Source organism: Pristis pectinata, chromosome 16 (genome assembly GCF_009764475.1).
Source record: "Pristis pectinata isolate sPriPec2 chromosome 16, sPriPec2.1.pri, whole genome shotgun sequence".
Classification (NCBI taxonomy): Eukaryota; Metazoa; Chordata; class Chondrichthyes; order Rhinopristiformes; family Pristidae; genus Pristis; species Pristis pectinata.
In genome coordinates, this window is record NC_067420.1 from 15,906,345 (window position 1) to 16,050,523 (window position 144,179).

Below are 144,179 nucleotides of genomic sequence, written 5' to 3' on the forward strand. Positions count from 1 at the left end.
CCTGGGTGTAAAGCATACCACACTATTTCAAGCTGGATGCTGATCAATGTTGTAGTTGTTTGCATGGGGCTGGATTGTGCACTAAATGCAGCCTTATTTCAATGTGCCAGGAATAGGTCTAATCCAATTTCTAGGCAAAATAAATTTTCTTTAATGCTGTAGCAACAGGCCTTGAAGTTAATAATTTGCCAGTAAATTGAGTATTTGTGAAACCCGAAGGATTCTTTTTACATCCTTTGAAGTCATTCAGGTTAGTAAGTGCTTCAAGTTGTAAATTACTTAAAGCCATTTTTGTCTTATTTGCAGCCAACAGTACAGAGAACGTTATCTCTTTCGTTTCTCTAATAAATAGTGAACAGATCATTGAATTCAAAGGAACTTCAAACTACACAAAAAGCTTTCAGAAGAATTGACACTGCTTTTTGGTAAACTTTGAGCAACCACTTTCTCTTTTAACTCACTGAAATCATTAACTTTGTTATTATTCAGGTGCAAGTAAAATAAACTTTAACTTCCAGTTCCTGGCACACATCATTTTACAAGATGATTGTGATTCTGAGCAGATAAAAACAAAACCCGAGAAAATGTGAAACATGAAGTAATTGTATACAGTAAGGGAGCTGTGTGCAGTAAGTGATAATACATTGTATGCGACCTAAAGATAAAGCCAATCTTGGACCTGTACACTTAATTTCCTCTCGCATTTCCCACATCTCCTCTATGTCCACTGAATATTGACACTCACACTTGAAAAATGGTGATGTGGTCAAATTGCTAGAGAACTACTTGACTTCATAAAACTGTTGGGAACTTTTTTCTCTTTTTGTGTTGTAGTTAAGAGATTAACTCATTGGGATGGCACCTGGAGAACTGTGGGGAAATTTCCCCTGAAGTATCTCGATAGGAAGCTCTTTCTACAAACATGAGTTTGAAAAGTGATTTAATGAATATCAGCAATTATGTTGGAAATTGCTTTAAATATATTTTATATAAAAGGATTTTTAATAGCCTTGACAGTTAAATTGGTTAAATATGCAGACCTTTTTTCCAAATATGTTTGACGTAATTTTTTTCAAAAATGAGTCAACCTCAGAAGTTCAAGAGATTCAATAGAAAACAAATTGTTCATCAACAAGCACAAATTGGAGGTAACCTTTGTAACCATGCAATTGAAAGTACTTTAGGAAAGTATCAAAAGAGTGCTATACAGTCAGAGAAGTAGACGTTTATGTGGGATGTTAAACTCACGCAAACATCTTTATCTGTCTTCTGAGGATGTAAAAGATTCATGGGTATTATTTCGAAATAGGGCAGGGATGCTCCCCTGTTGTTTTAATCAACATTTATTCCTCAACCAGCATTACTAAAATAAATATTTTGGTCATTATCATATTGACATTTGTTGGATTTTTCCTTGTGTAAATTGACTTTCAAAGGAAAATAAATTTTTCAAAGTCTAGACATCATTGACAAGGCCAGCTGTTTTGCCCTCTGAGAATTGGCTTGCATGGATCTGGAGTTGGCCAAATATGGCTGATTTCTTCTTCTGAAGCAAATCAATGAATCAGGTGGGTTTTTACAACAATCTAAAAGTTTTAGATCATTGTTACTAAGACTAACTGTTTTTGTTTTCCAAATTATAATCTGAGTTTAAATTCCACTGCTGGCATGGTGGGGTTCGAAATTAAGTCTTTGGGTTGTTAATCTAGGCCTTTGGGTTACTAGTCCAGTAACTTGACAGTAGTGTAGCAGTTAGCGTAACACTATTACAGCACCAGCAACCCAGGTTCAATTCCTGCTGCTGCCTGTAAGGAGTTTGTACGTTCTCCCTGTGTCTGCGTGGGTTTCCTCTAGGTGCTCTGGTTTCCTTCCACATTCCAAAGACGTACAGGTTAGGAAGTTGTGGGCATGCTATGTACGCAAAGATGCGTTTCACTGTGTGTTTCGATGTACATGTGACTAATAAAGATATCATACCTTATCTTAACTGCTGCGGTTACTACTATTCCTCTACTGCTGTGCTTTGTTATTTTGCAACTCGTTACCCCTCATCAGACCACTTTTCCTCCACCCCTTCACTTAATGGTACAAAAACACTAAATACAAATTGGTATACTTTTCAATGATTACATTGTTGTTGGTGCCTTGAACATCCATCCTTGATCCCATCCACTTCTCAATTACAAGCTGTCCTTTGATAACACTATCCAAAAGCACAGTAGGATCCACACGTATGCTAATGACATTCAGTTCCACCATATCACTATTTCTTGCAACCCCTCATTCTCTAAATTATCAGACAACTTGTCTGAGATCCAGTGCTGACTGAGCAGAAGTCTTCTACAAAATAATATTGGGAAATCTAATGCCATTGCCTTCGGTCTCCTGCACAGACTCCTTTACCTAGCCACCAAATTCATGTTTTTCTCTGGCAATTTTCTGAAACTGAATGAGAACATTTGCAGTCTTGGTGCCGTATTTAACTTTGAGATTACCTGCTCACCACATATGCATGAAGATCAGTTACTTCCACCTTTTATAACATCACCTGACTCCACAGTGCCTCAGCTCCTCTGCTGAAACCCTCAACCATATTCCTAGACTTGACACTTATAATTCCTGGCTGTTTGGGTTCCCATCTTCATCCCTAGCTAGATGCTTGCTCATCCAAAGCTCTGCATCCATATCCTAAGTCACAATTGGACCCATCAGTTCATCTGCATGAAATCCAGATCTGAAACTGGCTGAGTTTTAAAATTCTCATCTTTGTATTCAAATCCCTTTGAGTTCTCATTTCACACCCTTTCCACTCCTATTTCTCTGTAACTTGCTCCAGCAATCTCTTAGAGCTCTGTGTTCCTTTCATTTTGACCTAAGGCACAGATTTTGATTCTGCCTAGTTCCTAAATCCCAGCATTCCCTCCCTAAAACTCAACATCTCTATCCCTTTTTAAGAGAACCCATCACAACATACCTCTGCCATAGCATTTAGTTATGCGCTCTAATACCTTCGTACATAGCTCAGTCAGTTTTTATTTCATAGTCCTCCTATGAGGTGACCTGGGATGCTCTGGCACTTTAAATTACAGGTAGGCACTTTAAAATCTCCATTAAACCATTTCAACTATTCCTATCCGGTACTCTCTTCCCCCACCTCCTCTCCTATTTAAAACCTACTTGCATCTCTTTCTTCCCCAGTCCTGACAAAGGTTCACAGACCCAAGCTATTGACTGTTAATCTTTTCATAGATGCTGCCTGATTTGCTGAGTTTTTCCAGCTTTTACTGTTTTGCTTCAGGTTTCCAGCATCTGTAGTTTATTTGATTTTCATTCTAAAATACAGGTTTGTCTTATTCTATCATTTTTCCTTCATGTTCTCCCCTTAATTGCGCTGTTCTCATGTGCCACACACATTTTCTGGCCAAGCAAGAAGCTGAAATCCTTTTCCAATGCTGCCATCATAAAAACAACCATAGAATCACTGAGATTAGCAATAGTGGAGGACATTTCACTTGTCCACATCAGCTGAGAAAGTGTTAGCAGAACTGACCACACTTCCCAGTTCCTGGTCTGTACATTTCAAAGTTATGGCATATCAATGCTCATTGTGTACTTTTTTTAAAAAAGCCATTCAGGTTTGAGTTGGAGAGTTCCAGCCTCTGGTGGAAGTTTGCCCTTTAGCTTTCCTCCAAATACTTCAGATCTCTACCCCTATGTCTACCTTCTTCATTTTATCCAACCCTTCAGAATCCTGAACACCTCAAATTAAATACCTCAGCCTTCCCAGACAAAAGTAGAACAGTTTGTACCACCTCAGAGCTAAAATTCCCCAGTCTTGGCCACATTCTCTTCCCTGACTTGTATCCTTTCTTTTGCTTCAATCCTTCCTGTATGCAGTTTCTGACCTGTGAACTACTCCGTCTTTTATAAAACCTTAGCCTGACGTCCTTGCTCCTGTTTTCTATGCCACGATTTGCTACCTTTTGGAATCCCTCTCTTCCTCTGGAGTTGTTACAGCACAGTAGGAGGCCATTTGCCTTATTGAGTCTGTGTCGACTCTGAAGAGGAATCCAGCCAGTCCCATGCCCACACAACTTCCACACAACCTTGCAAATATTTAATCCTCAAACATTTATCTAATTCCTTTCTGAAACTCATAATTAAATCCACATCCAGCAACACTTTCAGGCAGTGCATTCCAGATCATATTGCATCACAGGAGTTTTTCCAAATGTCATCCCTGTATCTTCTGCCAATCACTTTAGGTCTGTATCCTTTGTCCTTGCCTCTCTTTGGTAGTTGAAACTTTCTCTCTCTTGCCTTGTTCAGTCTTGTCAAGATATTGTACACCTCTATCAAATCTCCGTTGGGCCTTTTCTGCTTCAAGGAGGACAGGCCCAGATTCTTTGTCCATCCTCTGAAATCCCATTTCCCTGGAACCATTACAGTAAATCTTTTCTGCACCCTCTATTTTCTTGGTTTTCAATGTGTCTCAGACCAGACAATTACTTTTCCATGGTCTGTATGTATGTGCCAAAAAGCCCTGGCTGATTTATACTTGAAACAAGAGGAGCATTTCCTCTGTACGTTGTTTGTGGTGAAGTCACCAATTGAAAAAAAATTCTGATTCATTTATGAAGTAGCAGCAGAATATGTCTTGCTTAATGTTTTTATGGTACTTTTCTCATCATTACATCACAATTAACAACAAATATGTCCAATCGATCGTATTTAACTTTGTTTCTGTACAAAATGAAAGGAAAATCTTTCACTAAATTGCCTTTGACATTGTAGGGGCTTCATAAAAGTCAAAAACATATCCTCTGATGTCTGCAGAAGGAAATGACACAATACCTTAGCAGTCAGCAGCCCAGCTATCTTCACCCTGAGCCTCATTCTGCGCAGGACCACAATCTCAAGGCTACATGTTTGTCTTTCAGGTCAATTTCATACTTTTCACAGATCCTAACTTGTTCTATTCTGATTCTAAATCACTTCTGCATTTTCAACTCCTTGTTTTCCTTTACAGTTATCCTTCAGGTTCCACCTGGGTCATCTCCAACCCAAAGGATTAAACATTGACTTTTCCACTTTCAGGTAACCCTTACCTTTCCTCTCTATCTCCTACAGATCCATCTCTGATCCCCCCATTTTTATTCCCTTCTCCTTGCTCCCCTCCTCCATCACACCATCACCTCTCCTCCTCCTTGTTCCCTCCACCTACTCCCCACAAATATCACCCACTGGATCCTGTTCCCCAATCTATTTCCATCTGCTCTTCGTCATCTCCTATACTTATCTGATTCTAGCATTTGTCTCCATCTTCACCCTCCCCTAGCCCCATTTGTCTCTCTCTGCCCTTTTTTCCTCCTTGTCTGCTTCCACCTATCACCACCTGCCTCGGCCTCCCAATTTCACCGCTCCCCCTTCCCCAGCTGCCCGTCGTCCTTCACCCTTCCTCATTTCACCTATCACCTACTGGCCCCTGGTTCACCCTTTCCCCCTCTCCTCTTTACACTGATTCTCTTCCCTCTCCACTCTCAGTCCTGATGCAGGGTCTCAACCCGAAGTGTTGATAAATTCCTTTCCCCCGACAGATGCCGCTTGACCCACTGAATTCCTCCAGCACTTTGTTATTTGCTATCCTTCAGGCTTGTTTATTTGACCAAGTGTCATCTTTAGCACTGTGCCTATATTTTTCTTAAATCACTTACTTTGAAGTGTTATACACATTTTCTATATTAAACATGCAACAAATGCAAATTCTTCTTGCTTATGAAAATAAATGGCAGAAAAGACATCCCCTGTCGTCCCCTCCCAGACACATTGCAGTAGTCCTGATAACAGACAACTCCTACTTCCCACAGTCACCCAACAAAAGAAATCCTGGGGTAAAAATATGATGTGGTTCAAAGATTGTTTCATACTTCTGACAAGTCTCCTACATATACATTAATGATTCTCAAGTCTATACTTCCTAATCGGATAAGACTGGACCCAAGCTTTTGTGATGTTTAAGAAAATATGTCTGGTTGATGGCGAAATGAAAATACAGCGCCGTTCTCTAGTTAAGCGATGGCATGTACAAAGTGGTTAAGTTCAATTGAGATAGGGTTTTGGAAAATATGATTGAGGCCAGGTCTGAGTTTGAAAGAAGGAAGTAAGTCAGGATTTCCCATTCCTGATAACTACCCATGTAACGATGGTGCTCTCTCCTCCTCTGGTCAAAGGGCTTGTAAACTTTGAGTGAGGGTGTGGCTTTTGAGTGCAGACATGCCAATTGTATATAATATTGCTTTGTGCCAGTAGTATGTTCCTATTGCACATTCAGGAAGCCCAAACCACTGCCTGGTATGGACTTCATTAACATTTTTTTGACAAGCTATTGGTATTAAGTGGCTAAAAGTTTCTGGTTTTGTCGGGAAGAAAACTAGCTGGCTATTGCATGTAGCAGAGAAGACCACAAACCTTTTGGAGCTCCAGAAGACCATTCTTTCCAATGGAAATCAAAACTTTCTGAGAGCGGTCTCTCATAGAACCTTTCAGGAGCAATGGTTAGGTTTCTCAATCTCTGGAAAAATGGGAGAACAGAGTTGCACATATTTTGCAACCAGACTCTTAAACAGTTGATTTGCAACAGTAATCTCCTGCTTGTTTTAGGAAGGGGTGTTGGCTGTTTAAAGGTTGACCTCAAAGGGGTTGGAGGTGAACCGGTTACAGTAAATTACCCCTAATGTGGGTGGTTGGCAGTAAAAACAGAGGAGAGTTGATTTGCATGTGAAAGAAAATTGGTTATAGGGAAATTAGTGAGGGAATAGGACTGATGGGAATGCTTTGGGAGCTTGCATGAACTCAATGGGCCAAATGACCACCTACGTCATAAGAAAATATGAGAAAGATATAAGGTGGGAAAATCCTGTATCTGCTACTGCTAACCTTTAATTGTGGACTGCTTCAGATCCAAAATACTGCATTCATTACAAAAAGTCGAATGAAAATGCCCAACTTCAGTGTAGGAGAGATGTAATTTCTATCATAACTGTGAGCTTCCTATGTAGCCCCCTCCTAATACCTTCCGGATGTCTGCACGCGAGTTGGTTGCGATAACACGTGACATTTTGTGATTTACATTCTTATTCGTCTTCTGAGCATCAAATTCAATCCTTACATAAACAAGAGCAATAAATGTTATCAGTGGCAGCATCTACGTTGTCCCTTTGGTGTTTTACTCAACAGTATTCTACCAAAATTGGCAGTTTGCTGCTCAAACAGCAGTAAATTAACACATTATGTGGAGAAAAATGCTCACATTGTCCAGCTGGTAAATCCTTTCCATTATGTTCAATAAAACTTAGAATGGAAATATTGCTCCACTTGAGTGAACTCAGGAAAGTAACCTAACTACTGTTATCTGAATCTACGGTATTAGATCAGCCAGTTCCATCTTGATCATGTGATCTTTTCTACTATTTCCTGGATTAAGCAACGGATATGAGGAAGTGAGTTAAGGGGGGCCTAAAGAAAATCTCTGTACATAGCATCCTTAAAAAAAAAGACCAAATATTGAACTAGTAAGAAAGAAGGTTGGAGGAGAAAATTCCATAAATGCAGAGCAGATCCGTCAGTTTTTCAAAAATGCCAGGTTCAATTTTCAATTGGGTTTCTCTGACAGAACTCTGCAAGTATAGCATTCCTGCTACCATCCCGAACATCAGCCTATCTTTCTTAAGATGCTGTCAATTATATAATGCATTTCCTTATGCTTTCTATTTCAAATTTCCAGCATTTGAATGTTTTCTACCTTTGCAAAAGGAGTTTCTTCACAAAGCATCATTTTGCATGATCCCATTTAATGTGCTTGGTATATCTGTTATAGTGGCAACTTACTACAATGGCACATAGAGCAGCTTCCTTCTCACTGCTAAATGATGTGGAAGTGGGTTGATGGTATCTTCCTATCATTTGATCTTCTACCTTTGCTGACAGTAGCACAGGAAAGTACTTTCAACCTTTTGCAGTCAAAAGTGTTTCCAGTCCCAGGATAGCTGTGAAATTCTTTTTTCAAGAAGTTCTTTTTAATAAGAGGATTTATCAGATAATGAAGCTTTTGTCAATTTAATTCCATTGATTACCTAGCAACAGACAAATAAATGATACATACAATATTTGCTATGTATAGTCATAACTCTTAAAAGGGATAGTCCAGTCTTTTGGATGACAGAGTATTTCCATTGATAAAATGATGTTAGTTATGTAACTTCCTGTATATCTACACCAGCGGAAATCTCATCCATCAGAACATACTTTTCACAAGCTGGAAAATACACATGCAGATCTTCAGTGAGAGTTTCTCCAGAGAATAGATCCTATTTAAAGGAAACTGCCACCTAGTGTAGAGAACTAAGATGATGAGCACTCAGTGAAAGCAAATAAATAAAAATAATTTATTTACAGTACCCCTCATATTCTCCTGCCCAAAGTTAACAGTTTATAATGGTTGTGGTTCAAAAAGTTTTGGGAAGTTTTTTTTATACCATGTGCATTTTTAAAAATTAAGGATCACCTCACCTGATGTCTGAATGGGCTTATTTGGTGAAGGGGCAAAACACTATTAATCAACAGTGTCCCTGGGTTTCATCCTCAGATTGAACTAAGGTTTTTAACCTCAGCCAACCAAATTAGTCTGGGATACTGCTCCTGACTGCAGTTATCTGCTGGAAGTGGATAGTTTCTGAGGTCAGTTTGGGGGTCATCTGTGCTGCCCAATGCAGTCAAATATTCCCATGAAACATGCTATCAAATCCCGAATGTGAATTATTAGAAAAATAGAAACTCTTCAGTATTCTTCCCCGCTTTTGTGAAGGAACTGATTCATTAGGAGTCCTATATGTCACAAGACACATAAGTATGCATACTCACTGCACACTGGCATATTTTAATCATTTTCCTATGGAGAATAATAGCTGCTTCATTCAGAGGCCTCAAGTTACCAAGAAGTTCTATTTTGACTTTATTTGGGTTTAGTTCTTACTTTATGTCAAGCACTCTCTATCCTTCAGTTTGTGTTTTTTAAAAAAAATGACGGTAGTTTATGTAAAAAATTGCATAGGTATCACTACATAATGTATGAGATGTTATGAATCCCCTGCATTTTGGAATGCTTGCAGTGCATTAGCTGTAATTTAAGTGATTTAGGGAGGGGGGAGGTGGGTGGAAAATAGCAAAGAAATAGAATGCTCTTTCAGAATAGTAGTTCTATTGACCTTGGCTTACAGGAATTCCCTTGAATTCAAGTACAACCCTCCTAGAAGGGTTTAAAATGAGAAGAAATGTAAAATATTGCACTTCAGATGAAGACATTAAACTAAACTGCTTTATTAATAACTGTTTATGAAAATGGTACCTGGATGCTATTTTCCCAAGAGTGATTTCATGAAACGTGAATGTGACAGAAAACTTGCAATCATGCTGTAATGTTCCTTTACCACTTCTGTTAAGTAGTTCTTATCTGCCATAATTTATGAACAGGTTGAAGGTTGCACATAATTTATGCATTATGGTTCCAAGAATATGTTGATTTACCTAGGTGCAGCAGGAATTCTAGTAATGTTAGTACTGGACTGTCTACCGGTTTCACTTGTTCAGCTGGTCTTGTTTGTGAATGTTGTGCTAAAGCTTGCATATTGCACAGCCAGTTTGATGACAATTTGACCACAACTACCATTGCCTGGTATTCAATTTGTATGTAAGTTGTAAAGAAGCCCTTTGGACATGAAGCAAGGTCCCTCTAAATTAAGTTTTTATAGAAATCATTACTCTCAGAAAATAGCAAGAAGTTATGCAGTGAAATTTTCTGTGAATCCAAACATTCAGTGGGCTTGGAGAACTGAAAAAAAATATATGCATGTTGTTTAATAAGAGAAGTACTTTCAGACTGATATTTAGCCAGATGTTCAGCAGATTGAACCTTGATGAGAGGTTTTGGACGGTTGCTGGAAGGAAGAGAGGGAAAAAGATGGTCTGAGTGATTTAGGAGGACGGAATTGCACAGAGTAGACTTTTGAAGATGGAGAGAAGTTTGGGTGATGAGTTCAAAGGCAGCTCAAAATTCTCTTGCAGGAGAAAAGCCAGGTTAGCAGTGGGTTGAAGAATGAGAGCACACGAGGGCCACAGTAGTAAACTACAAAATGTATGGAGGTAGGGTAGGTGAGGTGGTGGAGGGATTTTAAATTCGGTGCTTTTGGAGAAAGAAAGATCACTAAGGGCATGAGTGAAGGGTGAGCAGGTGACAGAATTAGGTGTGGCTGACAGAATTTGGGATAATTTAATATAGATCAGCTTTCATAGCTTGCCAGCTCCATAATAAACTTTGTTTAATCATTAATTTCCTGATCTGCTATTACCACATCATACTACACAATTTCACATTCCTCTGCAAATCTGCTAACTACTCTTTGATATTCCTGGAAGACAAAGTTAACCATAAAGTTCCAGCTCAAGTTTCCACAAGCTTATTTCATCTGATAGCTATTTTTTGTCCCTGCACCAATTCTCATTAAACTCCTACCTACCCAGTTTCATTTTCTGCTCCTCATACTAAATGATATTGTAAATGGTTCTCTCATTCCCACACTCTCCAAATTCTCTCATTAACCTCTTCTCAATAAATTCTTTTCCAATTAACTTCCATTTCCTTTCCACAGAAACCCCTTCTGCTCTTCCGCAATTATGTGTTGTTGCAGCTGGATGACATCATCCACCAAATAAGGCAAGTTTCACATGCACACCAGCTTTATCCCTTCACCACCTCTCTAACTCCTCCACACCAGCATGCTATGAAAATACTTGCACAATGTTCAAACAGATGAGACTTAAGCTGCTTGGGTTAAATTTTGAGAAGACGGAAACTTTGTCAGTGACCAAAGAGGTCACCTCAAGGATCAAAGGCTGAGCAATCTCACGGATCCACAGAAGGTGGGCTTTGAATCCATTCCTTCTCCATCACCTGGGTCACTTTCTCTCAGCCTCACTTCTGCTCCTACCTCCATCATCTACTGTTGAGACCTTCAACCATGCCTGTCATTATAAAGGCTCCACCACCAATCCCCTCCATGTCAGCTTCCTGTCTTACATAAACTGCTGCTCATCCAAAACCATGTCAGTATTCTACTCTTTGCTGAAAAATATTCCCATCCTGAGCTGCGCTGACTCGCAGTTCCCCAATGCTTGAAATATAAATTACTTGGCCTCTTTAATTAAAAAAAAACTCTCCATTCTCCTATCTAGTACTTTCTTTGTAACATCCTTTAGTTTCAAACATCTTCTGAGCTCTCTGCTCTCCTGACACTGACTCATCTGCATTCTCCCTTTCCTATAGTTCATAGAAAATGATTGCTCCATTTGCTTCAGAGTGATGTTTTTCAATGTCTGACTGATGTCATCATCAAAATGCTTTTTGTTTTTGGCTATGAATCTATTTTTTCCAACAAAGAATGGTGTACCACACTTTGCCCACAGGAATGCTCTTCAAAACTAATCCCTGGCTGGGAAATGCTTTAGGACCATCACGAAGATGTAAATAGAGGTATGCATGTGCAAGTCATTTTTTTCCTGACGTGATTACTTGGAAATTCTCTTAGGTAATACAACATTTTAATGGAAACGAATTTTATCAAAATCTGCTACTCTTTGGGCACGTAGGGCAAGACCAGGTGTTTCGTAACATACAGTGCACAAGTCATGCATTGTGATATCATGCAATGTGTCCTTTGTAGAATTCTGTGGCACACATGTGGCCCATGAAATGTCTAAGTCATAAGGTTTTGCAGTAGATGGTCCAGTCTTAGTTGAGCTGTTATCAAGGTATCCAATTGATCCAATTGGTATTGGTTTATTATTGTCACTTGTGAGAAAGTATTGTCAGTGAAAAACTTGTCTTGCATACCATTTGTACAGATCAATTCATTACACAGTGCATTGAGGTAGTACAGGGTAAAAACAATAACAGAATACAGAGTAAAGTGTCACAGCTACAGAAGAAGTGCAGTGCAAGTAGACAATAAGGTGCAAGGTCATTACAAGGTAGATCGTGAGGTCAAGAGTCCAACTCATCGTATAAGTGAACCATTCAATAATCTCATAACAGCGGGATAGAAGCTGTCCTTGAGCCTGGTGGTTTGTGCCCTCAGGCTCCTGTATCTTCTGCCTGATAGGAGAGGGGAGAGAATGACCTGGGTGGGTGGGGTCTTTGATTATGCTGGCTGCTTCACCAAGGCAGCGAGAGCTGTATAGACAGAGTTCCATGATGTGCTGGGCTGTGTCAAAAACTCTGTAGTTTCTTGCCCTTCCCATTGCACCCCTTCTCCATTAATGTGCTCTTGGGCTACATGTTGGGGCAATCTTAGTCACACAGATGAGTGGAGATGATTGGCTAATTTATTTTGCAAGTTAGCCTACTGCTCACATTGCAGTAAATTACTGAAGGTGATTCAAGGTGCATAATTTTTCTGTAAGTATGCTCCACCTACAACATTTTGTTTTCCTGGAGAAAGCAATATGCTCTTATCGGGAAACGTACTGTAAATAGACTGTTTTCTGAGTATATTGAATTTTCTGCCATACATTTGAATGAAAAGTTTGCTGGTGATGAAATGGTAGGCTCATGTGAATTTTAAACATAATCCGCATTTAAGGGTTAAATTGATTATTTTTGGCAGAGTAGAGAGTATGTTTAATGCAGCATTGAGGAGAAAAGATTACCAAAGCAGATGAGCTTAAATATGATTGTAGACCTCATAATGGCTTGCCATCGTGGCTTTCATGGAACTCTACTCCTTCACATCATTTCCTTCAGAAAATTAGATAAGAAATTAATAGCAAAAGAAACATGTTGTTCTGTAATTTAGGACTGTCTAAGGTTGCAAGAGAAACAGTTTAAAACTGTAACATGATATCTATAACAAGCTAATAATTACGAAAGGATTGCTCAGTGTTGGAGATACTGGTGCCTTAAGGATTTAGAATCATTACTGCTAACTCATCCTTTTGGCAGAATTAACTCCTAATTAAATCATATCATAGCATGGTTGCTGTATATTAATATTTTCTTGTGTTCTCAGGAATATACATCATTTATCATCTGTATGGTTGTTGTGATGCTTTATAAAGAATAACTGTATTGGAACAGTTGTAACATTGTTGGTTCAGCTAAAACTTAAAACACATCTGGATAGGGATTCTGCTTTTCAGACAGTCTCAGATTTGATTCTGGACCTCAACTAATATAACTGGATTAAGAGGAGAAAAATAGATAATTTTCATTTCTGAACGCTGTCCACTGATCTCTGCCAGAAGTCAGTTGAGGATCAGACATGATTATTAATTCACCCCACAAACAAATAGTGCAAATTTCCCAGTTACATAAAGAGTTGCCACCTCAGTCAGGAACTAAAGGCACCCTTACAGAATAAAGTAGAACATGGGGATTTATCTGTTTGCCAAGCAAAATATTCTTATATTAAAAAAAGCAGTATCTATGTCAGGTGAAACAATGAAACAGCTTTCATCCTTCTCCTTATTTAAAAGGTGTTTTACATTGTTTCCTGCTCACCAGGATGTTTGATAGAAGACACTGGAACTTGTTTGCATTTCCTATTGAATTTAAAATAATGTTGAAGTGTCATCCATTCATTCCACAATGAGATTTCATAGAAGCACCCCTGCCCTTTGAACGATGTCAGTTATGCTGCTTTAGAGAGCTAGCAATTATTGGAGGCAGGAGTCAAGTTGTTGCAGGAAGGCAGGGAGGGGCTGTTGTAAAATTAGAGAATCTAGAATAATGGTTGCCGAATATCCGTTAGAAATAAAGGATCGTTTCAATTTGGTGTGGTCCAGTCCCACGGGCAGACTGATTAACAGCTGGGAAGCCTATTGAGCAGGAAACTAAATTCACAAGTTCATAATCGATGAGACTTGAAGGTGCGCCTGGTTAATAACAAATCTTGGGGAGATGTTAACTGCAGGGATGCACCCAGTACTAGTTTGTGGTTATGGGTGGTGGTGAGGATGTTCAGGAAAGGGAAGAAAATAGTGGGTGGTAGGGTGGAGAAACAGATTCCCGTAAGCTTATCCTAGATACATCCCGTGTTCTTCTCCTGGATCACAAGCAGTGCAGTAAAAGTACATATGTCATGTATTCAATTCCTTTTGCTGGATGTCATAAGACTGGGGATACTGAGACACTTAAGGTTAAAAGTTTATTAAACTGAAAGAAGAAGTTAAACTGAAAGCAACTTTAAAATGAACAACCCACTTACTTAGAGTGGATTGGTTACCTCCCCTTTAAAACCAAATTAGGTTCAATTCCCGAGCCAAGCATATCTGCTTTTTAATATCTGAAACAACCTCAAACCAGCAGATTCTGAGAATTGAAATTCAGTGCAGCAAAACCGCCAAACTTAATCCTTTGAGGAATTCCTTTTTTTTATGTATGGCATTTCATATTATAAAATGTCATTGGTAGTAGCCAATAAAGAAATACACTTATTCTAACCAAATCATTTACTAGAGTTCAATGTTAATGAATTTAGTTTCTGGCATTTATCAGCTCGTGTGTTGTTAATCAACTCCCAGTATTTTTCCTTAAATTTCTAAGAAACCATTGGGCGTAAATCCTCAATACATATTCTAAAGCTGATTTCTGGAAATGTTTCTTTGGCCTGGAGTGTTTTCCAATCCAAAATAACCCTACGTAATATTCTTCTTATAAAAGTATTACAGAAGGACTGTGGTGATTCATACATTCTATTCCTTAAATAGATCTGAGACAATAGGATTAAGAGAAACAAGCAAAGGAATTGCTGCATTTGTTGCTGTGCTGAAATTAACTGATCTCAATCAAAGTGGCATTTTTGCCTCAGAGTGTACAAATCAAGCAGAATTCCCGATAATCGATTGGAATACCTGTTTGAAAACTGGCAAGTTGTGAATCTCATATTTAATGAGGTTGTTCACACTCATCGCATAAGCACTTAAATGAGGATATGCAGTCTGGATAATATACTGGAGGATTTTAGATTCCTGTGGAAGAAAATGCTGCAAGGGTCTTTTCTTCCATGAAAAAGGAGTGTATTCTTAGATATAAATTAATGTATTGTTGATAACATTTTGGTTGGCATGTGAGTAGTTAATTTACAAAATGTCTGAGGTTATAAAGCAAGTACTGATCGATTTCAATAGCGAACTGAATAAAGCTAACATTTTACAGATGTTAGAACTGCTAAAAGTAGAATATAAATCTGATAAAATGGTTATTTTATTAAATGCAGGAATACCAATAGGGTTTTGAACAGTAAAAATAATTTTAATTGCTCTAAATAATAATGAATTGTGTACAAATGAATCAGAAAGAATGTAAGCACACAGCCTTAAAGGAAGTGCCCAAAGGAAAAACAGTTCGTAATGAGTTGGCGACAATTCCTAGTTCTCTGCATGTTTTAATAGCATAATTAACACATGATGAAAGCTTTATAGCATAATTATTTTACAGTAAAATAACATTTTTTCTGGTTTTAACTTTCAACTCCTATTGCCAGAAACTAATCAAAGATAGTTTTGTTAGCTATGAATATTAAAGCATAAAATAATTATTCATTTAATTTATTTTAATTTTTTTACTGCTAATGTGTCATCTAATTTAATTGGTCAAATTATACAATAAATTTCAATGTACAAAGCACTGAGCTATTCTCAAAATATTCCTGGGGAACTTCAACTTTTGACACTTAAAGTATCAGAAATAATTATTTTTTATCATCATGCCAACGTGTGTCTGTTTTGAGATCATTTGAAATAAAATCCACCAAAAATAAAAGTGCGAAAACTAACCAAAAGCTCTTTCCTTCAAATTAAGGTTTTGTTGCCCCCTGGTGTACAGACACAGCCTAAATGATGTTTCTTCCACCTTGGTTATACTGTGGTAATGGTTAAGCATTTTTAAGAGCATTCATTCAATTAAGTTTTTAACAAGATTTAATATAACAATGTTAAGACTTAATGTAATCCCAAATCTAATCACAAACCTGGTACATAGTATTTATTGCTAATATATGCAACACATGCATAATTGCACAGAAATTTATCCCAAGTTGGTAATACTAAATATGGACTGAATTTCAGTGGAATGAATTTTGGAGGCAGATCACAAAGTACTGACTTAGCTACTTTGCATCCCACTACTGACTTGAGTTGAATTCTCTGAAGCTTGTCTGTCAGCCACTATTAAGGTCATTAATGACAAAAGATGTGAAATGTTTTACATTCACTGCATTATAATGCACCACATCACTGGATGTGGAGACACAAGAGGCTGAAGCAAAAAATAAAGCACTGGAAGAACTCAGGCAGCATCTGTGGAGGCAAAGGGGATGGTCAACTTTTCAGGTCGAGACCCTGCATAAGGACAGAGAGTGTAGAGGGTAGAAGTGAGAGGGAGGGGTGAAACAGAGGCTGGTAGGTGATAGGGAACCAAATGAATGTGGTGGGGTGGTGCTGGGCGGATGGAGCCAGCTGGGGGAGGGGGGGGAGTGTACAGACAGAGGCTGGTGGGTGATAGGTGGAAACAGATGATTGGGGAAGAAGATTGGGGGAGATTAGGCAGATGGAAACCAGTAGGGGAGGGGAGTACTTCCACCTATCACCTACCAGCCTCTGATTCTACACTCCCCTCTCACCCTCCTCATCTGGCTCCAACAGCCCATCATCCCCACCCTCATCTGGTTCCACCGATCATTTCCCAGCCTCTGTCTCACCCCTCCCTCTCTTCTGTATACTGGCTATCTTCCCTCTATATTCTCTGTAGATGCAGGGTCCTGACCCAAAACATTGACCATCCCTTTCCTCCACAGTTGCTGCTTGACCTGCTGAGCTCCCCCAGCAATTTATTTTTCTACTTCATTGGGTGTTCCAAGGTAACAAGTTGATGACAATAGTGATGAATTACTTTAGCTTAATATTGCTGATTTGTGATGGTATTTCAACCTTATGAAGCACAAGTGCCTTGAAAAATAGTTAAAGCAGCATGCTGTCCGGTAATGTAACTGATGTTATTATAAAAATAATTAAAAAGTAATTGCCAATACCATTAGTGAATATATGCATTTCCAAAATTATCTAACACCTAGAAAATGATGTAGTTTAAATCTATCAATGTAAGGTAAAAAGTTCAGATATTTGCTGCAAGTTCCTTAATCAATTAACTGGAACTACAATTAGGATGATGTTCTCAGGCATGGCCTGAGTGCTAACAGATACAAAAGGGACAGTCAGAGATGTGTACGGTATGTGATTTCACCAAGTAGTACAGCATGTTGCCAAGCTTCCTGGGGGTGGGGCGGTGCTGCTGCAGACACGGTATCACTTTGCCTTCCCTGCAGGATGGATAACAACAGGATCTGTTTGCACAGCAGCATCTGCTGTCTTCTTCCCTCCCTGTAAAGCAGCAAGATGAAAATGGAGACATTGATAATTACAGTAGCAATTTCAACAAACTTTGTATGATTTAATAGTTGGTGAACTGGGAATCACAGAAGAGATATTATCATATTTCCTTATGACATAGAAGGAGGCCATTTGGCCCATGGAGTCTATGCCAGATCTCAGAGCAATCCTATCAATCCATTCCTCTACTTATTTTCCTGTAACTTGTTCTCTCTCACATGCCTATCAACAAACCCTTGATTCTGATTCTACACCAGGGGTAAGTTACAGCAGCCAAGGTAACCGACTAACCATGTGGGAGGAACCACAGCACACGGGGTAATCCCACAGACACAGAGAGAGCATGCAATCTCCACACAGGCAGCACCAGAAGTCAAGATTGAACCTTGGTGACTGGAGCTGTGAGCGAGCATCACTGTGTGGCCCTCTACTCTTCCCCATGCTCTCCCTAGATCCCTCCAAATTCTTTCCTTTCAGATACTTATGCAAATCCACTTTGAATGCTGCAATTGATTCTGACTGCACTACTGAGCCCAGCAGTGCATTCTAGACTTTAACCATTCCTCACGTCACTTTGGTTCTTTTGCCAATTATTATGTTTGACTATATTTTTTGATGTATATGTATTTTTGAACATCATGTTTGTTTTTCTTCCCACTGATGCAGTCTGACTTGCTAAATCACGGGCACAACTCTCCCTGTCGTTGAGGACATCTTCAAGAGGCAGTGCCTCAAGAAGGCGGCATCCATCACCAAGGACTCTCACCATCTGAGACATGCTCTCTTCTTGTTACTACTGTCAGGGAGGAGGTACAAGAGCCTGAAGACCCACACTCACTGATTTAGGAACAGCTTCTTCCCCTCTGCCATCAGATTTTTGAACAGTCCATGAACCCGTGAACACTACTTCATTATTCCTTTATTTTTTGCACTATTTATTTATCTTGTAATTTATAGTAATTTTATGTCTTTGCAAAGTGCTGCTGCCACAAAACATCCAAGTCAGTGATAATTAACCTGATTCTGATTCTGAATATTTCCAGCATTTTCTGTTTTTATTTTAGATTTCCAGCATCTGCAGTTTTTTTTAGATTTTCATTCTATCTCTTCCGGCTCTTGACCTTTCTACCAATGGGAATAGATTTTCTCCATATATCCTCTCCATATCCTTCATGATTTCAAATATCACACCCCCTTGCAAATTCCTTTCTTCCAAGGAGAACAAGCCCAGCTTCCCCAACTTATCCATGTAGCCACACTCACTCATCTCTTGAATCACTTCAGTAAATCTTTTCTACACCCTGTCCAAAACCTTTGCATCTTTTCCAGAGTACAACATACAAAAATGGACACTGCCCTCCAGTTGTGGGTGAAACAGTGTTACATAAAGGTTCAAGAAACAATCTGCTGGAGGAACTTAGTGGGTCAATCAGCATCTGTGGGGAGAAAGGGATTGTCGATGTTTCAGGTTGAAGTGCTGCATCAGGACCCTTTATCCTTATATCGTGAGTTCCCTACTCTTGTAGTTTTTTGCTCATGGTATTGCTGTTTCGTATATTTTTAATGGTTTGCCGTGCAATATTTATCACATATGGTTAAGGTCTGGGCCAGGGATGGTGGTTGAGATGGATTCAACATAAGTATGTTATATAAATAAAGACAAGGATTCAATAAGCTTTTTTAACCACTTTCTCAACCTGCCCTGTCTAAACCTTGTATATCAGAAATTTAACATTATACATTTCTTTTTAATTTTCTCCCCTCCTTGCTGAAAGTTCCAAATAGGGTGCTCTCCAGTATATTGACCACTCAAGTTTATTCGTGGATGACAGTGCACACTGGAGATCTCTTTAACTGTGGAGTTTAATCCTGTCCTCCCATGCCATTCACACATGCATGTTTTCAATACTAGGCAATTGTGACCGGGAGCCTTGAACGATTTCCATTGCCTGACTCAGAAATTCTGAGTCCAGCCTGGCATTTCTACCACTGCCCTACTTTAGATCTGCTAACTCAGCAAAGAATTACTTTTAATTTATTTTACTCTCCATAGTGTAGCAACACTAGTGATGTATTGAACTGAAAAAAAAACAGATTAAACAGAAATTATCCGCAGCATTCAACCAAGGTTACTGGACTGTGGAAAATGTAGAACAGTTGGTTCTTTTCAAAGAAAAACAACATTGTTCCAGGAGAAAATTTATTATGAATATTTTAGTTCTGTGCCAAACTGACAATTATCCTTGAACCTTGCACAAACTGACATTATTTTTTCTGTGAGCATTACAATGAGTCATAGCAGACTATTTAACCATGAAGGTCATCACAGTCCTGCCACTCTGACATCTGCACTTGGATCCTTTAAGCAGGCAGTTGTTCAACAACAACCAGAAACAAAAGTCCAATTAGATGGTCCCCACACTAATCAAGGATGCTGAGACCAATTGTGTGGACCAAACGATCCACAGATGAGATTAACAAAGCTACAAAATCTGGGAATTAAACTTTCACAATAGTATTGAGGAGAACAAGTGGAAACTGCACAGCAAAACACTAAAAATATGTAACAGAGCAATACCATTGAAAGGAATAGTGATAAGATCTAATAATTCAATTTGGACATCATAATCATTATGTCCCTTAATGTGTTCATTACCAGTGTGGTAATGAATGGTAACTCTGCCATCATTTAAAGTTACATCATTGCTTTATGCTAAACATCAAAATATGGTGTAACTTGCATGAAGGGTAAACAAATGATGTTAGTAGCAAGAATGCATTCTTATTGTACTTGAAATGTCTATTTTATAAAATTAAAAATGATGATTGACCATAAAATTTTATGATAAAACTGTCTACTAATTTCAGTTTCTTTGGTTATTAATCAAAAGCTATAAATATGCGAACAACTTTCTTCTTGACTGTGGAGTCGGAGGCCAAAGATAATCCTAGGAGAATTTCCTTTATTTCTCTCGATGATATTTCAGTTCTTCTTTCATTAGGCCTCCAGCTCTTGTTATATCTGGTGTATTTTTCCAGATTTTAGATACATATTCATAGGGGATTACTTCATAAAGTAGAAGGAAAATCTAAACACAAGGCCAACTGTGAGAGTTAAACAGCTCTTGTATTGTGATAGGAGTTGGGGTATTGTGTTATGATCACAGATTATAAAGCAATATATTATTTCCACCTAAACTAGTGACCCATGAATCATGTACATACATATTCAGTATTGGTTAAATAGATTTACAATGCTTAAATGCAGCATGTTAGTGAGTAGCTTTAAACCTGGTTATAATCTGATTAATCAGATAATCAAATTCATGTATAAGAAGTGGGCTGCATTGAAAGGTAGCCATTGTAAACTAATCCAACACATTCATCTGCACTGACATGGGTGGCAGTGGCATAGGATTGGAAGCATCTTAGCCTAGAAATTCTTTCATGCAGCATCGCTTATTTATATATGTTTCATGATGGAATTTTATAAAAACTGCTGTTATGAATATCCTAAAATCAGCAGACACAGGTCCTCTGTGCATTTGATGCTTAAACACACTGAGGTTGCTGGGCATGCACTGTGATATCAAATGGCACATTTTGTTCTGCTACAGAGAGGAACCCAGAGTGTGGATCCTGTATAGTAAGACTGGCATTAACTGGAAGGACAAGGCTTGCTTCAGTGTTCACGGGGGTCCTGACCTGAGGTGAGCAGTTGCCGAGAAGTCTGATGCATCTATCTTTTTCCAGGCAGCTTCTCTCTTAATTATTCTTTCTTATTGATTACTCCCATGGACCTTTCCCCTTGACACTGATGGCCTCTGGGCTTCATTCTCTCCCTGACCATTTCCGCTACACTGACCCTTTTCTACACAAGTACCCCAAGCATCTCCCTGACCAAACCTCGCCATCTTGCAATCCACTTGCTTCGCCCTCTGCAATCCTTTTTCCATGATTTTCTTTTTGCTCACTACTCCCTCTGTCCACCCTTCACCTCTCTGTGCTCCTGTAAGCCATTGTCTCATAACAGTGCTGACTTCCTCTGGAGGTCCTACTCTGCCATGACAAAAGCCTGTGAATGAAAGGCCTTTGGATAAGTTTCCTGTACTTCTCCTGTTTTATTACATACCGCACCTTAAGTCTTGTGTGTGATGGAATATTGTTGGCCTGGGGAGCTTGCACAAAGCTGCCATGTGTTTCCATGCAGTGTCAATTTAATGTGAGTAATAGAGTCATAGAGCACTACAGCACAGAAACAGGCCCTTCGGCCCATCTAGTCCATGCCGACCTGGTTGTCTGCCTGGTCCCATCTACCTGCACCCAAACCATAGCCTTCCTTACCTCTCTCATCAATGCACCTCTCCAAACTTCTCTTAAAAATTACAACTGAACCTGCATCCACCACTTCCGCTGGCAGCTCGTTCCACACTTGCACCACCCTCTGAATGAAGAAGTTCCCCCTCAGATTCCCCTTATATATTTTCAACTTACACCCTTAACCTTTGTCTTCTAGTTCTAGTCTCACCCAACCTTAGGGTGAATGCATGCAGGTTTTTTTCCCCATCTATACCCCTCATAGTTTTGTATACCTCTCTGAGATCTCCTCTCATTTTCCAGGGAATAAAGTCCTAACCTATTCAACCCTTCCCCATAACTCAAGTCCTCAAGTCCCGGCAACATCCATGTAAAATTTTCTCTGCACTCTTTCAAGCTTATTGATATTTTTCCTGTAGATAGGTGACAAGAACTGCAGGGTTGCCATTTGTAGGCCATTTATGCACTAATTTTCAATCTTTAGACCTGTACCACTGTGGCGGAATTGAGACAAGGAGAAAGAAAAACTGAATGCATGGGCCAGTCAATAAGAAAATGCATCCCTTTTTCTAAATGCAGTAGAGCTTGCATTATTTGCAGGTCTGAGCCCTGAAACATTATTGGAAGCTGAATTTTTCAATTACATGAATTTCATTACTTTTATTCCTTTTTGCAGTAAAATATAGCTAGCCCTAAAATTATTTCATTAACCCATCAGTATATATTACATATAAATCAAAATTATTAGAAACTTTGGAAGGATAAAATGGCTTGGGACAGAAGCAAACCTATCATTACAATTTGACAAAACTCAAATTCCACAATGAATTAAAAATGATAAATATACATTTAGTTTTGTTTCTAAATGTTTAAGTTGGAAAGGCTTCAGATACTTGTTTGATCTTTTAACATACCAACTGTTTTAGGAACATCCCAAATGATTGTTTCTTTTCCGGTCTCTTCTCAGTAGTTTCTTTGGTTTTATTATTACTGCCATTTGGTATTGGCTCTGAAATGGTGTTTGGTTGCTGTGTGGGAGGAAGGGCTTCCAAAGATTTTGTTCTCCGAGTTTCTTCTTGATTGCCCTCTGAGACTGACTTTTTCTGTTTTGAATTGTCTTTGGCCTTTTTTGGTGGTTGCACTGAATTTTCTCCTATTTCGAGTTCCTTCTTTGCAGGGTCATCTGTCAGGCCTGATTCCTGAAAAGATTGCAATCATTTTGTCAGAATCTTGAGTTATCGCTTGAAAGCTTCTTGCTATAGATTGATTCATATTACTTTTCTTTGCAGTATCAGTAAACTATAATACAATGCATGCCATATGGTTACTGATGTTATATCCAAATTCACTGGAAGGATAGGTGAACTAATGTCAGTGTTCTCTTCAGGCCAACATACCCAACATTAAATATCAAGGTACACTCAGTTGGCTCTATTGGGCGGGCCATGTCATGTGCATGGAAGACACCAGACTCCTAAAATGGATGTTCTATTCTGAGCTTTGTCACATGAAGGAATTACCAGGCAGAGAAAAAAAGATTCAAGGATATGCTCAAAGCCTCCTTAATAAAATGCATCATGTCCACTGACTTCTTGGAATCGTTCATCCCATGATAGCACAAAGTGGAGAAGGAGCATTTGGAATGGTATTCAACACCTTAAGTCCATGCATCAGGACCGCACAGAAACTCAGCAAAAATGGCACAAGGAATGCACATTTCCTTATCAGTGGAAGAGTCTGTGTTCCCACATTGTCCTCATGACTTAAGTCAAAAACCATAACACCAAAACGGAAGCAAGTCATTGTGGATCCTGAGGGACAGCTTGAAAAGAAGTAATTGTGAGGAATAAACGTGGCTGGAGATGTGGTGGGAAAAATTAGAAGGATTTCTGCAATTCTGGCATAGAAATACAATAGAATCAAAATCAGGTTTATTATCACTGACATACGCTGTGAAATTTGTTGTTTTGCGGCAGCAGTACAGTGCAAGACATAAAAATTGCTAATAAGTTTCAGTAGAACTCCATTATTCCAGCATGCTTAGGACTTTGGAGGTGCCAGATATTCTGCACTATTGGAAGTTATTCCTTTTAATACCCCCATCACACTCTTAATTCACCTTAAAGAAATTGCACAATATCATATTATTATAATAAATTTTCCAGTGAATATGGTAAGTTTCAATGGAATATGGCAAACGTGAGTCCCAGTGAGTTTCAAGGGAGCGCAGGGAGTGGGGCCAAGGAAAAGTTCAAGAGAAAATAGGAAACATCGTCCTTATGAATTTCAAGGGAGCATGAGAAATGGGGCCCTGATGAATTTCAAGGACGTGTGGCCCACGGGGCTCCAGCTAGTTTCAAAGGAGCGGGGGAAATGGGATCCTGGTGAGTTTTAAGACGGCACAGCCAAAGCAGTCCCAGTGAGTTTTAAGAGCACTCAGGAAACATCCTCTGATGAGCCAGATGCTGAATCACTGGGATTTCCAAATAGCAGGAAAGTGAATCATCAGAATTTTACTGTAGTCTGTACTGCAAGAATAGGCAACATCTGGGCAAGGTTGAAACCCTTGATGGTGCTAGTGGAATAATAATGAGAAAAAGGGATTTTAATCTCATTAGTTTTAGTGGAAGGAAAAATAAGATGAGGAAGCAGAAAGGAAGTGGAACAGGATAGGTTTGTGGGAAACAGAAACAGAAAGGCTGGAAGAACTCAGTCAGTCACACAGCATCTGTGGAAAGAGAAATGAGTTACCATTTCAGGTCAAAGACCCTTCATCAAAACTCTGGGTCTCCAACCTGAAATGCTAACTAGTCTCTCTTTCCACAGATGCTTTTTCTAGCATTTCTGTTTTTGTTTGAGATTCCAGCATCTGCAGTTTTATTTGTTTTCCAAGGTTGTAGGAGAGGCTAGAGAGACAAAGAATAGGGTAATGTAAACAAAACTGTGTGTTAAGAATGCAAGATTGGCTTGTGGTTTTATGCATATGTGTGGAAAGTGATCTGAATATATTTGGGGTGGCAGAGAGAGTAATGTGTGATTGGGGTAGGAAATGATGGCATTAACAGACTTAACAATGCCTTGGGCTAAGGCTTGAGTGGAAGCTAAACACTGCCAGTCACAAAATTTCCAGGAAAGCTGGAGTAGAATGTTCTATTCTATCAGAGATAGAAAAACATAATCTATTGCCAATCTGAATTCACTTGGCTAGAATTTAGGAATAAAAAGGGAACAGATATCCAATGGGGAGTTTATTAGAAACTGCTAAACAGTCTGTGTAAACAGGATCTAGAATACATTTTAAAATGGAAATGGCATTCATATTTTACAATATTTTTTTAAAGAAATGAGTATTTTCCTTTCCATGGTAATAATCCACATGCAGGCTGATCACATGAATGCATACCAGATCTGGACATTTCTACATGTTTATGCTAACTATGATAAGTATTTTTGTTTTGACTACAAATAGTTTGCTTGAAAAATCAAATGTTTATATTTATGTGCAGTATAGTGCCATATTGTGAAAAATTATACCCCTGGAATACATCTTGCTCTGTTCCTCTACGCACTCTATTTCTCAAATGATTCTTCTGCTGCTTCAGTCACTAAACTTACTCTTGCTAATCACTGTGGGTGGGAAATTCTGATCTTATGAAAGTATTGTGGGATCTGGGTTTTGTATGTTTTTCCAGCCATGCCATTGATTAGGAGACAGAAGTGCTGGGGAGCAGCTTTGTAATGTGATCAGCATCAAGAAAGAGAGGAAGGTGATGAATGTCAATGTGAACTGGAGAGCAGTGTCAGCCTGAAATGGAAGGAAGCTCAAATGTGAAGTGACTGGGAGGATAAATGTGTAAAGGACAACTGGGAAAAGAGTCCCTGTGTGATGCAGAAAGGAGGACTGCAAAGAAATAGCCCTGGTAACTGTGAAGGAGCAGGATCAACAAAGGAAAAGCATTGCAACAATTTAACTATTTAGCATGAAGTAGGGACATATGTGTTCACATTAGCCAAGAGGTGCTACACAAGAAATGAACAAAATTGCCTGCAATGTTTGTCACATTCTTCCAGAAATTTCTGGTAACACATTTAACAATAGAATTTTGGCAATTTCCAGAAATGCAAAACATTTACAATGTCCATAATACACTTGATTCTTGAAACCACTACTGTCAGCAGAAATGTTAAAAACACTACTGTCGAAGAGCTCTCTTTAATATACAAGTCAGCAGCTGAAGATACCCATTTTAGAAGCCTGTTTTACAGAGCACTTCAAAAACCATTATCAAGTTGCACAATACTGATCCCGGCATTAGACTGCAAGATTATATGATTTCGGTACCCAGCTGGAAAAGGCACTGTGTACATTAGCTAGCCTTCAAGGAATACTCTGCTTCAGCCTTTGTTAAGTATTTATAGAAAACATATCCCTTTTGTTTTTCAGTTTCTGTAGATCATTTAATTACATTTGATGGTATCAGCCACTGCCTCAATGCTAAAACAGTGCAACAGCTCCACATCCTTTTTGTTCAGTGGGGGATCTTGTATCATCCACATGGTCGAGATAATCATATAGAATTACATGGTATCTACAACACAGAAATAAGCCGTTTGACCCAGTTGACTCATTTATAATATTTATGCTCCACTCAAACCTCCTCATCTAAGTCTATCAGTTAACCTTTTATCTCCTTCTTTCTCATCTGCTTATCTAGGTGTCTATCCTTCACCCTCTGCTAGAATTTCACATTCCCTTTGTGCCCTCAGTAAAAAAAAGTTTCTTCTGAATATTCTACTTAATTTATTGTTGATTGCCTTATTGCTCCAATTTTGTTCTTCTCCACGTGAAAACATTCTTTAGCCTAGAGAATGGATTAGGAAAAAAACATTGCACCAGCTTTTTATATGCATAATGTGCTAAAGAAAAGCATCTGCACAGATTTAGTGTATTTGTGTGCATTTCATGTTGAAATTCTATGGAGAAAATGGGCTAGACATTTGCTGTCACAATTCACCTTCACGTGGGTGTCATTTCCTTTTCTGGTTCACTAATGTCCTTCATGGAGGAAATCTGCAATCTATACCCAGTCTAGTCTGTGTGTGACTCCAGATCCACCAACATGGTTCACTCTTAAATTTGCTTTGCAAGCCATTCGAACTAAAAAAGAATAAAAAACAGGTAGACGACTTACATTGACCTGGGCACCAAATTTATCCACAGCAACGTTGCCCTCAACCCAGTCAACCTTGCAAAGTTCTCCTCACAAACTGCTGGGGACTTGTGTCTAAATTGGGTGAGCTATTAAATTTAAATTTTTTAAATTTAAAAATTTTTAAAAAAATTTTATTTACAGCATGGTAACAGGCCCTTCTGGCCCAACGAGTCCGCGCCGCCCATTTTAAACCCAAATTAACCTACCCGTACGTCTTTGGAATGTGGGAGGAAACTGGAGCACCCGGAGGAAACCCACACAGACACGGGAGAACGTACAAATTCCTTACAGACAGCGACGGGAATCGAACCCCGATCGCTGGCGCTGTAATAGCGTCGCGCTAACCGCTACGCTACCATGCTTTTCCACAGATCAGCCCATGAGGGAAAAGTGAGAACTCTTTATTGGGATAAATATTAAGAAGTTCAATCTGAAACTAGGGTTTCAAATCTAAACAGGAAGTTACAAAAGTAGGAGCAGTGAGTTGGCCATGATAGATTGGGGAACTTCATTGAAAGGTGCATTAGTGGACAGGCAATGGCTAACATTTAGTGAACAAATTCAGGATCAGCAACAGTTACACATTCCTTTCTGGCACAAAAGAAAGGCGATCCAACCCTGGCTAACGAAAGAAGCTGGGGACAGCATTAGATCCAAAGAGGAGTCATATATACATTTGCCAGAAAAAGTAGCAAGCCTGAGAATTGGGAGTAGTTTAGAATTCAGCTGGAAAAAAACAACTGAGAGATTAAGAGAGCAAAAACAGAATATGAGAATAAGTTTTCGAGGAACATGAAAGCAGACTGTAAAAGCTTCCATAACTTTGTAACAAGAGAAAAAAAGATTAGTGAAGACAAATGTTGCAACTGGAGAATCTAAAATGGGAACAAAGAAATGGCAAACCAATTAAACAAATACTTTGATTTGCCTTCATGGGACACATAATTGCTCAAGAGTCTAATGAAAAGGAAGAATCAGAGGAAATTAATATTTGTTTTAAAAAAGTGCTGGAGAAATCAACAGGGCTAAAAGCCAATACATTTCCAAGAGCTGATGATCTTCATCCCAGAGTACTAAAAGAGATATCCATGAAAATTGCAGATGCATTGGTTGTCATTTTCCAAAATTCTATTGATAATGCAAATTGGAGTGGGCAAAAGTAACCTCACTGTTTTAAAAAATGGAGAGAGAAAGCAAACTGGTAATCATAGACCATGCAGCCGAACAGCAGTAGTAGGGAAATTACAAGAGTCTACTATAAAAGATGTGATAACATGACTCTTATAAAATATAAACAGGCTTAGACAAAATCAATGCAGATTTATGAAAGGGAAATCATGTCTGACAAATCTACTTGAGTTTTTTGGTGATGAAACTGGGTGAATAGATGAAGGAGAACAAGCGGATTTGGTGTATTAGGATTTTCAGAAGGTCTTTGCTAAAGTATTATAAAAGAGCTTTCTGTTCAAAATTAAAGGACATAGGATTGAAGGGTAGTGTACTGGCACGGATTGAAAATTGGTTGCTAGACAGGAAACAATGAGTAGGAATAAATGGGCCTTTGTTGGGGGGTGGTGACTGGTGGGGTGCAGCAGGTATCAGTGCTTGGGCCCAGATATTCACAATGTGTATCAATGATCTGGATGATGGAAGCAAATGTAATAGTTTTAAGCTTGTCTGCAGAAGCAATATAGTGTGGAGAAATGTGAAGTTATCCACTTTGGTAGGAAAGACCGAAAAGTTAAATGGTGAAAGATTGGGAAATGTTGATGGACAAAGGACTTGAGTGTCCTTGTACATCAGTAACTAAAATGCAGATGCAACAAGCAGTCAAAAAGGCAAATGATATATAGATCATCGTCCAAACAGATTTTGAGTTCAGGAGCAAAGATGTCTTGTATAAGGCATTGGTGAGATCATACCTGGTGTATTGTGTGCACTTTTGGTCTCCCTACCTAAGAAGGGATAAACCTGCCACAGAGAGAATGCAATGAAGGTAAACTGGACTGATTCCTGGTATGATGGGACTCTTGCACAAGGAGATATTCAGTCAACTTGGTGTACATTCAGCAGAATTTAGAAGAATGAGGGGAGATCTAATTGAAGCATATCATATTCTGCCAAGGGTCAACAGGCTTAATGCAGGGAGGACATTTCTCTAGATTGGGGAATGGGTTAGGGGTCAGGGTTTCTAAAACCAAACTTAAAGTTTCAGGATGTGAGGAATTCTTTACTATAGAAGGTGGTAGAGTCATAGAGTGGTACAGCACAGAAATGATTCCGTCAGCCCACTATGTCCATGCTGACCTTTTTGTTCATCTATGCCAATCCCATAGGCCTGCTGTAGGACTATATCTTTCTATGCCATGCCTATTTAAATGTGTGTCTAAATGCCTCTTAAACATAATTTTATCTGATTTCACTTTACTCTGTATTCTGTTGTTTTTACCCTGTACTACTTCAATGCACTCTGTACTACCTCATTATATCTGCACTGTGTAATGAATTGATCTGTATGAATGGTATGCAAGACAAGTTTTTCACTGTACCTTGGCACAAGTGACAATAATAAACCAATATCAATGCCAATACCAACACATGCGTAGACAAGTGTGTACCCAAAAGGATGTTCTGAGCCTTCCCCAACCAGAAGCCCTGGATGAACCAGGAGATTGGTAATCTGTTGAGGGCTAGATCTGTGGCATTTAGGGCTGGTGACCCAGAGTTATATAAGAAATCTAGGTACAACCTCTGTAAGGCCATTGCGAGCACAGAGAGGCAATTTCGCACTAAACTGAATCACAGATGAATGCTCGACAGCTGTGGCAGGGTTTGTACAATATAAGTTCCACAAGGTGAGATTGGGTAGCATAGTGGCAATGGCCCATCACTCCCAGATGAGCTCAATGCCTTTTATGCGCGCTTTGATGGGAAGAACCATGACACACCCACACGAGCCCCCACATCTCCAGATGACCCTGTAACTTCAGTCTCTAAGGCCGATGTCCAGGCATCCTTCAAGAGGATGAATCCATGAAAGGCATCTGGTCCAGGTGGCATACCCGGCCGAATACTAAAGATCTGTGCAGACCAATTGGCTGGAGTAATTACAGAATATTCAACCTCTCGTTTTGCCATCTGAGGTTCTCACCTGCTTCAAGAAGGCAGCTATTGTACTGGTGCCCAAGAAGAGGTGGTGACCTGCCTCAATCACTATTGTCTGGTAGCGCTTACATCTGGAAGTGCTTCAAAAGGTTGGTTATGGAGCGAATAAACTCCTGCCTCAGTGATGACCTGGATCTGCTCCAATTTGCCTACCACCACGACAGGTCAACAGGATGCTGTTTTCTCTAGTTCAATTTTTTCTTTCCTTATTAACTAACTACTATATGTGATTATTGATTTATAGTGTTGTAATCCTAACTACGACTTAATACAATGTATTCAGTAGTATTTTCACTTTCTTTTTTTTGATGCATGTACTCTGTATTTTTTTCATGGATTTAATAAAAATATTGTAAAGAGAAGTAGTGATTGATGATGATTGCATCAATTTCATCTACAATTTCTTGGTGGATGAAGCAGTCCATGCCTATATGCAGCAAGACCTAGAAAATATTCAAGTCTGAGAGCAAGGAACATTTGCACCACAAAAGTGTCAGGCTATGACCACCTTTAATATAAATGATTTTAACCATCTACCCTAGACGTTCAATGGTATTACCATCACTGTGTTCCCCTACCATCAATATTCTGGGGGGGGGGGGGGGGGGGGTCACCATTGACCAGAACGTCAAAGAAACTGGCCACATTAATACTGTGACAGGTTGAGTATCCTGTAGTGAGTAACTTATTTCCTGATACCCCCCAAGCCTTTCCACGATCTGCAAGAAACAAATCAGGAGTGTGTAATACTGTTCACTTCCCTGAATGGTTGCAGTTCCAACAATGCACATGAAGTTCAAGCACAAAGTGGCCAACTTGACTGGAACCTCAATGTTCCCTCCACCATCAGTGAACAGTTATTGCAGTGTGCATCATCTACAAAATGCATTGCAATTATTTGTCCATGCTACTCATACAGCATCTTCCAAACCCATGACCTCTATTGTCAGATAGGATAAAAGCTTCAAGTATATTGCCTTTCCTGCATTGTCACTGGATCTAAATGCTGGAAACCCCTGCCCAACAGCACTATGGGAGAACATTCACAAGAAAAATTGTAGATGTTCAAGAATGAAGCTTACCCCAAACTTCTCAAGAATAATTAAGGACGGGCAATGAGTATAACTCAGATCTCTAAAAGATCTCCTCACACCTCTTGATGCCTTTGTGTCTAGAAATTTATCTATCCCCTTAAACATATATTTTTAAAAAAGCACGATATGAGATCATCAATGTGCACAGCAGCTATTAACTACTAACCAATCAAAATTAAATCAAAAGATTGTGAACCATAACCTTTTTATACTGTCAATAAAAATGGAGTCCTGATGAACAGCACTATGATGCTGGAGGAACTCCGCGAGCCAGGCAGCATCCGGTCAACATTTCGGGTCAGGACCCTTCTTCAGGTCCTGAAGGGTCCTGACCCGAAACATTGACCGCCTGCTTTTTTCCAAGGAAGATGCCTGGCCTGTTGAGTTCCTCCAGCATCTTACTATTTTTCATCTAGATCTTTCAGCCTCCTTTGTTTCTCAAGGAGTACACTGAGCTGAAAGCAGGAAATCATGTGTTGATGTTCATATTTTAATATATCTTTCTTAGACATCTTAATACATTAAAACTTCTATGCTGCAGCCCTGAGCACAAATTGAAGCACCTCTGCATTAACATCTTCAGGTTGTAGTTACCTCAGTGTGTGGATCGAATGTCATCTCAACCTGTTGAGACCAGACCCACTCATGGTACTTGCACTTATACGTGTTTCCAGTGGATATTGCTACAATACCAGTTCTGAACATGAAGCCTGGTTAACTTGCTCCTCCCAAATTCATACCAATTTGGGTCAATTTAAACACCATAATTGGCAGCTAGTGTCAGAGAACTCTGCATCAACAATGAATCAAATCTGAGACATCCTAGGTGTGGACGGTTCAATCTTACATCATCTTCACTGACTCTAATCATACCAATAGCTTAGCTAACTGAAGAACATGTAAAATGAAATCAATATTTCACAGGTATTTTTGGAAAAAAGCTGCTCCTTTGAGAATGAGAATGTTTGTCTGGAAATTTGAATTGTGTAGCACTGAAGCTTGGCCAACAGGAGTGACGGGGGGCTTTAGCTGGGGATCTTGACCTTTGGCCTTGTAGTCATGACAATGAAAAGGGAAATAGAACATAGAAAAACTACAGCACAATTCAGGCCCTTCGGCCCACAAAGCTGTGCCGAACATGTCCCTACCCTAGAAATTACTAGGCTTACCCATAGCCCTCTATTTTACTCAGCTCCATGTACCTACCCAACAGCCTCTTAAAAGACCCTATCGTATCCGCCTCCACCACCGTTGCTGGCAGCCCATTCCATGCACTCACCACTCTCTGAGTAAAAAACTTACCCCTGACATCTCCTCTATACCTACTCCCCAGCATCTTAAACCTATGTCCTCTTGTGGCCACCATTTCAGCCCTAGGGAAAAGCCTCTATCTACCTGATCAATACCTCTCATCATCTTATATACCTCTATCAGGTCCCCCCTCATCCTGCGATGCTTCAAGCAGAAAAGGCCGAGTTCCCTCAACCTACTTTCATAAGGCATGTTCTGCATTCCAGGCAGCATCCTAGTAGATCTCCTCTGCACCCTCTCTATGGCTTCCACATCCTTCCTGTAGGATGACAGGATTTTGAGGAATAAGGACATTGGCCATTGTAGCAGGAATGGTCAGTTATCAGTGCGTGGGATTGGGGATTGGAAGGGAAGGAAAGGTTGTAAATTGGTAAATTAGTTTATTAGTTGTCATTAAAGCTGGAGGAATTCCCCCATCTACAGAATTCTTGATCCACCTGGGCATCTCCTGCTCATCTGTTAACCTCTCTCAATCTTTACATTGATGACTACCAACATGATACCGACCACCTAGATTTTTCCACACCACTTACTCACTCTAACCTACCCGCTTCTGAACTTGCAGCATTCCACTCACTCAGAAACAATCCTGAAATAAAAGGAGTTTTGACAAATGGTCTTTGATCCGAAACATTAAGTCATTTAGAACTGAGATGAGGAGAAAGTTCCTTACTCCTAGGGTAACAAACCTATGGATTTCTCAACCACAGAAGGTTGCGGAGGCTAAGTTGCTGAACATGTTAAAGAAGGAGATATATAGATTTTTAGGCACAAAAGATGTCAAGGATATGGGAAGAGCATGGGAATATGGAATTGTGATTGAGCATCAGCCGTGATTGCGTTGAATGGTGGAACAGGTTTGAATGGCCGATTCCTGCTCCAATTTTTCTGTGTTTCCAAAGTGCCACCAGTTGCGTATGTGGCAGGTTAGGATCATGTTTCATTTATTTTATGTTTTAAATCACCAATGCCCCTCAATGTTAATCCCTACCTGATAGTTTTAGATGGGGGTTAAAATCAAGGGCAAAACTGAGAGAGTACTCTATGCAGTGAGACACAGGAGTATATTGTGTAGAATTGAGAAGGAGGATACTGTGTAATAGCAATACGTTGTGCAGTAAGTAGTGGCAATACATTCTACAAAATGCAGGATCACTTGGACTGGAATAGAACATAGAAAGAACATAGAAAACCTACAGCACAATTCAGGCCCTTCACCCCACAAAGCTGTGCCGAACATGTCCCTACCTTAGAAATTACTAGGCTTACCCACAGCCCTCTTTAACTTTGTTCACATCATTAACAAAATAAACATTTGACAACATCACCATTCTAAATTTATATCAATAACTATTTTAATAGGACCTGCCTATGAAAATTTGTCTGCCTAACCATTCATCTATGGTTTAGAACATGAAATGTGCTGTATATAGGCAGTGCGTTGGCTTTTGCCTCCAAAATTAAGCTAATAGACACAAATGGAAAGCATTTCAGAGGCAGATGGAGTCACTACCGCAGTCACTTGTTGGGATGATTTTCTTAGTAATCATGTTGTAATTGCAAGAGGAAATGCTGTATCTGATGCATTTCGTTTAGAAATGTGAACATAGCAATTTATAATGGAGTTACAGAATTACTTCTGTGGGCCCTGGTCCAATTATCCCTCACCCAATAACTCTGCTTCAGCTGATGGTCTTTAACAGTTCCATTTAATATCAATGAAAATCAACCGATGTTTAAGTAAATTTCTGCTGAAAGTATGAGTAATGCTTTTCTAGATTAATGCACTACTGGTGCGTTTTCTAGTAATGCATTTCTGTCACCCCTCACAACCTCCTCAGCCCTTTGCCTCCCCACATCCCCTGCCCACCCCGCTCACCAGCACCACCATCACCAGGGTTTTATTTGCACTCTCTGGAGATTCCTATTTCCCCTAATTGCTTGCTAATACTCCAGAGTCTTCCTGCTACAGCATCATTTGTTCACTGAAAGAACATGTTTTTTTTTGCCTGACTTTCCACAAGCAAAAGTGTGGGAGATCTAATAGAACTTTAATAATTGGTGCCCTTTACATTATGGCAAGTTAAGCATCAAGGAAGCACTTACATTCCCTTCCGAAGGCTTTGCAGATGAGTCTTCAGAATTGACATGCTTCTCATCCTCTTTGACTGACTACAATCATAGTACAATCTGCCATTACATCACAAAAAGAAAAACAAAAAACCCTCAAATAAGCATTCAATTTTTGAATACCTATTTCATGTCTGCTTCAGCTTTACCAATGTGTTGAGGGTCTGCAGCAGCCCTTGCTACCAGCTCTTTCTGAGCTGGCTCCCCATCCTCTCCTTGCTCTATTCCCTTCCAATAAGAAATTTTCTTTGGATTTCTCCTTCTTCCTGTGAGAATGGCTTTCTGTATAATGTGAAGAAATGAAGGAACTACTGGAAAGTGCATGAATTATTGTTATTTATGACAAAAATATAATGGAATTTCACTATAACATGTGTTTTTAGAATGACTAAAACTAAAAATTCAGAAAGTGCAGTGAGCATCTATAAAAAAAGGAGACAGGTTGTGACATTTTGATTGTATGCCTTTCATCAGAATTTTATGTTATTTTAGATTTCCAGCATTTGCACTGTGGGTTAATTTTTACTTCTTTGTCTGCTAACTAATGTAACTTTAAAAGAGAAAAAAAATCTGCCTAATTACAACTGTAAAGGGCAGGAAATAGTGGGTTTTCAAGAACAGAAGCTGAAATCCCCTAACATGCACCTTTAATGTCCTGATTGTAAAGCTCAGCACAATAAACTGGGTAATAGACACAGTGGTACAATATCTTTCAATGTTAACTTTTTATTGAAGTACCTTCACATATTTTCATAAAATAAGGTCAGAATATTTTGTTAACTGCTTTGCAGACATCTTGGCTAATTGCTTCATTGTTGACTGAATTTTCCGTATCAAAAGTCTTTGATTTTGTCTGTTCTATTCTTGAAGTTTCTCCCTACTGGGAAATGGTTTGGGGCCAGTTACAAGAAGCTCTTGAGTGCTTATGCTTCATTTGTCAGTATTAATGGTGAGTGCTTTTCGACATTTTCAATGTGGAAAGCAATGTGCTTGAATCCACTCTTCTCTTTACTACATCTGATGTGTAAACATTTGTGGCTGATAGTACTTATTGCATGTTCATTCATTCGGATATAGGAACAATGCCAGAGGCAAGCTCCTAACTCAATTTAATCTACATTTAGTGTTTATTGGCTTAGACTGCCTAACTAGAATTGGGCCTAACAAGCTTGGCTGTATTGGAGGCACAAATTTCTGGTCAAAGCTAGGACACACCATAATTTGTGCCATGTTGTATTTGATGTAGTCCTAAACAATGCTAACAATGTTTTACTAAGGTCATGACTCATGAGTGTTTTTAATGAAATAATGGTGGCTCTCTGAAATTCATTCCTGCTCCCAGCCATGTTTTCAGTCAAAATTGGTTTTAACATTCAGTATTCATGAAATGAAGAAAATTCTCCACTAACTAGTGGAATTAAATATTTTAAAAATTATATTGCTCCTATTAAAGGCTCATATTAACTAATTATGTATGAATTTTCTAAAATGCAATGTTGAGATTTTTTTACAATTCCTGAATGTAAACAAAAGCTTTAGGAAATGAGATTCAGCATGCAAATATTTCATTTATGTGCACAGATAAAAAATGTTTTACCCCAGAGGCCAGTTTTTGTTTATGGTCATAAATGATCTGGTCTAGGCAGCAGAATTCGTAAGTGTACTGATGACATGATACAACAAGGCAAATTGGAAATGGCTACAGGAACCAATACACAAGTTAGCAGGTTAGAAAGACAGATGGCAGGTGTAATGTAAAGTGAAAAACTGTGACGTAATGCACTTTTAGGGGGAAACAAGGGTCATAAATATAAATCTAATGAAAAAATGCAGACACAGGGCAAGAACAAAGGGACCCAATGATTCGAATGGGGAATTGTTGATACAGAGACCACTGCATCTTTTAAAAATAGAATGAATGAGCATTTAAAACATGAAAGATATATGGCAACGAGGAGATAACAGGGCAGTGAGATTAGTTTTTTGACATAGTTCCAGAAAAAAAATAAAGCACAAAGCATTAAATGGCCTCCTTATGCTCTGTAAAATTCTATAAGTCTTTTATTAGTATTCCTTTATCCTGTCAGCTTTGTCAGTGAGCATGTGCCTCCAAATGTGTGTTGTTGCTGAGTTTGTAAAAGAGCCCAGTCTGCATTGCTAATGTAATCTGGCACGCACAGTTAATGTAAGTCACTCCAGGATATGGGACTCACTTTAAAAGATGCATAAAACAGCATTGCTAAGTTCCATTTTGTTTAGTCAATATACTGTGGACTCAAAATTTCAGCACTAATCAAACTAGTAATTAAACTACAAAAGGGAAGTAAATTCCTCTGATTCCTGATATTTGCCCATTCAGAATTGTGATGATGTTTCCTTTGTGGCTACTCTGGTGCTCCTGTAGTGTTAATAATACATTCAATGTAAAATCAGGAGGAGTATGTCAATCGATCTCTGGAGCCTGTTCTGACATTCAATAAGATCATGGCTGATCCAACCTTTGCCTCAACACCACTTTCCCGTACACTCTTCCTCGCCCTTGCTTCCCTTGCAGTTCAAATATCTTTCAGTCTCCATGTTGAATATATTCAATAGTGCCACCTTCACAGCTCTCTGGGATAGAGTATTCCAAAGAATTATGACCCTCTGAGAGAAGAAATTCTTAATCTCTGTCTGAAATGAGCAATCCTTTAATTTGAAATTATGCTTACAATGGGAAACAACCTCTCAGCATCAACTCTGTCAATCCCCTTCAGGTTATATATTTCAATCAGATCTCCCCTCATTCTTCTGTACCCCTTTGATAATTGGTTCAACTTCCTCATCCTTTCTTCATACATCAATCCTTTCATCTCAGGAGTCAACCCAATGAACCTTTACTGAACTGCCTCCAATGCAAGAAGATCCTTCCTTAAACATGGAAACCAAAACTATACACAGTACTCCAGGTGTTATCTCATCAGCTCTCTGTAAAGTTGCATCAAAACTTCCAAGCTAAATTCTCCCTACTCCTTGTAATAAAGACCAACATTCCATTAGCCTCTCTAATTATGTGCTGAATCTACATACCAATCTTTTGTGTTTTGTACTAGGACCTTTAATACCACAATAGTTTGTAGTCTTATTCCAATTAAATAATAATATTCTGTATACATTATTCCTTCCAAAGAGCATAACCTCACATTTTCCCACATCATATTCCATCAGTCAACTTCTTGCCCAATCACTGAACCTATCCATTTTTCTTTGCAAGCTCTTTGTGTCCTCTTTACAACCTGCTAACCCATCACTAGATCGTCAGATTCCTTCATCTAAGTCATAAACATGGACTGTAAATACTTGAGGCCCCACCATTGATCTTTGGCATGATTTACTGATTGCTAATCAGAAATTCACTTGTTTATCCTGACTTCCTGTTTTCTGTTAGCCATTCTCCTAACCATGCCATAATATTTCCCCCCAACTTCTGCACACTTACCTTGTTCATTAATCTTGTATATGGCAGCTTATTGAATGCCTTCTTGAAATTCGAATACACTGAATCTACTGCTTCCCCTTCATCCACCCTGTTTGTTACATTGTCAAAGAATTCCAGCAGATTTATTAAACTCCAATTCCTTTTCATAAACCACATTGACTCCATTTGATTGTCTTATGACTTTCCAAATGTCCTGTTTTTATTACCTTAATAATTTATTCCAGCATTTCCATAATGACAGATTAAACTATAACTGTTTCCTGCTTTCTACATCTCTCCTTTCTTGAATAGTAGTGTTACATTTGTGATTTTCCAGTCCTCTGGAACCTCAAGGAATTTTGGTGGATAGCAACCAACACATCCATTATCACTGCAACCATTTTCTTTAAAACCTTTTAAGATGCAGGCCATCAGATCCAGGGGACTTGCTGGTCTTTAGCCCCATTAATATGCCACGTACTTTTTCTCTGACAATAGACATTGTTTTTAAGTTCCTCCTTCCACAGAATGCCTTGTTTTTCTATTATTATTAGGGTGTTATCAGTACATAAGAACATGAGAACCAGGAACAGTAGTAGGCCAATCAACCCTTTGAGCCTATTCCAACACTCAATAAGATCATGGCTGATCCAATTTTAGCTTCAACTCCACTTTCTTGCTCACTCTCCATACCCCTTAACTGCCTTTATAGTTCAAACATCTGGAATATAATGCAAGATCTGACATTTTATGTCATCTTGACCACACACCATCTCTAAGTTGTCAGACTGCTTTCTGACATCCACTATCAAATGAACAAAAATTGTGCAAGGATAATTTCTTTGAATGTGTCACAATCTATAAATCTGGAATTCTGTTTCTTATCCAGTAACTCCATCCCTTTCTATTGCCAACCGACTAAGACTGAACAAAACACCTTTTATGTTTTAGATGAGTCATTAGTAAGACTGTCTGATTCCATTTCTGTAACATTATTCAAATCCACAGTCACCTCAACTCATCTGCTGCTGAAGCCTTTCTCCATGTCTTTGCACCTCCAGACCTGACTATTCCAATGAACCCCTTACTTTCCATTCACTCCAGGTCATTCAAATCTCTGCTGTTCATGTCTTAGCTGGCATCAAGTCTGTTTGTCTACCACTCCATCTACACTGAAAGATGAAAGTCTCTCAGTTCTCCATCGGCTCTCAGTTAAGCGAGGGCTTGATCTTAACATTCTCAGAATTAACATTCTCAGTGTTGTTTCCAAGTCTCCCATGGCCTTGCCCATCCCTAACTCTGAAGTATCCTCCAGTCCTACAACCCTCTGGGATATCTATGCTTCCCCAACTCTGGCCTCTGGAGAATTTTAGTCATTCCTCAGATAGCAGCCATTCCTTCAGTTATAAAGATTCTAAATGTTTGAATTCCCTCCCTAAATCTCTCTCTAGGATACACCGTAAAAGCTAGCTGTGTAACCTTGCTTTTTATCATATGCCCCCGAACCCCCTCATGTGGATTAGATGTCAGATTATGTTTGATAATACACCTTTGAAGTGCCTTAAAAATGTTTACTACATTAAAGGTGCGATAAATAAAAGCTGTTGCAAGCTCCATTAGATTTTGGAAGCCACCTATTTTGCAAAAAGGGTTAAGGTTCACAGCTCTGTGCTCATTCCCTAATGTGTGCATGCTCACAAGCATGCAGTCATGTGAAAACTTATATGACATTTATTCATAAGAATAAATCATAATTTCCACTGCACAGAACAAAATTGTTTTCCAGTTCCATATGTCTTTCCAATTCTGTCTCACAACATTCACCAAATGATATCTGCTGGAAGATTTTGTTGCCACAGAGAATTTATGGAGGTTTATGAAGTTCATTCCTTAGGGAATTAGGATTAATGCTTAAATATTATGTTTGAGCTCACAAAAGCACAGAAACAAATCTGAATTGGACATTTTATTATACTTTGAACCTTTGTTGCTCATCTTCCTCTGTTCAAGATGGCATCAGTCTTCTATTTCTATGTACTTCCAATATTCAGTACCTATCTCCAGGTCAATAGTATCTACTTTACTTAAGTATTAGATTACAGTCCAATGATTAATTCCAAGAAAATAAAAGTTAATTCAGGAAATTTTGATAGGAAAATAGGCATACATGCCAAGCAATAAGAAATGTCTTTTTTTAAAAACTCCATACTGGATGGAATGAGTTAATAAATGTGACTGAGAGTACATTTACCGTCTGTTTGAAGAAATTCAGGAAGCCCTTCTTGGCAGGTTTAACTTCTTCTTCAGACTTAACTTGCTGTGCAACTTCAGAATCTTTACTTCCCTGTTTTGAAATCTGTTTCTGTGGTTGTGACATGCCTTTTTCTGCTTTCACATCAGGAGTACTAGTCACGTTTTCTTGTTCAAACTGGATAATAAATGGAATGTAACTTTTGATCATATTTCAAAGACCTACACCATTATCCATATACACAATAAATACAGTAGCAATCTGGCAGTTATTTTAAACAACCTCCCCTAAAGACAGAATATGAAGAAAAATGGAATTTGATGCAATGCAGGTTCTACCATTATATATTTCACATAAGCATAACACATTTTAATAAAATTTGTGCACAAAACACTAAATTCACCATTCCCAGTAGCTCATTTGAATGAGGATGATTTGAATGCAAGTCAGAGAATTAGCATCATGGAATTTAAACTATATAATTACCTTACATTTTGAATTTCACTGACCTGTGGTTCCTTGACAGTCTGTTTTTAAAAAAAGAGACCACAATAAATTAATTATTAAACAAGGCTTTACTTTGTCAAATCTATAACTTTTGAGATGTCACATCTGGAAGGTGGAAGGTGCTGTGTTCATTGCGACACAACAGGGATCTTTGCAAGCTTTAGTTCCGAAACTGAGCCACGCCAGAGGTTTTTTAGGTATATATTTTCAATTACAATTCTGTTCATCGACATTTATAATTACTCCTCCCTATCACTATGAAGGAATGTTCAGAAACATTCATTAGTTTACGATTTTTCACCAGTAACAAATAAAATTATTCTCCTACTCTGACAGCACCTCCCAAACTTGTGACCTTTTCCATTATGAAGGACAAGGGTAGAAAGTGCACAGAAATGCACTGCCTACATAGAGACTGCCTACAGATGATAAGTTTCTCCAAGAGACATATCATCTGACTTCAGAAATGCAGCACCTTTTTGCAGCTGGGTTTAAATCCCAGAACTCCCTACCCGAAAGCACTGTGGGGGTACTTTCATCAGAAGGCCTGCCCTGGTTCAGGATGGTGGCTACCCCTAACTTTCTAAGGGTAATTATGGATGTGCAATAAATGCCTTGCCAGAAAACCTACTTTCAATAAATGAACAAGGAAATATTTATTTGATGCATGTGAAACTTTTTGACCTTACTTGGAATTCTAAGTATTAGGTTATAATTTCTGCTTTCCTTTCATCCCAGTGGGAAGCCATACTCAGAGATAGGCCTGTTATATTTTAAAATTACAATGTTAATATAAGGTTATTGCTAAAATTAATGCATCTTCCTTAGTATTAAATAATAATGTTGATGGTTGTCTGATTAATGATCAGCAGTTTTTTCTCCATTTTCGGTAATTCTATTTTAATTGCATTACTGTGAGTAAACATGCTTTTAGTTTGCCTTTTTATAGTAATGCCTGTAATGATTTGCGCAGATGATTAGCTACATGTGTACAGGATTCAACAAGAACTATTTTAAAATAAATATCTAAAGCACTTGCACAAGTAGAATATCTATTTATTTCTACGTTTCAGGGAAGTTTTTAGGAAGAGATTACTGCAATGAGTATATCATCATTTTAAATTAGAATAGCTTGCATACTATTACTTACTTTTTGCTTAAACAATTTTCCAAATGGGCTTTGCATTGGTGTCTTTTCTGATTTTGGTCTTTCAGAGGAATCTGTATCTTTTGTCTTGGATACCTCCTGTTGTTCTAATTTGTGTGCTTTGGCTGATGGTTCTTTGTGTTCACCATTTACTTTTTTCTTCAGACCATTCAGAAAATAAAGGCAGACAATTTCATTGTCACAGTTGTACTTGCATCAACACCACTTGCCTCAGCTGAGTAAAGGAAAAATCAAACCTCCCTTTCCTCATTCTAACAGCACCACCCTTCAGAATACTTAGGTTGAATCAAATTGAAACATTCCTTTACTATCCTTGAACATCTCTGGTGTGACTTATAAATTCTGAACATAAGTCAGTTGCATTTAGTTGTATAAATTAACAAACTTGAACTGCTGGAAAAAAATAACTCCAATTTTGTTACACACTGACCTCCTGGTAATAAGGTCAAACATTAACTCATTTTTTGAGCTTTGTTCATTTAGCTTCCATAAAAATAGACTTCATATTTACTGTACTAATACTTTGAAAGAGGAGCAGAGAAACTGAGCTTAGTTTTCTAAATGTCCATAGATATTTCATTTTATTGCAATATATAATAGACCAATTACCAATAATGCTAAATTCCAAAAGAATTCCATTCTTGAACTTTAGTTATGTTAACTCCTACATTCTGTATCTTCATTTATGACCTTAAACAAATATATTTGTTACCTTAACCTATATGCATTCCATGTGTGTTGATGATGCTCACCATATAACATTTAAAGTAACTGATTCTGGATAATTTCTGCTTAAATTGGCCCATCATGTAGTAAAACATTTATGACATTATGGCTTTCCCCATCAAAAACTGGAAAAAATCTGCATTCAAAACTTCAATGATACATAAGAAAGGTGACAATGATTAACCTTGTAACAATACAAAAATGCTAAGTTATAGAAAGCCAGTTCATTGTGCTCTGGAAAGTTAAGTCATGGATTTACAAGCATGCTAACCTATACACTTTCGTAGGAGGAGAAAAGTAATATTGGAAAGTCATTGACAACAGGATACTGTCACACTTCTTAAAAGAAGCAGATTTTCTGGAAGAAAATCTTAGGTTCGTTCTCTCGGTTGAAGACTGTCTGCTGTATTAAGGAACCATAAATAGATAGATGAGACAATAATAAAAAGTTTACCTTTTCATCTGGTGCCTGATGTGAGTCAAGCTCTGTCTTGGTAGAGGACTTTGTTGGGGTCACCTAAAATAATAAACACATTGTGTAATTTTCAATTGCACATTGACAAACCAACATATTTAGAATGATAAAATTAATTTGAATTGCTGTAAGCTTTAAAGCCTGTTTGAAAGCATTTCTAAGCCACTGTACCAATTTGCTTTTAATTGAAAAGAGTAACTTGCTGTGCCTAATTCACTTTCCAGATGTTCAGTTATTTGCTATGAGTTTGAAACTCTGTCACACTGTGTGATTTATATTTTCTATTCTGGCCATTTCTAATGGGCTCTATATTGGTTTCCAGGCAGGAGGTCAGCTGCTCCCAGATCTCTGCCAATGGTGTTCTAGAGTTGAGAAATAGAAGGCATTTGGGAATGTCCTAGTGTGAGCTTTCTCTCAATCTCCTCTCCTAACCAGTGGGGAGAAAACGCACAACCAGGTAGAGATATCACCAGGTGTAACTGACCAATATGTACAGGATTCCAGATGTGAACCTGCACAGTACTTCAGCAAATTTGCAAAGGGAGATTGACTAATATAGCTTGGGTGATGGTATGGTTCATGTCCACTAATAGCTCAGCGATTTAACCTGCTGGTATTGCAGGGCCAGCTTCACTGGTAAGGTTCATGTGTAATGAAAGCCTTTGAGCAGTGGTGTACCCACCTGTGAGCAGAGCATTTGTGTCCTACATGATTAAAGTCTTATAGGGACAGATTCAGAAAGTAAAAAAAAAACTAATGAAACAAGATAAGGCAGAAAACACATATCCAGGCTTCAGAAAGGAATTTCTGCTTCAATTTTTTCATCCAACTCTCCTTAAGTAAGGCCTAATACTTCCAATGTTGTCCATTGACTGCCTTGATAATGAATATGTCACAACATGGTAAACTTACCAAAGCAATACAAAACACAATGATTAATATAAAATATTTCAGAATAAAACATTATTTAAGAAAGCTTTGGAACAACAAAAAATTTATTACAGAGGCAAAGGGCATCTTTTACTAAGTAATAATTCATTTATTGTTACTAGGGAAAAGATCAATAATTACAACATAGATTCATAAAATGTCCTTAACTTGTCAATATGTAGTTTATAGAAGTGTAATCAGATAAAGGACAAGATGAGCCAAAGAAGTATATGCAATAAGCCTTTAAGAAGACATTTATTCAGGGAGTGTGTTAAAGAATGAAATGATTTGTGGAGTAAATGATGATGTAAGTTCCAGACTGGTGAAGGCAAATCTATGGCAAAATGGTGAATTTCCAAAGAAGTTACAGTAAGAAGACCACAGTGTTCTCAAGAGTTGTGAGGCTGGAGGAATTTACATATCCTAGGGAAGGATTTAAACATAAAGATGAGAATTTTAAATTTGAAGTGTAGAGAAATTGGGAGACAATCATATTTCATAAGAACAGGGTGAAGGGTGAGTGAGACATGATATCGGGTTGGATATTAATTTTGATGGAGGCTGAAGGATGGGAGCCCAGTCAGGAGCACAACAAAATAGTTGAAGCTGGAGGTAACTGAGTTATAAATGAGGGCTTCAGTAGCCAATGAGCTGAGAAAAGGCCCAAGTTGTTATATGGCCTCAGTGATGGAGATAATGAGAGATTAAATTGATTGTGAAAGTTTGGGGTTTGTAATGGTGAGTGAAAATTGAAAAAGCTTTTACGATACTTCATTGAAGAAATTGTGCCTCCGGGATTGGCTGTTGGACCAATAGAGAAGTCAACAAGAAGGTTTGAACTTAGTGAGGGGATGGTCCAGTGTAGCTGGAGAGCCTTACCCATGACTTCAAGTGATGTCCCCAAGGGGCAGTACGTAAAAGGGAGGCCAAGGATCGATCCTTGGGGATTCCACAGGTACTATTGTGGTTTATAACAAAGCAACATCAAAAGTGAGATATAAAAGGAAATATCCCACAAAACACAATACAACATAAATTCTCTAGATACCAAAGGCAGAGGAATTAATATTAGTGTTCGGAATTCACATTCATTGTTCAACCTACAACACTAAAGAGATTAACACATTATTATGTGGGTTAGCTTCCAGAATGCACATTGATTGGCATATGAATAAATAACAAAATGTATTGATGAGGGCAGCGTGGTTGATGTAGTCTACATGGACTTCAGTAAGACCCCTGAAAGGATCCAAAATCGGAGACCGGAACTAAAGATTTGAGCCCTCTCAGCTGCCTCTGCCTCAAGGAAAACAAACAAAGCCTATCCAGTCTCTCCTAATAACTGAAACATTCCTTCTCAATCAACATTCCAGTGAATCTCCTCTGTGCTTTTGGAGGATTCATTAGGATGTACACAATGAATGGTAGGGACCAATGGAGTATTAAGGAGCAGGGAGACTTCAGTGTACATGTCCAAGGATCCCTGAAGGAGGCAGCTAGTAGATAAAGTGGTAAAGAAGGTGCTCAGGATTCTTAGTCTTCATTAGCTGGGGCATTGAATGTAAGAGCAAGAAGTTTATGGTACAGCTTTATAAAACATTGGTTAGGTCACAGCTTGATTACTATGTGCAGTTCTGGTCACCACACTACAGGAAGGATGTGATTACACTGGAAAGGGTGCAGAGGATATTAACCAGCATGTTAGATTGGATGGAATATTTCAGTTATGAGGAATGACTGGATAAACCACATTTGTTTTCCTGAGGATGGGAAGGTGAAAGGGGACCTGACAGAGGTATACAAACTTCCCCATAATAGAGGTGTCAAAAACGAGAGGACATTGGTTTAGGGTAAGGGGAAAAAGGTTTAGAGGGGATCTGAGGAGAATTTTTTTTAACAAGAGAGTGTGTTGAATTTGGAATGCATTACCTGAGTGGGCAGTACAGGCAGGTGCTCTCACAACATTAAATAAACATATACTGTAGATGCACACTTGAATTGCCAAGGTATAGAAAGCATAGACCAATTGCTGGTAAATGGTCAGCATGAACATGGCAGGCGAAAGGGTCTGTTTCTGTGCTGTATGACCTTATGTTGTGCCAAATAAAATGTGTGTGCCTCAAAAAAAAATTGACTGACTGTCAAACAAATTGTTTTCTTTCTTTTAGTTACTTGAAGATCTATGTGAAAACTAAAAGTTTTATCCTTCTTTATCATCTTGTTTTTATAAGAAGCATTGCAAATACAATTCTTTGGTTATAATTGAAAACTTACAATTTACAAAAAAATAGCAGCAGAAGTGACTTCTTGCAAAACACTTTGTATAACTTTGTGCCCTGCATTCTTTAAACCAGTGGGAATTTTACATCCTGGCTAACATGCCAAAAATCATGTCAAGACTTAAAACAGCATGCTATCATTGCTTACAAGTGTTTTAAAGAAATTCATGACAGAATTATCGTCTGCAGACGTCCCTGCTTTATGTTCCTTCTCAGAATCGTTCTCAGATGATTTGGCAGATGCTGGATTTTGAGATATGTTATCACCATTGGATGATGTCATATAATCCTTGGTACCGTCACCAGTTTCCTAGAAAACAGTTTCCAGATCATATGTGTTACACAGTTTCTTAATGTATTTATTACAGATAAGCATAAATCCCATGGGGTTACTCACAATAAGTGAGATAATCTGCTGTTTTATAACAATGAGGATGTACATTCCACTTGGGGGATGAATCAGGGCCAACAGACAATGGCTGATATCAGGATGCATTTATTAAAATGTAGGACTTTGCATTTCACCAATCTGTTCATTTTACCATGAAAATTGTAAATGTATTGTCATTATATATTTTTTAATCCTGTATGATTTTTAAAGCTGAGAATGCATGATAAGATGTGCCAAATGGAAGTGGTTATCTGGCAATTTACAGTCCTTGGAAGAAGAACAGTTTGCTTCATTTTGATAGCAATGCAGGCAGCTGTGGACATTTTAGCTCTGGATGAAGTGAACTGGGCATCAATAGGGTGTATATTGGTCTTAGAGTTTGACCTGATTGTGAAGGGATTACAGAAATTTAGCAGTCTGATTTCAGCAACACCATGGAAGGTACAGGCAGGATTTGAACAAACCTGGGGTGTCAAGTACAGTTTTGCTCACAGCTGGATTCTAAGTGTCAGCAGTAGAGGGAGGGGAAAGCGTGGGTCAAATTACACTGGTTGGGAGAGGAACTGTATGTAACCAAACAATGGATCAGAACTTTCTAAAGGATCCTCTGTAAACCACAAGCATTGTGTTTGTACCAATTCCGTGTCTGTTTCCTTCACACATGTAAACACAACTGTAAGAAAATCACTCTACTTACTACCAACAAAACAAAGTATAACCATGATCTTCACTTAACCAATATAAAGGCATAAGTACAAGAGCAAGGAGGTCATGATAAATCTTTACAAAATAATCATTCAGCCATAATTAGAGTATTGTGCCCAGTCCTGTATACTACATTTCAGGAAAGAAGTAAAGAAATTAGAGAAAAGCAGAATATACATACTAAAGTAATTCCAGGAATGAGGGGTTTTAGTTTTGTGGATAGGTGGAGAAGCTGGGATTGTTCTCCTTGGAACAGAGGAGGTCATGAAGGGATCAGATGGAAATATTTAAAATTGTGAAAAGTAAAGGAGAGAGTAGGTGGAGGGGAACTGTTCCTGTTGACAGAAGGATCAAGAAGTAAGGGACATAAAATGAGGGTGATTAGAAAAGTGCACTTTCAGGGGTAACAGTGGAAGCAGATTCAACCTCAGAATTCAAAAAGGAGTTGGATAAGTATCCAAAAGGAAAGAATTTGCAAAGCTATGGGAAAGGCCAGAAGAATAGAGCAGGTATAGACTTGACCAATTGAATAGCCTCCAGTGCTGTAACCATTCTCTGATGGAAACCCACCCACTTTCTACTGCCCCTCTCCACCAACCTCTTTCTGACAACTGCGTCTCTTTTGCATCTTTCCCTCCTTTCATCTCCCTAGTTGTGGTTGTGATATCAACCACCCACATTGTTACCTTTTCCTAAGCCCTTCTCTTTAAAGCCTCCCCTTAAAATCATCCTTGAATAGACAACACACTTCCTAATATCAAGCCTTTGGCCTGGGATTCATATTTCTCTGACTGGAGTTGACTGGAGTTCTGTGAATTGCCTCTGGATAATTTTCCACATCAAAGATAAGACATAAATGCAAGCTCTTACAGTTCTGCCACACCAGGCAGTCTGGTTAGACACAGAGGGAGAAGAAGTGTTAGGTTTTATGGTTGCTTCAAGTAATTACTGGAACTGAAAAAATTACTTTATCTTAAATATGAAGTTGCTGGCAAAGGAGAAGACAGAATGGGAACTGTAGTGAAAGAAATAAATCAATACACTATTTGGAGAAGTAATAATATTTATTTCAATTGTAAAAATTTCAGACTTCTTAATTTTCCTGTTTAATCACAGCAAATAGGGTATTAATTTACATTAATCAGATCTGAACTCTGATTCCCTACTTTCACACTTGCTCCAGGCTACAGAGCAGTAGATCCATATTACTTTAGTGTTGTTTTCATTATTTGAAAACTATTTTGTGAATTTAAACTAAAAATTAACAGTAAGATCATTAATTAGTTAGGTTGATTTGTCCCAACTCATGAGCTGCCTTGAACAATTCTCACAATCAGTGAGAGGAGTTCATCGCAAGCTACTGTAAAAGAGCATGGAAGAATAAGGTTAAATATAATAAACGCAGAATAAATGTAACATATAAATGAATTGAGAAAATTAAATAACTCTGGGAAGTTAAAAATATGCACATCAGCACTGTCAAACATTTGGTAATAAAGGAGTCTACACAGAGTATGTTGGTGCCCTCCTGTTCTACATTATATAAACAATCATATTTTGCATGTGGTTATAAAGAAGCATCGTTTAAATTTCAATGATCTAAGTGTTCATGAGCCATGAGGAATTTGAAACATAATACTTTCAGTTCTACTCAAAGAAGAAAAACAAATTACTAAGGAGAAAGCTGAAAAATACTATTATTGTTTTATGGCCTTTGGAAAATAAACTGTAAATTGATGCAGTGTTGAACTCCGAGTGAACAGCAAAGTCTTATTAAAATGACTCATTTATTGTTACTGAAATACTAGCTGCTAGCACAGGATAATGAGGTGCTTGTGTCCGCACCAGCAGATGTTTTGAAAAGAACTTGCAGTATAATGGAGAATGCCAGTGCAAGGATTAACACGCAGCTTTTCTGACTGAACCAACAGGCATTTCATTCTACAAAGCATTCTGAAAATGATCACAATATTTCTCCCCTTCCTTCCCAACTTCTGTTTGTTGTTCTCTATAATTTTCTGAATTGCTCTGACATTTTAAAATAATTATTTTGTTGCAAATGTTTGCAGTTTTGGTATCCTCTCTCCCTAATGGTTCTGATCAAGAATTGCTTGAGTTACAATTCTCTTCACGTTGCCTCTTGTATAAGATTTGCAATGATAGTAATGTCATTGTGCAAATTAAACAATTAAACTATTGTATGCTGGCAATGTTGGCAATTTATAAATATATATTGAATAGTTTGGATAGTTTTGGCACCAACGTAGCAAACTTAAACCCTACTTGAATCTTTATTTGTTCTTGCATGGAATTTGACCTCACCTTTTCTGATGAGATTATAAAAGGTGAGATCAAATACAGACTTCAATGAAACACCTTGATGGACAAGGAATGCCAAGACTCAGTGATCAATAGCATTTGTTGGTTATGAGTACTGTACACTTGCTGGCTTTCTTTACAGGCACAGATCTGTTTATGTTTGTTTCCAGAACTTGGTGAAACCTGTCCAATAGGCAATGCAGCCAACTAAAAGGGAACAAGAACATATAGTCTGCTGTACAACAAATACCCCTGCTGAGCACGAGCTCTTGGTCCGGTTGTCAGAAGCACAATGAATTTACTTAATATCCCAAAACAAAGAATGACAGCTTCAGAATTTGCTCCCTTAGTCTGATTTAGATCTAGTTGCCTAAATTCCCTATTTTAAATGGGATCAACAAATTTGCAGTGGTGGGCTGCTTGTTGCAATAGAGCTCCAGAGTAGATCAATTAAGGGCTGAGCACCACAAAACTGCAAACCTAATCTTAATGGTATTACTAAGAGAACCAACTACAGATGTTTACAATAGAGGTAACAGCTATATATCCCACCATGAACATGCCTGGTCTAGAAATCCAAATCTTCAGTTCTGATGAAACCAACAATGAAGACAGAAGAGACTGCAGGTGCTGGAATCTCGAACAAAAAGAGAATGTTGGAAGAACTCAGCAGGTCAGACAGCATCTGTGGAAGCAAGATGTGTAAGGTGATGCTTCAGGTCAAGTCCCTGCATTAGGACTGAAAGAGAACAAGAAATATTTCCAGTATATCGCAGTACATCGGGGGGGGGGGGGGGGGGGGGTGGGATAGAGACTGGGAGGTGATAAGTGGAACCAGATGGGGAGGGGATGATAGGCAGATGGAACCAGGTAGTAGGATCCCTATCTGGTTCTATCTATCACTACCACCCTCTATTCCACACCCCCTATGTACTGTCATATACTGGCAATCTTTCTAGATTTTTTTAAAATTTCAGATTTGCAGTAACGGCTGTGTTCTGTGTCTCACAATCCCAACATTGTTTCAGTTTCCTTCTCCAGTGTCCTGAGTCATCTCTTCCAATTAATGAGCCTTCACCAGCCTCTCTCAGCCATCACTATTTACCTTACAGTCTCTCTTTGTGTCCAACCTGTCACAGACATTATTTTTGTTCTCTTCACCCCTGTCCCTTCTCCGTACCTTGAAACAATTTCAACCTATTTAAACTATTCCTGGTTCTCATGAAAGGTCATCAACCTAAAACCTTATATCTATTTCTTTTCCACAGATATTACTGAATATTTCCAGCATTTTCTGCTTGTAATTCAAATTTCCACCATCTGCAGTCTTTTGTTTTCCCAGATGAACCTCGGCTGTCTGCCCTTATCATCACGATGTAATATCATCCTTTGCTTACAGTGCAACAACTGGTAATTACACTGGTACTTCAGTCACACAAGGATTTAAAGTTCCATCCATTACGGTAGCATCTTAAATTTCACATTCTGAGTCATGCCATTGCCAATTTAAAAGTTTTTTCCTCCATGAATATTTTTCTAATATCATTATTTTATGAAATGCCAAGGTGTAATCCTGCACACGTCACCTTTATGAAACAGTTGCTGATCTGTTCAATGCCTCCCTCGTTCAGGAAGCTGTTCCTCTCTCGTTACGTTTTGTGAATTTCCAAATCAGTCGGTTGTGATTTCAATCTCTGTGCCATGACTTGAGCACAGAATCTAAGTGGTTACATTAGTGAGGGAAGTAAGTACTGCTGGAGATGCCTGCTTTCAGATGAGATATTAAAGAGTCTCGCTGTTTAAGTGGATGTCAAAGAATGCATGGTCCTAGGTAAACAGGTGGACTTCTCCTCATGTCTGGTCAACTATCTCTCAGTCAATAAATTCAAAAGCAGACCAATTCATCCATGGGATTATGTCATGAAAAGTATTTGTCAACAAAACTATGAATATGTTACATAAAATATGAAAGCTACTATAAACACACACAAATGTACCTCTTTCTCCTATGCTTAAAATTACAATTCAATTATACTTACAAAAAGCAAATTATAACTCACTTGAAAATGATCTGCAGAAATTGGAGAACACAATTAAATTGACGTATTTAAATAACATATAATCACCATTTAAATTTTGCTAACTTGGTTGTAATTCATGCTTAGAAATTTAATACAGAGCGCTGACCATTTCAGCAAATAATAATTAATTGAACTCATTCTGACGGAGGGTCTTTGACCTGGAACATTAACTCTGTTTCCCTCTCCACAGGTGATGCCTTACCTGCAGAGTGATCCTTACATTTTCTATTTTTGTTTCAGATTTTCAGTAACTGAAGGTTTTTTTTTGATTTTCATTTTCTTAACCCATAACACCCATTTCTGGTATGTTTTGCTTCACTCCGGAAGTATGACTGGGTACTTTCTGGCCTGAGTCACTTTTGCACACTTGAAGTGATTTTCACATCAGATATGCACAAAACAACATCATTCCCCGTAAGACACCTTTTTTGGAACGTTATTAGTGATCTTGGACAGCTGTCTTGAGATCAACCATTGTTCTCCATTCCCAGCCCAACTATGTTTGCTTAACAGAATGCTAAGTCTCTGGTTACCTTTCATCATTCTGACCACCACTTCCATTACTGTCCAAGTATGTGATACTCTGGTAGTCCTGAATCTCCAGGCCCCTGATTCTTCAAGACCCATGCTCTATCCTAGCAAGCCTTTGCTGCTTGATGGAGGTTGCCAATTCTGCACCCCTACCTTCATTATTTTCCTGGTTGATACATTTTATTTCTGAGCATGTTCCAAAGCTCATCCCCACAAAAGATGACCCCACATGAACCCTCCCATCCTTCGCTAATCCATTGTTCTGAACCCTACAAAAGAAGCCCCTGTCCTGCCAGTAGTTTACATTCATTTGTGACCTGACCCTCATCCTTTATCTCTCCTCCTCAACCTCATCTCTGGATCTGACCTCAGAATGAAAGGTACAAGATCAGTTTGGTCCTGAGACCTGCAGCAAAGGGTGCACAACTGAAATGTCCACTTAACAGCACTAGGATTTCTGGACCTAGATGTTTTAAAATATTTAAACACTCTCATGTGATACTGTTATTCAATTTAAAATTATATATTCCTGACACCTTGGACAACTCAGATCCTGAAAATTGAGATAAGTCAATATGAGCACTTATACAAACGTCAGTGAGTGAGTGAGTGTCTCAGGGTACAATCATGATGGCCTTTGTGATGATGCTTTTCAGGAAAATAAACAGCAGTAAACTGTCATCAAGATACACTTTTAGCTGGGAAATAGGAATTAAACAGGGGAGGTTTGGTGGCTTTAAACAGATTAGGAAGGTCTTGGATTCAGTAATTATCATGAAGAGTTGGTTAGCCTCTGCCGGGGTGGGATAACAGGAGAAGAGCAGCTGGTAGTTAGAAAGGTGGGGTAAACTTGGTTGGGGTATTCATTCATACTTTCCAAAATATCCTGCTGCTAATTCGGGGGTACAAGTACGTGGATGCAAGGTCCACCAGCTCAAAATTCTGACAAGACAGATCAGACAGCTGATACTGTAATCTGGAGCAACAAATAATCTGTTGGAGGAACTCAGTGGGCTGAGCAGCTTCTGTGGCAAGGGAGTGGGTTGGGGGGGGGGGGTGCGGTCAAGGAATTGCTGACGTTTCAGGTCGAAATCCTGCATCAGGCAAGATCCACCAGCACAAAACTCTACTGCGCCTTGGACGCAATAGGACCAGCCATCGCATCTTGTGAGAAGGAAGAAGGTCCCTATGTTAGCTTCATCACTGAGAATCCAGGTGGAGTAGTCAGGCAGGCCATAAGTCTTGGAAAGGCGGTGGTGGGGGATGGATAGAATGGATGGGTAGGAAGAATCAAGCCTAGAGTCCTGGAGGGTGCAGTGAGTTATGGAGAATTATAGAGCCGTATAGTATTGAAATGGGCCCTTCGGCCCATCATGTCCATGCCAACCTTTTTGCCCATCTACACTTAATCCCATTTTTCCGCATTTGGGCTAGTGGATGTCAATGTCGTACATCAGGGCTGGGGCATTGGACACATGATTGGGTACTGGTGGTGGTGGGGAGGGGGATGCAATTGGTAGGGTCTCCAAGCATATCTGGGGCAGAAGTGAACACCAAGCAAACTGCATTAAGGGACATGGCCTGCCACACTGAAGTTAAGCGCTCCTTCACTGGAAGTAGCCTGTGCTGTTTGCAGGTCTGATTTGCATAAATAAGTTTAGTCCGAGTGACCCAATGTCACTCTGTATGTCTGGTGGCCTCCCATTGCAAATGTGTCGTGCTTGAAGGACCAAGGAAAACTTTGTGAAAGTGCACTGCAAAAGCACAAAGGACCTGATCATGTTTAGAGTGGTGTATAAAAATATTGTGTTCCATATCGTGGTTCCAAGCCAGTGTTTGTGGGTGTGGAATCACAGAGAATTAGGGCCAGCTGTACTACATTTTATAGCTGCCTTTTCTGAGAATACAGCTAACTTTCACTGTCCAGAGCCCAGTTTACAATTTTTTTCTTGCTTTTGGTTCTCAACATTAACCATTTATGCCTTTTATTTAACACCACAGTCAACCCTGGCTGTAAACTTTCTGGTAGTTGCAATCCAAATACAGAGACAAATTCATTGATAGGCCTCTTGATTACAAAGACCAAGTGTGGTTACATAAGCAAAATTTTTTATGATGCGACTTTTTTTGCACTATGCAAAAGAAGCAAATTTCGGACTTTAAACATTCCCTTTCACCCATGTCCAGAACACAAGTTAGGCACCTGAAGTTACATTTGAGAATAGTATATGAAATTAATAATTTTGTTTTGGTGTTCCTTATTGAGATTTAGATAAGGGCATTGTCAATTTACAAGCTTTCAAACTGCAGGAGGTAGGAAACACAGATACAAAAAATTAATTGCTGAAAAATGTTGCAATTTTGTTGTTTTTTTCCTAAATTCCTCCCACAGGTATGGCTATCAGATACTAGCAGTCTTTGGGGAAATGAGTGTTGGCAAGTTAGGCAACAATGCAGGACATCAAGCTCACTTATTACTGTCATGTAGCTAACAATCAGAAATGGAAATACGGCTTTGGGGGCTTTTAAGAGGGGGATGGGTGCATGAATGAGAGAAAAATGGAGGGATATGGGCATTCTGTAGCTATGTCGGCACAACATTGTGGGCCGAAGGGCCTGTCCTATGCTGTACAGTTCTATGTTCTACGTATGTTCTATGTAAGGCTGAATTTTCATTTCCACAATCTTGCTCCTCCTCCCTCCATACTAAATCCAACAATAATACATTTTTGACGGCTGTGTCACATAATTTCATAGAAATCAACACCAAAATGCACTGGGGATCTGCTGCATTTTATTGTTTTAGATATTAAGTTTTTAGATGGAATATTGACTTCACTTAATGGGTGGCATAGTACTGTAGTGGTTAGCGTGACGCTGTTGCAGTGCCAGCGATCGGGGTTCAATTCCTGCTGCTGTCTGTAAGGAGTCTGTACGGTCTCCCTGTGACTGCATGGGATTCCTCTAGTTTCCTCCCACATTCCAAAGACCTACGGGTTAGTAGGTTAACATGGGTATAATTGGGTGGCACGGGCTCGTTGGGCCGGAAGGGCCTGTTACCGTGCTGTATAAATAAAGTTATTAAAAGTTTTAAAAAGCCAATAATACAGAATCTCAAATAATGACACACATGTGCATGTTAAACTTGATGCTTATTGAAAAAAAAAACATAGCCCTTCACCTTTTTCATTCATGTCATGAAACACACTTTATAAAATCCACATTCCACAGTTCACATTCAACCATGAAGCAACTTGGCTCACTGATGACAATTACTCACTGCATATGGAAATGCAGTAAATGAGCTAAAAGAAAGTATGTCCAAAACTAAAATTTGGCTGTCAAAGCTAAGGTGAAATGAAATGTTAGTAAAGAAGCAAGGGGTGATGAAGGTCATGCTGGAGGTCAGAAAGGAATCATTTCTGCACTGCTCATGTTCACTACTGGAAGCCAGCAGAAAGCTGTATTGAGAATATGCTGCCTATCTGTTGGTGAATGTTGGGTGATCACAATGGAAAAATCGACAAATACCCAGAAAAGGCAAATAAATAAACCATTGTCGTTCAAATGGCAGAGCCCTCCTTCTTGAGTTAGAGATAGGTTTGTGACCTTTGAGGAACACAAGCATTCAAATGCACAGTGGTGCAACTGCTGCCTCACAAGTCCAGCAAGTGGGGTTCGGTCCTGGTCTCTGACTATATGGAGTTAGCACATTCTCCCTGTGAACATGTGGGTTTCCCCTGGGTGCCCTTGTTTCCTCCCACCTCCTAAAGATGTGCTGGTTGGTGGGTTAATCAGCCACTATAAATTGCAACTGGTGTATAGGTGAATGGTAGAATCTGGGGGCTGTTGATGGGAATGCAGAGAGAATAAAACAGAGTAAGTGTAAATCAGTACTTGATGGTCTATGTGGATTCACTGCGTCAAAGGGCCTGCTTCTGTGTTGTGTGACTCTAAGGTATGATACTAAAATACACTTGCGTTCATGTATGGTACTGAAGAGCTGCCATTGTTCCCCATTCCATTGATTTAGTGGGATTCTACAAGTACAAGGGAGGTCAAAATGTGTCCTCTGAGCAGATTTTAATTCCAATGGCCTTGTGGTTTGGAGGTGACTCAGAGACTAAATGCAGTAAAATGACAACATCGCCAATGCACAAGCTTTGGCATTTACCCTGAAAACATTCATCACAAGCACAAAACCCTCTCAGGGGAGGTGGGTATCCAGTTTCAATACGTTTTAACTGAATATGCCTCAGTTTCTCAAGCTTCATGGACCACACCAGTGAATACAAATAGAGCAGCTTGAAGACTTGACAAGAAAGACAGTAATTGATGCAACATTACAGCTGCTATCTTGAGTAATTCTGAGTCACAGAATGCAGTAACAGATGATTAGAAAACTTTGCAGCTAGTTTGGTGAACTTTGCAGTTCAGTTTACAAGCTTTAGAATTGACTACGCAGCTCTCAATGGACACATGTCACAAATGAGTCATACACTGCAACTTTGAAGAGGACCAAGATGCAAGACAACAGGAGCCTTGGGTTTGCCAGCTGGGTTCACAAACCTCCAGCTGCACTGGAGAAAAAGGCTCAGAAGAGAGGTGGAGCTTGCAGGAGACCAGAACACCAGTGTCTGAGTGGATCAAGATCATGTGTCAGGTGGCGGCAGATGTTTGTGGCCAACTGGGCAAGACATACCGCCTGCCGGGTCTGATGGCCATGATCATCAGTGACTGTCAAAGCTTTTCTGTCCTTGATTGTGCATAAAAGGCCTATGTGGACATGGTTATACGACTACAATGGTTTATTCTTCTCCTTCCTATAACGTCTCTTTGATGTGGCCCCTGTGATTCTGGTAGAGATGGAGGCAGACTCTTCAGATTCCTGCTCTGGCTACTGAGGTGCTCTTGGCTGACACCCCTTTGGCTTTAGAACCAATGGGGCCTCACCATGGACTCCACCACCTGTCTCTGTGTTGGGGAAGATTAGGCCATCAGACGTGAGGCAATGTGTGGGCACTGACTGAAGGAAAGCGTGGGAAATGGCAAAAGTAGACACGTATTGATCACAACCTCCACTTCCATGTCCCCTCTCACCATCATCCCGCATTTCCTTGTCAACAATGAGTGGCTCTTTGCTGTGGATCAGTGGGACAATGAACAACCAAGATGAGGCTTCATGGCAAAAAATTCATTCGCACCACAGATTCTGACTGAAGGGTTGTGACACACAATGTCAATGAGTGTTTCAGTCATGGGGCCCAGTGCCATGGATGTTCCACTCTTTCCTTCACTTTACTTTTACAATATCTTTATTAATTCCAGATAGAAAATACAAAGTACATGAAACAAAAGAAAAAACAAAATGTTACAAATTACGTTGTATTGCGTCACACTTGAAATCACAATACCTCATATTGATAAACAGAAATGATAACTAATTAATATTAATAAATTGGAATAATTTTATTAAAATAAAAATCTAAACCCACTACCAAGACCGAAGCTGTTTGGTTAAAAAAAAGACAAAAAAAAGCCTTGAAGACATAATAGTATTAGCCAATATCTGTACATTAAGCACCAAATCAATGGTTTTGAAAGTAGTTCAAAAAAGGTCCCCACAATATTTGAAAGTCCAAATTAGATCCAGAAATTGAACAACGGATCTTCCCTAAATTTAGATATGACATAACATCCCGTAGCCATTGAACATGAGTGGGGGGAGTAACTTCCTTCCATTTAAGCAACACAGCCCTCCTGGCTAAGAGAAATAAAGGCCAATATGTGTAAGTCGGAAGTCTCCAAAATCATATCTTTTTCTCCAACAATCCCAAATAATGCAGTTAAAGGATTTGGCTTAAAATTTATTTTAAAAAGCACAGAAAAAGTTTGAAATACCTCTATCCAGTACTTTTTATGACTTGGACATGACCAAAACATATGAATTAAAGAAGCCTCTCCATTACTGCATTTATCACAATAAGGAGATATATCTGAATAAAAATATGATAACTTGTCCTTGGACAGGTGAGCTCTATGGACCACTTTAAACTGAAGGATGGAGTGACGCGCACATAATGACGCGCACTCTTTCCTTCACATACCACTCCACTGTAGAGCTAGTGAAGTAAACAATAGGGCAAATCCAGGTCCATCGGGTAAAGGGTTGGCCTGGAGTTGGTCTTGAGTTTTGGCTTCAATCATAGGGTTGGGTTGAAGTTTTGGTTGGGGTCAGATCAGGGAGTCGAGGGGAGGGGTTATGAAAAGTGAGGAATAGATCTTGCGGTGGTGAGTGGGGTGGAGGTGGGTGTGGACTCTGTGCTGGAAAATCACTGCTGTGGTTGGGAAGCGGGTATGGGGTTGAATGAGCATTGTTTCTAAAGGAGAAAAGGCAAATAAGGCAAAAGATCTTAGAGGATTCCCAGCCCTGGGCTGGGACCTGCAAGGGAGCTGGTTATTTTGAAAAAACATGACAGATGCATGGTTTAACAGCATGACACTATTTCTTCAGAGATCCTCCAGAGTAGCTTTGCAATTATGCCATTCCATGTGTGTCTGATTTGTAACTGGAAATGCCCGGTCCAATTATCACAGCGATATCACTGCTGAGGGAGTTCACTTTGGAAAAGTTGGCTTTCATGTGTGAGACATGTTTTTAGCGCTATGTATAAGAATTATTAGAGGTAAAGAGCTATTCCAAGTGGTACTTATGATGTACTTGTCCTCACTAAAGCTCTACTGAAAGGCCGTTGACTCATACTGTCAGACTCATTTCCAGCATTCTTTTTTTATTGTGGATTTTCATCATCTGCAGTTGTTTTTGTTATTATCTTCAGCTTTGTGAAGAGACAAACAGTGTTTACACTTCAGTCAATGACTGTTCATTTAACAAGAAATGTTAACTCTGTTTCTCTCTCCAGGAATGCTGCCTGACGTGCTGGGTATTTCCAACATTTTCTGTTTTTATCTCTGATAGTAATCATTTGACTGATTCAGTTAATGCTCTATGCAGTAAGTCATGCTTTCCAAAGACAAAAAAAAACTGCAAATAATTTGCTTTTTCAAATGTCACTGCAAATGTCATGTGTAGTCAAGGGCCATTCCTCGCTATAAATGTGCACTGCCAATACATCCAAGCTACTGCTTAGGAAATATCCTATTCGTTGATATTCCTGAGGTACAATACCCGAATCCACTGCTGTCCCAATGTCTGCCCTCCTGTCGAGTTCATGTGACATGGGAGTCAACTGGTGTAAAACCTATCTTTCTTACTCGACAATGTGAAGTGTGCCTGAGCCTGTGTTTGGTAGGCTTGAATTTTTCAATGGTTCACACTCAAAGTGAAGATTCCTCTCAATAGGAGTTGTTGTTATCAACCTGCTGTACATCCTGTGGGACACAGCAAAGCCCTGTGGGACATTTAGGCCTTGAATTAAAACTGTCAAGGTAAAAATTTTTAAGGTTATTAATCAGTGCCTGTTCCTATATGCAGCGAGACTGGATCATAGTACATTTTATTAGGCCCCTTCTACAGGCGTGTTATCCATGGAGGGCCACCTCTGATTCTCATTCTCTTTCTTTCTCTTCTGCTCTGTAGACAGATGGATAGAGAACACTTGCTGATGATTACTATGAGGTACATACATAACACATAAATGGGAGGTTGAATGTCAGCACTACCTGGAGAGAAAGAGATGTGAGGAAGTAAGTTGTTGGAATTGTATGTTGTATCTGTAGGATGAATCGGTGAAAGGGGAGTAGTTTAAGAAGGGAATTTGAGAAGGCTGGAACAATAACACACACCGGAATATATCTAGAGGCATCACTATGATCATCTTTTCTGAACTAACGAGATTAATAAGTTGCTTTGGCACTGAGCACAGGACCACACACTTGCAGTTCATTTCTGTGGCCACATAGGACTTGGCTCATCTGGATTTCATTTTCTCATTCAATTTTGGAACATTAACCCTGAAGTCCCTTAGTGTTCGACCTCTCCTCTTACAGCAAAGTTGTCATCCTTAGAACCAGTTCAATGAATCTTTGCTGCACTAGCTCTATGGTAAGAATCCTTTCTTAGGTAAGGAGACCAAAATGTACACAATGCTCCAGGAGCAATCTCACCAAAGCCCGAACTAATTGCCATAAGTTTTCCTTACTCCTGCATTCAAATCCTCTTGTAATAATGGACAACATACCATTTGCCCTTTTAATTGCTGCACATCCTACATATTGGCCTCCAGTGTACAAGCACAGTGTCCAGTGAACATCAACACTACCCAATCACTCACACTTTAACAGAGAGTTTGCTTTCTGTTATGTGCATTAAAGTGGATAACTCATTTTTTCCTCATTGTATTCCATCTGCAACATTAACGCCCACTCACATAATTTGTCCATATCCCACTGAAGCCTCCTTACCTCATCCTTCGTATTCACAATTCCATCTTGGAAATCAGAAAACTTGGAAATATGACATTTGGTCCCTTCAGCCAAATTGTTGGTCTAGATTGTGGATAACTGGGGCCTGAGCAGCAATTCCCGCAGAATGTTCACATCTCACAATCTGCCAACCTTTCCATTTTTTTCTTTCTGTTTGATAACCATTTTTCAATCATGTGCTCAATCTTATTGATCAACCTCTTGTGTGGGAACTACTGGATACTTCCTAAAAATCCAATTATACCCCATCCACTGATGCTTTTTCAACTATTCCACTATTCAGATCCTCCAAAAGTTCCAGTGGATTAATCAAATAAGATTTTCCTTTCATTAATTTGCGTGATTCTGTTCAATCTGATCATTCTTTTCAAAGTGTTCTGTTATTACATTCATTATGGATTCCAGCATTTTCCTTATCATTCATGACAAGCTAATAGGTTGTTATCAAGATAACTATAGTTAATATTTGATGAGATATTCCCAATTGTTAGCTCATTCAATGAAATAAATTCACTCTGGATAGGTTATATTGTTATGCACATGTAAAATGAAACTTGCAGCATCCATTGTACATTATCCCTTACTGATGGTTAAAAAAGTGAAGGATGATTACAATTACTGATGATCATTGACACTAGAAATTCTGCAGATGCTGGAATCTGGAGAAACACACACAAAGTGCTGGTAGAACTCAGTAGGTCAGTCAGCATCTATGGAGGGAAATAAACAGTCGACGTTTTGAGTCAAGACCCTTCATTAGGACTGGAAAGGAAGAGGGTAAAAGCCAGAATAAGAAAATAGGGGGAGGGGGAGGAGCACAGGCTGGCAGGTGATAGGTGAGTCCAAGTTAGAGGGAGAAGATACGTGGGTGAAGGAGGGGGGAGATGTTAGAAGCTGATAGGTAGAAGAGGCAAAGGGCTGAAGGAGAAGGAATCCAGTAGAAGAGGGCAGTGGACCATGGAATAAACAGAAGGAGGTGGGGAATAGATGGGCAGGTCATGAGGGCGGGGGAAGGGGAAAGAGAAGGGGTGAGGGGGCCACAGGAATGAGGGAAGACAAGGGGGGGAAGGAGGGAGAATAAAAAGGGGGGAGAAGAGGGCAGGGGTTACTAGAAGTTAGAGAAATTGATGGAAGTTAAGAGGTATTGATTGGGTAGATAGAGGCTTTTCCCCAGGGCTGAAATGGTGGCCACAAGAGGACATAGGTTTAAAGTGCTGGGGAGTAGGTACAGGGGAGATGTCAGGGGTAAGTTTTTTACTCAGAGAGTGGTGAGTGTGTGGAATGGGCTGCTGGCAACGGTGGTGGAGGCGGATACGATAGGGTCTTTTAAGAGACTGTTGGATAGATACATGGAGCTGAGAAAAATAGAGGGCTATGGGTAAGCCTGGTAATTTCTAGGGTACTGACATGTTCGGCACAGCTTTGTGGGCCGAAGGGCCTGAATTGTGCTGTAGTTTTTCTATGTTTCTATGATGTTGAGGCCATCATTGATCACTGATGATCATTGGTAGATTAAAACCTATGTTATTGGACACATCCTGAGGTAGGAATGAGGGTATAAACATTATTCAGCCACATGTATTCTATCCTTAGTAATATAATGAAGCACTAAATAGATAATGCCAAGTAAGAAATATTGAATCTGTTTGGTTAATGATGGTGGTAAGTTCTGAAAGTAATACTTGTACGTGAAATACAATCCACCATGAAATTGTATTTTCTAACAGTATGCGCATTAGAAACAACATTTGAAATTTGAGATATTACTTTAATATGGTGGAATTGTATTAGGGATGTCAAACTCAGGGGTCCAAAGAGTGGAGAATCTCTGGAATTTTCTGCTCCAAAGAGTTGTGCAGGATAGCTCATTAGAAGTATTTAAAGTGGAGGTAGATATATCATTGAAAGATCAGGAAACTGAAAGCTATGGCGGTCTGGCACAGAAGAGGAGTTGAGGTCTGTGGCAGATCAAGCCATGATTATATAGGTTGGTGGAGGATGCTTGAGGAGCACTGTGGCATACTTCTGCTCCGAATTTCTCATGCTCTTTCAAAGCCAAAATCCAAATGTAAATAAATCCGTACAGCAAACACCAACCTGAGAGCTTTCTCATTAATCTCTTATTAAAACAAGTAAGCATAAGCCTGCTCCACCATTCGATATTATGGGTGATCCTGTACATCATCCATTTTGCTGCCCAATTCACCCATCCTCTGAGTGTCCAAAATGTATCATTTGCAGCCTGGAATGTGCTCAATGATTGAGTATTCATTGCCTTCTGAGGTAGAGAGTTCCAAGGATTTATAATCCTCTGCATAACAAAATTTCTCCTCATCGCCATACTAAACGTCGGACCCCATCCCTCTCCCTCTCCCTCTTCCCCTCCCCCCTCCTTTGTAACTCATTTTAGAGTTTCCAGCTAAAGGAAGCTTTCTGGCATCTAACCTGTCTATCATTCCAATATGTTTCAAAGAGATCATTCTCATTCTAAATTCTGGGGAGTATGAACCAGAATTACTTGCCTACTTTTTATTGAATTACACAGTTACCTCAGGGATCAATCTAATGAATCAACGTTGCACTGACTCCAAGGTGTCCTTCCTCAGACATGGAGGCTAAAATTGCATACACTACTGTAATACACAAAATACCTAAATTCATGATAAAAAGCGATGTGTGCAAATCAACTACGCAATGGACTCAAAGAGTCTGCAAGAAGATTTGGTGAGTGGGCAGGTAATGGAGTACAATATCAAAACATGTGAAACTATTCATTCTGCTAGAAAGATCAGAAAACAATACATATTAAACATTGAGAGATTAATAAGTATTGGCGTACAGAGGGATTTTGAGATACAGTAGTAAATGCAATGTTACTCTTTCTTGCAAAAGGGATCAGAATACAAAATTAAGGAGGTTTTGCTGAGCTTTCTAGGGGTTTGGTGAGACTTCACTTACAGTATTTACAACATTTAAGAAGCACTTGAATCACCAAGGCATAGAAGGCTATGGAACAAGTGCAGGTAAATGGGGTTAATATAGATGGGTACTCGATGGTGGACATAGACATGGTGTGATGAAGGGCCTGGTTCTGAGCTGTGTGACTCTTTGACTATGTTTACAAACTAAAGCCTTGGCAGGCAATGGTGGAGGTGGGAGGAATCTGAGGAGTACAAACTAATTAAAACATTGGTCATTTCTATGCAGAAAATGAAAATATGGCACTTTTTAAGCGACCCTATAAAATGTAGAATGGAAGCTAATTACATCCTTCTCCATCTTTGGGGTAAAACCATGTAATATTGAAATCTAAGGAGGGTATTTTTAGATGCTGCGTGACTGCATGAGAAAGATATTTCTAACTTAAACCATGATATCAGGCAACAGCACATTTTGGTAAGCAGCAGTGTCAGAAATTTTATCAAGGGTCGAATTGTGCAGATGTATTGCTTGTGATGAAGTTTGCCCTTTTAGTTTGGACCTGTGGTATTCCATGTGTGGAACTCTGGTCTTGCTGGCCATCTTCTCTGAGGCTTCAGTAATGGATGTTCTGATGAAACATGATAGGGAAAGGCTGATTGTGATGGGTTTCTCAGTGGGTTTTGTGGGGAAGAAAATAACCACTCAGCAGCCCTACCTGAGTGCAAAGCAGGATCTGGACATTAGAAATAACTAACAATATAACATTTAAATATTCAGATATTGTTGCCAAAACCGTAAATTTTGATTGGGATGTGAAAAGCAAATATTTAAAAGCTAGCATGATCTGTACAACTCCTATAAGTTTTCATACCATAACTTTTTAAAGTGTGTCTGGAAACAAAATACATTTAAGCAGGTTTGGATTTTCCTCACTTACAGTTGGGGATGCTAAGTTAACCAGATGAAAGCAGGTTCTACTCACCAAGTACTGATGCACGTTATCCAGTCTGTGTATTAGTTCGGTAGCTTCTTTATCGGCTGCTGTTAGGTCCTGACTTCCAGCAGTCTTTAGATCTCCCTGGTGCCCATTCTGTGGTTTGCTTTTATCGCCTTGTTTGAAAAGTTTGTCAAAAAAGCTTACTTCTTTTTGCTTTGGTTGTTCTGTTTCTTTTTCAGCAGGTTCTGTGACATCAGTAGAGGGCTGCTGTTGCTTTTGAGTAGAACCTCCCTTTTGTGGGGAGGATTGTTGAAGATTCATTTTATCAATGGGTGCTGTGTTCACTGAGAAGGTCTTTTGATTGGTCTGGAGCTTAGCTGTTTCCGATTTTGGCTCTGTAGAAGGGTCATCAGTACGCCCTGGTACAGAGCGAGCAAATGAGAAGGAAAATCTAGATTTCAAACCAGTCTTGGCAGATTTCTCCGGTTCTTTTTCCTCTGCATTAGTGCTGGGGCTCATCTCCATTGTTTTCTGTGATGTGAATGTCTCAAGGTCCTGTTCAATATCTGCTGCTGTGCAAACAAAAATATGAACAAAGATCTTGTAGATAATCTGTCAGCAGATTCTTATTGATATGTCCAGATTAGCTATATCACATGCATTCTTAATTTAAATATGTCCATACATTATTGGCATTAATATGAATTCCTTTCAGATTTAATCCACTGCAATCATAAAGTAAGAAAACTTGAAGTGTTGTTCACATATTAAATTATTTTGTGGGATCATTAGCATGAAACAACACACCAAATAACAACCTGAACATACAAGGAAGCAGGCAGTTAGTACATTAGTTTAACTGCTGAAAATATTAAGAGGTTATTGGTAAAGTTGAGCTGAAGCCTAGAAAGGTTTACCAGAGGTTCAATATGAGCATTTTGCCCATGTTCTCAATAACTCTCTGGAGTCTGGGTTTGTTTTCTTGGACTGAAGGGTAAAGGACATACTTCAAATCAATTAAAGAAAGATAAATTAAAGTTCTGCATTTCTATCAGTGCATTTGGAGTGCATTTGTCTATTGTCATTAATAGGCCTAATGCTTGAAGAAATAATTCGGAATCTGCTACATAACTATTTAGAGAATTGACCACTTCAGGAACAGCCACACACCTCCCAAGAAAGCTTGAGTCCCAGCAAGCTAAAATACAAAGAAATCTGACAGAAAATGGGTAAAAAATTTCTGTGAAAATAATCATAACAATAATCTTCTGATTTCCATCTTATTTAATGTACAGTTCTTAACTCCACTATTTTAACAACAAATTACATTGTAGATTTTGCCCTCAAAATAACAGCGAGGCTAACAACATTCACAATTATTTATGCACACATAATGCGGCACCTACAAACAGATGTATGCTTAAATTTGGATCTTGAAAAGAGCCACTTTGCTGTTAGCTTTGTAGAAATTGCATCCTGATGTCTGCTTCATCACTGAGGTGCAGCAGCTGACATGAAGTTCCTGAATTTATATGGAAGATGCGAATTTACCACACCATTGAAAGTTCTGTCCATTTCAATCTATGCAGATCTTCAATGACACAAATGGTTTCCATTTCTATCCATCAACCTTCCTGGCACTGAAAATTAATTTTTGCAAGTTTAGAGTCTACTTATTTGGGTTATATTTGTTTCACATTTAAAAAATTTTTTTTTTTCTTTTAATCCAATTTTCTTCTCTCCTCTTTCTGTCCTTGAGTTGATTTTGAATTTGCTCATTCTATCTCTCACTTGCTTCTCAGTCTTTGGACTGATAATCTCGCAGTCCTTCAATTTAATTGATCAAAGACCTACATTGTTTACTGTTATTCAGATACTAAGTGCCGTGTTTTTTGCTGAACCATCATCAGCTTGCACTTTTAACAATTTGCTACTCAAAAAAGTGCAAATTCTTCATTGTTCAAGGATAAGTCCAACTGATGGGAATGAAGACATTGTCCATCTGTATTTTTAGAAAACTTTATATACATTGTACATATGCACAACAAGGTAGTCTTCTTGAATTACTGGTAATTTGTCACACAAGATTGTGAATTAGCTGAATGTCAGTAGACAGAAAATGGTTGTCAATAGACTTGGGTTCATAAGAACTTAAGAGCATAAGAAATAGGAGCAGGAGTAGGCCATCTGGCCAGTCGAGCCTGCTCGGCCATTCAATAAAATCATGGCTGATCTGGCTGTGGACTCAGATCCACCTGTCCTGCCTTTTCCCCATAACCCTTAATTCCCCTTCAATGCAAAAATCTGCCTGTGTCTTAAATATATCTAATGAGGTAGCCTCTACTGCTTCCCTGAGCAGAGAATTCCACAGATTCACTACTCTCTGGGAAAAGCAGTTTCTCTTAATCTCTGTCCTAAATCTATTCCCCTGAATCTTGAGACTATGTCCCCTAGTTCTAGTCTCACCTACCAGTGAAACAACCTTCCTGCCTTTATCTTATCTATCCCTTTCATAATTTTATATGTTCCTATAAGATCCTCTCTCATTCTTCTGAATTCCAGCAAGTATGGTCCCAGGTGACTTAGTCTCTCCTCATATGCTAATCCTCCCATCTCTGGAATCAACCTGGTGAACCTCCTCTGCACCACCTCCAAAGCCAGTATATCCTTCCTCAAGTAAGGAGACCAGAACTGCATGCAGTCCTCCAGGTGCGGCCTCACCAGTACCCTGTATACTTGCAGCATAACCTCCCTGCTCTTAACTTCAATCCCTCTAGCAATGAGGTCAACATTCCATTTGCCTTCTTGATAACCTGTTGCACCTGCAAACCAACCTTTCGCGATTCACGCACAGTCACTCCCAAGTCCATCTGCACAACAGCATGCTGCAATCTTTCACCATTTAAATAATAATTTGATCTTCTATTTTTCCTTCCAAAGTGGATGACCTCACATTTACTAACATTGTACTCCATCAGCCAGACCTTGCCCACTCACTTAACCCATCTATATCTCTCTGCAGACTCTCCGCATCCTCTGCACAATTTGCTTTTCCACTCAATTTAGTGTCATCAGCAAACTTAGATACACTATACTTGGACCCCTCTTCCAAATTGTTAATATATATCGTGAACAGTTGTGGGCCCAGCACCGACCCCTATTACACCCTGTTCACCACTGATTGCCAACCAGAGAAACGCCCATTTATCTCAACTCTCTGCCTTCTATTGGTTAACACATCCTCTATCCATGCTAATACCTTACCCCCAACTCCATGCATCCTTATCTTATGGATGTCCTTTATGCGGCACCTTATCGAATACCTTCTAGAAATCCGAGTATACAACATCCACCTGTTCCCCTCTATCCATTGCACTCATTATATCCTCAAAGAACTCCAGTAAGTTTGTCAAACAGGATCTGCTCTTCCTGAATCCACGCTGTGTCTGCCTGATGGAACCATTTCTATCCAGATGTCTCGTTATTTCTTCCTTAATGATAGCTTCAAGCATTTTTTCGACTACAGACATTAAGCTAACTGGCCTATAGTTACCTACCTTGTGCCTACATCTTTTTTTAAACAGTGGCATGACATTTGTTGTCTTCCAATCTGCTGGGACTTGCCCAGAGTCCAGAGAATTTTGGTAAATTATCACAAACATCTCTACTATAACTTCCGCCATTTCTTTCAGTAACTTGGGATGCATCCCATCAGGACCAGGGGACTTGTCTATCTTTAGGCCCACTAGTTTGCTCATCACTACCTCTTTAGTGACAGCGATTGTATCGAGGTCCTCACCTCCCGTCGCATCCATAACATTTCCCTTTGGCATGTTAGACATGTCCTCCACCGTGAAAACTGACACAAAATAGTCGTTCACGGCCTCGGCCATTTCCACATTACCCAATATTAATTCCCCCTTCTCATCTTCCAACGGACCTACGTTCACTTTCACCACCCTTTTCCGCTTTATATAATTATAAAAACTTTTACTATCTGTTTTTATATTTTGTGTTAGTGTACTTTTATAATCTATCTTCCCTTATTGCTTGCTTAGTGTAGACTAAGCATCATTCAATTGTAGACTAATCATCAGTGGTAACACATGGGTTAGGACCTTAAATATTTACCACTTTTATTAACTACATAGCTGTAGGAATTGAGGAAAAAGTCTCTGAGTTTGCAAATACCAATGTTTCTTTAAAAGTGGGGGAAGTAGATGATGTTGAACCAAAACAAGCGGCTGTAGTATAATGGGATTCAAATGCCCATCATAAATATACACTAAAGAGAAAAGAACTTAAGTCAGTAAAGAAAGAAAATGATCTGAAATGAATTTGAATTTGAATTTGAAAACTTGCATCTGCAGGAGACCCTCCATGTGCACACTGAGGACAGTAGGAGAGAGTCACGGAGATCACTGCCAGGAATCAAGACCCCGGATGCAGTGCCTCAGGAAATTCAATGATCTTGCAGAAACAATCAAGATCATTCAGTGCATCATTGTGCTAGATCCTAACAAGCGCATTTACAGGCTTAACTATCTACTCAAACCACATCCCATCACTCACCTATCAACAATCTCTTATCAGTCTGAGATCAAACCCAACATATCTATGCATCATCATACCCTCACATTTAGTACTACTGAAAAGCCCACATCCATGTCTTACAGCTCATACGCACCACCAGATACTCAACCATGGCAGCCTCATCACTTGGTGGTCACTCTTCTAGAAGGTGGCACAAGGAGCTTGATACTGGGAGACATAGAACACAGACATAGAACAGTACAGCATAGGAATGGGCACTTTGGTCTAGGAGGCTGTGCCGACCATAAACTGCACATCTGCCTGCACATGATCTGTATCCCTCAGATCCCTGCCTGTTCATGGGTCTGTCTGAACACCTCTTAAATGCTTCAGCACTTCCTCTGGCAGCATGTTCCAGGCACCTACCGCTTTCTGTATGTGGAGGACATGCCCAGCTTGATTTGTTGGGCATGTCCTTCTGCTCTGCTTTTCGCATCTCCTACCTTTTGTAAATGTTCTCACTCTCTAACTGATCCCACTTACTTATTAACCAGATAACCTTGTTTACAGCTTAGTCCCATGGTCACCCTCCCACACCCTCTGTGCAGCTTAACAAACATCTTTGGTGTCCAGTTCTGATGGAGGGTCTTTGACCTGAGACGTTGACCGTTTCTCTTCCCACAGGTGAGCCCTTACCTGCTGAGTATTTCCAGCATTTTCTGTTTTTATTTCAGCAAACTGATAATAAGCTTGTGATTTAGAAACCTGTTCCACAGCTTCATAGCGAGCAGAACCACCTCCAGGCATCTAACTTGGATCTATTCTTTATAGTGTTATATAAACTTGAAAAGAGCCCCGGCCCTCCCTAACTGTAGTGTCTATTGGCTCCACTGTGTTACTGCTTGCATAAGCAAGTCAACAGAAGCAAAGCTATAAATAGAACATCCATCATTAAAGTTGACAACTCTTAACTAAACAGCTCTTGCATCCAAATGACTAGTCTACTCCCATGATCACTAGTACGTGCTCGGTCATCCATAACTGTGATAGGCAACCGGGTCCATCCATCTCTCAGAGCCGACTGAGTACAAGGGCATTCTGTTATGTAGAGAGCTGAGGGGTCAGATAAACTTTGTAACCGGCATATATGGTGCAGCCCCATTCATTTGAATTGGGCCGCCAACCTTCACTAAAGTGGAAAATGCAGGCAAGTCATTTGATACAATTAGTTTTAATGAAAATTATTTTTTAAATTAATTTACACAGTTGAATATGAATGTAAATGCACACGATATTTGTTTTATTGATATTTTAATTTTTAAAATGATTTAAATATACTTTGAGAGTTTCTAAAATATCCTGGTGGTCATAGATACTTATAAACAGTAAAAGTCCTGCTCATCAGACCAGGCTGTGGGTGGGGCCTTAGCTTTCTCTGTTTCCAGTCTGCACACCATTCAAGAATAATTCTGCCTTTTTGATCAGCCATGATCTTCCATGAAAATTATGTGCACCAGTGGGCATCCCGGAAGAGGCAAACACGAAGCATGGGCTAAGTCTGGTGTGATCCAGACCATTGTTTTGAAATCTACATTCAAGGCATTTCTTAATTTTCTGAGTTTTATGGAAAACAGCTTTAGTTTCTGCAATCTCTCTGAGCAAACGAAGACAAGGTATCTCAATATAATTCTTGTAATTCTGCACGACAGTACTTCCAAGGCAGGTCTACCTCTCCTAATATGTTAAATGAGGAACAAATAAGAGTTTGCACAAGAACAAAGAGGTATTTTTATTATACTTCAAGTTGCCCCATAAATATGCCCGTATCCTATAATAGCTATTGCTTTCAGGCAATGGGCATACACCAATTGGTCTTCTATATACCTTAGCCTTATTAATTTGAACTTCTCCATCATTTCTCCTCTCTTCACCTCTCCAACAAAATGGCTCTTTGACCTTTGAGTATTTTCTCCTCTTTTTGCATCTTTCCCATTCTGGCCTCTGTGGCAGCATTGGAAACTTGTGATACCTTCTCTCTCCCATTCTTTTGACAATCACAATTAGCACCCCAATCACTCCCACAACTTCTTGCAACCACAAAGTACCTCCTCATTGAGAAGGGCAGCTTAGCTTTAAATAGATTACCATTAACTAGCTCTTCATGAAATTGGACCTGCTGCTGAGGTGATAAGCCACTCACTATTTTAATTACACTATATATGTACACAATCCGTGTCAGTACAAATGAATGCATGTTATCTGCACATAGTCATCCTCGCACCTGGTTTTTGGAGCCTTTCAATTTAGCCCCATTAGTATCGCTACTAAACCTTCCTGAGCTCATTGCTACGATTTTTAACCACTACCTTGCCAGGCTTTTACTATTAAAGTTTTTATATTTACTTTTATTAACTTTCTTGATCTCCCTAAGATTTTCTGATCTCCCTTTTTGTAATTTCATATATCTTTATATTTGACCTGGGTTTCTAGTCTAATTATCTGTGCTAATTTCTTTACTAGCTTCAAAGTTGATCCATTTTATTTATTCATCCAGCCTCTGTTACACTTTTTTTTGAAACACTACTGGAATATAGTTTATTTGTATCTGTTAAATTGTCTGTATATATCATTGCTGACCTGAAGTTCTGTGGATCATTTTTTTCCCTCCATTTAATCCAAAGTTCATTTTCAGTCTGCTTGAAAATTCTTCATTTCAATCAACTGTTCTTATCCTCGGGGTTTCTTTGCTCTTCCGTCATCTGATACAGACCTTGATTACCCAGCAGTTGCTGATTTCCTAAATTGGAGAGCATGGTTACTGCTATGGAAGCAGGTGCTTCCTCCTCATATCTGATAAAGAAGCAACATGAACCCATCTTTCACTTTTAGACACTCACCTATCTATCTGACATCTGCAGGATTTTTTTTATCCACTCAATTTACCAAAGTAAAACAACACTATGGTACATTTTATTGTGGCTTATAGGATGGAAAGGGAATTTCTACCAGAATCACTCCCTTGGAGCAGATTCACCAGGATGTTGCCTGGATTGGAGGACATTGGTTATGGGGAGAGATTGGATCGGCTGGGCTTGTTTTCCCTGGAGCAGGTAAAGAAGATTATGACAGGCTTAGATAGAGTAGGTAGTCAAAATTTGTTTCCCATGGCAGGGCTATCACAAACAAGAGGACATAGGTTTAAGGTGAGAGAGAGGAGTTTTAAAGGGGATCTGAAGGGTAAATTTTTAATATGGAGAGTGGTTGATATCTGGAACACAATCCTAGAGGAGGTGCTGGAGTCAGATATAATAACTATGTTCAAAAGACATTTTGGCATGCACTTAAATAGTCAAAGCATAGAAGGGTACAGACCTTACGTTCCCTCCAATCAGCATTAGGTTCTCTCCAAACACCCTACACCATGCACACTTTCTTACTTAGATTATCTTAAATCTAGTTTGCAATTTCACATTGACTGTCCTGGTAGTAATGTCTTCCCTACTAACTCAATGTAGCTGCACTGTGTAATGAATTGATCTGTACGAACGGTATGCAAGACAAGTTTTTCACTGTACCTTGGTAGAAATGACAATAATAAACCAATATCAATACCGATACCCAGAGGCTGGTGAATCTTTGAAATTCAGTAGTCAAGAGGGTCTGTGGAGGCTTACTCACTGAGTGCACTCAAGCCAGACATCAATAGAATTTTTGGATATTAAGGAATTTGAAGGGTATGGGGCTAGTGCAGGAAAATGGGATTGAGGTAAATGATCGGCCATGATCTTACTGGGTCATGAATGAGTGGGGGGGGGGGGGGGGACAGAAACATCCGATAAACAGATGGGCCTATACTGTGTGGAGTTTAAGAGAATGAGAGATGATCTCACTGAAATATATAAAATGCTTTACAAGGTAGATAGAAGGATGATATTTCCCTGACTGGGTGTCTGGAACCAGGGGTTATATGGGTATTCTGTACAAAAAAAAACTAAGGTTGCATATTGCAGATTTACAAGAATTGTAGCTAGCTAGTTTGAAGGACCATTGGGTCTGAGTCTGAGACATTGAAGCTTGCTGTGTTCATGGTTAGCTCATCCAATAGCAAGGGGACTTCTGCCACTCAATCATGGAGCACAACTGAAGTCATGGCAAAGGCCAGGTGCACCCACATCCAGAACAACATTTTTTCTGTAACTGTCAGCATTAGTAGGCTTCTAGTCTTCAACAAGTACGTCATACATGAACTGCAATTTTGCACTGTGGGCTGAAAAGCCTTTTTCCTGCACTGTACTGTTCCAAGGATTTGAGCAGCTCCAGTGCATGGGCCACATTAACTGCACACCCTGCACCAGGCTCCTTAAGCAGACACTCTACTATGAGCTCTGTCACAGCCAGAGATATCCAGGAGGACAAGGAATATGCTCTAATGCCACTTGAAAGCTCATTTTGAAAAAAAAAACATTCGCACCTCCTTGTTACAATTCCTGGCCCATGACCGATTCAATGGAGGAGAAGTATCTGGGTGAGCACTGAGAACCTTGAATCTTTATGGCAGGTTTACACAGAGGCCATTTGTAAACAGTGTAAGGAATGTACAACTTTCCAAATTATCCACGCACCTACCACAACAAACACCACCTGCCTCATGTGTGGCAGAGTCTGTGAATCCCACACTGGCCTCGTCAGCCACCTCAGAATCCAGAAATGGAAGTCCAGCAAGGACTTCCAAAGAAGAAGGAGAAGGCCATAGCCCAGAATTCCCTTACCACACAAAAAGCTGAGCTCTGGAAATGTCAGGTCTTGCTTTCAGAATCTCCAGTACAGCAATGATGATAATTTGCATATATGTTCTGAACAATGTACATGCAGTAAAATACAAGTTTTGTCTTATACTTAACTATATGACTGAATAAATCTGATGTGGAATAACAGCAACCTATCATACCCCGAGTGGGTCCATTTGCAGTGCTACAAAGACAGACCAAGAAATCATTTCTTAACATCATTAAGCTATTTTATATCAATCAGCAAATGAACATTTAAAATGACAGTCACCAGTTGATTCAATACTTGTAGTACAATTTGTCTTTCTGTCATAATGATCCAACTACATTTCCTCACCTTGCTTGACATAAGCTAAATAACTTCTACATTATTACTTACTGAGTATGATAAATACCTGCCTGAACAACTCAGTACTTAAATAAACCAGACTGTCAGTGTCTATCTCTTTCTAATTTTTATCTGCATCCCTGACAGGGCGGACTATGTTTTTGCTTCAAAGACATTGTTGGAAGTGTCAAGCTAATAAATTGCTCTTCTTCTGTCATTTGGAAACAATGTCAAAGCCTAGCTTAAACAAAAACAGAAAATACTAAAACTATTCAACAGATCTAGCAGGAACTGTGGAGGGAGAAATATCATCAACACTTTAGGTCAGAACCGGAAATGTAGGAAAACAAGCATGTCTTAAGTTGCAGGGAGAGAGGAAAGGATGGGGAATGTATGAATAGGATGGGGAAGACAGTTCCCAGGAAACAATTACTTTTGGTGCAGGCAATTGAAGAGAAAACAGAAGCGAAGGAACATGCAAGAATTGTGAGGTGCAGATTACAGCCATTGCTGAAAATTTAAAGTAAAAGAGAATACTGGAAACAGCCAGCTAATCAGGCAGCATCTGTGGAGAGAGATACCAATTGAACATTGCAGGTGGATGACCTCACATCAGAGTTGGATAGCTCTGCCTCAAGCAGGAAGACCTGGCTATATGAAAACATTGGGTTCGACACTGAGTCCCAAAGGCTGAAATGTGCCCAGTCAGTAGGTGAGGTGTTGTTTCCTGAACCTACAGTACGTTGGGCAACATTGGAATAATATAGGAGGCCAAAGAGACAGAGGTCAGGGAGGGAGTGGGATGGAGAATTAAAGCGACAGGCAAATTCAAGCTCACCCTTGCTTTATTTTTGCTTCAATCAATGCATGGCTTGTCAGCTTTAGAAACTACCTTTCATCACAGAGCCTTCTGGAAAACAAGACTTTTTATGAAACAACATCTAAATATGACACATTTTCTATTATTTCAGCAGCAAGATAACTTTAAAAATTCTTAATCATAATATAAAAATAACATTTACAAATCCTTATCACAACCCAGTTCTCACTGCCAAAGTAGCCACTGACATTTGGGTAGTCAAGCTGCATGACCAAGAGGGCAGCCAAAGCTCACAAAGCTGAATCATTACTTCAAAAGGCCAATGATAACAAAATTGTTCACATCGATAAATACTTGGAACTGACCATTACACTCAACAATAATTATACAGAAGGCAAACATTTAAATATCTGTAGATGTATTAATTTTAAAGTAAGAGATACCCCCAAACAGTAGTTTATTACATTATAACATCAAAATGTACTCTTGCTGCTCCGGTAGTTAAGGTGTTTCTAATACAGGGAAGTTGATGGAGAGGAAAATCTTCATTTGCACAGTGCCATCGATAAGTGGCAGAAGTTTGCTGCGGATGTACGACACTTCTGTCACCTTGTATAGTCCTTCAACAAGTTTAGTGGTTTACTGTATTTGATGAGTTTAAAGATATGATACTCACTTCCCTAGTATCCCTAAACTTTTGTTCTCATCACGATGCTAAGGTTGATGATCAGTGATAGGAAATGTTTCAAATGCTCTTAGCATTAACCTTAATAATAGGTCAATAAAATTTTCTTCTTGCAGTTGTGCTTTGAGTCTAATTGGACTTATCTTTTGTATCTTCTTACAACATTAGGAGGAGCCCATTTGGCCTATTTCCTCCATACTGGCCCTCAAAGCAGCCATTCAATACCATTCCCTTAATTATTTGCCCTTAACCCTGTCACACATGCCCATGTACCTTCCCCCCACCCCCCACCCAAACCCCGTCTCCCACTGATTCTCCCACCAGCACTTGGTGGCAATTTACAGTAGCCAATTAATCTACCAACTGGGATATGGGAGGAAAAGGGTCACAGACAACTGTCCAAATTGCACACCGACCGCACTGGAGATCAGAATCAAACCTAAGTGCCGGAGCTCTGAGACAGCTGCACTATCTGCAACACCGCTGTTTCACCCAACAAACATTGCCAGGTTAGTTTAACAGAGGGTCATCTTCCTCCATGTACAGAAAGATGGCATCACTCCAAATAGCCTACTTTCCATATTTAAATCATAAATCGTTCTGCCAGTAGAACTGTATTGGGCAGAGGACCTGTGATGGGGAAAGGCAAGACAATTAAGAGGAGGAGATTGTGTCAGCTCTGGAGATGATTAGCTGGGGTGGTGGGAGGAATCAGGAACATTAGCTGGGGAGCAGATTGTGGGTGTTGGGGAGACAATAGGATGTTTGAGGAGATGATCGTGGTGGTGTTATTGAAATCACCAAAGGGGGACTGAGAACTTTGGAGAAGAGCTGGATGGGTGCGGTGGGTGTGAAGTTGGGGAGCAGGCTAAAAAAATGAAGATGCACCACTCCAGAAAACACCCTTGCAGTCACCCAGGAAGACCTCTAACTAATACTGAAGCAGGCCTAGTAAAGATCCCTTTAGTGCAAAAGGCCAGCACCATTCATTGTGGTATAATTTCATGCAGCTGATGTCAAGAGGACTGTTTCATGCTATTTGATGATACTGCATGTAGCCAATGGTCCCCATGTGCCTGCGTATCATGCACATGGAGGATCCGGGTTGAAGATCCAGGTGTGTGCTCCTGGCACACAGATATTCAATTAAGTTTTGTATTTGTGTTTTAAATTTAATCAGGCTTTCTGAAACTTTCAACTATGTGGTACGAAAGAAAAATTGTACCAGACAATAGAATTTCTAGTTGACATTGTTTGGTAGGTGGATGAGCTACAGTATGCCTGGACAAATACTATATCTCTTTAAATATTAACACCAGTAAGTTTTTTATTTACTCAACATTCATAAAACATTGCTGGTTTTAATAAAACCAATGAAAGTAAAATGTTCATCCCTTATTGATTAAATGCAAATCGCAAAACATATATGATCTCTGCATTAGAAGTGTAAATTACTTGAGCTTTCCTTACTATTGGGAACTACAGATTGCAGAGAGAGGTTATAAGATGTTTTCGATGGTGGTGGTTGTGGGGTGGGAGGTGGGGTTTGAAGGCTCAAATGACTTTTACAAGAAACAACATGAGGAATAACTTATGCCACAGAGTTGAAACAAGATCTATGCCTATGATCTCAGGCCTTTCATTGTAGCTTCCTGTTGTAAATCAGTTAAGACTTGAGTAACATTATAAACAACTTAAACAGCTTACATCCATGTAAGATGTGGGTGAGGCAGTAGGTGAACAGAACTTCAAAGTAACCACAGTGATGGAAATTAATTAACTCTGTTGGAAAAGCAGTTGAACAGCAGAAAAGTTTAAGCAGCTTAAGTGAGCGATAACAGAGAGTTATGTTTTAACTGTAAATATCTAATTATAACAGGTGATTCATAGGAACTGTTGATTTGTCTATTACAGTTATTTAAATTTCATGATTGTGAAGTTATGAATTACAAGTTTTTTTAAATTTTATGATTTCATCTGAGACTAGCTAAGCCAGCTGAACACCAATGTTTAGAAAGTACGTTGCAAATAGTATGTGAGAGATTGTGGCTTCCTCAAGTATGACACTGCGATCACCAACGGTCTTTATCAATAGAGAGGATCACTTGACATATTTGGATGACATTCCTGTGATATCAGAGTATTCATTCCCATGTCCTTAAAAATCCATAATGACCCTGTTTGAAAGTTTTGAGAGTAGTGAGTCAAACCTATTGTCGTTTTTAAGCTCCTTATCTTTTAACAAATTTGATGTTCTAACTATGCAAATTAAATTTTAGTACAAAGAGAAGGAAAAGTCTCATTCAACCTCACTCTTGTAGTCAGCTTGGGCCTTGACATTTAACTTAAAGTTCACAGGGGACAATTTCTGTGTTATTTTCTTAAATGTTTGCCATACATTTGACATCCACCAACTAAAGCAGACTATTATTTTTAGCTGAATATGTTATTTCTCCAGGGATGCCACTAACCATCCCCCAAATAATTCCCCTGAAATTCTAAGAGCACACTTTTAATGCAGGTACAACGTCAAAACTGCTTTTCACAGCTGCTAATCTTACAAGGTGAATAAAATATTTAAAGATCATCTGGCAAAACAATGTCGCAATCCAAATTGTGTAATCAGATTCTTCCAAGAAAACCAATAAATCTTTCTACTTCTGAACAAGTAGCATGAATCATCTCTCACTGTAGAAATCTCACAGTGTATTTTAACCAAATGTTACTTGTGCTTTAGAATTCTAAAGTTTGGTCCCAACCTGATGCCGTAGAAAACAATGGAGATTGCTGAGGAGGTGGCCGGAATTGATTTGGATGGTGTAGACATTTTGACCCTATTGCTAAGAAGTTCACTTTCAACTTCTGACAAAGGAGCTCCATGAAAAGTATAAATGTGCACAAGTAGAGTTATTCCCCAAGCAGATCTACAGTTGCATAGTCCTGGTAGATAGTGTAGATACAGACTTGTAACTATGGTATAAATGGATGAATAAACATTGCTAATCCAACTTCCAAATGTTATATAAGTTAAAAAGTGTTAGGGATGAGAAGGTTAACAGCACTATGTGTCTTAATACCCAGGTGAAATCAAATGCATTATGTCTAATCCTCAATATAAATTGCAATATACAGGATGTACTGGAGTGGAGACTTTCTTTTATTATATACCTATTCATGAGATATGGCCATCACTGGCAAGGCCAAATCAGTCTTTTACTGCTGCAATCCATGAATTAAATCTACTTGTAATATCTCCACTGAAGCATCAAGTTGCAGTATACATCTATTAAAAGAGGTAGTGATTTATTTGCAAAACAAAACACCTGATCTACATACACATTGAGTATTTAAGATTCCATGAGAGACTGTTCCAGACAGCGGCAGCATTACAAAGTAGGCACACAAAAGAATTCTCCTGTCCAATAGGATGACCGTATGCCCCTGTAAATATATATGCAGACTACAATATATCCAGAGAAACAAAGGAATGCAGATACTGGAACCTAGATGAAAAAACAACAAGATGCTGGAGGAACTCAGCAGGTTAGGCAGCATCTGTGGAGAAAAGCAGACGGTCAAAGTTTCGGATCAGGACCCTTCTTCAGGACTTGAAGAAGATCCTGAAGAAGGGTTTTGACTCGAAACGTTGACCGTCTGCTTTTCTCCACGGATGCTGCCTGATCTGCTGAGTTCCTCCAGCATCTTACAATATATCCACATATCGTGATACTCTACAGTACTGTATCATTTGCTTACAGGGCAACAGGAAAATAAGGGAAGAATCAGTGTGTTTCTTGCTATTTCCTGGCAGCTGATTATAGGACCACACTCCTGTATTCTTATCAGTAAAGGCATCAACCTCAAGCAACAAAAGTCAATTAACATTTTATAAGCACTTTAAATACCATGCTGTGCAGTTCTCATATCCACGTTCCAAATTGCACATACTGCCACCAGAGAAAGTTCAAAAAGGATTCCTATGATTGATCGCAGGTTTGAAATGCCATCAAACAAAACTGTTAACTTTTTTTTCACCTCAGCTGCCATTGGGCATGTTGAGTATTTCCAGCATGTATAAGTTTTTGTAGAACCTTTTCAAATTGAGTAACTTGGCATTATAGATGCAGAAATCTTTCCACTTTCAGGAAAGACGACATCTGCAACATAATTACTAACAAATCCAAAAGCAAATTCAGGAGAACTGTCTTAATGTAAAGAATAGTTAATATGGAACTTGCTACCACGGGGAATGGTTGAGGTGTATAGCACTGGTGCATTGAAGGAAAAGTTAGATAAGTAAATAAGGAAGAAAAGTGAGAAAGAGAGATTGTTTAGTAGGAACCATTGTAATGTAGTAGATACGACATCATACAGCCTTCATCGTTGCTTCTTTTGATATTATAAGCAATAAAAAGCAACTGAAATCACAGGTGCAGCTTGTCAACAAAGATCTCCATGGACTGGCTGGCAACTGCACTGAAATAAACATAGTTTATTGAGGAAGTTAACGTAAGTAACAATTGAACTAGACTGCTGCTGCCTTTTCATTTGTAATTGGGGTATAAACAATGAAAATGGGAGAGGCAAAAATGATCCGAAATTAAAGAGATATTTTAGTTTTAATGATTGGGAAGGTAGTATTGTTATGAACAACCACTCCACTCCAAGCTCTGTCAGGGCAAGAGAATACTAGGGGGACAGAGAGAGCACTTCATGAATGTTTAAAAAGTCTCCATGTAAAAATGTTACATTCCCAATGACACTTGGGAATCCCTGGCTCATGACTGCTCACAGTGAAGATGGAGCCACTGAGATGAATGGTATTGTGTCTTTTCTTTGCGAGTCCATTGAAAACAGTGGGATAAATGCACCAGCAACCATGACACTCACCCACCCTGTCAAGCACCTCCATCCCACCTGTGGAAGAGTCTGTGGGTCACCCATTGACTTCATCATTGACCTGAGAATTTACAGAACTGGAGCAACTCATCCTCATCCACTTGGGATGCCTGAAAAGGTTTTTATCATAAATAGTCAGTACCTGTACAAGTCATTTACCTAATTTACTATTTTCTGTAGAGAGATCACACTTGTAAGTGCAGCTCTGAGAGAACAAATATTTTAGGAATAGAGTTGTTTGCAATGATCCAGGGAAATGTCTGTGAAATCATAATCCTATTAGTATTAGTAAATCCTTAAAGTATTATGACTGAAAAACTGAAATATATGGGAATCTTTGTTAGGAAGAGAGATGTAGGGTTAGATGCTTGGATATGTATGCATTGTGTAGATAAAGGGCAGAAGAGGGAGACAGAGTTACCAGTATACTGGTTGAGAATGTGCCAATAATTTGTTTCGAGGTATGTATAGCTCGTGGTCTTGTTAAAAACGGGTTAGATCTAGACCCAGGAGGTTCTCCTAATTTGCCACCACCCTGAAGAAGAATATTAATGCCCATTTCAGCCAATTATAACACAACATTTTTCCAGAGGTCTGCCAAAATTATAAGAGCAGATGAAAGCACCTCTATCAAAACTTTATGCAAAGTTCTAGAGATCCTTGGTATTAAATTCATAGTAGATTTGAAAACTAAGACAATGATGATTAAAAAATATCATCAGATCCATTCTCATCTTATTAAGTAACACTTGAGCTGTTTGGAAATGTACTTTGAATGCTACATTCTTTGGGATTACATGGAGTCTGATCAGAAGGCATTTTCTCTGTGCTGAGGGTGTGGTCTTAAGAACTGAATTATCTGCTTGAGACTATAAACGCCCATTTCTTACCTTTGCAAAATTTTATTGCTTCTTAGAAGTTCTCACACATTTTTATTTTACTTCCTCTATCTGGCTTCCTAATATAAAGTGAACTCCTAATTCACATCTCAACACCTTGCTGCAGATTTGAGCTTTGATGTATTTTCTTGGAATAGTACTCTCTATTTCATTGGCAAGTCTAAATAATTTGAAACTAACTTTATTCAATTCACATTGCCCTTGATTTCTTAGAGGTTGTGATAACAATCTCTCCACTAAAACTAAGTAGAACAATTATTTCTTAAAATATTAGTCAAGCATTAGTGCTACGTAAATGTGTTGATTAACTGGAGTGCAAATGATAACCAACTGCAGCTGACACCATCTGGCTCTGCAGAATGTGTCCAGGAATGCACAATGCACAATACAAGCTCTATGATTCAGGCCTGCAGAACTTGTGACTTCCCAGCATTTTACAACTACAATAAACCTCTTGTAAAATAAATGCTGAATATATTATCTAAAATGCATACTTTAACCAAGAAGAGCACTGGTTGAATTGTAATGCATTACAATAGACGTGAAAATAACTATTTGAAATTTTTGCACAGTGAACCAAACAATTAGCTCTTTAAAAAAACAGTATATTTTCAGTTATACAAAATGTGAAATAATTGTATTTTTAAATTACGTATCAGTAAGAGTTAGTCGTTCATCACTAAAATTCAAATGTTCTTTTGAATCTTAATCAGTGCACTAGGCCTCAGGAAAGAACTCAAAGCTACTTAGAGGAGTTGTGCATATTTTTATACACTCACCATACTGGAAGTAATTACATAATGGCTGCAATCGTTTAAAACAAAAACTAAATAATTTTCTTCAAAGTGTGAACTATGTTATGAAAATTTAAACTTGGCTGATTGGAAGTAATACACAAGTTATAATTGCTGAGTAGCTTATAATATCCTATTTCGTAATGCATTGAAAAAGCTTAAATATGGGAAATCACATTTTAATTATGATTACCTTAACATGAAATGCCCACCACACTTGCAGAAGGTTGCTAAAACAAAAGGCACACCCTGGAAAATCCAGGTTAATAACCCCCAAGAAATATCTGAGCTTACTTCCAGTCCCAGTTTCCAGCCTTCAAGTACTGGTGTGAAGTAGATTCATTAACGTAGCCACAGCATACTGGTATTGGTGAAATATGTCAAATGTCTTTACCTACTGCATGTCTTTAACTACTGTAGAACCAGGCCTCTCAAGATCTTCAAAGGCCTGTTTCTTGCACTGAATTGCCAAGCCTTGGATGTGTCAAGTTATACTCCAAAGTGGTATCCAGGCATGAGTTACATGCTATTAAATACCACTGTGCTGTTCTGGACCCTGTGTGTTCTCTCTGCAGGGTCACAGAGTACCAAAAGGGAAAACCACAGACTTGGAGCTCCCAGTAATCCACAATTTTATGATGATACCGTGATATTTTGTTGAAATTAAATTGCATATTCGGTAAAAAATGTGGCGACATGCAATCCAATTTTGAGGCTCCGCTGTTCTTTGATTTAAATGCTGCCTTCTTACAGATCTTGCAGACTCTGTGACCACAATTCCATCGCTCATAATTCCCTTCCTCAGTTTTTTTGTGGAAAATTGCCTTTCTTGCAAATCAGACTTCAATTTGCAATTGTTTCTTCACTGGGGATTCAGCCTCCTGCCCTTCCACCCCATGGACCCTCTGTTTGTCCACTCAATCACGGACTCTCTATTCTTCTACCCAATCACCGATTCACTGCTTTGCCACCTTGCCCGCTCTCCGCTCTTCCCTACCTCAATGCTAGTTCCTCGCTCTGCCATTCTTTTTCCCCTTACTATGGATGACTCTATTGGCTTGTCCAGACAACCGTCTCTTCAGTTGCATGCCTCAAATGCACACAAATCGGTACTCCCCCCTCTGTATTTGGTCATTTTCACCACCTTCCACCCACAAGTGAGGACCCATATTGAGTGGCATTGATGAGCTCAGCCACATGTTACCTCATTCTTACCTCCTAGTTGTGACAGGATTTTGCTTATTCCACTGAACTACATTTCAGCCCAAATTTCCTGCTCATCATTCCCTCACTTCAGTACTACCCTCGGCTTTTGCAAGACAGTACTCTTCTCCCTTTCACATACTGAGCAACAGTTTGGACTTCAGTTCTCTGATCATTGTCCTGAGCAACCCCTTTTTTCTTCCCCACCCCACTACCATTCCACCTCAAACCCACTCTGCACCACAGAGCACGTACATTCTCACTAACATAATCACCACTTCTCTACCACATTGAGGACTGAAAATGATTTTTATTTGGCCTTTCATGGATTTGTGGGCAAAGTATGGAATTCATTGGACTGATTTCATGACAGAAAACCTTACTTGATTCTCATAAAAAAACATGTCCTAGTTTTACACTGAAAAATTAGTAAAATCAACAGGCATTTTTATAGTCATTATATACTGAATCGTCTCTTAATCCTTTGTGGTTCTAATAAAAATATATTTACTTAACCAATTAAGATATTTCCATTTAAAAATTTTAATGCTATAAAGATTGAACTTGTATTTACAGTGTGCTTTTGTATTTTATATTAATAAATTAGACTTGCAGGTAATGGGTGCATAACAATATTCCCCAAGCAGAAATGTGTTTAATAACCAGTGAGTCATTTTTTCAACACTGAATGGTGGAATGTTCTTTAGTCATTAGGAAAACTCCCTGAATTTTAAACAGAGCTTTGGAACTTCCACAATCCAAAGTAGAAAACCAAAGTGGTTTCAATACTTGTTCAAACTTGGTCTCTATACTACCTAATGATATGTACAATGCTTCTATTGTGGTCATGGTTTAATGGGTTTTTTCTTGCACTTGCATCAGTCAATCTAAACGTCAAAATAAGGCTAAGGATACCATATCCTACACTTTCAGAAAACACTGCATTCACATAGTGTATGCTCCAGTATGGAATCTTGACCCACACAACCTCAGCTTAGCTCAGCCTTATGGATGGAGTAGGCCTATATGCCTTCATTTCCAAGCCAGTATTCATATCTGGATGAAGTACCTTCAAATCCTAAGAGGTACTCAAAGACCTAGAAGAGTATTTGTATCGGCAAGAGGTCACAAATGCAACAAGATAGTATTCATACTATCTCAAACTCTACTGTAACCATGTGCTATTTATATCTCCCACCCCTTGGCACCTTTAAATCACTTTGCAAAGAAAAAACACTGGAAAATAAGTACTTCTATCTTTTGGCTGGGCCATAGGTAAGATTAACCACAGCATTCTTAGAAAGGATCTTTGGTTCACTTCCCTCATAAACTTTGTTTACTCACTAGTAACTAAACAAACAGCAAGAAAAATTACAGGAGTTAGTGTATAATGGTATTTTGTGAATTAGGAGAGAAATAAAATACTTTAATACTTTGCTTCCACAGTTTTTGGTGAAAGAAAACATTATTGAACTAATTGATCTTGCTTAGTTCACCATCCTTCATCGTTTTACTAATTTTGTTTCTTTTAAGCCACATTCTTCCCGCAAAAATGCAGGATGGTTTTATCAAGTCATCCAGCTGTATTTATGTGACTGAACATACCCATAGCAAATTTAAAGAATTGCATAAACCAGACCTCCTCACCCACAGGGCAAACAAGTCATCCACTGCTTCTTTCTAATTGTGTGTTAATTTATTTGCTGAATTTTGCATCTTGTTCCACCCTATACTTTTTTGTGGAAAAATCATTTTATTAAGTTAGCTAAAGGATGTATCTTGCCAAGTTTCCAAGTATTTTCAGCATGCATTTAAGTGAAAGAAAAATTATTCACAAGGATAGTTATAATTAATTTAATTATATTTAAAATAATAAACATTCATTTTTATGAAGTACACTTTGATAATAAGCTACAGGTGCTCTTTGATGATTCATAACTGAGGAATATAAAATTTAAGGCTGTTCAGTTTTACAATAGCTGGAAACAAAATAATCTGAAAAGAAAATATCTGTCCAGCATGCTAAAATGGAATGTGCTCATGTATCAGCTGTTTTTAGAATATGCTAATTGATATTCAAATTCTGAAAACGAGCAATATGTTAGCACTTGCTGAATTTGCACATCATTTTTAGAACTGGATCTTTTTGTTGAATCTCAGTGGCACTAGGCAGAATATAAAGGTGGAACAGATATGGATCTATGCTTTTGAATATGTTACACTTGTCACTGTACAGATAATTTTTATTTGTGAAGTTTATACTTCCTTCTGCATGCTCTTCAATAGCTACAATTTCTTTCAATTTATCCTAGTGGAACTAAGGTTGCTTATCACATTGTTATCCTAAACTTATTTCCCATTTGCCCCAATGAAGGACAGCATAATTTGGATCATGTGGTTAGAAAAATGTTAGTTTAATAACAGAAATGAAAACATCTTTAGGGAATAGAAAGCAAGCTCAGGAGTTTCACATGGATTAAATGCAATGGATAGAAAAGGCATTCAGAGACACAAGGAAAACATTTTCATAACCATTTGGGATACAAAGCAGGTAAAATACTAATGGAAAAGACAAAGGAAACAGAATTCTAAAGTTGTTTTAAGACAATAAGGGAGAGATAGTGCAGTTAGGAAGGTGGAACACGGGAAATTTCAAACTTTAACTACATACCTTTGCCATTTCTTGATTTTAAATGCAATTTCCTCATCAAGTAATCAAATCTCCAGATATCTTCAGATAGAAGAAGAATAGAAGGAGACAAAATGATGAAAAAGAAAAAAAAAGTATCAAAGAATAAAAAGAGACAGGAAGTAAAGTGATACATATATAACTCTCCCCCTAGAACTGCCTAATGGCAAAGAAGTATCAAAATACTTGAATATTCCACTCCCATAGCTTCAAATCTTTCAGCTATTTTTTAGTGTTTTTGCTTCTTCAGGAAAATGTGTCCTACACTGTTTACAAAACTGACCAGGGCTGTATTGTGGAACATCAAGACCTAGCTGCCTGAGCTAGATACCAATTCAGCCCATGTGTGACTGAAGTGCTAACACTATTATCGGCACAAGGGTAAGCCATTACCAAAAGCGCCTGCTGGATTTTCCAGAATTTCACCAGGAAATGTTCACAATCATATTCTACACTGGACATAAGTGATCCTTTGAGAGAGAGCTGAAAAAGAAACAGCACGACGCATCCAAATTTCTGGGCCATTATCTCAATCCATTAAAATTCTAATAAAATATTGAAAAAATGTTTATATTTAATAATTGGCTCTCCTTTTAGGCTGAGTGTGGGTACATGCAATCATATACTTTAAGTTCTGTTTCACACTGGTTTAATTGTGATGAAATCTTCTTTTGTAACATTTATGTCAAATAAGTAAAAATATGTTTAGCCTTTGCTGACAGCAAACATTTATTTTATTTCCAGTCACAATCATTGGATTCTTTAGGCAGATTTAATTATTATCTATTCAGTATAATTCACTGGATAGGATTTCTAGTGCATGTTAAGGAAGTGAATTAAAATTGCCAGCGTGTGTCACTGCAGCATTCTAATCATAGTCATGGAGCGACACAGCACAGAAGCAGACACTTCAGCCCAGGGAGTCTGCCCTGACCATCAATCATTCATTTACACTAATCCCATATTAAACCTGCTTTTTAAAAAAATCTCCCCATACTCTACCACTCACCTACACAGGAGGAGCAATTTACAGTGGTCAATTAAATATGAATCCATACAGCACTGGAATGTGGGAGGAAACCAGAGCACCAGGAGAAACCCACTTGTGCACAGGGAGAATGTGCAAACTCCACACAGACAGCATCTGAGGTCAGGATTGAAACTTGGTCTTTGGTGCTGTGAGGCAGCAGCTCTACCAGCTGTGCCACTGTTCCACCCCCTCAGTTGCAGGAATGAGATCCACTCAGCCCGACCGATAATTCAGATATGAAGTCTTAGAAAATTGGGGATTCCACATTTTTTGGGTATAGAACGAAAGCGCAAAGCACTAATTTACAGTGCTGGCTACTGTATACCATCCTTAAAGATAAAATTGAAGACCTGACAGCTAAATACCAAGCCAAAGTAGGAGATACTGTACAAACAAATGCCAAGTCACCTTTGGATTTGACTAAGTGAAATCAGGAGCAAGGAATGGAGTGAAATTGGAAATTCCAAACCATTGGTCTTAGCCTTAAGGGCAATCCACAAGCAAGCGCAAAAGTCAGAGCGGAAGGGAATTTCTGGGACAAACTTAGAGTTTGGGAAAGATCCCACATCATCTAGGCTGGTCCAGATAATTAAGGCACAAGGAGCCCAAAGAGCGTTGGCAAACTGGATCCAAAATTGCTTGGTGATAGGAGGCAGAGGGTAGTGGTGGATGGGTGTTTTCTGACTGGAGATCTGTAACAAGTGGAGTACCACACGGATCGGCGCTGGGACCTTTGTTGTTCATAATAGGTATTAATGATTTGGATGAGAATGCAGGTGGTATGATTAGTAAGTCTGCAGACAACACGGAAATTGGTGGAGTCATACATAGCAAAGAAGGTTGTCTAAGGATACAGTGGGACATAGATCAACTGGGAAGTTTGGTGAAGCAGTGGCAGATGAAATTTAATCCAGATAACACACCATGGGAAGTCAAATTCTGATCGAACACACAGAATAAATGACAGGGACCTTAAGAACACTGATGCACAGACAGAACTTGGGGTGCAATTCTATAGCTCCCTGAAAGTGATAACAGTTGGATAGAGTAGTTTAAAAAGGCATTTGGTGTGCTTGCCTTCCTAGGCTGAGGCATTCGGTATAGGAGAAGGGACGTCATCTTGCAGTTGTACTAAACATTAGTTGGACTGCATTTGGAGTACTGTGTACCATTCTGATTGCCACACTACAGGAAGGATGTGGTAGCAATAGAGAAGGCAGAGGAGATTTACCAGGATGTTGCCTGGAGAGCTGTAGATATAGGGAGAGATTAGATGGAGATCTGAGGGCAGTGATTCAAAGGGTGGTGAAGATTTTGAATGAGCTGACAGAGGAGGTAGTGGAGACAGATACAATTACAACATTTAAAAGGTGTTTGGACAGGTACTTGGATACAAAATCATTACAGGGATATGGGCATAATCTGGGCAAATGGGAATAGCATAGATGGCATCATAGTCAGCATGGATGAGGTGGGCCAAAAGGGTTCATTCCTGTGCTGTACGATTCCATGATTCTATACTGTGGGGCAAGGTGAGGAAGGGATATAAACAATGAAACACAGATGAGAATTTAAAACTGAATTTTTAAGCTACATTATAACTTTTTAATACTTTGTTTACACATTGCTAAAGCATCAGTAGATTATAATTTATGTTGTTCCTTTTTCACTTCACATTTTTGCAGAAAGGTAATGGTACATTTTGTCCTCTTCTTGACATTTAGGAAGTTTAGCTATATACTCCCCAGTTGGTATTATGGCAATGTTAAATAAATTAACTTGGTTATTATGGTTTAAATTCTAATGCAAATCTAATCTAGAATCCAGTGTCAATATATTTTTTTACAACGAAAGTACAGAATCAGAATCAGATATATTATCACTGACATATATCATGAAATTTGTTGTTTTGTGGCAGCAGTACAGTGAAAGACGAAAATTACTATAAATTACCAAAAAATAAATAAATAACAATGTGCAAAAGAGGAATAACAAGGTAGAGTTCATGGACCGTTCAGAAAGCTGACAGCGGAGGGAAAGAATCTGTTCCTGAAACATTGAGTGTGGATCTTCAGGCTTCTGTACCTCCCCCCTGATGGTGGTTATGAGAAGAGGGCATGTCTCGGATGGTGAGGGTCCTTAATGATGGATGCTACCTTCTAGAGGCACTGCCTTTTGAGGATATCCTCGATGGTGGGGAGGGTGGTGCCCGTGATGGACTGGCTGAGTCCACAACGCTCTGCAGCTTCTTTCGATCCTGCGCATTGGAGCCTCCATACTAGGCAGTGGTGCAACCAGTCAGAATGCTCTCCACCGTATATCTATAGAAACTTTCAAGACTCTTTGGTGACATACCAAATCTCCTCAAACTCTTAATAAAGTAGAGCCACTGACATGCCTTCTTCATGATTGCATCAATGTGTTAGGCCCAGGATAGATCCTCTGAGATGTTGACGTCCAGGAACTTGAATCTGCTCACCTTTTCCACTGCTGACCCCTCAATAAGGACTGGTGTATGTTCTCCCGACTTCCTCTTCTTGAAGTCCACAATCAATTCCTTGGTCTTCCTAACGTTGAGTGCAAGGTTGTTGTGATACCACACAATCAGCCGATCAATCTCACTCCCGTATGCCTCCTCATCGCCATCTGAGATTCTGCCAACGATAGTGGTGTCATCGGCGAATTTACAGATGGTATTTGAGCTGTGCCGAGCCACAGTCATGAGTGTAGAGAGAGTACAGCAGTGGGCTAAGCACGCATCCTTGAGGTGCGCCCGTGTTGATTGTCAGTGAGGAGGAGATGTTATTGCCGATCTGCACTGACTGTGGTCTCCCGATAAGGAAGTCAAGGATCAAGTTGTAGAGGAAGGTACAGAGGCCCAGGTTTTGAAGCTTGCTGATTAGTACTGAGGGGATGATGTTGTTGAATGCCGAACTGTAGTCGATAAACAGCAGCCTGACGTATTGCTGTTGTCTAGTTGCTCCAAAGCTGAGTGAAGAGCCAGTCAGATTGCGTCCACTGTAGACCTGTTGCAGCAGTAGGCAAATTGCAGTAGGTTCAAGTCCTTGCTCAGACAGGAGTTAATTCTAGCCATGACCAACCTCTCAAAGGACTTCATCCCAGTAGATATGAGTGCTACCGGGTGATAGTTGTTGAGGTAGCTCACCCTTGTCTTCTTGGGAACCGATATGATTGATGCTCTTTTGAAGCAGGTGGGAACCTCTGACCACAGCAGTGAGAGATTGAAGATGTTCTTCTACACTCCAGCTAAGTAATTGGTCAGTACATATTTTCAGTACCCAGCCAGGTACACCATCAGGGCCTGATACCTTGTGAGGGTTCACCCTCTTGAAAGATGTTCTGACTTCGGCCTCCAAGACAGAGATCACAGGGTTGCCAGATGCTGTGGGGATTCGCACAGGTGTAGTGTTATTCTCCATTTCAAAGCGTGCATAAAAGGCATCGAGCTCATTAGGGAGTGAAGCATCGCTGCCATTTATGCTGTTAGGTTTTGCCTTACAGGAAGTAATGGCATGTAAACCCTGCCACAGCTGTCATGCATCTGATTGTGTCTCTAGCTTCACATGGAATTGCCTTTTCCCTCTCACGATGACCTTCTGCAGGTCGTATTTGGACTCCTTGTGGGGTTCTGGATCGCCAGTTTTGAACGTCACAGACCTAGCCCTCAGCAGACTGCGCATCTGCTGGTTCATCCAGGGCTTCTGGTTTGGGAAGGCTCAGTATGTTTTCGAAGCCACACACTCATCCACGCAGGTCTTGATGAAGTCAGTGACGGCCGTGGGATATTCATTTATATCTGACAATGAATCCTTGAATATGGTCCAGTCCACCGATTCAAAGCAGTCCTGTAAATGCTTCTCCATCCCCCTTGACCATACCTTCGCGATCCTCACCACTGGTGCTGTGGTCCTCAGTCTCTGCCTATATGCTGGGAGTAGAAGTACAGCCAGGTGATCGGACTTGCCAAAGTGTGGGCATGGGATGGCATGGTAAGCATTCTTGACGGTGGTGTAACAGTGATCGAGGGTGCTGGCTCCTCTGGTTCTGCAGGTGACATGTTGGTGGTAGTTGGTCAGAGACTTCTTCACGATGGCCTGGTTGAAGACCCTGCGATGATTGGGAAGGCATCAGGGTGCATTGTCTCGTGACTGTTGATCATGGTGCTCAGCTCCTCTGGTGCCAGCTCGACATTTGCCTGGGGTGGAATGTACACTGCTACCAAGATGACGGTGGAGAACTCCCTCAGCTAATAAAATGGACGACACTTGACCACATGTCACATCATTCCATTTTGCTCTATGCACCTACTTCAAAACAGATTATTTATAGTTGACTACTGAGTTTTCATCATGGTGATTGTGGGAATCGCCTTTTAAATATCATGACATTGTTTTAAAATATTATAAAAAGTTTACAGTGCACAGCAGATATAATGCCTACTTGGGTTAAGCCATAGCTCCAGTGATTCAGGTTCAATTCTGATCTCCAGTGATGTCTGTGTGGAATTTGCACATTCTCCCTTTGACTGCATGGGTTTCCTTCAGGTGCTCTAGTTTCCTCCCATATCCCAAGGACGTGTGGGTTGGTCAGTTAGTTGTCCACTGTAAATTGCCCTTACTGTGTCGGTGAATGGTGTAATCTGGGGGGAAGTCAATGGGAATATGGGGTAGAATAAAATGGGATTGGTGTAGGACTACTGTAAATGGTGGTTGATGGTTGGCATGGACTGGTTAGTGAGCTGAAGGGCCTGTTTCTGTGCTGTATGACTATGACTAATGGATAGGTTTAACTTCATTCCACTGCACATGGAATGATCTGATATATGTACTGGAATTCTGGGTGTCAGCCCATGGCAGTTTGCTAATTAATCCCCAGTACAGTCTTTGAACAGCAACACCCAGATAATCTTCAAAATTCTTTCTCTTAACCCTTAGTATTTCCATTGTTTGCATTCATAAACAAAACATAACATAGTGATACTTAGAGATTCATATTTGTCAGTTGCTACCAGCAAAGCCATCAAGTGCATTTTTATTTTGGTTTCTAACACCATAAAGATGAATATTTGAACATTCAGCTGTTGCCAAAGATACATTAAGTGTTTTTAGGAAAATTTGCTGTCTCTTTCAAGTAATTGGTCCAAGAAAGCTGGTGTTTCACTCAGTGAAGTCAGGCTGAAAGAATGCCAGAAGATTAAGAAAGCACGAGTGACTTTCCTGGCAAAAGCTCTAGTGCAAATATGCATCTCCAGATACTGATTAGTTATGTTTGCTTATAGATCAGTAAAGCAAACATCAGAGAGTACTTGAAGGGTTTTCAAGAGTGGATTACCAGGATGTTGGTATTTAAAGACTGTACTGTGTGCTAATGGGTTGACACCCAATGTTCCAGTACATACTGTAGAATTAATTTTGTCTGTTGAGGCACACAGCTAGTGGTAATACTAACTATTTAACAATGTCTCCAACATGTCTAAAAAGACTGTTGGCAGTACAGGATTCATGAATTAGAGTATTTTGATTCCCTATGAAACCAGTACAGAACTGTTTATGAAGTACACTAGAGCCATTTATTGGTGAAGAACTAGTACTGCATGTCATAAATAGACTAAATTGTTCCATATTGACTTTCTCAGAATAAAAATATTCATGCGCATGGATTTTTGTAGGCCTTTATAAATCAGTACTGAAGCAACATAGTTCTTGTACAAGGTCTATTTTTTATTAAATAAATGATGGTAATAAGTTATTTTTTATTGCTTCCTTTCAGTTACTTCTGAAGCCATCTAACATCTGAAAAAATGACCTTGAACCAAGGAGTAGAAATGAAGAATAGCACCGTAAGTTTAATGATCATAATTTGCAGAGAATGGCTATTTTCAACATCCAATTTACTGTTTATGGAAGTGGGGTGCTGGAGGCCTGCGCTTTTAAATTAAAGACACAGATTCTACCTGAAAAAATCAATTTTGTATCTTGTTATTTTAGTTGTTCACATATAAACATACAATTATTGCATGTACGTTACATATCACCATAAAATTTGGTACCATTACTTGTGCATGATGCAGAAACACACCGACAAAAACAACCAATCTAATGTTAAGTGGTGCAGTAAGTGGAACAGGCTAGTAGCTCATACAACCCCTTACCCCAAATGATCGACAAATAGGGCAGCATACTGACACAGAAGTCAGCACTGCTACTGCACAGGTCTAAGGACCCAAGTCAGTCCTGACCTGGAGTGCTGACTGTGCAGAGTTTGTCTGTTTTCTCCATGATTGTGTGGGTTTCCTCCAGGTGCTTGGGTTTCTTCCCACATCCCAAAGATGTGCTGGTTGATCAACTAGCTACTGGGAGTTACACTTTGGTGTAGATTAATCATAGAGAATTGAAAGAGTCATGTGTATGAGATAGAATAAATAAAGGGAAATAAAACGAGGGGAAAAGCAACTAATGGGATTGCTGCACTAGGAACTGATGGGCTGAATGGCCTCCTTCTGTGTCACTATAAGATGAGATATCAGCTTTCAAAGCCAGGTGTTAAGTACTGTGTCAAAATGATGGAGGGTTCTGTTGACAATTAACTGACCAACCGACATGTCCTTGGGGTGTGGGAGGGAACTAGAGCACCTGAAGGAAACCCATGCAGTCAAATGGAGAATTTGCAAACTCCACACAAACATCACTGGAGATCAGAATCGAACCTGAGTCACTGGAGCTATGACTCAACCCAAGTAGGCATTATATCTGCTGTGCATTGTAAACTTTTTTATAATACTTTAAAACAATGTCATGATAAATAAAAGGAATTCCCACAACCACCATGGTGAAAACTCAGTAGTCAAATAATCTGTTTTGAAGTAGGTGCATAGACTATTACTTGAGGCATTTCATTGGAAAGGGAAATCAGGCAGAGTTTGAAAGGTGGACAAATCTTCTGCTGTTCATTCCCCACTCAAATTCTCAGTGATGTTCAGGCCTGGGAAGTCATGATAAGATTGGAAAAGCCATGTGTTTTACTGAATAGACCAGATCAGTGTGTGTGATGTCTGCATGGAGTAGTTTGACCATCCAGCTGAAACTAGTCAAAATTACCCACCCCGGATCACCACTTGTGTCAATTATAATCAAACAGACAAGGGTTCCAGCTTAAAACCAGATTTGTCTTTAAGTTTCATGAAGGCATGTGGTATCAACAGTTTCCAATTTAGCCAGTTAAGTGGCAAGTCACAATGGGCCTTCCACCAAGTGAAAACAATGGGAAAGAAATCCAAGGAAAAACTGTTCAGGTTTTTAGTTTTATGCTTTAATGGTTTCTCCACCAAACCCCATCATGAATGCTGAGGGACCCTTATAATCCAGGTTCATTCCAGTTTTCTATTGTGAGGTCCTTCAAGGTGATCCCAGCAGCTTAGATTGAAATACCTGCCGTTGGTTGGTGCCATTTGGGCCTCAGAACTTTCAGTGATTCCCCACCTTGAACAGAATAGTTGGTGGGATTTAGGTGAGCCACATCTTACAATTCCTGAGATATCTTGTCCACAGCAGCAGGTATTTTCCAACTCACACCAATATACACCTGCCTTAGATCAGCCATATGTTAGAAAAAGGCTTTTAATCCTCATCTCAGTTAACTGTATGCAAAAATAGATTAATATTCCTTCAATGTTGCATCAGATTTCATTTACAGAATCGTAAATGTATTTTGATGTGCATGGATTGAGACTACATATGTGATGCTGCAGGTACATGAAATTGATTGTGGGTTTTAGATCACTTGAAGTACGTGACAAGAAAGATCTGCTTTAAAAGTTGTAAATTCAAATTAAAATATGTTGAATGTTAATTTACTGTTCATTGGCTATCCTACAGATTTGTTCTAAATTTGACATTCTAAGCAATCAGTTTCAAAATCCAAAAGCCCAAAATATGGACCAAGCAAAATAATGCCATAAGACCTGTTGTTCATCTTAATTCAATTATTTACTTCTAGATAAAGCTCTGACATACCAGTTTCACTCTTATCTTGAACTGCATTTTGCTGAGTTGGACCATTCTGAATAATCTCAGCATTGGGTTGAGCCTGAGAAAGGAAAATATATATAATTATCAAAAGATAAATGTATAGTTTGTGCATGACTAATTGTGATATTAGTTACAATCTCCTATTATGAAATATATTAACTGGACAATTTAAGAACAATATCTAAAAAAGAGAAATTTGCATATCATGCAGAAATGTAGAATTCATACATCACTACCTGAGTAAAAAAACTGTGATAATTTATGAATAACAAAGTCTCATGTAAATTATTAGATTTTCCTCACCAGTGTAATAAATTCTGTATTCACCTGTTCTCTAGCATGAATGCTACAATCACATTCACTTGAAAGAATAAAACACTTTCCTGAGGTACTGTACAAGTATGTTGGGAATTGTATCATCTTAAGGCACATTTTACCTCTTCAGAAGTCTGTTGAACCATCTGTAAAGCTCTTCACTAAGACTGAAGAATTTACCTCCTCGATCCAAAATAGTATATTGTGTGGTAACAGATCTCACTCACAAACACTACAGTGTTGTGATTATGATGCACTCAATGTTAATGCCAATATGTCAAGATCAAAACTTAGGCTCTTGCAGTGTGAAAACAAATGCTCAATTTCTCTTTATTTCTTTGGCTTTAAAAGAACATGGTTAATCTGAGGAAGCCAAAAGACAAGTGGTTACATTGTGATCTATGTTTATATTTTATTCACAAGAAAATATCAACACTCAAAACAATTCTTAATTTGGAGCAGTGTTTAACTGCCCAGTTTCAGCTGGAAAATTCACTACAGTATATCTTACCCTTTACAATGTATACAGCCACTCCAAGAAAGCAATGAAAAATGTTAGCATTTTGAAATAATCTTGCTGAATGCCAAGAGCAGACATCACTTCTCAGAAAACTGAAACAAGTGTCAGAGAGAGGTTTTGGCCAATGATGATGTCAGTGCATTCCATAGCCATTCAAGTCCGGACAAAACCATGGCATTGATTTCAGCAAGGATCCGGTTTCATTATGATATGATTGTGTTTTGTTTAGAGTGCTCATTCCCATGTAAGCTTTTCCTGCAAAATATGTATCAGCAAAAAATAAAAAGCGCATTCATGAACCACAATGACTTTTCACAAGAAAAACTCCCATATGGTTTTTTCTGTTAGGTTGTATTGTAGTTCTTAGAAATGCTGGTTTCATGATGAATGAAATAAAGTTTGTAGTTAAAAGACATTTTCAAGGAAATAGCATGAAGATCTAAAGCACAATGTTCTTGAAATTCAGACTCGCAGTGCTGTTTTTCTCTGCACAACATGTACGGCAATCATTTATTCTGAAATGGATTGCATTTCCAGACGGAAATATACCACCCTTGAAATTTAACTGCACACCTCCAGCCACAAATCCCCATTGTGTATTTGACACAATATCTGCATTAGCTACATCTCCAATGATGTTACTCCTGGGCAACACTCCTCTTGGACTATTATCAGGGAAATTGGGAGTATCTTATTCCTGGGAGTATCATCACTGGGCAATACAACAGCAACCAGCTTTCAGTAACATTTTGCCAGCTGGGACCTAACAAGTAAATCCCATTAGTTTCCTCCTCTCCATGGGCCTTCACCACCTGGGCCAGAGTACCAACACCCACCTCCTAATTAAGGCCCAGTTCTCCCACTTCACAAGGTGCCAGAAACAAGGTATTTTGAACTTAATGCTTGTATTCCACCTTGGCCCAGTCCCAATGTTCCTGCATGGAACAAAACAGGACAACTGTTTGGGGGCAGAAATCCCACCAAGAAGAAATGGGGACAAAAAGTCAGTAAACTCTACCACAAGTAGATGTTTTCTAGGTCCCCTACCTCATCCCCTGCCATTACTGCTGGTGCCATGTACAACCAGTTAATCCCGGGAAGTGGATATAACAAGCAATTATGGATATGACAGGAAAATGATTGGGACCCCAAAACCCACAAAACTTCCAGCACATATGTATAATTATGTATGCCCATTCCCATTTGGAATGGGAGAACCAAAGTCCGAGTGAAGAGGCAATGGAAAACTTTACAAATCCAATTTCCTATTATTTCTAAGATGATTGCAGCAAATTTTTAATTTTTTTGTTCCATGAGTGAAGTTAACCCACTCAAATCTGTATCACTTGTGAATTGTGTAATCAGATTAGTTTAATGATTGTAAACAGTTCCTAACTAATTCCTGCCATTTCTTTTACTCTTTTAAAGAATTTACTACCTTATTTCAGACATCCACAGCACACACGATTTATGTAAATTCGATCATTAATGCAAAAGTTCAAAGACTATTGACAAGCAGTGACATTTAAAGCAAACTAGCCTTATTTTTCCAAACATTTTCATTATGTATGCAATGAAGATACAATGAGACAAGATCAAACATGTAACAATGGAAAGGACCAATGGAAATTTATTCAAATTATACTGTTGACTAATAGATGATATTTTACTTTATACATCAAACTTTCTTGCAAGTCTTGCAAAGTTAATATGAACGAACAAAAATATTCAAACTAAATGACTACAATAATCATGTCAGACAGATAAAAAATTAAATGCATAGAGGCACTTCAAAATGCAGCTCCTCTTTCAGATAAATGAACAACATGCACAGGGATAACAGGGAAGTGAAAATTTATATTCAGTGTCCTGAAGAAAACCATTATTTAACCACCATTGTTTACAAGCTTATGTCAGAATGAAATGCCATCAGAATGAGAGTCTGCTGACCATAAATCAGCTGCCTGTCATTTCGCACTCAGTTTATCTGCTTGTTATAAATCAGAATAAATGGAGAGGGCCTTTCAGTCAGTCCTACTTGATCCATTAGGCAACCACAACATATGCCCAGCACATGATCCAGTATTCAATACTTTAAACCATTGCAAAGTTTACCTGCATTAACCAACAAAGAAGTCCATTCCATTTATTGATCAGTGAAGAAACTGTCCTCATGACAACCGTAAATGTGTTTTTCACTAGTTTAAACCTGATCCCTCATACTACTGTTACAGAGACTTCAGTTATGATTCACATATCTTTTCTGGCATTGCTATATTACTCATCCTTAATAGACACCCCATTACCTTGTTAAACAGTGATGGATATTCCTGCATTTCCTCAATATCTCAATACAAAGGATTAATTTTATGATTTTTCTCTGGGCTGCATGTGAGGGGATTAAAGTGTGTGTCTCATTTTGGATAGTAAAACAAAGTTCTAATGGGGACAGACTGGATTGCTGTTTCAAGAAGAGGAAAATAGGGTAATGGTGGGGGTCAGTGTATGAAAGCTAGCTTAATGACACTTATTAACCTCATGGTCTTGCTAGAAGTCCATCCGAGGCTTGAGGCACCTATTTAAATTCAATTATTTTAATAAATGGTAGTGGTCAAAAGTTGAGGCATGACCAGAAAGGAACAGTAAAGCAGTCCTATGTGGGAAAATCACAGTGGTAATCTGTCACATGCAGTGTCTAAGGCATAATGTGCTGTAGGTCAGTCTTTGTCTGGGGGAACTCACACATAGGCCTTTCCACACTATTTTGGAGAATGGAGTTCACAGAAGCGAGGTGGGGAGTGGATCACAATGTGAGAGTCAAAAGAGGGTGAGGTAATCATAGGGCAAGGAATGGGGGAAGAAACCATTGGTGGTGGGAGTTGGAAGAATGGGATAGATGATTAGTGGGTGGACAATCAGTTAGGGAGATGACGGCTGGGTGGGTCAGTCAGAGAGATGTCCGGGGGTGTCTCAGGAGATGAATGCCTTCAGCTTCATAAGAACAGAGGTAAAGTTAAGCTGCTTTAAATAATGCTGAAGCAGGCTCAATCTCCCAAAGCACCAACCTTCCTCCCCACTGCAACCTGCTTCAATGTCCTGCCATCAGACAGGAGAATTTTAAGTATGTGACATCAATATAAGTACCCTGAACTGGTTAGTACCACTGTTCAAGCTCATCCTATGTAAGATATCTTTATCTTTATTAGTCACATGTACATCGAAACACACAGTGAAATACATGTTTGTGGAGAGTGTTCTGGGGACAGCCCGCAAGTGTCGCCATGCTTCTGGCGCCAACACAGCGCGCCCACAACTCCTGACATGTGCGTCTTTTGGAATGTGGGAGGAAACCAGGCCACCCAGAGGAAACCCATGCAGACAGGGGGAGAACGTACAAACTCCTTACAGACGGTGACCAGAATTGAACCCGGGTCACTGGCGCTGTAATAGTGTTACGCTAACCGCTACACTACCGAGAACTGCATCTAATTTAAGGAGGAAATCAGCAGCAGCAGAATTATACTCCAACTCATCTTGGCCCACTCTTCCTACCATTATCCCCAAGACAGGGAACAGGCCATACATCAATGTGGAGTGTAGACAAATACACTAGGAACAGCACCGGGGTATCTAAAAATGAAAGTGATCCTGATGTAGCTACAACACAGGAAAACATGTTAACCATCAGAATCAATACACTATAGACAGAGTGAACCAACTCCAGAACCAACAGGTCAGATCTGAGCTCTGTTGAACCGACATCTGCTCATTAATGGTGCAGGACAACTCAGCAGCCAAAGGTTCAGGAGACTCTGTGAACGTTGTCAGTTTCACTTATAGCAGAGCCTAGCCTAGTATGCAGCAGGTAAGTTGTTTGCAGCCATCTTCAGCCAGGTGTCCTGTGAAGCCTGCTTCTGTGCAAGTTAATCATCCCTGTACAAATGTTGGGAGGCTGACTAATGTAGGTCTCCATAATTTACATACCCAACTCTCACTTAGGAACCCCTCAATCTCCCTCAAGCTCAAAGCCTTCACCCAATCCTCACCCCTCCTACTGATCTGCCATTCCTTCCCCTGACAATAATTCCCACCCCCTTGAGTCTCGATAACCCGCCAGCAATTTGATTAGTCTGACTGGTGATTGGTCCCACCAACTCACCCAATCTCATTCCCCAGTTCCCAGCAACTGAATTTCCAACTCGGTCAACAAACAAAGTACTTGAACCACTAAACCCAGTGTGGTGAAGGGACACACACCGATATTGGGAGAGAGCTGTAGGATTCTGGATCAATGGTGATGTATCTCTGAGTCAGAATGCTGCATCGCCTACTGGGGAACTTTTAGATAGTGGAGCTTCCTTATATCTGCTGCATTCATCCTTCTATAATCATGGGCTTGGAAGGCATTGTTTGATAAGTCTTGATGGGTTGCAGCCCTGACTCTGGTAGATGGTACATACCACTAACATGATGTGCCAGTGGTGGAGGCAGTGAATACTGTGGGTGAGAGTTGGGTACCGAGTAAGCGGAATGGATTTGAGCTGATCCCCACCATGTTGATGGTGGCGAATTCGGTAATGGTGATGGCTTTCAATGTCAAGGAAAATTAGTTGGATCCAGCAGCTTATCTGATTGACACCTAACTACCTTAAATATTCACTCTGTCCACCACTGGGAATTCGTACTTGTGTGTACCATATATTAGAGTCACTGCTGCAGCTCATCAAGGCTTTGTCAAACAGCAGATATGAAGTCCATGATTTCTGACTAGGAGACCACACACAACAAGAAAGCTACTCTTCCTCCAAATTGTTAATTATCTGGTATGAAAATTAATTGTTCCTTAGCAGCAGAAGACTGAAACATGTTCAAGCCTTGATACATGTGACTAGATTGCTTCAGTAATTGACAAGATGTATCTGGAACCCATACAGAGTCCTGATGCAGGGTTTCAATCCAAAATATCAACAATTCCTTTCCCCTCCCACGATGCTACTTGACCCTCTGAGGTCCTCCAGTAAATTGTCACTTAAGATTTCACCAGATTGGATTTCTACTATTTTCTGTGGACATCCATACTGGATCCTGCATTCAAACTTTCTATAGAGGTTGATTTGGTGTAACACAAGTTAGTTTCAGGTATGTAGTTTTGATACTTTCCTGACAACTGTTTTAACTACATAATTTAGCTTTGTTGTATTGTTTAACACTGATTAGGCAAGTAAATTCCCAAGTCTACCTGGATCCCTTTAGCAGAGTACACAACGGCCTTTTTTACATTCCCATTGCTAACCATGTCTCAGTTGGTGGCACTTTAGCATCTACCATAGGGCCATGGATTCAAGTCCCACTTGAGACACTTGAGCATAAATGTTAAGCTGATGCTCTAATGCAATCCAGAGAAAGTGCTACACTGACTGAGGTGCCATTTTTAGAACAAGGTGTTAAACCAAGACTTCATCTGGTCCCTCAGAAGGACGTAAAAGATCCAATGGCATTATTTCAAAGTATGGAAATGTCCTAGTGTCCCAGTCAATATTTCTCCCTCAAGCAATGACAATAAAATTTATTATCTGTAATTATTACATTGTTCATTGAAGGGACTATACCACACTCATGTTCCTTGCTGTGTTCCCTACATCACAGTAGTGATTACACTTTATATACAGTATATAATGGCTATAAATACCTTGGAATGTCTGTGTTCCTGAATGATGTTTAATAAATGGTCTCTGTTAGATTGCCATTTGAAGGTCACAATAATGATTTAAGGCACTTATGGTAGAATATGACCTGCTTTAAACAGGCTGATCTTTCAATATAACACAATTAAGATTAAATTAGGAACCCATGAAAAACAAATTGCAGATAATTGAATACCAGTATTACCTTGGCTTGTTTCAATGCTGAAGGTTCCGTCTCAGAGTCATTCAAAGCCTCATGTGATACTGCATTGCCCATTGTGAATACACTGTTTGAAAACAAACACAGAATTGGAAATTAATTAATTTAAAACTGCAATGAAAATATAGGGGAAATAATAATTACGCTAAGAATAACATGGACCCACACATTATGTAGAAAGCTGGAACATTAGGAATACTGGAGATAAGAAAACTTGTTCAAATCTATTCTTAAAAATTTACAATGTATAAAATATACTGTTACGCACCAGCTAATGGCATCTCTTAATCAACTTCTGAATATCATTAACAGCAAATTGAAACAGGCCAGCCTTATTTATTAGGGATCATTAATTAGTCTCAGATTTGCCATGAACTAATTTTATTTTTTAAAAGGCTGTTGTTATGATCCTACATAATATTTTATATTCATTCAAGGAATGTGGGCTTTGCAGGCTGAGCCAGCATTTAATTGCCCATCCCTCAATGTCTGTGAGCTGTCTACTTGAACTGCTGCAGTCCTTGAGGTGTGGGTATAAATTTGGTGCCTTCTACTTTTCTTTAAGTTTGCAAAAGTCCGCAGTGGTAAAGCAAGCGTTGAAGTATTTTTTTTTCCTTGGACAAGCCAACAACCATTTCTGGACAAACCAGTTCATCAGAGTCTTTCCCAATCTGAGATGTTCAACCAGGTGCACCAGATACCACCCACATCCCAAAGATGTGAAAGTTGGTAGGTTAATTGACAACTGTAAAGAGCCCATAGGTGCATAGAAGAATCTGAGTGAGTTGATGGGAATGCGAGATGAATATTGGATTAATGCAGGATTAGTGCAAATGGTCAAAGCAAATTTAGACCTGTTCACCCTCCCACCTTCCCTCTGGCCTGAGAAAACAGTACTCCAGGTGTCCTTCCCTTTCTGGTCTGGCATCTATGTCAGTTGTTTGATACAATTTTAATGTAACAAAGTCAAAATTTTGAATTACAATCCTTTACTTCAATAAGGTTTCAGGTGTGAAACCAGCTCAAGGATAGTACAAGTTCACAATAGGATACTTTAAGCTGTGGAAATAAAAACTTCCCAGCACCTGTTCTCTGTTGTTGAACCAAGCTCATTCATATCACTTTTCAGCAGACAACTCTTGCACATTAGTGTTCCTAAAAGCTTCTTAGGATAAAACTCAAACACTGATACTTACTTTATCACAATATTGTGAATGCTATAGCTCTGGATGATCAAAAACCACAGATACTCATCTCTTTCTCTCTGTCACTGTTTTCACATCTTTTAGATTCATGGAGCTGAACTTATTTCACTGGAATGCTATGCCTTTGGTCAATTTGTGAAATTGTGGTACCCATAGCTTCTGTTGCTGGACAGCCACTGATATACTCATCCAGCTCTGTTGTTAAATGTATACTTGGTCAGTCTTCCTGCAGGAATTGATTGTGTCAGTGCTTTTTGAACTTGTGATGATGAAGAAATAGTGATACATTTTCATATCAGGGTAGTGTGTCATTTGGAAGTGAGCTTGCAGGCAGTGATGTTCCCATGCACCTTCTGCCTTTGTGCTAGACGGTAGATGTCATAACTTTGGGGAATACAGTTGAAGAAGTCTTCAAGAGTTGCTGCTGTGCATTTTGTGGGTGGTGCACAATAGAGCCACCGTGTGGCAGTGGATCCAGTGCTTAAGATGGAGAATTGTGTGCTAATCAAGTGGGTTGCTTTGACTTGGATGGTGTCCAATTTCTTGAGTGTTGTTGAAGTTTGACTTGTCCAGGCAACTACAGAATATTTCACCACATGCTTGATATGCTTATAATGGCTAATCTCTTATCTTGAGAGTCTCTAGGTAAAGGAAACAGCCTCACAGCATCTTCCTCAACAATCCCTCTCTGAATCTTACATTCTCAATGAGATCTCCTCTCATTCTACTAAACGCCAGAATATGGGCCAATCTTACTTAATTCTTCCTCAAAGAACAGCCCTTTCTGCCATGAATCAACCCTATGTTTCAACTCTGCAGAACAACCTTCATTAAAGTACAGAGCCAAGGATTGCACAAGCACTCATGTTTTGGTCATAAATGAGCCCTGTACAACCAGAATGAGACTTGCTTATTTGAGTGCACCAACTCCTATGCAATGAAGGCCCAACATAACTTTTGTCTTTCTAAATGCATGGTAGTTTCTCGCATTTCATGTGCCAGCTCTCCCAGGGATCTATACAAAGCAATATTTACTAATTTTCCACATTTAAAAAATATTTTTCTATTCTTCCAACAAAAATAATAATCTTATATTCTCCAATTCTTTCACATTCTTCCTCAATTTACTACTTTACTTTGTAAACTCTTTGCAGGCTCCTGATGGTTCACTTTCCTACCTAATCTGTGACGTCAGCAAACTTAGACAGGTTACTCTCTGCTTTTTCATCTGAGTCATTCACGTAGATTGTCAAATGGTGAGAATCCAGTAATGATCGTCATGCAACAGTTGGGAAATCTAAAAGCATATCTTGACTCATAATCCATTTCCTATCCTTTAAACAAGCTGCCCAAGCTTGCTGCTCCCTATCCATTAGATCCAACATTCCCACAGCAATTTGGTTCACAAAGCTGGCTCTAAACCAATCAATGAGACCCTTTGATTTGGAAGTCCCCTTACTTGGTGGAACCTGAATAAATCCCAATCATAAAAATTCCTGTGCACTGAATCAACTGTTAAAGTTCATGAAAGGAGTAAATGTTTGTGAATATTCAAAAACTACTAAAAATATATTATTAAAAAGATTAATAAATCACTTGAAATTCATTAAACCAGTTGCATTTAAGTTTATTACTTACTATAAATTGCTTGAAACTTGCCTCTCTCCCTTGCAACCAGTCTCCTCTATTGAAATAAATGGAGTCAGTAATTTTGCACTAGGTCAAACCTGACACAGATTCAGTGGGGAAATTCCCCAGTATAAATGGTGGGAAACTACAACATGTTGGTTCTCAGCCGTTGTGCTCTGTCTGCAGTCTAACACTGGTGTGCAATTGGAACAGCAGAGGAAAGGACTTCTCAGGAAGTTCAGGAATTCCGTGTTCATGCAGCATTGTACAAGAGTCCCAAGCCTCCTGATAGTTACATGGGGAACTATGGATCGGGCCATTATGAATTTCCAAGCGTCCAGTTACTGTGATAGATTCCAACTTTTACTTGGCAATTGTCAGCCTATTCTATATCCCCTTCCAAATAAAAACTATTGTTTAAAACATGAAAAGGCAAGAGGGATTTTAACAGAGGCACGGGGGATGTGAAAAAACAATGAAGAATGAATGAGCCAGTGAACATAAAAGAAGAAATGGGAATGAGAGAAAAGATGAAATGGAAATAAGAAAAGTAAAGGTGGCAGAAACAGAGGAAAAAGAAGGGAAACAAAAATATTGGAAATTAAGCAGGGATAAAAGGGGAAGAGGGTGAGTTTCAAAGAGAAAGTGTAATTTAGATAATCAGTGATCTGTTATAAACAAAGTCTGTTGACAGGCAAATGGGCAAGGTTTCGGCAACTATTCTGCAATATAACTACATTTATTATGAGAATATCTGTACTTTTACAATAATAGCACACATTTTTAAATCATATAAACTTCAATTGGTGTATAATTTACATGTTGGATCAAGAGCTTGGAAGGGCCTGGCCATTCATTGCTTAAAAATAAACTTGACTATCATCGTTCCAAATGAAGCAAACTTAACTTCGGTGCAAGGCACTTTTTAAAATTAATTTTCAAGTTCTGGACATCACTGGCAATGCCTTCATGTAGCGCCCGTCTCTAGTTGCCCATGGTGATGGTGAGCCACCTTCTTGAACTGCTGGAATCTTAGGGTGAAAGTATACCCACAGTGCAATTGGAGAGGGAGTTCCAAGATGTAGACCCAGCAACGACTAATAGTATATTTCCAGATTAGACGCATAACTTGGCGGGGAATCTGCAGGTGGTGGCAGCCCCGTGAAACTGCTGCCTTTGTCCTTCTCGGTGATAGAGCTGCAGATTTGGGAAGTGCTGTCAGACTAGACTGGGCAAGTAACTGCCATGTATTGTGTGGACGGTACACACCGCAGCCATTGTGTGCTGGTGTTAGAAGGAAAGAATGTTCAGGGTGGTTAATGGGGTGCCAGTCAAGTAAGTTTCTTTGTCCTAAAAGGTGTCAATTTTCTTGAGAGTTGTTGGAGATGCATTCATCTCAACAATTGAAGGGCATTTCATAACCCTCTTAACTTGTGCCTTGTAGATGATGAAAAGTCCCTGAGTCCCTTGAAAAATATTATGGATAAGTCGCAGTATTTCCTTACTCATTTTTACACTGTCCAAAGTATTGATCATACTCTATGAAGTTTTTCTGTTGCACTGGGAATGCCTGACTAAGTCAGCTGGCAAGCCTTGATGTGACGAGTCAATCTTTTTACAGGTACATGAGGATGACACAGTATTTGACCATGCCTGATGCAGTTAATACTATAAAAGAAACAGTACAGCTAGAGATTGCATTTCTTTTGTTATACTGTTCTAATGCTTGTTAATCAATATGTTTTCATTTGTTTTTGGTATTAATTCTGGAATATTGAAATTATCCTAAACTCTTAAATACATTTATTAACTTGTGTCTGGGACGTTCAGAGGGAGACTACAAAGAAAGGATTTTTTAAAATTGATTTTAATTTATGTATTACTAATACCACCACTAATACCAGTTCTCTCAGTCAATGGAGGTGGAGTTCTATTACCTAGAACACTTAGCACACACAACCAAGGGTGAATTTCTACTTCACACTTTCTACAAAAGCCAAATCACAACAGAACTGCTGGAAATGCTTGGCAGGTCAGGCAGCAGAAACTTAGTTAATTCTTCAGGTAAATGATCACTCACTGGAACTGGAAGGTGAGATTTTAAGGAGACGCAGAGCTTGGGGAAAAGGGTTCAGAGTGGGGTAGGAATGGGGCAAGGTTGAGGATTGGGCAGGATGAAGTACAGTGACAGAGAGAAAAGGGCAAAAGGTTAGTGCTGGGGTAGATGACAGGAGTGATTACATCACAAAAGAGATGACAGTAGAAGGCAAAAGTGTGTGGTAATGTGACCTGAAACAAAAAGCAGGCTCAGAAGAAATTGCAGCAGAATGATTTACAGGCACCGGCCATTTGAGAAAAAGAGTGGTGGTTCTAATGTTGTAAAATGCAATGCCAAGGCCAGAAAGTTGTTGTGTATCTAATAACAGGATAAACAGATATCCTTTTAACTTCTTTAGAACAGTGTAGATGTTTGCTGAAAGACCAATGATTCAATAGAAATTAAAGTGGTAAGCAACCAATAACTTTCTGATGAAGCTATCAACCATAGACACTAATGTCTGCAGATGCTACATAACCTGCTGAATTTACTGCGTTTTTTTAATTTTAGATTTGCTATATATGAAGCATTTTGCTTTGGACTTTATCTAACTTGCCTAAGCAAAATCTCATGAGGCAGGGGAAAATATAGGGAATGCTTACAAAACAACACACATTGATTTTCTATCCCACACGCTGTCTGGCAAAACCCCAGGTATCTTACAGATTAAACTATATCATTAGCCAAAACCAATCAGATTCCAATGATCTCAGTACCACTCCAAGCATGGTATGTTTAATCACTGATACTCATCTCAATAACCTTCAACTCAATTCTTAAACAGATATTTGACCAACAGTGTACTTTGTACTTTATATCCTCAGCTTCCTGTGTTTTTATATTGGTTTAGTTCTATATTGAGCTGCTTTTACCTTGCTCCAACGCAGGAGCTGTGGCAGTTGGAGTAATGACTGACATTTGAGATGCCTTCAGGGATGGAACCAAGGCCATAAACACAGCACAAAAACGCAATAGCAATCCATGAAGTGTGATCCCACTACTTGAAGGGTTCTGTCTAGACTGTAGGATTACTGGAACCTCACTTGAAAGATATGAAAGTTTGTATAGTTTAATCAGTTGATATGATTGTAGATAATGCCAGCTAAAAGGAAGAAGATTGTTTAAAGAGATACTTTTGAGTCAAAGCACTCAGTGTATTCATCAAAGTAATCACACGGTATAGTAATACAGCCAGCCCAACCACACAGTAGACTGATTGGCTCTGCATCTCTTTCCTTTGAGGTCTTTGGTTGATTGAGGAAAAGGATGTTTGCAGTTTAAACCTTTAGACCTGGAATAGATCCATGCCCTGCCAGGTACCTCAAGGCACTGGAAAATACCACCAACACCATGTCCTCAAAATCCTCCAAATTTACCTTAAGGACCAGTGAACCAACGTTAGCATCCTCTCCCAGGCCAACATCACCAGACACTCTCAGTTGGCCACCTCATTTGCATGCGCATTTCCAGACTCTGGAAGCGGACATTATATATCCAAGTAAATGAAAATCAAAAATACTGCAGATGCTGGAAGTCTGAAATAAAAACAGAAAATGCCAGAAACACTCAGCAGGTCAGGCAGCATCTGTGTAAAGACAAACGGTTAATGTTTCATGTCTGGGGCCTTTTATCAGAACTGGGAAAAAAAAGAAAACAAGTTAGGGGAAGGGATGGGTTTAACAAAAGGAATATCTCTCATAGAATGAGATCAAATGTGTAAATATAGAAGTTCAGTTGCACTTCTGAACAGATTATGCTCTGTGTAATATGTTGCTAACAGTAAGGCTGTGGGACATGCCCAGCAGGTACTGCCTAAGAGAAAAGATTATAGCAATCTCTGAATTAATAAATGGGAACAAATCATATTTTAAAATATTAAAGTGTAGCATTTTAAAATATATTTCAAGGAGGTAACATTACTTGTCTCTTTTTATTTGCCCCCAGGTACTGCTTGGCAAGGCTGAATCTGGCCTATGTGTGACTTCAGGTCCACAGTAGTGTTGTTGACTATAGATTACCTTTTGAAATGGCCTTGCAAACCATTCAGTTGTATCAAAATAACAATGCTAAAACAAAACAATAGAACGAATCTCCTCACACATACCAAGGCACCAACTGGGGACCAAAATTGTTCCCAGTCCTGTTTATCTTGCCATTATCTCGGGTCTGGTACCCAGATATAGAGAGCTTTATTCACAGAACCACACCTTTCAGCCAAAGCCCCAGTCTCCTCCATCAAAATCCATGGCTGCGTCCTCTACCACAGAAGATCAGATCCAATAGAGGTGGTAAAACAGTGGTTTGGAATCAAGGAGGAATGGGGAATCTTTAACAATAACTTGAACCCCATGGACTCTTGTGCATCAGCTCAACCATGAGCATGGAAGCCTGCTGATGTCCTCTTTCGGCCAATGAATCAGGTCTCCTCCATGGCAAATGTCACTTGGAAGATGTATGGAATGACATGGGCATTGAAGGACATGACTGCCAGACTGCCTATGGGACGTTCCATGTGAGTCAACACATTACTTCATCTGCATCAATCTACATATTGTAGATAAATCTATTCATGACAATATGGTAGGAATGACCACTTCATACTCCTTGTGGAAGTAAATTCCCAGCTTTACATGGACGATTCCCTCCATTATGTTTTATGATACCACCATTGTGCTTAATGGGAAGAAGAGCCCCCGGCCTGAAACATTAACTGTTTCTTTTTCCTCAGATGCTGACTGACCTGCTGTGTGTTTCCAGAATTTCTACTCTAATCTACATTTTAGATTTAGAATAGGTCTGGTAACTCAATACTGAGCATCCATGAGGTGCTGTGGGCCATCAGCAGCAGCAACAAAATGGCCTTCCGTCACAATCTGGAAATCATGGCCCACCATATTATCATCATTACTATCCAGACTGTACCCAAGTTCAGTGAGGGGTAGAAGGCCATGCTGGGAAAAACACCAAGCAAATCTAAATATGAAAACTATGAGAAGCCATGCATGCTTCAAGCAGTTTGCAGTAGACAGAGCTAAGTGATTCCACAACTACCTGATCAGATCAAACTGGAGTCTAGTCATAAATAGCAGCGTACAATTAAAAAAGGATGATGATGATGATATTAGGAATATTGACAGAAACTTTGCTTAAAGAGATGGTTTTAAATCAAAGTCAACTTTTTTGAAACGAGGTTGATTTGGATGGACTGTTAGAGAGACAGATTGTTGAAGAGGCAGAGGGGTTTAAGGAGGGAATAAAGGTAGTATCTGAAGACAACATGAAGGACAGAAGGCAAATAGAGAGGAGTAGGTCAGTGAGCAACACTCAGAGTGGTGGAACATTCACTGTAAAGTGCATAGAAAAGAGAGTACAATGACATATTGAATGAATACAATATTTAAACTTGTCCTTTCAAAAAAGTTGACTTTGATTTAAAACTATCTCTTTTACCGAAGTTTCTGTCTATGTTCCTAATATTGCCATCATTGCCAGAGCACCTATTTTTGATTAAAGCTCTTTTGAAGTTCCTTTGGGTGTTTTTCTTAATTAACAGTAGTTTAAATCTTTGAGGCACTGACTGTCTGACAGTAAAAGTAGCTCAGCAAATACAGAGGAGAGCAGAACTTGTGGATGATGATTCACAGACAAGAGAGTTTTGAATTAGTTGTTGTTGATGGCTACTTGAGCAGGGGATGAAATGCCAGGCTTTACAGTGTGAGGGTTCACTCTGCAGATGACAAAAGCATGGATGAGGCTTTCATTTGGAATTGAGTAAGGAAAGGTACAGGGACAGGGACATTTATGAAGTCAGATTAAAGTCAAATACATGATGGGAAACTCCTCATTGAACTAGGTTGATCCTCCCATCTTGATAGTAATGGTAACATGAGGGATATTCTGAGCTTTAAGGTCAAACATTGTAGTGGTGCACATTTCTCCAGCTGCTGATGATCTACTGCACCACATGGAAGGCTAGTTTTGAGCTACCAGACATGTTCTGGGTCCATGCAACTGGGACGATTGTAGTGCGACACAACGCAATGGAGACAAGGAGCCTTGATATGAAGACTGGGTATTTTTTTCCACAGGGCTACATGACGATCACTTTTGCCAATACTATTGTGGACAGATGTACCTGCCACATTGGTGAAAGCGAGTTAAATAGGTTTAATACTTGAACACACCTACTACAGACTCAGTCTGGTAGCAATATTCCTCAGGACTTTGCCAGCTCAGTTAGTGATGATATACAAAACTACTCTCGATAATGGGGATTAAAGTCTATCATCCAGAGTACATTCTGTGCCCCTTGATGGTGTGAGTGCTTCTTCCAAATATTGTTCAACAGGGAAGAGCTGAGACAGGTGGCAATTCAGATTGGTTTCCTTTCCCATGATTGAATTCAGACTTCATAGCATCTGGCGTCAGCACTGTGGACTTCCAGGGCTACTCCCTCCTACCTGTACACAACTGTGCTGCCATCTGTGTGGGTCTGTTCTGTTGGCAGGATAGGACAGACCAGGAGTCATGATGTATGGGTCTGGTACATTGTCTGTAAGGTAATATTCTGTGACAATGACTGTCAAGCTGTGGCTTGATTACCCTGTGTGAAAGCTCTCCCAATTTAGCCACCAGTCTCCAGATATTCACAAGAAGTAGATTTTTGTAATTGCCAGTGCAAAACAGGATGGCAAAAAATTGCAGTAATGCTTTTAAAAGCACACTTTCCCACTTCAAGGATGCAATGATAATAAATCTAACAATAACTATAAGTCAGAGTAGTCAGAGTAATGGACATCATTAGTTTCTCTGACCAAGATACCTTGTCAATCGGTGCTAGGGTTCATCATCACACACTTGAGTGCCGATATTTCACTATTTCACTAGTCACTAGCTAATGACAAGCAAGTTATTGCTCCAAAGCCGATAGGTGATTTTGTTTTTATTCTTCTGTTCTTTTTTTGCACACCACTATTGTTTCCAGCAGCAGAAGCACATTATTGACAGGGAGCAACCCTGGAACAATGAAAAGCCCTGTGTTTTCATATGTTTTCCTCAGCTGCTCCTCGTCTGAAAATAATATACCATTGTTATCCTCAAGTTCATAACTTGGTATTCCCTCCAACTATAAGTGGTAATTATTACATTTCATTAAAACAGCTTTAGGAATGCCAGTTACAAATCATTCGATGTCAGTAGCCCGTGGAATATTCTGACAACTTTTGCACCACTTAAGGTGCTGCAGATTGTCAGCAGTAGTTATGGGACAATTCACAAGTGGCCGCCTGCGCTTGATAAAGCGCAGCTGAATACTGCGCATGTACCCAAGGCGCTGTTACACTTGTCGAACGCCAAGAAAAATAAAATTGTGCAATTGAACTACAAGCAAACTACTACTGGAAGGTATTGGTATAAGTGAACTTTTGAAAGCTAAAGATAAAATTTGCCTGGTTTGATTTGTTTTACCAAAGTTTGGCTCTTTAAATATACCCTATCATTAAATCAATTTTTTGTCAAAATATCAGTCACGTTGCAGAAAGACTGCTTTAAATTCCACAATAAGCTCTTTAAGTTTGCGAGGCGGGCTGTCTTTCAGCAGAAGAATGTGGTTTAGTCTGTGAATGAAAAGAGGTGAGACTCGCCTGCAGTAAGCACCTTGCCGCTCTCCCGAGAGTGTCCTCAGCGCAGAACCGATGGATCCAGAAAACCGAGGAGAAAGAGGCAACTCAAATGCTGACCTGCTGCCGCTCCCTTCACCGCATCAGCTTCCCCGCCACAAGTGGCTACTTTCATTCGCTTCGAACTGCTACCTGCACCTTGCTGCTTCACTGGTTACTCAAGGGTGGAGCTGTTGCTACCAACCGCTGCACTGGTCAGATTGTGTGTAGAATTGGGTGGAAAAAATCCAGCACCCAAGTACATCCTCAATTTACCGGAGAATTTTGGCAACGATAGAAATCGTTCAGCCAACCCACATAAGGTCAACTCATGCCTAAATTTGATTGATCTGTACTACTGATGCAATTAAAATACATTTTGTTTTTATTCCAATGAGAATAACAATAGGGGCATTAAATATCAAAGTAAAACAATAGAATTGCCATTAAGGACATTTATTTGCCTTCTGTTATTAAGTGTAAACACCTTTTTTATATATTATGTTATTTGTTACTGAATGGAAATTTAATTTTCTTTTTTTTCAATATCAATATTAAAATAGTCAAATGTGTTGAAGATAAAAGACTCCATGCCAAAGATGTACAAGGAATGGATGAAAAATTAACAGTGCAACAGTTTCAAAATTCTGAAAGAAACATCACATACATCATTCAAATACTGAGATAATACTTTATTGTTAGTAATGAACTGAAATGATGCAGTGTTGTGTTGTACCATGAAAATATGAAACAAAAGCTGGCATTATAATTTTTTTGTAGGAGTGAGATAACAACCCAGACAAGAAGCTCAAAGACTTGCAGTGCAACCACTGATTCTGTTGATGTGAATAGAGCACTGAAGTAAAAATTCTGTTTCAGTTGAATAACCTTTAACTAAACATTTGTCTTGCTATATTTTGCAACAAATGAGTGTTTGCCATGGGAATCATTCGAAAACTGTGTTCAGAAGTGATAAAAAATGAAAACACAAAATGTCTAGATTATTTGGGAAGCATACACTTTTTTGTATAAATTATCATGGTAGATAGGTGAATAGCCCTGAATTGAAGTGATTAATCACAGCTGCACTTAGGGACCACACACATCTGAAGTTATTAAATTAATTATGTTCTGTGCATTTTAAACAATTATTTATTTTGGCAGAGATGTTTTCTTTGATATATCAAACCAAAATCTGCCTGCTCTCTCAAAAGCTTCTGTGGCTCTTTTTTAAAGATGAGTAAGATTAGTAAATCATATCCCAGCAAGTATGTATTTCCCCAGTCAACATACAAAAGCAGATAATCTTGTCCTTATCACATGACTATTGGCGGGAGCATTTTGGCTGCCCCTGTTTCCCGTTGTGATTACATTGCTAAATTCCTCCATTAGCTGAAAAGTGTTTTGGTACCCTGGGATTGTTGATGATGTTATATAAATGAGCCCTTTCTGAACGGAAGGGATTGGAAAATTGTAGTGATGAAGAAAGATTGGATACGTTTGAGTTGTTTTCTTTGGAAGAGAGGAAGCAGGGGAAGATTTAATTAAGATGTGTAAAATCATGAGCAGCTTAGCTAGAGTAAATAAGAAGGACTTATTCTTCTCTTACCCGAGGGGTCAAAGCCCAGGGAAGATAGATTTAAAGTAGTTCGTAGAAGGCTTACATTTGAGGCAAGTGCTGGATTTTGCACCCAGAGACCGATGGAGGTCATGAGCTCATGACCTGACAGGATGGTAGAGCCAGAAACCCTCATCAACATTGAAAAATGACTGGACAATGTACTTGATGAACAACCATAGAACCATAGAACAATACAGCACAATACAGGCCCTTCGGCCCACCATGTTGTGCCGACCTTCAAACCTCTCCTAAAACTATTTAACCCCTCCTCCCAAATATCCCTCTATCTTAAATTCCTCCATATGCTTATCTAACAATCTCTTGAACTTGACCAATGTATCAGCCTCCACCACCACCCCAGGCAGCACATTCCATGCACCAACCACTCTCTGGGTGAAAAACCTCCCTCTGACATCTCCCTTGAACTTCCCCCCCATTACCTTAAAGCCATGCCCTCTTGTATTGACCATTGGTGCCCTGGGAAAGAGGCGCTGGCTGTCCACTCTATTCCTCTCCATATCTTGTATACTTCTATCATGTCTCCCCTCATCCTCCTTCTCTCCAATGAGTAAAGCCCTAGCTCCTTTAGTCTCTCCTCATAATCCATACTCTCTAATCCAGGCAGCATCCTGGTAAATCTCCTCTGCACCCTTTCCAACGCCTCCACATCCTTCCTATAATGAGGTGACCAGAACTGGACACAGTAATCTAAGTGTGGTCTAACCAGAGTTTTGTAAAGCTGCATCATCACTTCACGGCTCTTAAACTCGATCCCACGACTTATGAAAGCTAACATCCCATAAGCTTTCTTAACTACCCTATCCACCTGTGTGGCAACTTTCAGTGATCTGTGGATATGAACCCTCAGATCCCTCTGCTCCTCTACACTGCCCAGAATCCTGCCACCTACCTTGTATTCCACCTTGGAGTTTGTCCTTCCAAAATGTACCACCTCACACTTCTCCGGATTGAACTCCATCTGCCACTTGTCAGCCCAGCTCTGCATCCCATCAATATCCCTCTGTAAGCTTCGACAGCCCTCCACACTATCCACAACACCACCGATCTTTGTGTCATCTGCAAACTTGCCAACCCACCCTTCCACCCTCTCATCTAATTCATTAATAAATATCACAAAAAGTAGAGGACCCAGAGCTGATCCTTGTGGGACACCACTAGTCACAGCCCTCCAATCTGAATGCACTCCCTCCACCACAACCCTCTGTTTTCTACCGGCAAGCCAATTCTGAATCCACACGGCCAAGCCTCCCCGGATCCCTTGGCCTCTGACCTTCTGAAGAAGCCTACCATGCGGAACCTTGTCTAAAATCCACGTAGACCACATCTACTGCACTACCCTCATCAATCTTCCTGGTCACTTCCTCAAAGAACCCCATCAGGCTTGTGAGGCAAGATCTTCCCTTCACAAGTCCATGCTGGCTGTCCCTAATCAGTCTATGATTCTCTAAATGATCATAGATCCTATCTCTTAGAATCCTTTCCAACAGCTTACCCACCACAGACGTAAGGCTCAATGGTCTGTAATTCCCTGGACTATCCCTACTACCTTTTTTGAATAAGGGGACAACATTCGCCACCCTCTAATCCTCCGGTACCATCCCCGTGGACAACAAGGACTCAAAGATCCCAGCCAACGATCCAGCAATCTCCTCCCTCGCCTCACGAAGCAGCCTGGGGAATGTTCTGTCAGGCCTCAGGGACTTATCTGTCCTAATATTTTCTAACAGCTCCAACACATCCTCTCTCTTGATATCTACATACTCTAGAACATTACCCTTACCAACACTGTCCTCAGTGTCATCAAGACCCCTCTCCTTGGTGAATACTGAAGAGAAGTATTCATTGAGAACCTCACCCACTTCCACAGCTTCCAGGCACAGCTTCCCACCTTTGTCTTTAATCGGACCTACCTTTACTCTAGCCATCCTTCTGCTCTTCACGTACGAGTAAAAAGCCTTGGGATTCTCCTTAACCCTACTCGCCAAAGCCTTTTCATGCCCCCTTCTCGCTCTCCTCAGCCCCTTCTTAAGTTCCCTCCTTGCTTCTCTATATTCCTCACAAGCTCTGTCTGAACCTTGCTGCTTACACCTTATGTATGCTGCCTTCTTCCTCCTAACTAGTTTTTCCACCTCTCTTGTCACCCATGGTTCCTTCACCCTGCCATTCCTTCTCTGCCTCACCAGGACAAATTTATCCCTAACATCCTGCAAGAGATCCCTGAACATTGACCACATCTCTATCGTACATTTCCCTTCAAAAATGTCATCCCAATTTACACTCTCAAGTTCTCGCCTTATAATTTGCCTTTCCCCAATTAAATATCTTCCCGTCCTCTTTGTTCCTATCCCTGTCCATGGCAATTCTAAAGGTTATGGAGCAGTGGTCACTGTCCCCCAGATGCTCACCCACCGATAGGTCTGTCACCTAACCTGGTTCATTACCTAAAACTAGATCTAATATGACATTTCCTCTAGTCGGCCTGTCAACATACTGTGACAGGAATCCGTCCTGGACACACTTAACAAACTCCGCCCCATCTAAACCTTTGGCACTAAGCAGGTGCCAATCAATATTTGGGAAGTTGAAGTCTCCCACTATAATAACCCTGTTATTTTTGCATCTTTCTAAAATCTGCCTCCCAATCTGCTCCTCAGTATTTCCACTGCTACTGGGGGGCCTAGAGAATACTCCCAGTAGAGTAACTGCTCCTTTCTTTTTCCTAACTTCCACCCATATTGACTCTAGAGAGGATCTTTCTACATTATCCACCCTTTCTGCAGCTGTAATAGTGTCCCTGACCAATATCGCCACCCCTCCTCCTCTTCTCCCCCTCCCTATCCCTTTTAAAACACTGAAAACCAGGAATATTCAATATCCATTCCTGCCCTAATGTCAGCCATGTCTCTGTGATAGCCACAATATCGTAGTCCCATGTACTCATCCAAGCTCTCAGTTCATCTCCCTTATTCCTGATGCTTCTTGCATTTAAGTAAATGCACTTTAGCCCATCTGCCTTACTACTTTTATAGCCTGTACTCTGCTTCTCCTTCCTCAAAGCCTCTCTACATGTTAGATTGACTTTTCCCCATCCCCTTCTTCCTCTGACCTACTCCTCCGGTTCCCATCCCCCTCGCAATCTAGTTTAAACCCTCCCAAACCACCCTAGCAAACCTGGCTGCAAGGATATTGGCTCCCCTCAGGTACGGGTGTAACCCGTCCTCCCTGTACAGGTCCCACCTTCCCCTGAAGGGATCCCAATGATCCAAAAATCGAAAACCTTCCCTCCTGCACCAACTCCTCAGCCACGCATTTATTTGCCATCTCCTCCTATTCCTACCTTCACTATCGCTTGGCACTGGCAGCAATCCTGAGATCGCTACCCTTGAGGTCCTGTTCTTCAGCCTTCTGCCTAGCTCCCTAAACTCAATTTTCAGGATCTCATCCCTCTTTCTACCTATGTCGTTGGCACCAACATGAACCATGACTTCTGGCTGTTCTCCCTCCCGCTCAAGAATCCTGTGGACCCGATCAGTGACATCCTGGACCTTGGCACCTGGGAGGTAACATACCATCCGGGATTCATGCTCACTGCCACAGAACCTCCTATCTGTTTCCCTGACTATCGAGTCCCCTATCACTACTGCCTTCCTCTTCTCCTCCCTTCCCTCCTGAGCAGCAGGACTGGTCCCAGCGCCAGAGACCTGGCTACTGCATGTCATCCCGCCCAACAGCTTCCAAAGCGGAAAACCTGTTATTGAGGGGAACAGCCTCTGGGGTCCTCTGTACTATCTGCCTGTTCGTTTTCTTTTTCCTCTTCTCTCCCCTGACAGTCACCCTTCTAATCTACTTCCTGGACTCCAGAAGTACCTGCTCTAAGGGGGGGTGACTGTCTCCTGATGTACAGTATCTACATAACTCTCTCCCTCCCTGATGCTCTGCAAAGCCAGGGATCATGTGCTGCTAGGTGATATTAGATTGGGCAGCTCTTTCTTGATCAGCAAGAACATAATAGGTTGAAAAGTTTCCTTCTGGGTCATGAAACTTCAATGATTCTCAGGGTTTTGGAATGGTTTAAGTTCGAGTCTCTCTCTCTGTCTCTCTCTCTGTCTCTCTCTCTGTATCTCTCTGTCTCTCTGTCTCTCTCTCTCTCTGTCTCTCTCTCTCTCTCTCTCTCTGTCTCCCAGTATGAATGTACAACTACAGAGAGAGTTATAGAGAACTTCAGTAGATTGGCTCCTGACTTGAGAAGGGGATGGGTTGGGATTGTTCCATATGGGGAGTTTATGCAGACTTGGCCTATAGTTACTTCAATTTAGAAAATGAGAGGTGATCTCATTGAAACATAAAGTATTCTGATGGGACTTGACAGGGTAGATGCAGAGATGATATGTACCCTGGCTGGGCTATTCAGACCCAGGGGGAACAGTTTCAAACTAAGGGGACAGTAATTCAAGACTGAGATGAGATGAGGTTTCTTCAGCCAAGGGGGCTTGGAGGCCCAGTCACTATGTATTTTCAAGGCAGGAATCAATGGAGTCTTGGATGTTAAAAAAATCAAGGGAAATGGGTTTAGTGTAGAAAAGTGGTATTCAGGTGAAAGGTCAATCATGAACTTGCTGAAGGGGGTGCAAACCTGAGGGGCCAGATGCTCCATTCCAGCTAAGATGAATCTTAGCTTCATCTTAGCTTCATTTCAAACCCATACTGAAACAGCATTTCATTTTTAAATTCAAGCAATTTTATTTAATCATTTCCTGGTAGAATATTACACAGTAAGTGCTGAATGGTTTTTACTGCCAGCACCATGATGTACTGTTATTTCAGTACTGAAATGCTCATTTTATGCCGAGTAAATGAAATTTTATAGTATTGCAACATTTGTTGTTTATAGTTTCAGAAAATACTATGGGCTGAGTAGGGGGAATTAATACAAATATTTCAGCATGATTTGGATGATTTTGATAATATAATTACATAGCGAGAATGCCATTATGATTCAATCATGGGTTGTTTTCTATTAATTCATTCAACCAGCATACTTGAAATACCATCATTATATTTAACAATGTGTTTCTTTCATTTCACGGAGGTCAATATAAGGGATAAAATGTAGATTTTCATTCTTTTACAAATACTTAAATGTATTCTCTCCCTGCACTCTTTGAATTTTCCCAGATTATTTACTATTCCAATGTTCCTTACACAACATCCAACCACCCCATGGCACCACAGATTCCAGCACCACACACTATGTTTCAGAATATTTCTAAATCAAATGAGGCAGAGTCTTCTATATAAAATCAATGACATTGTGTAGAATCCGGTTTAAGTAAGGTCAAGCATATTTTTGAACATTAGTCTGAATTACTTTGTAATTAACAATCATTTATTTATCACAAGGCTTTTTCTATCGTTATTTTTATAAAACTGTGGCAACTCACCATCCAAGCAAGTGAACTGGCTCGGCGGTTGGGTCACGCGTCATCGGAGCGGTGAGGCCCAAGATGGCACTGGGCCTTCGTCTTCCCCAAGCGACGGGGAGAACCCGTACGTGGGAAAAGTTTGATGACGTAGCGCATACGTCATTTCCATTTTCGGTGGGCGGGAACCATTCCTCTTAAAAGGCCCGCGCAAGGCGGGAAACTAAATCAGTTTTGTTCTGCAGCTCATCAACTAGTGTCTTACTTTCGCATCGCGGTAGCAGCCGCTACATTGGTGACCCCAATGGTCCATATGGATTTTGGACCCACTCAATGGATGACAACGCAGCAGCCAACGCAGTGGCACTCAAGCTGCCCAACTTTAGGATGCTTCGGCCCCGCTTCTGGTTCGACCAGGCCGAAGCACAATTCCAACTTTGGCAGATCACCTCCGACTCCACAAAGTACTACCACGTGGTCAACTCTCTGGACCAGGAGACAGCCGCCCAGGTCAGAGACTTCATCCAGTCTCCTCCGGAGGAAGGCAAGTACCCGGCTTTCAAAGACCTTCTTATTCGGACATTCAGCCTCTCCCGTCGTGAGCACGCTGCCTGCCTGCTTCATCTCGACGGCCTGGGGGACAGATCCCCATCGGCCCTGATGAATGAGATGCTGCCCAATGTTTGAATAGGCCTTCCTCGAACAACTACCCGACGACATTCACCTGCTGTTGGCCGACGCCGATTTCAGCAACCCACGTGAAGTAGCCACCCGGGCAGATGTCCTGTGGAAGGCCAAATGCGAGAGCGGGTTGTCCGTTGGCCAAATTGCCAGACCGCTGGCCCAACGCCTACCTAAACCAGTCCCAGCAACCGAGCGACCACACCCCAGAAACACAGACGATAACACTGGTGACCAGCTGTGTTTCTACCATCAGAGGTGGGGTGCGGAGGCCTGTCGACGATGCCCACCCTGCAAGTTTCAGGGAAACGCCAGGGCCAGCCGCCGCTGATGGCTACGGTGGCTGGCTGCCAACACAGCCTCCTATTCGTTTGGAACAAGCAGTCTGAGCGTCGTTTCCTCATCGATACTGGAGCAGAGGTCAGTATTTTGCCCCCGACTGGCCACGACACTCGTAGCAGGCAACAGGGTCCTGCACTCAAAGCCGCAAACGGCACAACGATACGGACTTTCGGTACCTGTACAGTTCAAGTACAATTCGGCGACAGCCGTTTTACCTGGAACTTTACCCTTGCCGCCGTGACCCAGCCACTCTTGGGAGCCGATTTCCTTTGGGCCCACAGCCTGTTAGTCGACCTGTGAGGAAAGCAGCTAGTACACTCCAGAACTTTCCAAACCTACCCCCTGGGAGAAGCCAGCCTACCAGCCCCGTGCCTGGTCTCCGTTTCCCTGCCTGGCAACGAGTTCACCAAGCTCCTAGCTGAGTTCCCATCAGTTTTGGCACCTCAGTTTACAAATTTGATGCCCAAACAGGGGGTGCTGCATCACATCATTACCACAGGGCCACCCCTTCATGCCCGAGCATGACGACTACTTCCAGACAAGCTCCACCTAGCAAAGGAAGAGTTCCGCCGCATGGAGGAGCTGGGGATCGTTCGCAGGTCAGACAGCCCCTGGGCCTCCCCCCGCACATGGTCCCCAAAGCCACCGGCGGTTGGAGACCCTGCAGCGACTACCACAGGCTGAATGACGCCACCACCTCGGACCACTACCCTGTCCCTCACATCCAGGATTTCACGGCGAACCTACACGGGGCCCACAACTTCTCCAAGGTGGACCTCATCAGGGGATACCACCAAATCCCAGTCCACCCTGACGACGTCTCCAAAACTGCGCTTATCACTCCATTCGGCCTCTTCGAATTCCTTCGAATGCCGTTCGGCCTTAAGAACGCCGCGCAGACTTTCCAGCGGCTGATGGACGCAGTAGGCCGTGACCTGGACTTCATGTTCATTTACTTAGATGACATACTAATTGCCAGCCGTGACCGCCAAGAACACCTTTCCCACCTCCGCCAACTGTACTCCCGTCTCTGTGATTTCGGCCTCACTATCAACCCGGCCAAGTGCCAATTCGGACTCGACTCTATCGATTTCCTCGGCCACAGAATCACCAGTGAAGGAGCAACACCCCTACCTGCCAAGATAGACGCTATCCGCCATTTTGCCCGTCCCAACACGGTCAAAGGCCTGCAAGAATTCCTGGGGATGGTCAACTTTTACCATCGGTTCATCCCTGCAGCAGCCCATATCATGTGTCCTTTGTTCTCACTGATGTCTGGCAAGGGCAAGGACATTGCCTGGAACGACGAGGCTGAGGCTGCCTTCGTTAAGGCCAAGGACGCCCTGGCAGATGCCGCGATGCTGGTACACCCTAGGACAGACGTCCCAACCGCCCTCACGGTGGACACATCCAACACCGTGGTTGGTGGAGTACTGGAACAACTAATCGAAGGCCGTTGGCAACCCTTGGCATTTTTCAACAGGCACCTTAGACCATCCAAACTCAAATACAACACTTTTGATTGGGAACTTCTAGTGCTGTACCTGGCGGTCCGGCATTTCCGGTACTTCTTAGAAGGCAGGCCTTTCACCGCTTTCACTGACCATAAGCCTTTGTCCTTTGCCTTCTCCAAGGTCTCCGATCCCTCGTCAGCTCGTCAGCAGCGACATTTGTCCTACATTTCCGAATTCACAAGGGATATCCAACATGTCTCCGGAAAGGACAATGTCGTTGATGACACACTTTTCGGACCGACCATCCACAGCCTGTCTCTGGGTGTAGACTACGCGGCCCTGGCTGACGCACAGCAAGCCGACGACGAGCTGCCCAACTACCAAACTGCAGTCTCGGGCCTGCAGCTCCAAGATTTCTTAGTCGGTCCAGGTCAGCAGACCCTCCTTTGCGACATCGCAACAGGTCAGCCCCGCCTTATAGTTCCTGCAGCCTGGCGGAAACGCGTTTTCGACTCGGTACACGGGTTGGTGCACTTATCCATCAGATCAACTGTCCGACTGGTCACCAGCAAGTTCGTCTGGCATGGCCTGCACAAACAGGTCAGTGAATGGGCCAGGACTTGTCCGCACTGCCAGACATCAAAAATCCAATGACACACCAAGGTCCCGCCACAGCAGTTCGAGCCTACCCGTAGAAGGTTTGACCACATCCATGTCGACCTCGTTGGTCCTCTGCCAGTTTCAAGAGGAACCCAGTACCTCCTTACCATCGTGGATCGGTTCACGAGGTGGCCAGAGGCAACCCCTCTATCTGACATCATGACTGATTCCTGAGCCTGGGCGCTGCTCACAACTTGGATCTCACGTTTTGGTGTTCCAGCCCACATCACTTCAGACAGAGGTGCCCAGTTTACCTCCAGCCTCTGGTCTGCATTAGCGAACATGCTAGGGACGCAGCTGCACACCACCACGGCCTACCACCCTCAATCAAACGGGTTCGTGGAACGTTTCCACTGCCATCTGAAATCAGCCCTGATGGCCTGCATGAAAGGTCCTAACTGGGTCGACGAACTGCCTTGGGTCCTGCTCGGCATACGCACTGCCCCCAAGGAAGATCTCACGCTTTGTCAGCTGAACTCATGTACAGTGCGCCCCTGGTCACCCCAGGGGATTTCATACCCACCCTTCGGGGCCAAGAGGAACAACCTACGGCAGTCCTGGAAAGACTGCACGAAAGGCTCGGCAGCTTCGCACCGATTCCCACTTCGCGGCATGGTCAAGCCCCATCCTGTGAGCCCAAGGACCTATGAGACTGTAAGTTTGTTTTCGTTTGCAGGGGCACACCCCAGGCACCGTTGCAACAACCATACGAGGGGCCATTCGAGGTCATCACGAATAATGGGTCCACCTTTATTTTGGATACTGGGGGCAAGGAAGAGGTTTTCACGACGGACCGTCTCAAACTGGCCCATTTTGATCTACAACAACCGGTCGAGGTCCCAACACTGTGACGCAGAGGCCGACCTCCTAAGCAACGGCTAGTACAGCCCGCAAACCTTGGGGACCATATCGCCAGTTCTGGGGGGGGGGCGAGGTTGTATAGCGACTCACCATCCGAGCAAGCGAACCAGCTCAGTGGTTGGGTCGCGCGTCGTTGGAGCGGTGAGGCCCAAGATGGCGCTGGGCCTTCGTCCTCCCCGAGCAATGGGGAGAACCCGCGCGCGGGAAAAGTTTGATGACGTAGCACATACGTCATTTTCGTTTTCAGTGGGCGGGAACCGTTCCTCTTAAAAGGCCCGCACGAGGAGGGAAAATAAATCAGTTTTGTTCTGCAGCTCATTGACTAGTGTCTTACTCTCGCATCGTATAGCAGCACTACAAAACCATAATTTGCTCGCTGTGCTAAACATAATGGAGCTAATCTAACATAGTTGAAATCTGGGCAATAACAATGACAGGCACATTCAAAATAAAAATTTATATCTTAATTAGTAATATTGCAATAATAAATTACCATTTAGCCACTGGATTAGTAGGAAATATGCAATTGCTTACTTATAGCAAGAATAATATTTCAGGTGTCATGTGCAACTTCCACAAGACCATTGTTGAAGTATAGTAACATTGGAGCCACAGAAAGGATACAGTGTGATTTAAAGTCTAATTATTTCAACCTCTGCTGAGGCCACATAACCCCATTGCACCTCAAAATATTTCCCTGAGCAGAATCTTCCTCAGGCTCGACGTGTCATATTTCATACTGCCAGGCAATTCCACTCTGCTTGCCTGTTTCTGCTACCTTCACTTGTCTCATACAATTACTCAAATGTCGCTTACCACGTTCGAAGCCCCAGTTCCCATTGCCACCAACAAATTGGTCCATCCTGCAATATCTCCGAAGTACAGCTTGCCTTCAGATAATTGCAGCTCTGTTTACTGTTTCTTTCTGTTCCTGCTCATCCTGTTCCATTTGCTCCTAAGCTTAAATCCAGAGGCAATATGTCAGAAAGACCTCCGCAAAGAAATGCATCTGCTTCCAGGAGCCCTTTAGGAGTTCAGAATATTGCACAGCCACTCTAAGCACTAAAAATAGTCTTAATAAGAAGAGGGAAAAAAATGAATCATAATGTCTTCCTAACTTTTGCACAGTTTTGGCAGAGAGTAGCCGAGGACCCCTTTAAGTAAGATAAGATAAGATATCTTTGTTAGTCACCTGTACATCAAAACACACAGTGAAATGCATCTTTTGCGTAGAATGTTCTGGGGGCAGCTGCAAGTGTCACCATGCTTCCGGCGCCAATGTAGCATGCCCACAACTTCCTAACCCGTATGTCTTTGGAATGTGGGAGGAAACTGGAGCACCCGGAGGAAACCCAGGCAGACACGGGGAGAACGTACAAACTCCCTACAGACAGCGGCCGGAATTGAACCTGGGTCGCTGGCGAAGTAATAGTTTTACACCACTGCTACACCACTGTGCCTGCCCCCACACTGCCATGCCTGCTCCCACACTACTGTGCCTGCCCCCCAAAGTACATCTTGATATAGAATTATAGCATCACACAGCATGAAAGCAGGCCATTCGGTCCATCTTGTCCACACCGACCAGTGGGAACCCTTCCATATTTACCCCATTGCTTGGGATTTGGCCAATAGCCCTCTAGGCCTAAGCAACCCAGGTGTTCATCTGGACATTTCTTAAATGGTCTCAATGACTCAGCTTCAACCACTCTCTGAGGTAGTGCATTCCAAGTACTCACCACTCCCAGGGTAAAGAAGGTCCTCCTCATATCCCCTGTAAATCACTATCCCCTTACCCTAAACCTATGTTCTCTAGTTTTATCTGCCTCTGATATGGGGAAAAGTTTTCTGCAGAATGGCCATCCTTTGACTTGCAGCTGGTTGAGACGGCACTTTCAGTAACACAGGTTGAGACAAAGTTGGCACCGACATTGCCATTTGACCTTGAACTATGTACATTAGTATTCCCCTTTGACTCTACCAGGAGCTCTTGCTGCATAAATTAAGATCTACACAATTTTTTGGAACAGGTGAATCTTTAGTAGGATATCAGAGGTACTTCCTTTCTCATGTGTGACTTTAGCCTCCCTGCAGCCCTGTTCATTAAAATCAACAGCAATATTCATTTTTAATACAGCAAAATTATACCAAAGTATTTCTCAAGCAATATTACACTAAAACAAAATGTTTAGACGAGTGACCATGATTTGGTCAAAGAGATGGTTTTAAAGTGAACTTAAGAGAGGAGAGAAATGTAGCGGCTTGGGAGTGATTTGCAGAGGGTGAATGTTCAGCCATGAATTGTGAAGCAATTAAATTCAGGGACACCCATGAGGGCAAGATTCGAGGAATGCAGATATGTCAAAGGAGTAAAGGGCTAAAGAAGGTTGCGGGGAAAGGGAGCAGGGAAGCCATGGAGGGACTTGAAAACAAAAAGGTTATTAAATTTGAGACTTTGTTCAGTGTGGAAGAGGAGTGATGGGTAAACACAACAAGGTGCAAGTTCGGACATGGGCAGCAAGTTTTGCATGACTGCATTTACAGAGAGTTAATCAATGGAAACCAGCCTGCAATGTGGTTAATAGTTAAGTCCTGGGACAAAAAAAGATCTGGATGAAGGTTTCAGCCCGATTTAACTAGAGGTGAGCAATGATAAAGAGGGGTAAGAAGGCAATAAGTGCTGGCACAAAATAAGAGATCCAAAACTCAATTTAGGCTTGGCTATGGCAGCAAAGTTGGAAATCCTGAGTCAATTTAATTCGTTGCCAGGAAGAGGGATAGAGTCGTTAGTTCGGGAATGGAATTTAGTGACAGGGACCAAAGTTAATGGCTTCAGTCATCTAAATGATAAATTTCTTTTAATCTATTCCTGGATGTCAAACAAACCGTCCAACAAGTTAGAAATTATGAAGATATCAAGAGAGAGGACAGTGAGGTAAAGTTGGGTCTCAAAGTCTACATATCAACATTGATGCTGTATCTTTGAATGAGGTTTTCTCAGGACAGCAAATGGTTGATGATTAGGACAGGGATACCAGGGGTTATGGTGTAGGCAAGGGAAGAAAAGCCATCCATGGTGAATCTTTGCCCATGACTGGACAGGTAGGAGTTGGACTAATGAATGTGATCCCCTACCTGGTTGACGAGAAAAAGATATTGGAAGATGTATTGATTGGTATTCCAGGAACATAATTGTGAGAAATGCAAAAGAGTTTATTTTATATTCCAAACTAATTAAATTGTATACTTTCATTTATCGTATTAAATCTTTGCCTTTTTTCAATATTAATTAATCTAATTGCAGCAAATAATTTTTTTATATCTATGAATACAGCTACAGTTGAATTCACCGAGTGAATATGCGTAGGTATCCATCTGTTATCTAGTGGTGTGTGGGAGGAGAGTTCAGGTTTACAGATGAAAGAGTTTTGCAATCCTTTGGTCGAAATGAGCAAAATTGCTGGAGACTGGTAGGATCAGGATGAGGTCCTGGAGTTTTAGCTGCACCTCAGTGAAGTAGACAAGGTTCAGGAGCACTGAGACAATGCACAGTTAAGGAAAACAAAGGGAGCAAGAAAGGATCCATGGGAGATTCCATAGGGGTGATGTCATGAGTTAGAAAGAGAAGCCTTTGCTGAAAATCTTTTGGGTAGGATCATAGAGCAAGATTTCATGAACTGAGGGTTCCTTTCTGTATAGCTTTGCCTCAATACTAAAAAGTTTGATAAACATATCTGGTCCCCTTAGAGGAGGTAAAATAAAGGCTCACTACTCTGATTCCTGAGCTGACCCATGAGGAGAGATTGAATATAATATTCTCTGGTGTGTTCATGAATGAGAGGTGATCTAATTGAAGCATAGAGCATTCTTAAAGAGTTTGGTGCGGTGGTGCAGAGAGTCTCTTTCTCCTGGCTGATGAGTCTAAACATTAGCCTGAGGATAAGGGAGTTCAACATTTTGTACTGACACAAAGAATTTCTTCACAGAGGATTGCAAATTCTGTACTGCAGAGGGCTATGGATGTCAAGTCAATATATTCAAAAATGAGACTGATTCCCTTATGTCCACAATTAACAAAGGATAAAGGGACAGCGTATAAAGTGAAATTGATGTGAAAGATCAACCACGATTATATTGAATGGTGGAGCAGACCAGATGGCTCATAAGGCCAGCCCTAGTGTGTATTTCTTAAGTTCATTGTGTTCCTTCAATCAGGATACAAACATGAGCACAGAGGCACTTTTACTTCCTTACCAGCAGAGTCCAAGCCAGACTTATGGCTTCAATCTTAAAAGAAATTACATAAATTACAGACGCCTGCCTAAAAATGATGCAAGGTGGACCTATTGAAAAATGTTGAAAAGAGTCTTGAAAAGTGGCAAATCTAGTCTGATTAGTATCTTCCTTCTTTTGTTTAATTGAGTGCAAGCTTCCTGGTGTTTCAATCCTATACGTGTCAGACCATTTCTGTCTGTTAAATGGAATAGAGAATAGCTATGTATTGCGAAATAACACACCATACAATGTGAATATGAATATGAACACTGTGGGTGGAACAAGAATCTGGATAAATAATTTCTCTCCCATTGTTCCCACATGCTTCAAGCTGGAAAGCACACGCCTCATTTAGTAATAGTGTGCTGTTTTATTTAAACAGTTTCTTCTCCACCCACATGCAAACATTTTGTATTGAAGTTCATTGGAACCATTTTATGATGGTTTTGAGTTTTGAGAACTTTTTTCAATGAATACACTTTGTTGTAATTTTTCTTAGCTACAACATATGATCATGCATTTGAATATTGTTGATGTTCATACAGAAAAAAATCTTTGTCCTGTAGCACTTGTATAGTAGGTTGGATTTGTGTCTGATGAATGGCAGTTTTGAAAAAATGTACTAGAATTTATATTCTGTTAAAATGCTTAGGTTATCGGAAAAAAAGTTAAAAGTTAAAGTCATATCTTTTCATTAATTCTTATGTATTGTATGGATAAAATTGTCAGTTATTTTCAGTCATGGAGTCATGGAAACAGGACCTTCTCAGGCCCCTCCATCAGCAATCTATCTACACTAATCCTATATTAATCCTTTTTTCATTTTTCTCCCCACATTCCCATCAATTCTCCTCAGATTCTATCACTCACCTACACACTAGGGGCAATTCACATTGGCCAATTAATCTACCAACCCACACGTTTTTGGGATGTGGGAGGAAATCAGAGCACCCGGCGGAAACCCACGCTGTCACAGAGTGAACATTAATTCCACACAGACAGCACCTATTCCAAAAGAAGGTCTCAGTTACCTAGACAACTATTTTGTTTTACTCTTTTCATGTTTCTGGAAATGGTGACACAAACACCCCAGTGACATGAATATAAACGCTGTTTGGTGTTTACTTTTAAAATCCCAGACTTAAAGACAGATATGTGCTGTATATCAGCATCTGTTGATTTGTTTAGTTATAGGCTTTCATCATGCTCAAAACCTGTAAATACGTTCACATTATTGAGTAAATCTGTCCTACCTACGGCTGGTTTTGACAAGCTTCTTTGCTCATTTTCAATCACTATATGTCACAAATGATTGGAGGAATTATTAAAGTACCAAAGCTATACAGTAATACCAAAGTTATCAGGAAATGGCCATTGTATGGTCAGCGAATAGAGTCAATGCATTCTTTCAGGAAAGAAAGCCCTCAAATTTGCAAGGAATACAATATGTTGCAATGCAAAGAATCCAAACAAAAAGGTGCGGCTATTAAACTTTTACAGGTTTTTCCACTCTGTAGAACAATAATAGAGCAGAAATGGTGGTTCTGTTGTTTTATATCAGTTGAATATAGAAAGTAGAAAAACTTCGATAGATTTGGAAGAGATCTCGAATTATAGGTGTAAGGTCCAAAATTCACTTTAAAAGTCTTGGCATTTCAATAAAACAAGTTGTACCAGTATTTAGTACAATCCTCCAGAGGCACAGACATAAAACAATGTAAATTAACTTCCTATTCCCACACTGACACGGCCTCCTCTACTGCCACATTGAGGCTAGATGCAGGTTGGAGGAGCAACACCTCATATTCTGTCTTGGTAGCCTCCAACCTGACAGCATCACATCGATTTCTCTAACTTCCAGTAACCACTCCCCTCTGTTCCCCCCCCCTTCGTTTTCCCTTTTTCTTGTGGCCCCTTCACCCAATCTCTTTCCCCTCCCTGCCCTCACAACCTGCCCACCTCCTTCCCTTTATCCCATGGTCTACTGTCATCTCCTTTAGATTCCTAATTCTTCAGCCCTTCGCCTCTTCCACCTATCACCTCCCAGCTTCTCACATCATTCCCTCTTACACCCCCTTCCCCCACCCACCTACCTTCCCCCCTCACCTGGACTCACCTATCACCTGCCAGCTTGTGCTCCTCCCCCTCCCCCTCCCCTTTTATTCTGGCTTCTGCCCTCTTCCTTTCCAGTTCTGACGAAGGGTCTCAGCCTGAGATGTCCGCTGTTCATTTCCCACCGTGGATGCTGCCTGACCTGCTGAGTTCCTCCAGCATTTTGTGTGTGTAACATATTGGACTGTCAGGTACATAGTCTGTCAGTGCAGACATAAACTCAAATATAGCTCGTGGATTCAGTGCCACCCAGTGAGGTTTATTGAAATTGAAATCCTCAGCCTGAACAAGCATGATGCTAAAGCACTTGGATAAATACAAGGTGTGATGTGGCAATAAAACCAGATAGCTCAAGGTTCCAACTGCAGTCCCCAATCTAGTGTTCCAACCATCAACCTGATATGTTAACACAGTTTCTCTCTCTCTCTACAGTTGCTGGCTGACGTCTTGGATTATGCCCAGTGTTTTCTGTTTTTATTTCTGTTTTTGAATGATTTGGTACTTTTTGGATGGATCTGTAATCCTGCAATATTTTATCTGAAAGTTTGCAGACACATACTTTGGCAGCTGAGGGAAGGGTAAAGTTTTGGTAGATAAGCAGACAATTAGTAGATTTGATGTTGATAAACGTAAAGTAACAAGATAAGCATGTGCAATGGAAAATGCCACCAGTTATGAATCAGAAATAGGATCTAGGAGTTAGACCAGATGAACGTCTTAAGACATTTTTTTGTTGTCAGACTCCTGTCAAAGATGTGAAAGGGACAATACAAAAGGTCAGGGACAACATCAAGAGATGTTACACTACCCCTCTATACAGAGTTTCATTTAGCCCATACCCACAATATGACTGAAAACAAGAGTACTATTTTGACAACCTCAATTCCCTTAGTTCAGAGGCCAAGAGTAACAAGGCAGAGACACAAGATCAAGTCCCATCAAAGCAGCTGGGGAATTTAATTGAAATGTCAAATATTTTGTGCAGCTTTGGAAGTTTCGTTATGGAAGGACATACCTCTATGATAAATATTGCATAGAGAATAACTAAAATGATAAGACTGCACAGTACATACATGGGAATAGATTCATGGTACAAAGAGCCATTTTGTTGGAGAAGTGAAGATTGGAGAAATGATTGGAGAATAGTTCAAATGAATAAGGTTAAGGGATGTAGAAGACCAAGAGGGATATGTGATGTTACATAGAACAGCAGAAGAAATGGAGATATGCATAAAGGGGAAAGATTCAGAGAAGAGGTAGGAAAGATCTCCTATTGGCCGGTTTTGAATCAGTTTTAACCAAATTTACATGGACATCTTTCAAGGCAAAATTTGATATATATCTTAAGAGAAATACACCTTTGATTATGCAAGAAAAGTAGATCACAAAAATGTGTAATCTGTTTTGAATTACAGAGTTACAAAACTTCTGTGTTCAGAAAATATTGAAGTCTTGTGAATTTTAATACCCTGACCCTCAGAACATGAGTAGTTTCCTTTCTCTCTGTGTGCTGTCTGTTGGAAGTGAGATCCTGTGATGCTTGGCTCAAGTTTCATTAAACCAAGATCCCCACCCCAAGAGTCTGCTCCTTCAACAGTAAATGAAATTTGTTTGGAATGTTCAATTACCTAGAATATGACAACACATCCAAAGGTTAGCTTATTGGAGAACTTTGATTAGACCATGGAAGATTGGCTGATGTTAGATGGGTATGTAACCACAGGTCAAAGCCTTAACATATTAAATTCCCTGGTTTAAGGCTGTAGTCTTGAATGCTAATGGTTCAGGGCAATTGTTTATCTAGTCCCTAAACCCAGGGCATTGCTACATCATATTACCAGGTGGAAGGAGTTGTTCTGCTCTTCTCATGGACTTGGGCACTGCGTCGATACAGCACTTTTTTGAAAATGCTTCAAAGTCAAGCCAGCACTGCATTCTGATGTCTGGGCTGGTCACTGATCCAACAGACTGCTGAGCTCACAGACACATCATTCCATGTTATTCTATAACTCAAAGCTTGTTCTGTCACACTCCTGCTTTAAGGGCCGACCTGAAGCTTCCTTCACCTTAAGGCTTTCCATTGCTGCCTGGCGAAGAACTCACCTGTGCCACTCTTCCATTTTACTATTTTGAATTTTCTTCCGGAGATGAATTCAAGGTTAGTAAAGGATGAGGCAAAGGAGGTAGTTATTTTTTAACGTTAAAGGGATTTTAGAATTTAGTCCTGATGAAAGGTCTCGACCTGAAACGTCGACTGTCCATTTCCCTCTATAGATGCTGCCTAACCCGCTGAGTTCCTCCGGCATTCTGTGTGTTGTTCCAGATTTCCAACATCTGCAGTCTTTCTTGTGTCTCCATTTAGAATTTTTGATCAGTTTTTTTCACTGTAATTTTTTTTATTTATAGCGTGGTAACAGGCCCTTCTGGCCCAACGAGTCCATGCCGCCTATTTTAAACCCATATTAACCTACCCGTACGTCTTTGGAATGTGGGAGGAAACCAGAGCACCCAGAGGAAACCCACGCAGACACGGGAGAACATACAAACTCCTCACAGACAGCGACGGGAATCGAACCCCGATTGCTGGCGCTGTAATAGCGTCGCGCTAACCACTACGCTACCGTGCCGCCCTATAATAATGGCATTTCTTAAAAATAGGATACCGAAGAAATGAATTTCTTTTTAAAATTATTTTTCTTGTACTCTGAAACCTCCCATCCAGTAATTAAAGACAAGAGGCCTGAGAGTCCACAGATGTTCTCCCACTGAAACCACCAGAGGAACCAGTAGACTGTTATTTCTTGATGTTTTCAACAGTCTCCTGCCAAAGTTACACTGAGAGACTGCCAGTGATCTCAGAGTATTTCAGGATGAGGTTGAAATTATATTTAAAAGTATATAAACAGAGTTTATTCATCTTCAATGTAACATTTACAATTTTCAAATTAATTTGGGTACTTTTTGAATAGTCATCAGTATTTGAAGAATGTTCTTCTGCAACAACTGCTTTACTTGTTTAAAGTCGTCTAACTCTAAAATATACAAGGACATTCCGGTATAAATCATGCCAACATATATCAAACTCATATACTCAAATGTTCTGAAATCTTAAGTGAAATCAGAAAATCATGCCTAGAATTTCACAGCAACACTTTGAAATATTGTACTCATCCCACTTTGTAATCACCCCAAAAACATGTTTTCACTGAAAAGAATTCAAAAGCCAAGCAGAATAAGAGATCCATGCAACAAAATATATTGTCAGAGTGAAAATTACATTTTGGGTGTTTTGTACGATGTAGAAAAATCAATGATTCAGTGCTCTCAACAGGATTACAGACATATAATACAAAGCTACATTGTGACTTATGTGCCCTTTGATTGCAGCTCCTGTGGTGAAATGCAAGAGTATTGCCTTTTAACCAATATCCCTCAATAAAAGTTTAGTGTATTATATTGCACTGATGCTGGAACAGTTAACAGGAAGTATTTGTGTCTAATCTAGCACATTTGATAGGTAACCAATAAGAAAGCACTTTTCTTTCAATGTACACAGTATTTTCTTCCCACTTTCCCTAGTTTTCCAGGAATATTCAACCCACAAGTACTGGCCTGGATTTACCAAATGAAAGAGTGACCCAGCACTATTTCACTCTGTGACTTTCTTTTGATGGAATTGGGAGCCAGATTCTGTTCTTTCCCTTCCCACATTAAATTCATTGAAGACGGTCTAACTGGTCTTTATCAATGTTTTAATTTTTTTGGGGTCTTATTTTAGAAGTATACTTCTCTGAGAAGTTCACAGTAACATGATGTGTGGTTATACTGCATTGCATCAATAAAACAGTAAATTTGTTTTCTTTATTGTTAGATCCTGTTAAGGAATTTGAATTTCAGGCTTTGGCATAATGGAAAAGTTAGGTTTGTATTCCCTCATCTAGAATGGACTCCAGGTAGAACACTGGAGGATAATCAAGTGGATGTTGTAATGGTGTGACATTAACACAACTTTGTTGTTGGTGTCTTCAGTCACATGTACTGTGGTCTTAAAAAGTTGTTCATACCTCAATTTGTTCTACAGGACAAGCATTTACAACATTGTTGTACTTTTCTTTGTTGTTCCATCATGTTTTATAGTCAAAAAATTCAGAATAGCTCCTTGCCAAGACTTAATGTTTTTGTTATAAGGTTTGATGTACAAACTCTTATTCAAAATATACTGTGTGCATTTCTCACTTGCTACAAAAGAGTATTTGGTTTGTACTTATTCATTCAAAAGTACCATTGAAACATTCATGAGGTTAATTCCATTACATTATTTTATACTGACCTCTACTGCCATCTATGGATGTAGTTAGATACCACCAGCTTTCAGAGACAACAGTTTACCACCACCAAATGGTATCTCTCAGCAAATAATTTGCAGCGGTCATTTTTATGATGTGATAATATTCTTGTTCCAGTTTAAGTAAATAAAAAATTGAATGAAATATAAATACATGGCCCTGAATATTCTTTAATAAATATCATTCAATGTAAAATTGTTAGGTTTCTGATGCTCCAACATTGGTTTCATCATGTTTTTCTAAAAAAAATCTTTATGAACATTTAGATACTGTTGTGATTTTCAGATATGTGGTGGAAACAGTGCCTGTCAGTAGTGTGGCTAAGCTGGGCAAGAGTGGCTCCTGAAGGTGCTTTTTTGCAGGAGAAATTAAGATACATTTTGAGAATTAAAATTTAGTTGTTAGCAGAGGTGAAGGCACAGGGACATTACCTGGAAACTATTGATAAATCCCACCCATCTGCTGTATAAATGTAGATTCTAAAATGTTAATATAATAGCATCTGCAAATTTGTAATATGTATAATTCATTAGATTATGTGGCAATAATATGCTTTGTTTTCTTACCAGCCTGACCTCTAATAGTTAGTTTGTGTCCCAAAGTTCAGAATCAGAATCAGGTTTAATTCTGATAGTTTCTAGCTCTATCACTTATTCAATTTGTTTGTCCAACAGGTAGTTGTGTTTGAGATACATGTTCTCTTGCTTATTTACAGCATTTTATTTATGTACTGTCACAAACTCTGCATCATAACTGTTGGCTCATTCAGGCTGAATTCAAGAGTTGTGTTTGACAAAAATCTCAGCTGCAAATCTCACATCCCAGACACCACTGAGATCACCTCGAATAATATCCCTCAGCTGGGCACTGTTTTCCCATCATTGTGCTGAAAGTGGTCATTCTTACCAACTCCATGTTCAACAACTCTAGGGCTCTAGTCCCTGGCTTCTAATTCCCATTCTTTGTAAACTATTGTTTTCAACTGTAAGCTTATTTACTCAAAGAAAGAATTATGTGGAATTATGTTGGGCAAACTTAATGTCATTACTGTTGCAAGACCAACTGCTTCCCTGTACTTACAGTATATCCAATTGTACAGCAACTCTAGGCAAACAAGATGCGTGGTTAAGATCAAATATCTAAAAGATACTGTCTAATTTGCACTGCTTTGCTGTTGGTTGCAAAGGATCATCCTTGAAATATACTGAATGGTGTGAACTTGCATATTTGCATGTTAAATATGAACTAAACTTTATTTTTTACTGTTGATTCAAGAGATGTGGGCTTCACAGGCTGAGCCAGCATTTAATTGCCTGTTCTCTGTTTGCTCTTAAAAAGATGGTGGTGAGCTGCTTTCTTGAACTGCTGCAGTCCTTGAGGTGTGGGTTTATCCACAATGTTATTAGGGAGGGAGTTCCAGGATTTTGACCCAGCCATGGTGAAGGAACGACAATATATTTCCAAGTCAGGATGGTGTGTGGCTTGGAGGGCAGCTTGTAGGTGGTGATGTTCCCATGGTCTTGCTGCCCTTGTGGAGGTTGTGGGGTTGGAAGGTGCTGTCTGAGGAAATTCAGTCATTTCAAATGGCATTTTAACAATGTAATAATTATCAATAAATGCAAATCAGCTGAGTGAAAATTAACAAGTGCGGTCTCATTCCTTCATGTTTACTTGTTGCTGAAGGTAAATTTTTAAACGTTTAAGCTTCATTTTAAGCTTTCCTACCTGTTCCTTTCCCACCTCTTTGAGTCCGTCATTTTGCTCAATTTCGTTAGTTTCTTCTTCTTCACTGGATTGATATTAAATTGACCAACTTTAGTTTATCTTTCCTGCTCCGTCTTCATGCTATTTATTTCAAAATCCTTTCATCTGACTGATTAAGAAACTACACAGTTGCTTGTCCACAGATGCCTTGTCACGTCCACAGCAAAGATATTCAGCTCACACTTCCGCTAGTTGAAATTTTATTTGCACTTAGTGTTCACTCAAGTTTGTGGAGGAAATATACCTATACATGGATGCTTTTGGAAGCCCCAGTCCGATAAAATTTGGCACAGAATTTATGGCATTGAAATAAGCCATCTGCTCTACTGGTCTACTCCATCATTTCATTCTCTGCTCAAGCCTCAAGCTAACCTGACTTCACCTTACCTTATCATCATGTTCATTTACTCCTTACTCCTTCACATACATATCCAGCTTCTCCTTAAATATATCTAACCTGATTGTATCCACTTTTTAGGTAAAAATGATTTCCCTTAATTAGCTTTTGGTGACAATCTAGTATTTATGATCCCTGGCTTGGTCTCCCTACTTACACCTACTATAAGTCTATCCTATTAAAAATGTTGATAATTTTGAAGACCTCAATAAGAAAAAGAAAGAAGGAATTGCAGTTGCATTTATGTTGGGCCTTGTGTGATTTTAGCACAGCCCGAATTCCTCAATTAAACCTTCTGGTATTGCAATAGATAAATGTTGTTACATTTTTTCCCCCAAAGTTACAGCATTATCCTCTTCCCTTCAGAAATGGACAGATGACAAAAATAATCTGTACAGAGCATCCTCACAAAGAAATTCCACCCAAAGACAGATTGAAAGGTCAAGTACTTTTATTGTGACTCTTGGTCTTATCTAACTTTAACCATCAGTTCCAGGATCACTTTTGTGGACACATGAATATCATCCAGTTAACCAACTTTCTATCACCTCCTTTTAATAATAATGAGACCCGGCCATGTGCTCTTCACCTTGGTGCAGCTATTCTTCACCTCCTAGCTCCCCCTGCTGGTAAACCAGAACCACAACAGAGCAAGGCAGACAAACCCACGAGATTAAATGGAGACAGAAGAGACTGCAAATGCTGGAACGTGGAACAAAAAACAGAATGCTGGAAGAATTCAACGATAAATCAGTATCTGTGAAGGCAAAAGATGTAAGTCAATGTTTTAGGTCGAGACCTTGCAACAGTCCAGATACAGGGTCTCAACCTGAAACATTGACTTACATCTTTTGACTCCACAGGTGCTGATTGACCTGCTGTGTTCTTCCTGAGTTTTGTTTTCTGTGTTCTGTATATTAAATTTCCCTTAACAAGAATAAACAGGTTACAACTCCCTATCAACAAGAATATAATAAATACTAACTCCAGGGCTGAAGACACCACAGAAGTTTCAAGGGATTATTCTGCCCATTTACAGAACCTGTTGATAACTAACAAAACACAGTCAGATATGTCCAATGTTAAGGTCAGGTCTCTCTGGTGCCTCTTACTGCCAGGTAGGATATCTTCATTCAGGAGCAATGGATACTGGTGAGATTAGCCTGTGAAACAGATTCTGCTGCAGTCTTATGAGCAGGTGTAAACTCTTCCATGTCTGTCTTGATCCTGAAGAATATTTGCTGGTTATATTAGAACTCATGAGCTAAAAGGTGGTCCATATGAATATGAACTTGTCTATTTTCCACTTGTGCTGTATTGGTCAATGGCCCCTTGTGCTTGACAACCTCACAGAAATCTACAGGTAGATTGGAGGTCTGATCATCTAGACAGACCTTGTCATTTTATCGTGCACTCTCAATTGCTGCAGTTGATGCTTTGAAACAATAGAGGAGAAATCGGGTTTGAGCAAGGTTACCTGTGTATGAGGATGGATTTAAAAACATTGCAGCAGGTATCTTTACTGTCACCATGTGAGGTGTGTTCCGTTATGCAAGTAAAAGCTGAGCCAGGTTTTGTGAAGAAGGAATGAGGGAGAATTCTGTTTTGTCCAGATCTTCTTGAATGTTTGTTTAACCTGCTCTGCTGCACAATCAATTACAGACTGATATAGAGGGGTCTAAAATAAGATGGACTTCTTTTCATTTCAGGAAAAGCTCAAGTTCAGGTGCAACAGACTGGGAACTGTTGTCTGATTCAAGCTCTCTTGGTAAACCATGAGATGCAAAGAGATATGTCAGAGGATTCACAGTCCTGCCTGTAGCGATCAATTCTGTGGGGAGCATTTAAAAGCATTTCAGGTGGATGTCAGTCACATCCAGAAAATGATTTGTCTGCTTCAATATGGTCCACATGCATGTGATCCCATGTATAGCATTGCACCATTAAATAACAAACTTTTGTTCTATCGTCACGGATACCCCTAATGTACCCTTGAAATCCAACATTTCTCCAGCATCAGATATGCACCTAATGAAAATAATCTGAGTGCATCAGGAGACACAAGAGATTGCAGATGATGATGTCTGGAGCAAAAGATAAACCGCTGGAGGAATTCAGTGGGTCAGGCAGCAGCTATGGACGCAAAGGGATAGTCGATATTTCTTGACGCAGTATTTCAACTTGAAACATTGACTATCCCTTTGCCTCCTTAGATGCTGCTTGATCCACTGAGGTTCTCCAGCAGTTTGATTTTTGTACGGTGCAACACACTTTTGAAGCCCTTCCAACATAACTTGGAGCTTCTGGTATAGTAAACGACTGTTGTTTGCCTGTCAGAAATAAACAAGATGCATTAACCCACTGAGATCCACATCAGACAAGGGGACACATCACAAAGCAGATTCAACACTCACTGGAGACTGCTTACACACCACCCAATGTGTTCTGACTACATTTAAGCTAGCAAAGAATGAATTATTTTGAAGAATTTAACTACTGAGTGAATTAATAGATGTCTGTAGTGTCTCAGCCCTCCTGCACTGCTGGTGAAACGTTGCACCTATATGGACAATCCCAATGGATGAGATGAAGCAAAGGGCCCTTCTAAAGATACATTTATAGATGTGATCTATCTGTGAAGGGTTACTGGAGGAAATTATCTATAAGGGTTGTGTGGATTAAGGATGGATTGAAGGAGGGGCTGAATGTGTGTTTGGGATGTCAGGAGTGTGTGTTTTTTTATGTGAGAAACTATCAGCATTAAAGAACAATCTTATAGCGCTAGAGTGATCATCTTGGCATTTCTAACGTCACAATATTTTTCCAGCACCATTATGTGTGGAGTCCCCATCCTCTAATGTCCTTCATTCAACAGCTTTTCAATGAACCATTCAGTTGCTGTCTTCATGTATGCTCCATGCTCCCTCTCCTCCATGGCAGCCATAATACTTGTTTCTGTTCTCTGGCCGCTGAGGGGAGTGTGCCTTTTATGGGCTGATGTCTTTCTCTGAATGCTGTGGAGCAAAGTGGCAGCAGCTACAATAAATTGCAACTACTTCAGTTAGGACTCAGACAAGTGATGACAATGCGTCTTTTGGGTGGGACCCACATTAACATTTGTTTGCAGCTGATAACTTGTCTGAGAGAAGCCAATTTGGTGTTAGCATTATGTGTAAAACATTTTAGCACACCAAAAGGCATTCAATTCAATTTCTGAGCATTTGTGTTGTCCTTTCTTGTATAGACTTTGAAATGGGGTCCCTTATTATGGCCGGATAAAGATAATTCAAAAATGATCTTCATGTGAAATTGAGAACATGGAACAAGACCGAGATTGTGCAGATAAGTAGACGGCAGCATTTTAAGGATAAATGTTCCAAGGAAGTGGATTATTCAAACCCTTTTTAAAAATCTTGGATGGCTATAGCACAATGTTATTTTTATTATCACGTACAATTAATTTATTTTAATCAGAAAATGAGGACTAAATATGATATCCCCGAAAGCAGATATAGGAATCACAATGAGGGAACGATCTGTGTACACATTGGTTTCCACACAGACAGCATGGCAGGTTTGTGCCATTGGCTCACATACATTATTACAGTGTAGAGCCAGTAGCAACTACACTGTTCTTTGACTTATTACCACAGCAGGGAGACAATTTTATGAATGGCCAAATGTAACTTAAGGCCAGCTTTCACTATTTAAAAGCCAGCCTGCACATTTAAAGAGCGGGTGTTCACAAGCATTCTGGAATTGGGCGTTGAGAAATGATATAATAAAAGAAAGAGAAAAGTAATGTGGTGGTTGGGAGGACAGGGGTGGTAACAACTGTGGTGATCATTGCGTTTGAGTCATACTGCAAGGACTTGGATGCAGTGTTGTACAACGTTCAAGACCTCACAAGCATGGTCAAGGCCAGCATCTTTAAATGCCATGCCCTGCTAACTACAACACTAGTTTTAGCCTCTGCTCAACGAACATGTCACCATCACACATCTACTAACAATCTCCATCAGTTTGTAAGTTGCATCTTCTACTTCTGTGAATAAGCCGAGGCTAGCATCCCTGAAGCTGCTGCTAGCAAAAGGGCCAAAACAACAGAAGATGCCGATGAGTGGTGTGTGTAATAATGCTCCTTATCATATCCCATTTCCACCCTAGAACTACACACAAGTTCTACTCCAGTGAGGGATTGAATGTGGCTAAAGAAGGTTGAGGCAGTATGCACAATGGAATACTCAATGAACTGGTGAGTCTGCCAAAAGTCTTGCAGGCAATGTCAAGGAGCACAAAGAAGTCCAACATCAAAGGATTGCAGAGGTCATTATTGAACTGGCAGCCCACTCCACTAGCATGGATGTGGGCATAACGAGAATGTAGTGTCTGACAGCTAATGTCATGGCTTTACTGTTGTAAAATCAGAACCCGTCCAATATCTGGTGGTATAATGATGGCTCAGACTTCAGTCATTCTGCAAGTCTGCTGTTATGGAAGATCTTGACTGTAATCTTAGCTTCAAAGAAGTATTTAGGATGTCACATCAGTCCGGCATTCAGTGGTTTAACAGATCAGTGAGATTGCCAAAGCATTGCCCCAGGGGAGAGGCAATAGGTCCATGGAGCTTGAATCTCCCATCAGATTATGCTGATAAAATTCATGTCCCATTCCTGCCACTGGAAGAACATTTGCCATAGCCTGAGAGCCGAGCACTCCAGACTACTGCCACACATGCTGAGATGGTGCAATGCAAAGCCAAGCCTCCAGGTTCAGAGCTACAAGGCAATCTTCAGTCTCCTCCAGTGAAAGTCACAAGCTCCCACTGGCCATACTCCTCCATGTGAGATTGGGCCAACATCATGTAGCAGAACCTGCACATGCTCATTCAAGACAGGCACACGGTGAATATCCAGTGGTGATGTATCCATACAATTGACCCTGCTTTGACAATTTGATTTGGAATGTTTACTTTGGTTTTGCATTGACATTGTGGCCAAGTGGATGCTGTCATGGTCAATAACTGAGGGAAGGTTATGTGTGCGCAGCTAATATTTGGGGAGCTGAACTGGGCTCATGTTTTATGGATTACCCAATTCAAAAGAAGTTGTCTAGTTTGTCTAGGTTGTCAAGAAGCCTTGCAGTCAAGACAGTCCTTCAGCACCCTTCACAGTATTTCCTGTTGACTTTGGTAACTTTTAAAGAACACTGAAAAGCATCAAAGAATTGTAGCCATGGCCTATAGAAATCAATCTGCAATTAACTTGCACATGATGGGTGATACCATTCACCGCTGGAACGGTGGCCCCTGCTGTGTTCAGCCTTGTGTGGCTAAGAAACACACAAGGTGGAATGTTAAGGTTTAGTACAGAGATCTCGCTCTCAAATCAGTATCACATGTAGAGTCACTTTATAACCTGGCATTAACAGCACAAGAACTAAAGCCCTCAATGATATTAAAGTCAGTGTGACTATGGCACAAAGGTGCACACATACTGGGTGCCATGTTGGAATTGATTTAGCACACATACAGTCAAAAAAACAGAGACTGTAGGGCTGAGTTTTGTAGCCAGTGTCCCTTTAAATGTCCTGAATTTGTTATCGACAAGTAGATAAGCAAAAATGACAAACTATGCATTTAAATAGTACAGTTTGACCTGGCTATCATGCCTCCACATAAATATAAAAGAAACAAGTTCTGGGTATACAATACTGTTTTTGCCATTAGAGAGCTGGAGTATTGTCACAGAAATGAAAGAATAAGAAAGCCAGAGTCTGTAATCTTGTTTATTAATGAGCTGTTTTTCTCCCAAAGAGTAACTGCTGTATTTTTTGTTCTGTTTTTGTTGTGTCTCCCATGTAGACCATTTCAGAGAACACACCTGTAGCTAAAAATTGGATCGAATTTCACATGTTTTATGTACAAATTATGTATAAAAGTCATCTTGTGCATGGTAGATCCTGTTCATGGTCATTTCAATGAGTGATTACCAGGAAATGGCCTGGGCACTTACAGGATCAGTTCTGTTTAGTATTGTTGACATTTGCTCAACATCAGTCCTATGCCTAATGGTGTTGAGGTTGAGAGGGTTGAGAGCTTCAAGTTCCTAGGAGTGAACATTACCAATGGCCTGTCCTGGTCCAACCACATAAATGCCATGGCCAAGAAAGCTCACCAGCATCTCTACTTCCTCAGGAGACTAAAGAAGTTTGGCATGTCCCTTTTGATACTCACTAACTTTTATCGATGCACCACAGAAAGCATCTTATCTGGATGCATCACGGCTTGGTATGGCAACTGCTCTGCCTGGCACTGCAAGAAACTGCAGCATGTTGTGGACACAGCCCAGCACAGCATGGAAACCAACCTCTACTCCATGGACTCTGTCTATACCTCTCGCTGCTTTGGTGAAGCATCCAGCATAATCAAAGACTGCACCCACCCAGGACATTCTTTCTTCTCCCCTCTCCCATCAGGCAGAAGATACAGGAGCCTGATGGCACGTACCACCAGGCTCAAGGACAGTTTCTATCCTGCTGTTATAAGACTATTGAACGGTTCCCTTATATGATGAGATGGACTCCTGACCTCACAATCTTTCTTGTTATGACCTTGCACCTTGTTGTCTACCTGCACTGCACTTCATCTGTACCTGTGAGACTCTACTCTGTATTCTTTTATTGTTTTACCCTGTACTACCTCAACACACTTTGTAATGAATTGATCTGTACGAATGGTATGCAAGACAAGTTTTTCACTGTACCTCGGTACAAGTGACAATAATAAACCAATGCCAATACCAATTGTAGGTCATGCAAGGCATGTTTTATCCATGGCCAACCGAAACTGGGGCTTTTGGGGAAAATGAATGACGTCCCTCTTTAGCTGACCAGAAAACTAGGAGCATATTGCCCAGTGTTCAAGAACAACACTGTAATTAAAGGGTCTACATTTCACATTATGTCTCACACACTGAATTGCCTGTCCTCACCTTTTTAATGGCCAGCATTATATTAAATAATTCACTGAAGATCCTTTAACTCTTCACAGCCTTTTTAAAAAATCTATTGTGACCTGCATCCACCAATCACTGTCCCCTTAATCACCCCGTACCAGGTAGTGGATATGGAATTGCCTGGCCCTTTCATTGTACAGGGAAGGAAGGTTTTCTCAGACCCATTGACGAGTGCTGTGTCTTCTCTCTCCTGCTTGCTCCTTCAACTCCATAGAGGCCTTCTGTGGTGCAGTACAGTGCCTACCAAAGAGAACGTTCTGTAAGCACTGACTCACTTCCCAATGATCAGCGCAGCAATGACATGGCAGCTCTCAGC

The 144,179-nt window shown here is 40.0% G+C and overlaps 1 protein-coding gene across 7 annotated transcripts; it reads right to left on the minus strand.

Moving 5' to 3' along the window:
* Positions 1-15,340: 15,340 nt before the first annotated feature.
* Positions 15,341-113,208, minus strand: LOC127579062 (breast carcinoma-amplified sequence 1-like). 7 transcript variants are annotated; one of them, XM_052031693.1, is made up of 12 exons: positions 112,892-113,201; positions 102,290-102,371; positions 95,551-95,623; positions 86,470-86,529; positions 64,896-65,422; positions 46,668-46,829; positions 43,290-43,352; positions 42,092-42,247; positions 40,944-40,961; positions 40,435-40,611; positions 22,728-23,012; positions 15,341-17,487 (listed from the first exon to the last, which is right to left on the minus strand). In XM_052031693.1, exons 2-12 carry the CDS (start codon positions 102,359-102,361, stop codon positions 17,413-17,415), a joined length of 1,668 nt encoding a protein of 555 aa, XP_051887653.1. In that variant the 5' UTR covers positions 102,362-102,371; positions 112,892-113,201; the 3' UTR covers positions 15,341-17,412. The 7 variants fall into 7 exon arrangements, with proteins under 7 accessions (XP_051887653.1, XP_051887654.1, XP_051887652.1 ...); XM_052031694.1 differs by having other exon boundaries at positions 64,896-65,419; positions 112,879-113,200; XM_052031692.1 differs by having other exon boundaries at positions 112,879-113,199.
* Positions 113,209-144,179: the final 30,971 nt, after the last annotated feature.

Excerpts from the sequence above, each read along its gene's own strand:
- LOC127579062 (XM_052031693.1), bottom strand. The coding sequence starts at position 102,361 with ATGGGCAATGCAGTATCACATGAGGCTTTGAATGACTCTGAGACGGAA. Across the intron at positions 46,830-64,895 it reads ATAACGTGCATCAGTACTTG|GAAACTGGTGACGGTACCAA; the intron begins GTGAGTAGAACC and ends ACTGTTTTCTAG. Across the intron at positions 17,488-22,727 it reads GGATGTTCCTAAAACAGTTG|GGAGGGAAGAAGACAGCAGA; the intron begins GTATGTTAAAAG and ends GCTGCTTTACAG.